This window comes from Pogona vitticeps, chromosome 4, assembly GCF_051106095.1.
Source record: "Pogona vitticeps strain Pit_001003342236 chromosome 4, PviZW2.1, whole genome shotgun sequence".
NCBI classification, from domain to species: Eukaryota; Metazoa; Chordata; class Lepidosauria; order Squamata; family Agamidae; genus Pogona; species Pogona vitticeps.
Window position 1 is genome coordinate 30824732 of NC_135786.1, and position 105025 is coordinate 30929756.

The 105025-nt window shown below is 41.6% G+C and overlaps 4 protein-coding genes across 11 annotated transcripts; 2 read left to right on the forward strand and 2 right to left on the reverse strand.

Moving 5' to 3' along the window:
- The first annotated feature begins 20296 nt into the window (after positions 1-20296).
- Positions 20297-43543, forward strand: LOC110083035 (uncharacterized). 6 transcript variants are annotated; one of them, XM_020801142.3, is made up of 5 exons: positions 20297-20520; positions 20840-20931; positions 22440-22506; positions 22840-23652; positions 24687-43543. In XM_020801142.3, the coding sequence occupies exons 4-5, from the start codon at positions 22854-22856 to the stop codon at positions 25280-25282; spliced, it is 1395 nt and encodes a 464-aa protein (XP_020656801.3). In that variant the 5' UTR covers positions 20297-20520; positions 20840-20931; positions 22440-22506; positions 22840-22853; the 3' UTR covers positions 25283-43543. The 6 variants fall into 6 exon arrangements, with proteins under 6 accessions (XP_020656801.3, XP_020656804.3, XP_078249302.1 ...); XM_020801145.3 differs by lacking the exon at positions 22440-22506; XM_078393176.1 differs by lacking the exon at positions 20840-20931.
- Positions 43191-69596, reverse strand: MYBL2 (MYB proto-oncogene like 2). Its single transcript, XM_020801092.3, has 14 exons — positions 69287-69596; positions 67480-67567; positions 66938-67006; positions 66629-66721; positions 65379-65599; positions 65094-65250; positions 63874-64143; positions 61343-61741; positions 60350-60489; positions 59241-59340; positions 57727-57840; positions 55196-55315; positions 45632-45778; positions 43191-43908 (listed from the first exon to the last, which is right to left on the reverse strand). Exons 1-14 carry the CDS (start codon positions 69307-69309, stop codon positions 43780-43782), a joined length of 2070 nt encoding a protein of 689 aa, XP_020656751.3. The 5' UTR covers positions 69310-69596; the 3' UTR covers positions 43191-43779.
- A 6207-nt stretch (positions 69597-75803) lies between these two features.
- Positions 75804-78324, forward strand: LOC110083031 (uncharacterized). 2 transcript variants are annotated; one of them, XM_020801130.3, is made up of 2 exons: positions 75804-75894; positions 76945-78324. In XM_020801130.3, exon 2 carries the CDS (start codon positions 76996-76998, stop codon positions 77659-77661), a length of 666 nt encoding a protein of 221 aa, XP_020656789.2. In that variant the 5' UTR covers positions 75804-75894; positions 76945-76995; the 3' UTR covers positions 77662-78324. The 2 variants fall into 2 exon arrangements, with proteins under 2 accessions (XP_020656789.2, XP_020656790.2); XM_020801131.3 differs by having other exon boundaries at positions 75807-75894; positions 76948-78324.
- A 1165-nt stretch (positions 78325-79489) lies between these two features.
- On the reverse strand, positions 79490-101504 carry IFT52 (intraflagellar transport 52). Of its 2 annotated transcripts, none has more exons than XM_020801150.3 (14): positions 101388-101504; positions 96765-96889; positions 96204-96291; positions 92660-92789; positions 90846-90921; positions 90674-90745; positions 89855-89981; positions 87107-87193; positions 86601-86669; positions 85803-85957; positions 84483-84570; positions 83123-83231; positions 81198-81343; positions 79490-79801 (listed from the first exon to the last, which is right to left on the reverse strand). In XM_020801150.3, exons 1-14 carry the CDS (start codon positions 101403-101405, stop codon positions 79754-79756), a joined length of 1338 nt encoding a protein of 445 aa, XP_020656809.2. In that variant the 5' UTR covers positions 101406-101504; the 3' UTR covers positions 79490-79753. The 2 variants fall into 2 exon arrangements, with proteins under 2 accessions (XP_020656809.2, XP_020656810.2); XM_020801151.3 differs by lacking the exon at positions 101388-101504 and adding an exon at positions 100844-101219.
- Positions 101505-105025: the final 3521 nt, after the last annotated feature.

Here is a 105025-nt window from a genome sequence, read left to right on the forward strand (position 1 = left end):
GAAATGTTTAAGGAGTGGTTTTACTAGTGTCACACACGTACAAACACACACATTGACTCCATGGATGAGGAGGGATTCAAACTAGGTCCTAGTCTGTCACTCCTAAACCCTCATTCATCACTCTGTTACACCATTTTGGGTATCACAGTGCCTATAGTCACGGATAATAACAGGGCCTAGCAAATGCAACTGTATTCGGCCTCATAGTGGGAAGTCTGTTATACGAATCTCCCCTGTACCACCTCACACTAGAGCATGGGATGATCAAGAAGAGCAAATATGTGTATAATTATGCCTGGAGCTTTGTTAGTGTTAGGACTGGTCAAGGTAAGCATTGGCCCAAGATAGTAAACTGCCTAAGGCAAAAGAAGAAATGGCAGGATTTGTACACACATCCTAGTCAAATATGTAAGTTCCCAGGACAGACAGAATTCCATAAAGACTTCTTTCCTCTCTGGCAGTTAAAATGTACTGAGTAGATGGATGGATGGATGGATGGATGGATGGATGGATGGATGGATGGATGGATGGATGGATGGATGGATGGATGGATGGATGGATGTTATGCAACCAAAATCAACTGCCCTGGAATCAGAGCTTGGAAATGTTGTTTTTGATAAGCCAATTAAGAAAAGTTCTTTAATTTATTAAGTGGCATCCCAAGAACTGCTGACACATTTTGTCTTAGAAGCAGAGCCTAGAAATTTCACTTTTAACTCTAGTGTATTGGCATAATTTAAATAGTAATTTGTTGTCACTGTTCATCTCAACTATGTTTGAAAGATACTGTCATCTTACTTGTCAGTATTGGACTAATAATTCATTGCTTTTGAAAGTTTGTTAATTTAAATCACCCCTGTCTAAAGTAGGGGCTGTGCACATATCATGTAAATAGAAATGGAGAAAATAAATGGCTGTGACCTGGGGTATGGAGTGAAATTCAGTGACATCAGTTACTGCTGGACCTCCGGGATGCAGGCAAAGCTCCCAACAGTTCCTGCCTGGCTGGCTGCCTTCTAGGAACTGTACAATGTGCTAAAATTTATTCAACAAAAACATTTGGAGAATTGGGCAAGAATAACCTCCCCCTCCCCCAGCTAGTAGCGATGCTGCCTCAGATCTAATCACTGGCTGAAACACTAGGAGGAACAATGAAAAAAAGAAAAAGCCAATGTGCTGAGAAAATAAAAGCCAGCGACAGGCATTAAGAAAGTGAAAAATGCAGGATGGGTGGGTGGGATCGCTTAGGTCCTAAGTCACATGTCTGCTGATGTAACTTATCCCACACAAAAGACTTGAGACATCCATTGCATATTCACACACAGATACTCAACTGATTGGATTCTAAAGTGTGATGCAAACTGAGATCTGCAGCTGTCTAAAAGAAAAGAAGAAAAATCTCCAATAAACCCTTATTGAAAATGAAAATGATCCAAATAGCAATCTCTGACCAGAAGAACAGCCTTCCTTCACCCTGCCAAGAAGCAAAATGGCCACAGATCAAGGGATAAAAGGCACCATGTCTGGGAATTCCTGAAGAGCTTTGGCTTTTCATTGGTGCTTCAAGCTGCCAATCTCTTTTTGGACATCCCAGTCTGTTAAGATATTTATATCTTTTTCCAAGTGAGACTCACTGGCACCAAATGTTTTTCCCTCAGTTTTCTAAACTAAAGTGCCAAAGCAATATTTAGCACTTTGGAGAATCCCAATTTGATTCAAGCACCACTTCAGGCTTCTTTGCTACATTTCAGATTGGTATGGAAATTGAAAAATATCACCACCATATGCCGAATAACTTCCAACCTTGAAGCACATCCCTAGTCTAATCTATTTGCAAATATGGGCAGAAGTATTAAATATCAGAAATTGTTATAAATGAGTTGCAGTGCTCTGCAGTCTGGGGGGGTTTCCCACTCCACACAGCCCACTGTACCATTTGAAGCCCAGTCTGCAAAAGAAATTAATTTGGAAAACTGATACAGTTTGGCCTGGCTAATTCAATTCCATCATTGAGGAATGCAAATGGGTATGAGGTGAATGGCTTGATAAAGGAAAGTTATTTAATTTATTTTAATCAGCAAAAAGACAGATATATACAAGGAATATTCCACTCCCCATCTTCCTTTTTCCACAAGTACCAATTTCCCAACTGTGTGTGGTTAATTGGACTTCAACTTTGAACCACCTCATGTTTAATAAGGCCTAATCATCAAGCTGAATATGTTTAATAGGGTCTGATCTCAGTAATAGATGTGTCTGAGGCTCTGAATTTCAAAAGAGTTCCATTTTTATAAGCTTTTGCTTGCACAGTAGTGCAGCAAGGTAATGACAGAGGCAAGTTTTAGAGTGTTTGAAGGATCTGATGTTTAAAGTGTTGGCGGCATATGGGACCTAATGAAACATAGCTCCCATCTCTTCTTTCTCTCATTTTGTTTTTACTTACCATATGACCGGTATTTGTCAGTTCTTCTCTTTCCCAATGCAGTCTGTGGGTGGATCCTGTCTTCGCTGGCACTGGGCTGCACATTTACATGGACGTGAGCTTAGCGAAACTCAGCACACAGCATTCCTGCTGGCTGGTTCACACTGAAATACGTAACTAGTGTACAGATGAATTGATGCTTGACCCATTTTTGCAACAATAAAACACTCAAGAGGGAAACGGGACTCTCCAAACATACACATATGCATGGCAGACATAAGTTATGACATTGTGAAGAGTCATTGGTGGTGGCTACCTTGTATGTGCACATTGCCATGAAACATACATATCCTGTGTTACCACTGGAATTTATGAGCACCAGAAGATTTGCAACAAGGATGTCTAACACTTAAAGACATTAATTAGTCCTCTGGCCCCTGAATCTGGTATATGTATATTCACACTTCCATGATGGAAACACAGCATATGCAGATGGTGAGATGCATGTGGCTAGGCCCATTTGTTAATCTAGCTAGAATAAATGCATTCAACCAATGAGATTTTGTAAGTCAGTACTTATATACGTCCCACAGATTCAAGCAGCAACCTTTAATTGAGACCACGAGCTAGACTTGGCCCATGGTAAGCGTTACAAACCAACATGGCATGAGATTTCCTGCACAGCCAGCATGCCCCAATATATGTTCAGAAGCCAAAATCATGTGCACTGTTACAAAGCTGGAATGTTCTGAAGAGATGATCATAGAATTGTGAAGTTGGAAGGCCAGTGAGACCAACCCCCTGCTCAATGCAAGAATACAAATCAAAGGATGTATTTGTCAGATGGTTGTCTAAAATTCTCTTAAATGCTTCCAGTGTTGGAGCACTCGCCACTGCTCAAGCTAATTGGTTCCACTGTCATACAGCTCTAACAATTAGGACATTTTTTCCTGATATTCAACCGAAATCTGGTTACCTGTAACCTGGGCCTATTGTTGTGTGTCCTACACTCTGGAATGATTGATTATTTTTGTTATAATCTGTATTTTCCAAGTGGTATGAATTTTATGATTGCTTTTCAGGGTTGTTTTACTTTGGAGTTGGTATTTATTCACATTCATGCTTATCAAATGATGCACATTTTAATGATCATATTTAGCATATGTTTGGGTACGAAATATGAACCAGGGACTGCAAAAGTCACTATTTTTGAAAGTCTGGATGAGCATTCTTTTGAATAGACATTTTAAAACTTCAACAAAAAGATAGTAATATGGTACCAACATCGCAGCAGGATGGAATATGTAATTTATCACGTACGACACCATATGCATGATACAATAGGTACTCTTCATTACTAGAGGCTGACCAGGATGATGAGAATATTGTGGGTAGAGAGTTCAGCACCTTAGCCAGCTCCTGTAAAATCTGGACAAAAATCTGGAGTAAATTCATCAATCCCTTGACATTATAGCCACCAGCTTCTTCTGCTTTTCATGCCAAAGGACCCACAAAATTAACCAACAGTGGTGCCAAAATTGACCTTTGGCATACATGGTTAATACTCTTTCTTTTATTTTGCCAGGAAAGCCGGTAGGTTTTATATATCTATTTTTCCCATCTGCTGTGGATATATTTTTTTTAGATTTCAGCATCTTTGTGCCATTGGTGTTTGATGTCAACGTGTGCTTTCTACTTGTTTTAATTACCCTGTGCACTCTTATATCTTGAAAGTAGAACACTAGCCACTCTACAAGCCACTCTTTCTCAAGTTAAGACTAAGTTCAAAATTCACTTCAGTTTTTATACAAAAAATAAACCTCACAGAGCATTCAAAGCAGCATTAGCAATGCTAGCAAATAGAAGAACCATATTTGCACAGAAAATTCAGGCACTGAGAAAATATGTATCTCCAGATAAGAAGTACTAGAATGAAGATGTTGGAATCCCACAAATAAGCAGCGGTAGTGTGTTGATTGCAACAAACAGCTGGATGGCCCTCATGCTTCATAAAATTGGATTACTGTGATGTTGAAAGGTCTGCCTTGGATTTATATTGGAATCATTCTATCATTTTCAAGATTGTGTCCCAGTACAGCTTTTCCCACTCTTTTGTTGACTATGAGGGCTACTCCATTTCTTTTACGGGATTCTTGCCCACAATAGTAGATATGATCATTGTCTGAATTGAATTTGCTCATTCCCGTCCATTTTAGTTCACTGATGCCCAGGATGTCAATGTTTATTCTTGCCATCTCCTGTTTGACCACATCCAGCTTACCAAAGTTCATAGATCTTACATTCCAGGTTCCTATGCAGTATTTTTCTTTGCAGCATCGGACCTTCTTTTCACTTCCAGGTGCATCTGCAGTTGAGCATCCTTTTGGCTTTGGTCCAACCACTTCATTAGCTCTGGAGGTACTTGTCCTTGTCCTCCGCATTTCCTCAGTAGCATGTTGGACACCTATGACCTATCCGTCTTGGGTGTCCCTGCACGGCGTAGCCCATAGCTTCTCTGAGTTACTCAAGCTCCTTCACCACAAGGCAGCAATCCGTGAAGGGGAACCTTATTTAAACCACACCAAAAAGGCCAGTGTGGTCACACCCAAAATCTTCTTTTCATAGTAGTACTGATATTGCAGTAGCATCCATAGTAAAACTCTTCTATTACTAAATAAAATCGCACACTGGTGATGATTCAGCCTAATAATTCTATCAAGTTGAAGGTGGGAATCAAGTACTTGGAAGTGTTTACACAACCTTCAGTAGGAAATGTCCACCAGTAATATCCTCTTATTACTGGACGTAAATTGCCATCCATGTAAGCCCTTGGTTGTACATCATTATTACATATAGAACAAGGTGATTTTTCCATGACAGGATAATTAAAATGTAAGCATTCTGCGCATTTAGAAGATGTGCAAGTGATTGACCTTGAAGAGCTTTGTTTATACAGCTTATTGGACACAGTTATAGCTATGTGAATACTTTATACAATCACTCTAGCACTTTAAGCCTTTTAAAATTGGCTTTCTATAATTCAGGATCTGAAGAATTAGGTATCTTGATAACCATGTCTGGAAGGTCAGAAAGAATGTTGTTCCAGGAATTTTCACACTTTCCAATTTGTGTTATAGATGTATGAACTGTGCTATTACCATGACCTTTATCTGCACAGCTCTAATTCTTCATTTCTAGAATATTTAATAGCCAAGGTGCCCTACAGTCTTTAAAGTTAGTGAGCCTCCTTATTAAAAATGTAGATTTTTGATGAATGAAGGTCAATTTGGGAACATATAAAAATAGAGCATTTCAGCAATCTAGAGATGTGAATGATGGTGTTGCCCTTAGCTTGGGTGATAGTGCTATCCAGAGCGGCCACATGTATGAGAGTATTACCCAGAGCTTGGAAAATTGACTGTTCTGGACTATAGTTCCCAGGATTCCCCAATTTTTGAGACATGCTTCAACTAGCTACAGATGGACTTCAGAACATCATAAAGTATCACAGTCATGGCAGCAGAAATCCTATGTTGAAGAAAAGATCCTAAAAGCCAGAACTTGAAAAAACTACTTTTTGGAAATTATCTCTCCAAGAATTCCTCAGGAAACATGGCCTTTACCCATGATCAGCAGGGTATCTTTGGAATTATAACCCCAAAATAAACTTTTGTAAGCTTGGCTGAGAGCTCTCTGGTCAATGGAAATCTTGGATAACCCCAGGAAAGAGCCCCAAGAGACTTTTTCTTGCAAGTTATTTTACTCATGAAGAGAGAGGAAACACCAGAGATCCAGTGTCCCCGATTCCATGCTATACTGAATATGCTGTAGGCATATCATTTCTCATCAACAACATTCTCATCCTGCCAGTTTCAGACCCAGAAATAGGATATGTATTAGCAGCATTACCAAGGAAATAATTTTCAAATTATCATTTAAGTAATTTCCCGACTGGTGTGGCCAAAACAACATACAATAGGACCCCACCACCACCATCTGTGGGGTCACTATCTGCTGATTCACTTATCCACTGCCTAAAAATACTAAATATAAAAACTAGAGATCCAAATTCATATATATTTCCAAGGTGTATTTTCCTGGAACTGGCCACTAAAGGGAGCCAGATTTTATGCAATGTATAGCGTTCGATATGTCTGCGTTTTTCAGCATCCATGGGAGGTTCTGGAACTGATCCCTCACCAATACTGCAGTCCTGCTCTACTTCACTTTAACAGTCCTGTATGCTAGCAATATGATTCTGATCAGTGCTAAGACAAAATTCTTGGCTGCTTACTTGCTGGTCTCCTATGTCTATTGTGCTACTCTGCTCTGTCCCAAAGTCCTGATATTTCGTTTGCATTAGAATCCTGCATCTTCACCATTCACTACTGAACATTGAATCACCACTGACTGGAATTTTAAAAGTTTTTAATAGCTCTCTACCATCAGCAGATAGCAATTCCTACATAGCCATCAGCATTGAAAACCAGGAAGAATCAAGTAAGAGAAGTAATAAGAATGCATACCATCCTGTATTCCGTCAATGTCATTGAATATCTTGAAACAGGGTTGCAGCTTGAAAATATTAAATGTTTTTCCCCTGCATTTTTAAAATCAAGATAATATTGCTGAAACTTTGTTGGCATAGGTATATCCATAGAAGAATTATGATGATGTCACTGGCAGCAGGAAATTTTCAGTAATGAAATATTCTTTCTCCTCTACCACGGCTTTTCTGACTTGCAAAGAATTTATTTCATCCTGTGGAAGCCACAGAAGTGTCAGGACAGGAGAAAGAAGTCTTTCATTACCAGAAATCTTCCCTTGCTATTAACATAACCTGGCAGCAGTGATTTATGATAACAAAAGATTTCCTCCTCATGTCCTACCACACCCATGGCTTCCTCAAGAGGCAAGGCATTATCTGCAACTCACAAAAGGCACAGGAGAGGAAGAGAAAGTCCTTCCTTATGGAAAAATCTCTCCTTGCTAGAAACATCATCACCCTTCCATGGATATAGCGACACCAACAAGATTCCATTATTGGCTCAATACACTTGATTTTCAGAATAGCAACGAAATCTGTTTGGAATTACTCCAACATTTATTATTTAAAGCCAAACATGGTCAATGCAGCTTGTTAAATATACTCGTGCAACAAATTAAATTAAAGCTGCACACAGTAACTTGCAGCCCTACTGAATGCAGGAAATGAAATAATATGAGATTGAAACGAGTGACTTGCCTTCCCTGGGAATCACAGCTAAAGAAGCGTTCTTCCTTCCTTCCTCTTTATTTTGCAACGGAGAAAGATATAAGTTTGCAAACTATGGCTGTTGTTTTGACACTGCTGTGATGTTAAGTCTACATGCAAACTTTCAGAGCTACAACAAACATAGCAGCAATAAGCTAAGAGACATATGGTATGTCTGTAGCAATTATCAACAGAGTAGCAGGGAGACAATGGTCACGCCACTATCCAGCTTAACTTCACCTACTTTGATCCAGCAGTGGCATTGAATCATTAAAGGTAGCCATGGAAAACTCTGAGAAAGATAGGGAGAATTAGTAACAGAAAAATGTGTAAAATAGTAGAATCCCTAATACAATGTCCCATAGTTACCCTTATCTTTGATCATTCTCATTAATTTGACATTACTCTTTTTCAAAATTGATATTGTATCTCTGGAAACAAAATCAAGACCAGTAGAATTATGATCAGATGTATGGCATGTTTTTCATGGAAGAAGAGGAGACAAACCAAATATCTGATATAGCAATTCTTCTTGCCATAGCAACATCTGGGAATATGAGTGTTTCATTTATAACTTGTTTTTCTTCCATGAGCCTCAAGTGGCACACAGGGCTCATAACACCACCCCCATGAGGCAATGCAGAGTACGAGAGACTAGGTAACCCACTGTCACCCAGTGAATTTCCTGGCTGTGTAGTATGCTGAATATGAATGTTGCAAGCCCATACTCTGTGCTAAACATTATACTACACTGGTTTTCCATTACACCACCTTGTTTTTCAGAGCAGCTTGCAGAAAACATTTCAATTTGAACAGATTTGGATTGCTAAGCATTCAGAAACTTGCACTAGGGAGCTTTGATTGGCTACAGTTTCTTGTCTACTGCAGGCATCTACCCATTGTACTTTATACGTACCATGGAAAATTTTGGTATAAGAGCAATCTTGTATGCACTAACACCATATATCATTGGGAGGGGGGCTCTACAGCTTAATATGATTGTCCTTTGCCACTAACTTGATTGATAATGTTATTTTCCCACCGCTGGCACTTAAGGCATGCCTTTGCCCTTCTCTTCCAGTTTGTTTTTCACTTCCGTTGTTTTGCTGATGTTTCTACTTCTTCCTCTGACAATCCTCCAAACAGCAAGCACGCAGGAGCTTCTGCATGCTGGAGAACCATCCCCCCTCCTTTTCCTTTCGACTGTAACTACAGATAGTAATTGTAAGTAAAAATAATAGTTTCTATTTTAAAGGCTTCTGGAGTGATCTTTATCATATGAAGTACTCATCTGTGTGCAAACCAGAGAGAATTTTGTTTGATGAGATTGACCTGATCTTTCCATTTTTCTTTGATGTTACTTTGTCTGATTTACACTCGGCTAATAACCAAATTCCTAGAAACATCTCTTTGACCAAATTTTCCCAACATAACACACTGCTGTAGTCACAGCAATATCATTTCTGTATCCAAAATTGTCAGTTTGTACTTCATTTCGGCACAGTAGAATCATGTTGCAATTCTTTACCTGGGTTGTGCTACTTTAGGCTGCATGTGATGGAATCACTTTTTTGTAATGCTGCTACTACTAAAATAGTCGTTACCTGTAAACATATATATTTCAGATGAAAAGCAATGCTAATTGCCTATGTAAGACAATTGTTTTTTATGGTATATTGTTAGCTGAAGCAACCCCCTGCTTTGTGGAGTAAAACCAATTTTTTAATTTGTTGCGCATAAGCAAATAACACTCATTGGTCAGTGACCAAAGCAGACCTGAAGCAGCTGTATGAACAGCTGGCATTTCTCCAGACATTGGTGAGCCAGACTTGTTTTAGACACTGCATTTTCATCTGCTTCCATATAGTATTTTGTACTCAGAGAAATGGCTGAAGATACACATTTTCTAATGTCAGAAGGGTGAACTACACATAAAACACATTGCACCTTCTTTGGGAAACCCAGAGAAGCTGGCATAATACATGTCTTTCATCAATGTCTCTCCTCACAACTTTTGCCAATTTTCTTTGCTCATTATTATTCATGTGTTCATGCGTGTGTGAAATAATCTTTTTTAAAATCTGCAGTAAATGACTAGGTCAGGGATAGCCAAAGTGTGGACGTCCAGATATTGTTGAATTGCAACTTCCAGAATTCCTCAGCACTGGCTATGCTGGCTAAGGATGATGAAACCTGCAGCCTCCAATATGTGGAAGGCCCCACTTTGTCCACCCCTGTACTAAGGAACCATAAATTCAGAAATGACACACAGTTTTGTGCCACCTTAAAGAGGAGTGTTATTTGGCATTGTGACAACCCCAGACCTACTGGGATAGGCCACAGTTTCACTAAGCTGCCACCAACCATTCCCTATAAGAAGTCACACAGACCAGGGATGGATTTTTAACTAATAAAAGAATAAGGTTTATTTAAATAACACACAGGGAAAATAAAATGATCACGTGAATAAGATACAGTAACGTGGCTTAGTCTCAATCATACATACACCAGTTTGGTTCACACAGAACACCTTTAAATAAAGCACAGACCCTGAACCTATCAGTTCTGGCTAACCATACAGACACCTGAACCTATCAGGTTGGTACTGACTGACACACAGTAGTACCCTGTCTGACACACAGACTCCCACACCAGCTCCTTCTCTCAGCTTCTCCTTCAGCTTCTCCTTCAGCTCTCCTGCTTCTCCACACAGGCTTCACATATATATACAGTACAGCCCCTCCTCCTGATGTCCCGCCTTCCACTCCCCATAGGATGGAACTTTCCCTCCAAACCCATGACAGACAGGTAACATCAGTGCTGTATGTAACAGGCATATGTTTTCATGGACTGTAGTCCTCTTCTGCAGATGAGTGGAGGCTCCCTTCATCCAAAGAAGCAAGTAAGACATTGTCCACAAAACCTGTAATTTTAGGATGCCTAACCTGCATGTATAACCTCCAAAGCCCTACAACACCCCTCTATTTGGCATTGGTCAAGCCTCATCTAAAGTGTCCAGTTCTGGACACTGCACTTTAAGAAAGAGAATAAGAAACTGGAGCAAGTTCAGAGGACGGCAAGAAGGATGATCAAGAGACTGGAAATCACACCTGTTTGGGAAGACTGGAAATACTGAGCATGTTTAGCCTTGGAAAAAGAAGACCGAGGGGAAATAGCATAGCACTTTTCAAACATTTGAAAGGCTGTCATTCAGAGGAGCAAGATCTGTTCTCAATCATCCCAGATCGCAAGACACGTAATAATGGACACAAGCTACAGGAAGCCATATTTAGGCTGAATATCAGGAAAAACTCAATGGCCTTATAGGCCTCTTCTGACTCAGTTATTCTGTGATTCCATGTTCTCCCTACCCTGCTGAATCTACTATGAACATTTACATAAGTAATTTCCCAGAGCTCATATCAGAAGAGAAAATAATATGTATACTAATTTTCAGAGCAGAAGATGTGCCATCAAATGGCCACAATCCTCTTAAAATATTCAATGGATCATTTCTTGGGTGTAGAGCAGAATTATCAGAACTAATGGAAACTATGGTCCATCAACATCTAGAGAGCACAACATTGAGAAAAACTAGTGTAGGCACTTAAATGGGTTTTTGATTAAGTCCTACCACAACAGTAATACTGCAAAAGGTTAAAAAAGGTAAAGGTTCCCCTTGACAATTTTTTTTGTCCAGTCGTGTCCGACTCTAGGGGGCGGCGCTCATCCCGCTCTTCAAGCCATAGAGCCAGCGTTTGTCCGAAGACAATCTTTCCGTGGTCACATGGCCAGTGTGATTTAGACACGGAACACTGTTTACCTCCCCCCCCCCGAGATGGTACCTATTTATCTACTCGCATTTGCATGCTTTCGAACCGCTAGGTTGGCAGGAGCTGGGACAAGCGACGGGTGCTCATTCCGTTGCGTGGATTCGATCTTACGACTGCCGGATCTTCTGACCCTGCAGCACAGGCTTCTGCGGTTTAGCCCACAGCGCCACCACGTCCCTGCAAAAGGTTATGGACAAGTAATTTTTTTTATACAAACATGCCGGGTACGTACTAGATCTCTGATTCATTCTAAAAGTTAGTACAAAAATTTCAGACCTGGTCAAGACCACTGCTCATGGGAACTTTGCCTAATAAAATCTGACTGGCTTTGCTATATTAACAATGCCCTTTGTGTCTCCATTTCCCTCAAGAGCATGGCATGTGCTAAAGGCCTAAGCGGCACTTGTCAGCTAAATAGTAGTCAGCAAGAATGCTTGACTGCACAGGAGTAGCTAAATTATGTGGGAGTGCAGCAAAGCAATTTCCATCTTTGCTCCAGTGTGTCAACTCCTTGAGCCTTTGCTAGGGGGAACAAAGCTCAGTCCACACTGGAAAAGAGCTTTGTAGCCAAGAATCACTAGCATGTTTGTTGGGGAGGGGAGAATTCAGCTTTATATTTACTTGCTGAAGCACTTCATCTACCAATTGACCACAAATTTGATTACTTCTTGTAGCCATTCATTAACTGGACATGTTGGTTTGCAAGGCCAAAGGCAGTAGTGAATCCTTCTGCTGCTCATTGGCATGGGATGTTTTTGCCTCAATGACATTTTCCTGTTCTTCAAAGAGCAACCGACTGATTTCCCCTTAAGCTCAAGGAAGGGTGTATTCATTCAGCTCAGCTCATGTTCAAGAATCTGTGAGCAGCCCGCCAATCACACGCCACGGCAGAGAGTGTAGCAAAGAGCATTGATCCCAAAAAGACTGCTTATCAATTAAACATTTGTGGTCTATACAACAACGTTACAGCCTGAAGCTAGCTGTGTGTGCGGAGCGCAGCCTGCCAGCAAATCCCCTGCATTTCCCTCTTGCCACCTTCTTCTCTCTGCCTTGAAGGACAAAAGAAAAATAAGTCAGATACCAAGTTGGAATGCACTTGTATTGTAATCGTTTTTGAGACTAGCAAAGGTTACTTTATGATTATCTACCTAATTATAAAATAGCCAGCAAGTATCATCTTACCTGAATCAGCTTCACCTGAATTATAAAATGCCCTTGTGTTATGCAAATTTGAGTAACATTTCAGCTCCAGTCTTCTGACCTGGCTGTCTTTCAATAAGGTATCTGTGCCATGCAAATCTTGTAGCCACACTAGGGTTTGATTCTGCTGCAGATAACAAATGTAGAACAAATAAATTGGGAAGGATCGCTTGGTTCCTGTGCAACACAGAGGAGGTGTAATTCTGCTTTCATGTCTGTAGGAAAATGTTATGCGGGTAGAAAGCTGTGACCTCTTTGAGATCGACTCCCGGAAAATTGGAAGTTCAGTTATCATTTTGTTTCAGTTAGTAGACTTTTATACATGTATTCCATTAATAGGAAAAAAAAATGGTTTCACATGCTGTGCTAAGAGCTTTCTATGTTCACTCAGAGCCAGGAAAGCAATCCTCTTTAGCCCACTCCAATTGAGCCATATAGACAAGCCCTAAATTGCTGAAGATCTGCACTATGTAATACTTCTCCGAGAACAAGAAGGTCTTGGAAAAACGTCTGATTCTGGAGCTATTAAGGACAATTTATTTCATTAAAAAACAAAACCACTACAATTACAAGAGGCATTGATTTTATATTCAGCAGCAAATGCAGGATCTGAGCGATGAATGACGCAGATGCAACTGCTATTGTCCCAGCTTAGTTCAACAACCAATTGTACACAATGACCAGGAGACTGACAACTACTTCAGAAGGACTCAATTTAAAATTATTATTTTTACAAACTAATCTTCTCCAATTTTACAGTGGGAGGGGAGGGCGACCTGACAAAGATTTTAAACATTCAGTACCTGCAACACAATCAACTTACAGACAAAAAGCCTTACATGCACATTCATAGCAGAATCCATTCTGGATATTTTTATCCTGATAGTGTAATTTTGCAACTGAAGAACCTGAGGTGGGGGGGGGAGAGGGGAGCACTTCCTTTGCAAGTGAGATATCAAAGAGCGCCACCAAGCGTCTGATGCCCAGTTTAGCTTTTCAGTCCAGCAAGCTACATCGAGGCATTATTCAATTTATAGACTCACAGAGAGATATAACAAATGGGATGCTATGCTTCCAAAATTACAGCTGTTTCTCCTCTAATATCCACAACAAAAAGAAACAAGGGATTTTTCTGGGTTGCTCTTCTGGTGAATGTCCTGGGAAACAAAGTTCTGGACTAACCTGGCCGCATGACATAGTCTGCAGGTTGTGAGATTGTGGTGATAGCTAGATTTATAAACCAGCAACATGTTTATGCCTATACCTCCCTGCCCTGCCTGCTTGCTAAGATGCCTTAAGCTAATATAGTACTTCTTTCCAGAGGTACCTTCACAAACAGCCCTGTCTCAATCTATAAAGTGCACACATGATTGTTTGCTTTTTAAATTACCAGGTCATGTAGCATGCACAGGGAGCTGTCTATATTTCTCAGTAGCTGCTCCCAGGCTCTGGAGCTCCTTACTGAAGAGGGCTAAAGAGACTCATTCTGTCTGATTATTTTCCCAGTAAGCAAAGAAATGTCCACATAACAGTATTTGATTTCTGTTGGGTTACGGCTGAAGGATGTTATTGCTCCTTTTTACTGATGCATTTTCAGACCTATTGCTATGATTTAATTGTATTTATTTTTATTTTTTATTTTAGTGGTATGTTTGTTGGCCGCATTAAGTGCCATTTTTCTGGCAGAAAGGTGAGATGGAAAAGTAATAAAAATATATGCCTAATTACTTAATTGCTTAATATTTCTAAGATTTAAAACCCTTAAAGAAATACATTAACACATTCACAACTCATTTATGTACCAAAATCCATGGTCATGGTAAGTTAATGGGGAAGTTACTGAGAAATGATCATGCATTAAATTAATCTAATGGGGAAAATCTAATTAAAGTGTGTTTGTGGTGAAAGGGGAGATTTTTAAATATTTGCATTCATTTCAATTTGGTGTTTAATTTTATGTTACATTGCTGCCATAAATCCCTTACTGAAAAATACTGAAAAGTCCCACCCATGATTTTACGCTTCCATGCCCACTTTGAGCTTTGAAGAGAAGGAAAAAATTGCATAGATTTTTGAAACCCACTTTATTTTCCACCCACCGCAATAAATACTTGTTTTCCTCTTTCTACTTTCCTCCTAAACTCCCTCTTTTCCTCTTCTTTTGTCTTAGTTGACATTAGGTCTCTTCTTCATCCCAGGCAATGCAAAGTGAGAAACACAAAACTCCACGAATCTTCCTGGTAGGGTCTGCAACTAAAGTTCCTTTAGAGATTAAACACTTGGAAAATGTTGAGAATTGGTCATATCATGTTCCATGTCAGGAGAAGCAGAGAGTTTTCTCTCACACTTTCTATAGGCAAGGAGATGTTTCTGTGTTAGCTGGAAGCACCACCTAGGAACATAGCAATTCCATATCCCAAAAATGTCAGAGCACCTACACACAGCTCGCTGAATTGCAGTGGCAGTCGCATACTAGCTCCTTGTGCTAGAGAAGAATGCAGTAGCAGTGCTAATGCCAGAGGGTAAGGCAACAGTGGTGGTACTTCTGTTACTCCTTGCCCCTGCACCTCCTTTGAAAATTATACTGAGACAGCAGTACCTGCACTCATTTACTTCCTTTTGAAAAGGAGGGAAGCAGAGTGGTCTTGTGACCATCTAGTCCTCTCTCCAAGAAGCAAACCTTAGCTGGATTCTGGCCCCTTGCATCAGATGGGAGGAAGAGCTGGAGGCACCAAAAGGAGAAGAATCATCACCCAAATCCTGCATCCCAGAAACAGAAGGAAGCAGTTGTAATTCCTGCCATCTCCAGAATGGCAGGTAGGACTGGGGGAGTGATGAATCTGCCACTCCCTATTATCTGAGGTAACTAATGAGAGGGCAAGCTCTGAATAACACCCAAGGAGCCCTGACTGGTACTCCTAAGGATGAAGAGGTCCAGCTTGATGTAAACTTTGGGTGGAGGAGAGAATAGATTTGAAAGATGAAGAGGGCTCTTAACACTGCAAACTGACAGTTGAAAAATATAGTCAATTCACCCCTCAATAAATTATTAGCCTGGCTAAAAATCAATGACTTCTTTAAAAATATTCATAGTAAGAGTGAACATGTTTGACTTCCTTCTGGTTTCTAAACAGCATAGTCACTTAATGCAGTCAGAATAAAAAGAAGAAAGCATGCCACACTCAGATTTGAAAGGCTTCCACTCCTATCCATCTGCAGGGTTTGGTTTCTGAGGAGCAGTCAAAGTCTTATTGAAATTTTTAAAGGCCCACAGCTGCTTGAGCACAACATTCTCTGCTTTGAGTTCTTTATTGTTCGCAGCATTAATTTTAAGACTCCATGTAATGTTGTTGTTTTTAATAGCAGATTCAATTCATACATCTTCAGGAACCACAATTTTCAAGTAAAACTGTTTGTATTCATGCAGCTGGGGACTACAATTTGCAGTTTAACAAATACAGTGTTGTAATTTAGTGGGGTTTTTTTGTCAAGTTAAAATGTTTAAACTTCTGTGAGGAAAATCACTAACATAACAGCGGCAAAATACAGTAAATAACCTTTAGTGTCTTAATCATCAATAAGCTTTATTTGGCATATTTGGGGGTATTTCAGCCTGCTTCATTAGACATATCTGAAATATCAAGGACCCGATAAAAGAAGCACTGAAACTCCTCCCCTCCCTCCTCAGGCCCATCTCTCCTGAGATTTTAACACTAAAGTATGAGACTGGGAAGGTGCTTAGGATGTCACAGAGGCAAGGCAAACAAAGATTGGGGGAGGTGTTTTACCAGCTTTGCACCACTGTTGCTAAGGTACAACAAGAAGGCTCAGAGATCATGATGCAGGTGTTCCGCTCCCTACCTTGTCCCAGTTGGCAAGATCAGCCCAAAATCGACATGCCAAAAGAGTGGGGAGAAGGGAGGGACTGGTTGGGAGCCAGGGAGTGCATGCACTTGTACTGTTCAAGTCATGTGGAGCAACACAGAGATACAAGCACTTTTATACTGAGCCAGGGAGCCCAGACATCTGGTGGGAATGGATGGAAATAAGTACTGTATCCAGGAGGTATCTCCAGAGGTTTGTCAGCCACACACATCGTAAGATCTTGGAGGGCCACATCTCCTCCCCCCCCCCACCAATTCTTATAAATACAGGGGTAACCATTTTAACCTTTGCACAGCAAAATTTTCCCCTCAGAACTCCCTGAACTTTTTGAGGAAAAACAAATGTGTTTTTTATGTATGGGATGACTTTACAGATGGGGTGGGAAATATGCAGATTGAGGAATAGAATTATTAAGGATTGATTATTTTAGAACCATGGGAGTACTGGGGGGGGGGGTGGAATGCTGGGTACATGGTGTTCTGAAAACTGCCTGCTTTAAAACTGTTTTATAAACAAATAATTTTTTCCTCCAGAGCTGCTCATCCTGCAATTTGCCCCCTGCCAAAAAAAAACAACCTTAGAACTGCAGAGCTGGAAAAGAGCCTTTGGATCAAGCCCAGCCCTTGTAAAGAAAACATAGCATGTAATTGAACTCCAAGCCTCTGGCTCTCTTGTCAGATACCTAAGCCACTGAGCGATTCAGTATTTGATTATTTATCTACTTATTTATTTATTTTTATCCCACCTTTCTCCTTTAAAAGGACCCAGTTGGCTTACATAATTAAGACAGTATTTAAAGCTAACAACAGTGAATATACAAATACTAAAATTTATCAGAAAAATACCACACCAATAAACAGTAAACAAAAGCAACACCAAAACACATTCAAAGCAGTAAGGTAAACCAATTTATTTAAAAAAAAAAAAAAAAACACCATTCAGGCAAAGCTTGCCTAAAGAGAAAGGTCTTCGCCTGCCTGCAGAAGAAGAGCAAAGATGGGGGCAGTCTGGCCTCTTGTGGAAGGGAATTCCAGAGTCTGGGCGAAGCAGCAGAGAACATTCTCTCCCACATCCCCACCAAATGCACCTGTGAAGGCAGTGAGATCAAGAGAAAGGCCTCTCCTGATGATCATAACACCCAAGCAGGTTCATAGACCCAAGCCGATGTTGCATGCCCAGCAGTAAGACTAGAGCATAACCAGGCATGCAACCAACACCCCATTAATTTGCTGTAATTTTCCACCATGACTTGCTCCAGAGTAAAATTCCAATGGAATTCTGGCCATTGATGACTGCATGTTCCTAAATTCTAAGATCACTGCATATATCACATACAAATGACCACAGTCCCAAGAGGAACTACAGGATAATCCAACAGCAAAAGTGTACCTTCAGTTGTACTGTTAACTGAGTTAATATGTTGGTTTGGTTGCACAAGTGAAACCTGAAACCAGCTACTGCTTAGGAAACTTTTCATTGGTAATGACAACGTTGATGCCTTGCCACGTTATGCTAACTTTAGCTGCTTTATTGAAGTAATCCTACATCTGGCCAAGTTCACCATGGAAAGATGCTAAATTATTCAATTTTGAAACATATTGCTATGTGTTTGGATAGTTCAACGAGAAGATTTCATTCCCAGCTAAAATCCTGAGTACAGCACAGCTTAGCAGTGCTATAAGAAATAAAAAGAACCAAAGGTGCAAAGAATTTCTTCACCAAGTGAACTGTGCCCCTTTATCACTGGAACAGTGATGCATTTCTTGCCCATAGTTCTCACAAAACCTAGGGTTGGCCATACTATTGAGGTAGAAAGGTTCACCAAAGGATGGGGCTTTTCTATATGCTTATGATTTTCTGTTGGCAAGTTTTACACTGAAAAATTTCTCTATTAAGAACCTCACAGGCAAGGTGCACATCCTGTCTCTCATAGTGGGTGGTTTGCAGGCAGTATAAAAAAATGATGGGCGGATGAAACAATATCACTCCTCTTTATCAAATTCAAGTGAGATTCCTTTCATCTGAGACCTAGTGAAAGACTACATGGGGATAAATGCATTTGAACTCAGCCCAAACAGCACAGAATCAATGCTACTGGCTGATTCAACAACACAGATGGCTGTGGAAATACCTATTCTGGATAGGATTACCTTCTCAACAAAGGGGCTGCAGCTTTAAAGGTACTGTACCTAGGATCAATTTTTCAACCCCCAGGGTGCATTAGAATTGGTACCACACCTGAAAATTAGCAATTAAAATAATAAGTACAATAATAACAACAAATTCAGAACCGCTGCTGCAAATGTACTTTATTTCATTTTGGCGGGTTGACTGAACTGCACCCGCTTTAATTGAAAAATCAGTGCTCCTGGAACCTTCGAGAGGCAGACGTTGACAAGCATGCATGTGATGTTTATATTTACCACAGGGTAACATGAGTCTTCGAAGCAACCAAGATGAATTTGACACAACTACAGGAGGTAGTGGAAGATAGGAGGGCCTGGCGTGCTCTGGTCCATGGGGTCACGAAGAGTCGGACATGACTAAACGACGACGAACATGGGTCTTAAAACAATGGCCTAACAACTACATATTTACTTTAAATGGATTGGAAAGGACCACATACGTACAGTGGGGGAATCCACATATTTGTCTTGAAATTTAAGAAGTTATAAACTTGTTACTTCTGTTAACACACTTTTAAATATTCCTTTTCTTTGAAATAAACATTCTTTGCAATAAATATTCCTTTTCTTTGCAATAGGAGTTCAATTTCCCACAGGGGCTGGACTTGATGATCCATAGGATCCCATCCACCTCAGCAGTTCTAAGGCACCGATTATGATCATAACAAAGCAAATGTGGTATAAGGGGATGCCTGTGATTCTTGAGAGCTAGGAGTAATATAAATCAAAGTAACCTGAGAACACTCAGCCTGGAGTAACATGGGAAGGAAGACAAGAGGAGCGAAACTGAAGTCCGTGTGGGTTTGAAAAGAGAGAATACAGCAAGACATATTTGAAGACATGACTTGTCATAACCTTAGAGAATGTCAGAACTTCCTACACCTATTTCACCCCATCTAAATTTCCATTTAATGAAGTCATTCATTCAGATACATGGAGATGTCTTCCCTTCTTCAGATGCAAACAAAAAAGACTGTAATCTGCAAACGCCCATACTAAAATAATTCTGCTAGGCAAGTTGCCACATGATTCTGTTTGGGATGGACAGTACTGGGACTACCATGGTGATGTCTTTGAAACCTCCTTTGGCACAGAATACTAATCCAGACACCAGGATAACCTCATTTCTCTCACACGAGGGGCCGAACAGAAAACCGGGACAAACCACGCACCCCTCACGGGACCGAAAGAGGTGGATTCAAGAAATTCTTCTGCCGTCCCTGAACTTTTGCCGCCTGATCCTATTCATTTTTTTTTAAATTCGAGACACGCATTGTAGGGTTGCGCTTTAGACGGACATGGGGGGAAGAGGGAGAGGAGAAGCGTTATTGCACTCAAGAGAGAAAATCTGATTTGAGGAAAGACCCGGGAAGGGGGGGGGCAGTCTGTCTGGAGAATTGTGCTAAGATGCCTCCGAGCAGCCTGGGCGCCAGCCACCTCGGCTTCCCGGCAATCCTTCAGCCCCGGGAACAAAGCCGGCAAAGCGGCTTAACTTCCCGGTGACCCCCGTGGCGTGGCGTGGCGGCTGGAGCCCCACCCCTCGGGTGGCCGGAGGGCTGCCCGGCTGCGGTCACATGGCTCTCTCTCGGCAGGGTGGGAAGAAGTTATTCCAACTGCCAGGCGCCGCCCGGCTGGCCGCCCGCCGGAGGGACGCTTCTACCCCGGCCTCTTCGGCTGCCTCCGGTTGGAAGTCTTCCACTCCGTCCGCCTCGGCTCCAAATACCCCGCCGAGTCTCCAAGGTAAAAAAAAAAAAAAAGCGGGTTACAAAGCTCTGCTGGTGTTACATTTCTTTGCATTCCCTTTGCAAGCCTTGCCACCCACCGCCCCAAAATGGGAACCCCCTCAAGCACACTTTAAATAGCACTGCGTGCTGTCTTATTTTGCAGCTTTTCTTTTATAAGCCCCCTTTCCCCTCCTAACACCCGCCCCCCCTTCCTTGCCTTCTCATTCGGCATTCCGCCTGCCACTCACCAGCTGGACGAGAGCCCCTCCCTATCTTCCTGATGGAGCGCTTCTTTTCCCCCACCTTCTTCCTCTGTTTTGTTCTGCCTCTTTCAGGCTATTTCTGATTGGGCCCGGGTTGAGCTCGTCATCATTCTGGTCCAATCGGAGGCGGCCTAGGTGCCCACGAGCGAGCCGGGAACTTGCAAGTAAGTGTGCGGTTGTGGGTAGGGGAGCAGTAGCAGCTTTTAGGGAAGGCAGGGAGGTGGTTTTGGAGGCTTGTGGATACGAGATTGGGCATCATAACATTGGAGGGCACGCAAGGGTCGCTCTGGAAAGAGCGCCAGGGAGGTGCCTTGCCTTTTTTGGGGGGGGAGTTTTCTAGGGGGTGAGAGGAGGCACAGGGGAGAGTAAGGATGCATCCCAGAGTTATTTTTAGCCACACTTTTTTAAAAAAAAAATCATCCCAATTTTTTACATGATGCAAATGAAATAACAGCATGTTGTAAGTAGTGGGCTCCTAGAATTCTGATTTTAAAAACAACTTTACTGGGGAAGGTTTTTTTATCTTACGTGTCTGTTTTCTTCTCACCCTTACCAAGGCTTGAAACAGATGGTGCTTTTGAGGGAGAAGGGGGTTGCTTTTTCTGTTTTTGGGATCTGGGGGGGGGGTTTCCTCATTTTCAAACGTGTATTCTCTGGGTTAGAAAATGCCAGGGCTAGGTATGTGGGGAGTAAGGAGTACTAGAGGGAGTAAGCTGCTATTTATTTATTCATTTGGCATAGCCCACCTTTCTCTAGGATGCAAGCAACTAAGATGCTTGATTGGCTATGGGCCACAGCTTGGTGCCCTCTGGATGCATGGGACTGTGATTCCCAACATAATTGGGGGGCATACCATGTCAGGGAAGACTGGCATTACAGTACATTCACCAAAGGTGTGCCTACAACTCATGCAGAATTTTCTAAAAGCGCCCGAGAAAGCTGTACATTCCTTTCCATGATGTGAGTTCTGGAAGAAAACTTTTTGGTAGTGTTTTCCTTGCCCCATTCGAGTACCAGTGCTGAATTGTCGTGGCGTTATAGACCCAGTTCATTCATGCTTGCTCGCACTTGATCTCGCTCATGCATATGGATGGGATACATGTGTATTTTTGAAATGGGACCACCAGTTGTATTCAGGCTGCACCACTTAAAGCTGCAGAGAGAAACGTATATGATTGCATAGCCATCCATGGAGTAAAAGCCCCTGAGGGCAAATACTGGACGAAAAGAGAGAAAAGTTCCAGTGTTGCCTTCTTATGTGTTATATGTACAGGATCATTTTTATACAGAGTAACATTCCACCATGTGATATTTCCCCCTGCCATTCAAAGTGATTGGATTATAAACCAGGGCTGGCAAATACGTCACCCTCCAAATGTTGGTGAGCTACAATTCACATAACCTCTTACCATTAAATAAGCCGATTAAGGCGAATGTGAACTGCAGTCCATCAATGTCTGGAAAGCTATACCTTCCCAACCCTGGTCTAGCAATTTTACCATATTACTGAGGAAGAGGTCACAGATACACATCATCTGTGATCATTGTTGTTACAAAGGAACAAGTAACACTTATCCCAAGGAAGTGTCAGTGAATTTTCTAAAGTGTACTGTTGCGTAATCTGCATAGAATGGTACTGTAGACTCCTCTAAGATGCATTGGTCTCTTCCAGACATGAATAGGTGATGGGAACCAGTCCATTAGAGTTTCTCTTGTAATTCTACCGAGATATTCAACTGGTAAGCAATAATATGTTCTTTTCAAAGTCCTTGCATAACTTTATTTATACAGTACATACATTAAGAAGCAATTTCATATGTTGGGTGGGAAAGGTGATCCTCCAGATGTTGTTGGACTGCAGCTCCCACAAGCCATAGGCTGCCTAGGGTTGATGGGAGAAGGATTAATGGAGTTGTGGTCCAACAGCACCTGGAGAGTCATAGATTTCCCCATCCCAGTGACATAAACTGGGGATGCAAAGAAAAACCAGGTAGCAAAGAAAAACTGTTTAGGAGAAAAAAAAATTCTGGCTGTACTGGTGGAATTTTATAGTGTGGCTTCTCATTTTGCAGCTGGGACATAAAACATGGCTGGTAGTGATGATCTCTTAAAGAATCTGCAGAATAATTTGCACAGACTGAACAACCTCCGATCTAAATTTCTTGCACCGACAAAGCATCCCTTGTCTGCAGCTGCCAAGTCATTGCTTTGTGATCAGCAGCAACTGCCAGGAGAAAATATGAACATCCAGCCATTTGCTCCTAGAAAGAACATCCGTCACCGTAACCCATACTGGCCTGATGAGGAAATCCGGACCTTCATTGAGATATGGGGTGATGACCAAGTCCAAGCCTCACTGGCTACCAATTTTCGCAATGAGGCCCAGTACGAGTGGATATCGGATCGGATGAGGGAATATGGCTATGACCGGGATATGAAGCAGTGCCGGTTGCGTGCTAAGGAACTTCGTCGAGGATATAAGGCGATTGTTTGTGGAAACAACTCCTCTGTTAGTGGTCAACGAGCCCTGCCATTCTATGACTCCTTGAACAGTTTTCTATGCATGCACAAGGGCCTTGTGGTGTCCAAAGTGTCGCTCTCTATAGATCGGAGGAATCGAGAGGCACAAAAGCTGGGCCTGGAGCAGGAGAAGAATGAAAAGCTAAGTGTGGTCCTTGTTTCTGATGATGATGAAGCATCCATTCCAGAGCCCACTGATGACTCCAATGGCTATTTTCAAGACACACAAATGGATTCCGACCCAGTGAATGCACATTCCCCAAGTGATGAATGGGAACAGCATGGAGAAGATGGCATTCTGGCAGGTGATGTGGCTTCACCCAGCTTTTCCAATGCCAGAGGGGAGAGCCATTCTGTCCATTTAGGTGAGTGAGTTTGGAGAAGTAAAACTCAGCTTTTCAAAAATAGGTTTCTAGTTGTGGAATTTCGGTTGTATGTTTATTAGATTATAAATTGCTGTTTTCTTAATTTATAAAAATTAGAGAATGAAAGGGATGCAGTGGCAGGATTCCACCTGTAGAACCTTTGTTTATTAAACTTAAATATATAAAACATTTATGTCCCACTCTAGCAAAAGATCTCAAGGCAGAGCACAGGCAAAGCAATTCAAAACAATTTGAAACTGTATGCCTGTACCAGACGTCTCAACCGTAAACAACCCCATAGGATTTTGTAGACTTGGAAGTCAACATTGTTCTTCAGTAGGTCTCCCTCCAAGGGAAAGGCATTTTGTATCCAGGGTGCCACAGCACAGGGGAGCCTCTCCCATATTTCTGTGTGAAATGACTTGTTTTTCTGGCATTGGAGGATGCCATCGGCTGCCCACAGAATGTGGCCATTTTATTCATTTGATCATCAGAACCCTCACCCACTTTACCTACCAACAACAGAAAGAAAGAGATTGCCTGGAAGAAGTCAGAAATTAGAGCCAATTCAGAGAGGAGCGAGCAGGTGATATAAAAAGAAGAGCTGAAGAGGAGGGAGGAGAGAGGGAGTTAAACTGTATCTAAGGAAAGGAGTTTGGGTTTCTAGTAGGCTGTATAAGATACAGTAATTACTTTATATCAGAGAAAGCTACTTCTGGTGTGGGAAAGTTGACACTAACAATTCAGGTAACTTCAAGCTTAAGAATGTACAGTGTAACCTTTGTATTATTTCAGTAGAGATAATGTTTTCATGTTTCAATTTAAAAAAAACAATTGGGCTCTTATGATTTGGGCTTAAGGCTACCCCAGTGAAAGTAATAGATGGTTTAAAGGTGATTAGCCAGGTTAAGGCTGGTCATGCGTTTGATGGCTGCACTGGGAGATCTGACAAATCCAATGAAGATTTTGAAGGACCAGGAAAGGCCACATTCGTCGTCATCTTCTTTGAACTTTACTCCTTTCTCCCATTGCAGGCCCATCCAGCTCCTTTCCAAGGGCATCCCTAGCTGATGTAGACAGAGTGAGCAACCACTGGAACAGAAAACAGAGGAAGCAAACTGAAGCTGCCTCGGACCTTGTGGATGCCATCTCGCAAGTGGGTGACAGACTCATAAATGCTCTGTCTGATCTGCACTCAAAACACAGGGAGACAGCCGAGGTTGCACAGACCAGGGAAAATAATGCTCGCAAAGAAGAGTTTGCCATCCTCGCAAGCCACGTGGACCAGGCTACAAAAAATGTGGACAAACTCATAACTGTGATGGAGACCTCTACCAGACAGATTGCAGATGCTATGGACAGGCAAACAGCTGCCTTGGAGAATCTGGCCCGCTTGTTTGCTTCCAGGGCTCCGGCTCTTTCAGTGCCCTTAGACTCCCAAGGGCAACCTATGTGTTCATCTCCAGGTCCTTCTGTACCACCTCCACCATCACCTCCAGCAGGGCTGCACAATGCCCTGAACACTTTGGTGGCAGGCGACACCGGTGATCCCAAAGGACCGACATTGCCAGCTTCCTGCGAGGCTGAGGAATGTCAGCCAGAGGTGAAGAAAATAAAAATGGAAGACTAGTATAAGTTGCTTGTGCAGCAGTCTTATCACACATGATTGTTTGCTCCCATGGGGTGAATGTTTTGGGGGGTTTTGAGTGGAAAGTAAGGAAGGTAGAAGCTGGAAAAAAATCTCTTCTGTGTTTCTTTTTTTAAAATATAAGATTTATAGCTAGGTTTTGTGGGCAGCTTTGTACAGCGGAGGGATGGGTGGATTTTGCTCAGGCTGGTAAAGCTGTACAGTTCATTGGCATTCCATTAGTCAGTTATCATTTCTGTACGTATTCTGCTGCTTAGTTATGCAATTTGGGCTGTACCCCTATGAACATTTGGGGGAGGGCAGGGAGCCAAGTCCCATTGAACTCTGTAGGCTTTGTATTCGCGAAGGCTTTGCTTCCGAATAAGCATAACTGGGATCAGACTGTTGTTGTAGCCTGTGATTTGGCTTTGGACAAGGAGAACATGGATTCAAAATCTTCCCTCAGCCACAAACTCACTGTGTGGCATTTGTCAGGTTTCTGTAATCCATAGTCTTGGTTATTTCCAGATGGGTAACTCTAATAATTTACATCACCTGGTGCTGAAGAAAATTATTGAAAAAATTATGAATCATTGCACTCAGTAAACTACTGTGGAAGGCCACTGCAAAGAAATCTCATTTTTTTATTGTTTCATAAAATCCTGTTATTCAAACCAATGAGATGTGCCACAAGCAAAAGGTCATTTTCCTCCCTCATTTTGCTGAAGCCCTCTGCCAGAGAAACTCATATCTGGTTAGCAGGACAGGATGGTCTCCAAATAAATAATGGTTCTAAAATAACTGCAGAAGCTTTTGTTGCAAGACAGATTGTTCAATTGCTGTTGCAGTTACTCTTGGGGAAGAGTAGACCAATAAAGCAAAGTTCCTTTAGTTTTGAAAATAAAACAAGAACTGCTGCAAGTGAAACACAGCAAACCTCACACACAACAATTGTATGCATCTCAAATGGTAGCTTTATAGAGGAGACCAAAGACCTTTTCAGTCACGGGGAGTCTCTAACCCTTCAGACGTTATAGGGCTCCAAGTTCCATCAGGTCTGCCTGGCATGGCCAATAGTCCCACATAATGGGAAGTGCTGAACCTGTGGTGAACTGGAGGTTTCCTATCCATGAACTATGTAATTCAGATTTTGGTTCTAACTGCAGCCATGTGTCTCTGGCAGCTCACAAGGAAGTTGTGTAAGAGTGGTAATCAGTCATCTCTCAGTTCTATGCCTAGTTCTCAAAGTTTGTTATATCTGACCAATGCTGTGCATCATAACCCCTAGATCCTAAAGTAATCAAGCCTTGATGAGCTATTGCCCAATACTATATCTTCTGGATGTGAGCTGTAAGTCTTTTCCTGTGCTAAACTGCATAACAATCAACTCCAGTTAATTATACCAACTTCTAATAGGGGAAGAGTTGATTAAAAAAACCCTGCCTCCTACATTTGTTGTTTTTGTTTAACTCCAGGGCTCTTTGTTGTTTGCTTTTGTTTTTATTTGTTTGTTTTTCAGTTTTTGTTGGTGTGGGAGGGATTGTATCCTTCAAATTTGAGGGCTGGCTTTGGAGTTTTTTCCCTCAGAGGGAAGGTGATTATCCTCTTTATGAACCTCTGTCGTTGTTCTCATGAGGTAAGGATTACTATACATTTTTGAAAAACGTTGTTGGCCTCACAGTCTTATGCAATTAGTCTGATAAAGATACTATTTATCACATCTCCAAGTGGGTAGTGCTAATGAGCACACAAGTTATTGTCTGAAATTGTAGATATCAGGGCAAGGAATCTTTGGTCCTCCAGATCTTTTGAACTTTAGCCCCTTGGTTTTGCCTGACAGCTACCTCTTCTTTAGCTCCCAGAATCATAGCTGATGGGTAACAGACTGCAGGAATAGTTGCTCAATACCAGGACGGTGAAAGGTTCTCCTTAATATAAATAGTGCTGGTACTCAACCTTGACTTCAGAAACCTGCCAGCTTTCACTGTAAAGCCCTGAGGTGAAAAAGCATGTTGTAGAAGATACTTGGTTCACTTGCAGACAGAAGTAATGTCAATGAATAGTTACAGTAGTTGGCCTTGTCAGTTTTAGGGCTTGCTGAGACCATTTTCTCTTACATTCAGGAGTCAGTATGGGTGTTTTCCTTCAATGCAAGCACTGAACCCTAAGCATAGTACAGTGGTGCCTCGCATTACGATGTTAATTCGTTCCAGCAAAATCGAAAACATACGTAAAGCAAAAATTAAAAAGCCATTGAAACACATTAAAACCTGGTTAATGCGTTCCAATCGGCTAAGAACTCACCGTCCAGTGAAGATCCTCCATAGGGGTGGCCATTTTCGGGTGCCTGTGCAGCAAAAAATGGCTTCTAAACACAGCAGGGAGCCATTTTGAGCACCCGGTGGCCATTTTGAAAACCCGACAATCAGCTGTTTTGATAGTCGGGAAGCAAAAATCAGTTCCCGAAACAGGGAACCGATCATCGCGCAGCGAAATTCCCCCATTTTGCGATCGCAAAAACCTTGTAGTAATGTGGATTCGTCGTTAAACGGAGCACCCATCTTGTGAGGCACCACTGTATATACAGTAGCTCTTTCAGGCAGGCCACATTTTTTCCTCCTCTTATTAAAGACCTCTATTGATTATTTCAAATATAATCTAAGCACTACATCCTTCCTCCCCTCTGCATTTCTAAGTCAAACATTTCTCTGGCTGGAATCCTGTTGGTGTTTGTATACTTTCAGCTGCTAATTGTAGCTCATTAATGCTTGGGTGTGTCTCGGTTCTTCAGTCTAATATGTGACCAAGATGTGCTTTGGTGTTTGTGCCACAGAAAGTTGCATAAACACCAGTAGGATTCTCATTGAACAATTCAGTTTGTCCATCGGAGAGTCTTCTGCTGAGGTTAGAAACTTCAGTACACCTATTGCAAAATCCTTTAGATCTTAAATTGGGGCAACCTCTGGCTCCTCCATATCTTGTCATACTTCAGCTCCCATCTGTCCCAGGAGGAGTAGCCAAAAGTAGGATTATGGAGGTTGTAATCCAGTAATGTGGTGGACCACACTTTGCCTGCTTTAGATTATTATAGTCCACAAGAGCAGTCTTGTTGGTCTGTGTAGGCTGAAAAGAATAATCCTGTGGAAACTGAAGATTAACAGATATATTACAACATGATCTCATAGATTTGACTTCATGTCCAGACAGCCATGCCGTTTTCCACAATATTTCATTAGAATTCTCTCTACATATAATCCCTGCCCCACAACAGAGAGTAGCCATTTTGTAACCTCTGAGACTGGTTAGTCCCTGGGTCAATGTCCTGTTGTGGCTCATAGTTTTAAAGGCATTTTGGAAGGGGTAATTCTGTCAGCCTCACCCGCCCCTAACCAGCACTATTACCCAATTTTTTTTCAGTGGCAAGAGTCTTTCCACCATCCACTGGCTGACTTTCTTCCTAGAACCACATCTGCAACTAGCATCACCCTTACTCTCAAAAATGCCTCCAAAGGATCTAAAGCTGGCACTCTTTATGTAAGATTGGTCATTTCAGTGCATTCATCCCACTCCTTGGTATAATTTAGATCCACAGAAGTTATTTTCCTTCAAAAACTAGAAGTGACCCTGGGGACTAGACACTGGGAAAATGTTCCACAGCAAGATGGCCAGATGCATCCCCTAGAAAGCACAATTAGCTGTTTGTGGGAGTGAAGAGTGAGTGATGGCCCTGTAGGAGGAAGAGCTACCTGCTGGCCATGTTTTGCTCCCCTTCTCCCAGTTTTTAGAAATTGTTGGTGATTGTCTGACATGAGAGTCTGGGAGAGAGATGGGGACTTAACAATGAGTGAATCTACACTCATTACAGCAGTACAATGCCACTTTAATTGTTTTGGTCAGAATCCAGGGCTTTATAGTTTAGTGATAGATTTGAAATTATCTGCTAAGCAGCCATTGTCAACTTTTCTTTGACCATACCCATAAAAACAACATAAAAGGAATATAGGTCAAATCAGGATTATATAAATTGCATTATGAACCTTATAAGGTGGTGTGTGAAGAATTGTTTCCAGTCTGTGGCCCCCTTCAAATGTACCAGGCCCCCACCTGAGAATGGCTGTGCTAGAGAATTCTAGTGCTGTCCTCTGAAATGCAGTGCTAAAGTATAACATAGATATACTTAAGTCACTGAATATTGCATTTCTTATCAATGGGATTGATGGCAGTACAGAAGAAAGCTAAGTGAGAGGGGGAGGATTGTCTGTGTCTTCTGAGGGCATACAGTAACTATGGGGCACACTCATTTGTAACTAGGAGGCCCAGTGTAGTGTTTTTTTCTCAAATGCCTACTTATAATTGAGATTGAAATACTTTACTATGGAAGAGCAGGATTGTCTTTACCTCAGTAAAACTAGTTTTTGTTCTTTTAAATGCTCTCACAATTTTTCATGTGCATCCTATCAATAAAGTTGGATAGTAAAAGCTAAGCAGGGCACTGACAATTTATTAAGATGATTACATATGGCCAACCATTCTCAAAGCTATTTAGATAATTTACGGCCTCTTCAGCATGAGCAAATTTATTACAGAGCAAACAGACTTAGAGGTGTAGTGCACAGGTGGTTTTTTGTTTGTTTTTTTGTCTGGGAGGAATCACTTAAAGCATGTTAATGCAGGAGATGTGGAGGGCTGGACACGTGACATACTTGATGGAGAGTAAAGATCTACAGAACTTAGCAGGATCTGCATTATGACTCACACATACTTAGAAGTAAACCTCATTGCATTTCAAAGAACTAGCTTCTAACGAAACAGGATGTTTGCAGTTTTGAACCTGAAATTCTAAGAACTTCTCAAAGGAAGATTAAAAACAGGTACAGAGGGGCAGACTCTCTGGTAAACACAGAGGCAGCAGGTCTCTCATGCTGGAATTCCAAAAAACATCTGAGTAAAACATTTTGAATAATCATTCCATCAGAAACTTTAGGTGTAAACTGTATTAAAGCAGAGTTGATTGTGATTATCTATCAGTTCCTTAGATAGGACTAAGAAATTGCTATTGCTAAAAAGGATTGTTGTTGTTGTTTAGTCGTTAAGTCGTGTCCGACTCTTCGTGACCCCCATGGAACAGAGCACACCAGGCCCTCCTGTCTTCCACTGCCTCCCAGAGTTGGGTCAAATTCACGTTGATGGATTCGATGACACTGTCCAACCAAAAAGAATTACATTGAAAATACCTTGGACAATACTTGCAGCTGTGGGAGGAAAAGAAATATTAAGCTCTATCTAATTCAGGGCTGCATTAATCTTTATTTAAAATATCATTATATGACATGTCAGTTAATTTCATCCTAATGATTCCTGTCATTTTGCTGTCAAGAAATGTGGACTGCAAATTATAGGGCAGGAATGTAAAGGCAAAGGTTCCCTTGACATTTTTAGTCCAGTCGTGTCCGACTCTAGGGGGCGGTGCTCATCCCGTTTTTCAAGCCGTAGAGCCAGCGCTTGTCTGAAGACAGTTCCCGTTGTCATGTGGCCAGCGTGACTAGGGAGTACCATTTTACCTTCCCACCGAGGTGGTACCTATTTATCTACCCGCATTTACATGCTTTCTAACTGCTAGGTTGGCGAGGAGCTGGATTCGGTCTTGCAACTGCTGGCTTTCTGACCCTGCAGCATAGGCTTCTGCGGTTTAGCCCACAGCACCACCATGCAGGAAGCACATGCCAAAAACACATACTGTGTGCTGAATAGAGGATACTTTTCACATCCATTACCACCAAACTGGGCAGAAGTAGCTGTAGTGAAGGTAAGCTGGAACTTTACTTCCCTCTATTACTGTGGCAATTTGGATTCATTTACCTCCAAAATGACACCACCCAGCCAACACCTGGGCCTCCATTCTTCTTCTTCATGCACACAATTGTGGCTGAATGTGAATTGATAGTGACACAGGTAACCTTTCTGTGACCTGAAACGGAGGCTGGTAAATGAAAAGAGGAGGACAGGAGGATTCTGGTGTCTGATAGAACACCAGAGGGCATTCCCAATAGAGGTCATCCCCAAATGCAGTGGCAATAACTACAAAACCAACGGGACATCACAAATGTAATAGTCAACTTATGGCAGCCCTTTCCAGGGTTTTCAGGTGCAGTGGTGGTTTACTACTCCTTTTTTCTTAGAGCACCTAGGACTGTGCAGCTTGCCCAAGGCTACACAGGCCAATTCTTATCCTGGGAGAAACAGCAGCAAACCAAACTATTAACCGCTGGCTCTGCAGCCAGATACCTAACTCACTAAACAACTCAGCCAGTAGATTTATACCACATTTTAAACAAAAATCCAAATGTATTCTAGACATAGCAGCTACTTTAGTTTGGAGTTTAGTCAAGTGAGGGGTAACTTCAAGTAGAGCAGGAGTCTCCAAACTGCGACCTGCAGGCCACATCCGGCCCAAATTGCCATTTTATCTGGCCCGTTCCCATTAGCCTGGGGGGGCATCTGTGCAGGGGGCAGACATGTGTGTGGGTGGGCAGACTAGTAGGCATCCAGGCAGGGCGGCAGGGGGTGTATGTGTGCACATGCATCCATGCATGCGTGGGGGGTCAGGGGGTGAGCATCCATGTGGGGGGGGGCAGGTGGGCGGGCGTGTGAGTGCATGTTCCTGGTCCTTCGGCCCTCAAAGATGTTGAAAATATCTGGTGAGGCCCTCGCAGCCAAATGTTTGAAGACCCCTGATGCAGAGCAACACCAAGGATTGTGGATGGATGCAGGAATAAAAAAAGAAGTGAGATTCTGGTCTAAATGGAATCTTATGCCTTTTGTCCTTTGTGTTGCCCCACTCACATAATGGGCAAAAGGAACCTACATCAATGTAATCTTATGACTATGGTTCACTACCAGTTCAAAGCCAGTTTTAGAGATCCAGCGTACAAACTGATGAAAAAAGAAATGTGTTTAAGGATTGATTACCAGCTTCCATTTAACCAGTTTTCTTTGGCACTTATTATCTACCTTTTTAAAAAGTTATCATATATCGGTAACAGAAACGTTATTACTCAGATTAATCACAGCCAATTATTGCTTGAATTCATGGGATCAGTATCTACAGTTTCAGTGAGCCATGGTTTATCGTAACTCTACATACAGTGTACAAAGAGGTGGGTCTTGTGGCATTTGCCATGGATCATGGAATGGATCCATGGAGATATGGGGGCCCTGCTGTTTTGTCTCTAACACTGCCAGTGGTCCTCCGAGACCTCAGGCAGAAATCTTTCCCACCACTGACCTAGTATCTTTTCATTACAAACATCAAACTTGAAGCCTATGAATAATTATGTGCCATCAAGCAGATTCTGACTTATGGCAACCTTTTCCAGAGTTTTCAGTCTAAAATACTCAGGAGTGATTTACCATTCCTTTTTTCTGGGCCACTCACTCTGGAACTGTGCTGCTTGCCCAAGGCTACATAGGCTGTTTTTTCTTCCAGGAGCCAACATGGGGAATCAAACTCTTAGTCTCTGCCTCTGCGGCCAGATAGTCAGTCACTGAAATACCCAACTAAACCTATGATTATCTGCATGAAAACCTATGTGTCTCATCAATGAATTTTACCATTGAAGCTGACCCAAGCACATCACCCTATATACCCAGAAGTAGTATGTCACCCTGTACAGGTTACTGAGTTACAAGAATCCAGCAACTTCTAGAGGATCATAATTTCCTACACCTGCTATATAACTACTGTACATTACAGCAACTCTTGTTGGTAGAAACTGTGAAAACTATGCTGTTTCTGATGTGCAGAGATGGAGTGCCCTGTGCAGTATTCAGTACAGTACTCTTTATAAGTAAGAGATACTGTGCTACAGTGTCTCCAAGTGTCATTCTGTATCTCAATTCAGTAGATCTGAGAGTCACATCTTCCCGATTTTGGTGACCTATACATGGTGAAACTTGCTGTCAGTTATATTACTGTGGACTTATTCTCTTTTTTTAAACTCAGTTTCAGAAAATGCTTTGGTGATATACAGGAGAAATTGGTGTCCAAATCTGACAGAGAAGAACAGGAAAAACAATGAGGTTATGCAAAAAAAAAATCCTAATTGGTGCATGCATGCAGAAGATTGAGTCTTGTTGACTATAGAAAGGAAAATCAGCAGAGAGGCTGAAAGATTTATGACTTTACATAAAGCTTACCTGAGCAGCTGCTTTGCATTGAAATATTAAATTGGGAAATGTTACCAATTTTATAAACAAGAAAAAAAACAGATGCCCCCAAATATCAAGCCAAAAAGCCTAATTAATAACTTCAGTGCATCTTTCCAAAGGGCTACCAATGTAAGGTCTACAGTATTTGAACACCATCCCAATTTGGTGAAGAAAACACATCCATGAAACCAGCTAATAGAAAAACCTAGAGCCTACAAAAATAAAAACACATTTCTGTTTCTTTGTGAAAGCCCCTCAGCTCAAGGCTGCCCAGTGTTTTGATGTAAAGAACAAGCATGCGTTAGAGCAAAGGAGAGACAACTGTGCTGCTCATGATTTACTGAGTGTGGTGACTTTTTTGCATGCATCTCAGAACTGCAAGGAGGGGTGGGTAGCAGGAAGCATTTGTACTTCCCTTCTGCCCCCAGCTAAAAATCAGTACTTCAGTTTGGTCTTTTCCCCATTGAGAAGAATGGAGTGGGAAAAGGATAAAGGATTGTGTTGGGGATGGGCCACTGGTGTCTCTGGGTTTGCACAGGGAATACATTTGGTCTCGATTTTAGTCTGAAATTTAAGGAAGCTGCCCAAGTTGCTAAACTTATTTTGGAAGAAAGGGTGTAGTAGCATAGATACCTCCTGTAAAATTCAGACTTGGAGCCTATCCACACTAGCATATGGATATGATCTATGGCTCACTAAGGGCATGATTTGGGAGGGAGCCGATGTCCATTTGTGTTTTTATTTAGATCGAGCCATCCTTCCACTTTAAGAGTTGTTGTGCACCTTTCTGCCCCAACAGTAGGGCATGCATTCTTTTTGGCACACTCTGTTCAGCCAAGAGAAAGCACCCTCCAGCAGTACGTATCAATATTGTGGCTGCAGATTCTGAATGAGAGTGGGGGGAGAAGAAGAGAAGGGACACAGGGAGGAGGGAAGGGAGAAAATGGAGTGACAAGGACAGAGGGAGAGAGACGCAACAGTAAAAAGAATTTTTACTTTTCCTGACCCTCAACAGACAATCAAGGAAAGAGCTTAAGTGATAGCTGATTAGGCTACAAGGGGTTATTTGCTTTTGAGATGGGAGGAGCATGCCAAATGGCAGATCGCTCCCTCCCTCACCTCAACAGACCCTTTGTAGCCTGATCCACCCCACACCCAAAATGGCTAGTTTGGACAGGCCCTCAGACCCAGAGCACATTTACCATTTCCACAAGCCTAAAATCACCAGCCACCTTGGCACATCTCCACAGCCAATATTAAATCACAAAAATTTGCTCCTCTAGAACTAACAAAACACCCCAGTCCAAAGTACGAAGAATAATTATCTGTGCAGTATCTGAAGTTATAGCTGTGCCAATCTGCTGCAGCAAAAACATTTGAAAAATCTTGTGGCATCTTGCAACCCATGATAATCGATTTCAGAATAAACTTTTGTCACAATAAATAAATAAATGTGTGTGCTACTCCTGTCCTCTGATGATGCCGGCCACAGAGACTGGCGAAACGTTAGGAAGAACAACCTTCAGAACATGGCCAAAGAACCCGAAAAACCCACAACAGCCATCAAATAAATGATGATCTATGCAAAATCTCATTGGGAAAGTCTCATAAAGCACTCTGTTTCCAAGTTCAGCCTCTGGTAATGCTTGTGAGGGGGTTGAAGGGGTTATATGAGTTCATTGGAGAAGATAGTACGCAAAAAGGAAGGGGTTGGGTGGGGTAATCACAGAGAATATGTATATCGTAGTCATAGGTGAGGGTGGGAGAGAAAGCCTCATGGTATCATGATGCAAAACGGAGAGAGATCTAATAGGTTGTTTTGGTGGCAGCAATGCTTCTATTCATGTAACTGAGTAATCAGTCCCTCCTCCAGCCTACGCCATGCTCCCAACAGCCACCAAAAGGCTGGGAAATGCAACAGGACGGATGTTCAGGCCACCTTTTAGCAGGGAAGGGAAAAGCATCCCATTACGCTAGCAAATATTACATAGTGTGACTTATATGGATTCCTGATGTGGAAATATTCTTTTAGGATAAAAGCACCCACAATCTGGTTAGGGGATTCTGGGAACTGGAAGTTTAAAACGTTCTGGTGAGATTGAGGTCCAAGGGTGGGTCTCACCTGTGTTCATTGAAACAAGCCATAGGGTATTAACGGAAGAGGAGTAAGAGACATGTTTGCACATTTGGACTACAGCTCCCAGAACTCCATGACAAGTATGAACAGTGGCCATGCTGGCTGGAGGACTATACTGTACGTAACTGCTGGATATTAAAAGCTGGCTGAACAAATCAGGGAGTTAGGTACTTGACTGAAAATATGATTCCCTGTGTTGCTTGCTTTGCAGGATAAGAGCCAGCCTATGTAGCATACTGTAGTTCCCAAGTGCCTCCCAGAAGAAAAGGGATGATAAATTACTGAATATATTATACCTGTCAGGAGATCTTTCCCCAAGGCCATCTTACCCACTCTACAAGGAGCAGGCAATCCTCCTCTGAGTAGCCACTCCAAAGGAGGCCAGGAGATAATCCACTAGAAACAGGGCCTTCTTTGCTATGATATCAGCATTCTGGAACCAACTTCTGTTAGAGCTGCACCCGATTCCATCAATTCCCACATTTAAAACACTACTACTGTATATAGAGAGGCCTTTTTTTGGAAAACCTAGTTGACGTCTTTTTTCTAGTTTTGTTTATCTGGTATGTCTGTTTTCTTTTGTTTCCTGTGCTGCATTTCATTTTTTACAATACTCACCTCTTGGAAGGTTTTGTGGTTTGTTTAACTAGTTCAACGAATTTAACTATTTTATTTTGTTTTTATATAATACAGTAATTATGTTTCAGCTTTCCACAAATCACCCAGAATAGTGCATTGCGCTAATGAGATGGTAATTGGAACTGAATTGACAATTGAATTGACAGTATGTATAGATTAGAATTATTAATCCAAAAAATAATTTACCTTAAGAGTCCTGTCTGTCTGCTTTTGTCGACTATGTTTTTGTTTCAGCAGATTCACAGATATGGCCGGAAAATGTTTTTGAAAGCTGGGGATAGCAATTTTTTAAACAGATACACTGCTTTCCCTTATACCATGTGTGGTTCGAAGCTCCCATACAGTACCCCCAGTGGGGCTTCTAGTTGTATGAATTTACCCAAGGAGTGCAGTTTAAAAATGCCAGCTGTAATCTGGCAAAGTTTAGAATTTCAATCCAAAATGAAAGGACGGAAATGGATACAAATTAAAACTGGGAATTGAAGTCACAGTGGCGTTTTTAGAGCAGCTGTTATAATGAAAGACCTCATTAAAACCATGCTATTAAATGAAACCATTCCCACAACCATACATTTCTATTTTAAAAATATTGTTGGAATACCTGGAGCATCTCGTTTGTTTGTATTTCTTGGTGTCAAAGGCATTTTAAAATTTTCAGGAGCTTAGCACACAGATGGCAGGTGAGGGAAAGTATACCAAAGTACAGTAGGTATAAATATGCAACATGTGTTTCCAAGTCTTCAATTCCAGTAGCATTGAGATTCTCCCTTAATTTAGGGCAAAACAGGGGCATCTCCAAGCTAAAAAAAGAAAATGCAGCTGGTCTCATTTCCGGCTTACAGCATAAGTAAAGCCATAACACAATGATTCCTTATTTTCCAGGCTATTTTTCTGTTCCGGATGCTTTCAACAAAAATGTTAGCTGGGAAGTCACTACAACAGTACCACAATCAGGTGGGGGCAACTCTAGCCAGCCAGATCCTGTTGGAGGGCAACATTTATCATCCCCTAGTCACTAGATTCGGTTGGAATTTGCAGCCCAACTAGAGGGTTATAGTTGCTCATCCTTGCTTTATACAAGGGGTGGACAAAGTGTAGCCTAAGGACACGATACACCCCCAACCAACCTATTTTGCTAAAAAATCTCACTTGCACCCTATGAAATGTGCCCCCCCTTGCCAGCCCACCCCTTTTTCCTAATTAAAAGTTTTCCACACAAGGGGGGAATCCATTAAAAATTTCTTTTAAATAAAAGTAGATTTGGATGGTGGGACCACTGCCCTCATATATGCAGTCCTCTGGACCTCCAGACATTGTCTATCCAAACCTGGCTTACACCATGCTGTAAAAGAAATGTCACTCTATTTCTGGTCTGTATAATTTACGCATGTGTTTAGTCATATGGATGTTCCATTTTAATCTGTGGTTTCTTTTTAAAAACATTAAAATGTACGTGTAAAATGAAATATGCAGATCTAAATTTTGAGTCTATTTGGGGGAACAAAAGTGGGATATGGATTCTATTAAAACATTCTCTTTACATTTCTAAATACATTTGCTCCTGAAAAATATCCATTTCTGTTTTTTTCCCCAGACCAAAACTAGAGCATTCAGGAAGAGTGAAAGCTTACGCATAATTATACTTCAGTTTATATATTAGTGCAGCTGGTAAGGCTCTGTTTCATACCAGAAATCATAAAGATCATAGTCCTTATACATTTTTATCTCCAAGAAGAGCATTATTGCAACTCAACTCTTTCAGAAATAAGAGTTACCTCTATTCATCAAAATGTCCTAAAATAGCAGCCACAATCCAGAAACATAGTTTTGAAAGTGGTTGTTCTGGGTTTTTCGGGCTCTTTGGCCATGTGCTCTCAGGTTGCTGTCCTCTGAAGATGCCGGCCACAGAGACTGGCGAAACGTTAGGAAGAACAACCTTCAGAACACGGCCAAAGAGCCCGAAAAACCCACAACAACCATTAGATCCCGGCCATGAAAGCCTTCGCGGATATATAGTTTTGAAACATCCTCTTTATATTGGTCCCCGTCTAGGAAAGAGAATCAAATCCTCCAACAGTGGAGATCAAGAGATAGATATATTACTCATATTTGGCTAAGAGAGAAATGAGACCATATAGTTAGCAAATAAATGTTGCTAAATAATTGAGACAGTTAGCTATGTTTCCTTTTTTTTATTGTTTAAAAAGGCACATAATTACTTGGTCACCATGGTAGCAGAGAACACCTGGACAGCAACAACATAAGGGGGAAAAGGTCATTTGGTTCCCAAAATTACAGAAATGCACAAGATGGTGAGCCTTTTATTGAAGGCGAGCCTTTTATTAAACAAATAGCAAGCTTTGGGGGATGAAATCTACATCCTCAGGCTAATCCTTCATGGACAGTGCAGGAAAATTGTAGACAAGAGTCCAAAAACTGACAATGTATGTCTGTGATTGTGCCTCTCCCCCATTGCTTGCTTAAAACATAAAGTTTCTTTTAGTGGGGCTCTCAACACCAGCCACATGAGTTCTTCACATCAACTAGAAGTGACCAGAATCTGAAGAAATATCTCTGTATACTCACCAGGTAAAAACATTAATTCAACTTTTAATTTAGCACAATTGGCTGCTTCTGCCTGGTGAATGAATCAAATTACAACCTCGAACTTTTGCTAGAATCTGCTAGGTCCTTGTGTTGTCTTTCCTCACCCACAGAGCGAAAAGAAATTTTGTTTCAAGCATATCAAGTAAAAACAAAAGAAAATAAGACAAAAGCTTTGCAGCAACTTAAATAATACAATTATATTGTAATGTAAACTTTCATGGGCATACTTTATTTCAAGCAATGTGTGAGTGTGTGTAGAGAACAATCACAGGGAAATTGGCAGCCTTTTGGTCTCAAGAGAGGGGTGTAAAAATCCCAAGCCTTGAGGCCCAGTCTCAAGAAGACCTGGATCATCTCTCACAGACAGACATCATCAATTTTTGGATTCTTGTCTGTATCTGCACTATCTGTGAAGGTGGTGTGCATAGAGCGTGAGGAAGTGGATTTCATACACAAAAGCTTGCTATCTGTTTACATTTTTAGTGGTCCCATAAAAGATCTTACCCTGTCTTGCATTTGTGTAATTACCGGAGGCAATGTTTGTTTTGAAAGATTCATCACAGGGTTCTAATTAGAGGATGAGTGGACTGTGTCTCCAGCCACTAACAGCATCACAGACAACAGCCAAGAGATGCCAGTGGCAGTGACACCGTCTCATTCTACATAGCAGACACAATACTAATAACGACTGTACTGGCCAGGGTGAAACTTTACCCTACATGGTAGAAAAAACACACCACACAGTACTGGGAAAACATGATATTCTTGCAACAGAAAGACAGCTTGGAGCAAAGACACTGGGACTCAGCATAACAGACATGCCTTTTCAGTAAGAAATATTGCTTTTAAAGCAAGAACATTCAAAAGCCCTATAGTTCCCTTGTAGGCCAAAGGCAGCAGCTGACTGTGGATTTGTGTATATGTATACAAAGAAGCCTCCACAATGAGAACATGTGATGATGGTGCTTCCTATCCTTAATGCTAACGAATGAGTAAAAACACAGTTCTTTCAGGGCAAACTTCTTACTTTGCAAAAGATACTTATCTATTTTTCCTGCTTTTCACCTTATACAGTAATTCTGCACACACTGTGGATCGGACTGTGCAAGTGATTGTTGATTAGCCCAGTGGTCCCCAACCTTAGCCTACTGTCTCTGACATCCTACCAAAGGGAAGATTTCTCCCTCAACAGTTTTTTCACAACTGCTGTATCCTTCATCATCAGAAGGCATATATTCTTAACTACACATCCACCTTTATCCTTCATTTAAGAAGTGGGCTCTGCTTAGAGAAAGGATTCCCAAACATGGGTCTCCATGCACCTGCTGTAGGATTTAAAAGCCCAGGATATCTAACCACTGAGCATGCTGGCTGAGGCTTCTGAGCTGAGGTCCAGCATGAGAGCCACCACATCGTAGTTGAAAGCTATGTTTAAAAAACAACACCAACAATCTGCCATGAGTCTGTGAGAAAGCAAAGTGTGCTGTTTATATACTGTCCCATAGCGCTTAAAACACCCATTTTTTTCCTGAATGTGTAAGGGAATTCATCTTAAAAGCACAATACACAAATGCTAAGAACATTTCAGTTACCTACTAGAAACAGAGAGAAAACATCTACAGTATCTGCCAAATTCACCACAGCATTCCCAGCCTGCTCTCCCAGCTATCTCTCCACAGCAGTATAAGCATAAAGGCTAACAAAGATATAACCTATTCTATAGGTGTATGTTCTGGAATAACACAACCAGGCAAGTGTTTCAGACAGAAAATGTCTTAGCTTTCCAATTAAAAGTTAATTGTCTTTGTCATTAGACAGGCTCCCTCTGCTCATTTCCCCTGAAATTTGCTCAACACTAGATCTTCCATAATAAGCAATAAACACATAGCAGGACACAGTGGTAGAATCAGATTAACAGGATTAGAAAGAGCTTTTAATACTCCCATCGTAATCTTTTAATTTACATCTGACTCCAAATCAAACTGGCCCCAACTTCCACAATGAATGATAATTTACTGAGAGTTTTAGTCAGGCCTCTGTATATACCCTGTGGTAATAATAAACAAGAAAAAAGAAGACTTTACATGAGATATAATCCAACTGCATTTTAAAAAAAATCTCACCAATTTTCCCTACAATGACATATACATATTAGAAATTGTAACATAATATTCCTTCATGAAAATGTCATATTTCCTATTTATTATATTTCTTATTATCTTCCCTTTCCTTTAGACCTCATAATAATTATGGTCGACGTGTTAGCTGTCAATTTTACAGAAAGCTCAGCTCCTCTAAATCATGTAGGACTGCAGCTTCCATCAGCGCCAGCCAGTACAGACAATGGTGCAGGATCTCTGGAGTCTAGATAAGATCTAAACTCTGGAGATCCAGTAATTTCCCTATCCCTGCTTTATAGCATGTCTTCTGACACTATCTACAAGGGGAATGAAGAGTGGAGATAAAAGAAGTTCCCCTTTCATGTCACCTTAACCAAGTCCATGAATTTACTACATCTGAATCAAAACATGCCATTTAAAGCACCAGGCATTGTTTGTGTATTGTGCACAAGCTGCAGAAATAACAGATACCAGAATTTTGGTTCACTCAGTCCTTGAACCCTTGCTTTAAATAAACTAATGGAGTGACAGTGCTCCAATAAGGGACATTTTGCCACATATCTCTAGGCAATTAGCATACAATTTTGTAAACCATATTGAAAGTATTTTTGCATCACAAAAGCACAGAGCAGTTGTGTTTCTCCCAGCCCTAAGTGCTTTGCGGGGGGGGGGGGGGGGGGTAAGATTGCTGGGACTAGGTCCCTGATACAGCACTGCAAAAGGAAAATCAGCTCCAGGCCTGAAGCAATCTAAACTTGTGACCCTGTCAGTCAGGACCCAATTACGTAGCTGACTCTCAGGAGAATAACTTTTGAACAACTCCCTGGCCAAATAGGCATTGGTGTTGGCAAAGGGATTCTGCCTCTGGTTGTAAAAATGTTTTCAAAATATATTTTTGAAAAAAAAATTGGAACAAATTTTCAGAAGCTCTTGATTGAGCACCCACTTTTCTGCCTTTCTGGCAGTCTGTAGTTATCAATAAGGCTCTCCTCCAACACCATATTTCAAATGAGTTGATCCCTATCACCAGCTGTCCACCTTTCACATAGCATAGATTATTTTGACCTTGGTTTCAAGTGACAATCTTTGCTAACTCCCAATCACCCTTTCTTATTTCAAAAAACAAGGGGACATCTTTTGGAAAACAACATGCAGAGCAATGGTTTGGAAACTGGAACATCACTTTCTAGTCTACACTCTGTGGAGCAGACATGGCAACATTAGTTTACCTGAGAAGTTAAAAGTTATGTATGTTTCCCCATTGTATGTTTTGCACTCACTCACACTTTTGCTTCACCAGTTTATTAACTTCGTAACAGCCCTTCAAAATATTTTGGCACAGAGGGACTGCAGCCACATATCGGCTATTCTTGCTTTTGCCTTCCCTGAGCGACCATATTACAGATTACATGCTCATCCTTTTAAGATCCTCTAGCACGGTGTAATTCTACATGAGGGAAGTTACAGTTAGAATTTGTGCTTAGTTTATGTATATTTAAACTTCCATTTAAAAAGCCAGTACATTCAATTCTTAAAAAAAAAAAATCTTCTTTATGAATGTGGGATATTGTGCTTCGGTATTGTTGCCAGGAAGCATCCCAAATGTTGACACCAATAGCAGCAGTCAAGATGGTCTACAGGATACCCTCTTGTGTTCACCATTCACAATACAAGCCATGGTAAGACATCGGGAGAATATCAAGTCCCAGACTGTGAAATGCTAAAGAGGTATAAAAATTGGTTGCCTTTTTATCTGTCAGTCTCAGGTCAGATGTGACCAGCCTAGGAAGATTTGTTTGGCCGGCTTCTCCAGGACTGCACAAAACTAAAGTAGACCAAGGGTGTAAAAGCTCCTTTGGGAACCCATCCTTAATGTGGATGAATACAAATATAGCAGGACAGAGATAAACATTACTCAAGACACAGCCTCTGGGGAATATAAGCCACACCTTCACTCACAAATGCAATAGCACACGTTTTCTTGAAGCCTCTTTCTAAAACGATAGGTATAGAGAAACAAAGGCAGAAAACGTTGTCAGCAATAGACAGACCACCTTACTCCTGGTAGCCTTCCTGGATTTAATTAGGTTGCTGAGGTGCAGCAGGAGCAAATGGTTGGCATCAGCACCATCTGGTGGATTTTGGCTGCAAAACAATAAAGCAAATCACAACATATAAACCTACCAGATGAGACTAGGTGTAAATAAAAGACAGTGGTTTATTGTCGGGAGTCTGTATTCTTCTGGGGAAGATGTTGATGCCTAGACTTAGTGCAACAGACCATCCTCCAGTCTCCTGACTCTAGCAGACAAATTGCTTATACATCCATCTGGTAACAGATACTGTTTCTTCTCGTGTCAAAATCCATAATGGGCACCAGGTGTCTTCACAAAATTATACCTAAAGAGTCCCAAACAAAACCAAACCAAATCTAGAAGTCCAGGCTTACTCTGTGCTATAAACGGATCCATCCTTTACGTCTTTCCAGCAGGTCCATTGAAGACATGAGCAAAACAAGTGTCCCCTTCTGCTTCATGAGAAACAAAAAAAGAATGAGTACATCTTAGTTCTAACAACTGAGGATTGCTGCTTAATTCATGGCATTCATTCTTCTATACAGAACCCAAAATTTGGAGCAATTTATTAAAGATATTTATTACGGAGACATAAAAAAGATGAAGTGGGGGAAGTATTGCTTGCAGACAAACGTGGCCTTCTCTTTCGTCCTCTTCCTTCCCTCATCCAATTTCCATATAAAAAACAGAAACAAAGTTTGTGGGTTGTTTTTTTCAAGACAAGATCAATGTCCGTGAGGTGTGGTTCTGTTTCAACACGCCCAAGACTTGACGAGCTTTGTCCTGCATGATCAGCTGGTCTTTCGAACCACCGCAAGCCACTGTCTTCCAAGCGCTGGACATCTAAGGGGGGAGAGAAAGGAAGCCAAGGAACAGTTTAAAATGCACCTGATGCTGGAGAATAATTACTTCGTGCAGATCTATAAATAACTTCTCACCTGTGGTAAGTCAGAATTAGTGTCACGTGAACAGGAAATTGAATTTTTGCAAAAAATAAATAAAGAGTGCTCTCTCTTAGATTGTTAAAGTGCTACAAATGAGCTAAACTTAGGGTAGGCAAAGTACAGCCCACCCTCCAATGTTGTTTGACTGCAATTCCCAGCATTTCTCACCATTGCCTACAGTGGGACTGCTGGGAGTCATGAATTATCAACAACTAAAGAGCTGCCACTTTGCCCATCCCTGATCTAATTCATGTTAGGGAAAATGACATGCATGTATACATACACATACACACACAAACACATAGAAAGTTTCTGATGAATACATAAAGAAAAGCCAAGTTACGTGATTCCTGCAACATAACAGTTCAGGTATGGGACTTCTGTAAGTCAGCAACACACATTTATTCATTCATATACAGTGGTGCCTCGCTTAATGATTGCCTCGCTTAATGAGGAAATTGCTTGATGATTAGGTTTTTGCGATCGCAAAATGATGGTCTAAATGGGAAAAATCCACTTCACGATGATCGGTTCCCTGCCCCAGGAACCGATTTTCGCATTACAACAATCTAAAAACAGCTGATTGTCGGGTTTCAAAATGGCCACCGGGTGTACAAAATGTCTCCCTGCTGTTTTTAGGAGCCATTTTTGCTATACAGGCACCCAAAAATGTCCGCCCCTATGGAGGATCTTCACTGGACAGTAAGTTTTCAGTTTCCATTGGAACGCACTGAATGGATTTCAATGGGCTTTTAAATTTCACTTTACGATGTTTTCGCTCTACAGCAATTTCGCTGGAACAAATTAACATTGTCAAGCGAGGCACCACTGTACTGCCCATCTGACAGCCAAGGCAACTCCTGGCGGTTTAAAACAAATCACAAAAAACCCAGTAACAAAATAGCAAATAGCAACATTAATACATAGGGGTGAAAATCAAAAATTAAAGTGAAGTGAAGGTAAAATACAATACAATTAAATGCGTAGAAAAATTAAAAATTACGGAGCATGGCAGTATGATAGAAGCTAATTATTGGACACTACTGGATCAGAGTATTGTTTGTTCAGGGAAGGCCTGTCTAAATAACCAGGTATTTAGTAGCTTTTTGAATTTGCCCGGTGAAGGGGCCAGGCGGACTTCGGGCACTATGACCGAGAAGGCCCGATTTCTAGTGATTGTTTTTCTGGGCCTCTCTCTTGAGGTCAGAACTCTCAGCCACCCTGCCTGTGACTATCTTATAGGACAGGCAGACCTAACTGGAAGGAGGTGCTTGGCCAGATATCGAGGTCCCAAATCGTTTAGGTGCACACACACCGTGCAGGCCAAATGATGAGTGAAAGCCCTCAAATCAGCAGCAGACAGATCAGCCCTGTAACTTCCTTGCTGTTCCCATGCCACCTTCTTCTTTGCTCAGTAAGAAAAGCACCTGGCTGCAGTACGGCAGTTGCAAAAATTCCCTGCAACTCACAGGGGTGGATGGAAGGCCGAGTTCTGGTGGAGGCTGCATCTATACAATATGGTCTGCAGTGGGGAGCTCTTCTTACTGATCTAATAAGAAGGTGCAGGGACCACAGAGAGCTGAGAGAGCATCAGGAGATTTTTCACAAGATGCCATGCTTACCAGAGCAGGTGGCCTGTATTTGCTTTGGATTCTCCTAGAAGGCTGGTTCTTCTCTGCCTTAATGTGTACAAAACCTCTGTTGAGCAAACTGCTGTTATTCTTGTTGCTGAAGGAAAGGTTTAGGGACTGTGATGGGAAGTTCACAGGCTGCAGTCAATCAAAGAGAAAAATAACAAGTACAATTATTTATTTATTGAGATTAACATGCCCAATTTCCCTCTAAAGCATGTTCTAAAAAGAGTAAGCTAAAAGCATACATTTAATGAAATCCAATGTTTCTTATCTCTCAGGCACAGTGTAAGATTTCCACATCAAGACAGGGTCTCATTTTTATTATCCATTTGTTCATAATGGATCATAATGTAGATTTCACTTGTTTTCTGATTCACTAGAATATAAACCATTTAAAAAAAATAAGAACATTCAAATTTGCAGCTTCCTATCTGTTGTCTCAAGGGATAGTCTACAATTCTAGTGCCTAATCCTATATAACAGATACAGCAGATGGTTCACCAAGATACCTGAATGATAAACCAGGAATGGTGTGTGTGTGGTCATCTATGTAGATCAGTGGTTCTTAACCTCTGTTACTCGGATGTTTTTGAACTGCAACTCCCAGAAACCCCAGCCAGCACAGTTGGTGGTGAAGGCTTCTGGGAGTTGCAGTCCAAAACTCCTGAGTAACCCAAGGTTAAGAACCAGTGATCTAGATGGTGATGAACTACAGCTACCATCACTGGCTGTGCTGACTAAGCTATCAGATTGGAGATTTGCTCATCCCCCATCCCTCCAGCAAACCTATGTATGCAGGCTGTGGGGCAAACCAAACCGGAATCAACATAACTTGCTTATTTCTTCCCAAATACACACATGATCTTGCTGTGTCCAAGCTTGGGCAGAGCTAAATATGTATTTATTTATTTATTTAATTTATACCCCGCCTATCTGGTCGGTGTACCTATAGCCCTGTAGAGGCTAACATAATGCCTGAGTGGTTTGGAGCCATAGTCACGCTGCTCAGCCATATAGCTCCTAATCAACTCAACAAGTGAAACAATTCACAAGAAGAACTTGATATTTGCTTGCAGGTTCTATGACCCTGAAGTTCCACTCAATCTTTCTAAAGATGAACTGATCCAGTGAAGGTGGAAAAAAAGGAGAAGAGAAAGGGATGCCTCAAAACAAGTCTGAAAAATGTCATTCCGATATATTCTGCCTCCAATAAAGACAAACTCTAGTAGGCGAAATGTTGTCTTAATAAAAGTAATAAATTGCTATGTCTGGGAGACTCCCATAGAAGCATGTTGTGCATTTTCTCATTTTATTATATTTCTACAAGCATCTAAGGCAGGGGTCCTCAAACTACGGCCCACGGGGCACATCCAGCTCACCTTGTCTTTCGATCGGTGGCGGTATAGTGGTTGCTCACACGAGAAGGAGAATCTCCTTCTCGCACAACTTTTCCACAGTCATCGGAGGAGGAAAGATTGTGGGATTATAATGCTGACGTCATCCCACACAGTTTCCTCTTTCGATGGCTGAGGAGTGTCACACTCCTGCCTGTGAGTAGCAGGAAAGAAGAAGACAGAAGAGAAGTGAGAACAGCAGGTAAGTGTGTTTAGGGGAGAAGAGGGGGCCCTCACCTTTCAAGAAATAAAATTAGGCCAATTTTGGAAACTAGTAGAAACAAATGTCTTTGTATTGAATTTGTGATTTATCTACTACAGTCTTTATTATAACATCCAAAATCAAGTCTTTCTATACCTTTTTAAATTTTAATATATTTCAATTTTAGATAGCAAAAAACCTCCATTTAATCACTTACTAACATTATAACCATTATAATAAAAATTCACCCCTATCAAGTAAAAAAAAGGGACCGAGTCCTTTTTCTCTCTCACTTGATCCATTCGTTCATATTGTTTTCACACCATAGTCCGCCCCCCCAACAGTCTGAGGGACAATAAACTGGCCCCTTGTTTAAAGAGTCTGAGGACCCCTGATCTAAGGCTTGGCCTTTTGCATTTTATTTGCATTTGCTTGCTCCTACACCATTTCTTACCTCCTGCAATCAATACAGAGAACATCCAGCAGACTTTTCTTTAACTATTCTGCTGTCTGCAAAAATCTAAGCCTCTCCTTCACATGACACAATTGCCCAAAACCACATCAGGCAGATAGAAGGGTTACTTACCTGTAACCATGGTTCTTCAAGTGGTCATTCTGTGAATTCACACATAAAGGGTTAACCAGCGCCAGCGTAGGTCTCTTCGGAATGTTCCAGAGCTCTGAAAAAGAAACAAAGTTAGGGCTGCCTATACTGCGCATGCTCCGCCCACCCAAGCCTCAGTTCCGTTTATCCGCCACAGGTAAGCAATCCATGCTCGCGAACGCAGTGACGGATAGCGGGGAGGTCGGGTGGGTTGTGTGAATTCACAGAATGACCACTTGAAGAACCATGGTTACAGGTAAGTAACCCTTCTTTCTTCAGCGTGGTCTTCTGTGAATGCACACATAAAGGGTGACTAACAAGCTATCTTACCGGAGGGAGGGCCGTCACTGAAAGGCAGAAGACAGCACAGCTCTCCCAAATCGTGTCTCCTGTTTGGCCCTGAGATCCAGACGATAGTGTGAGATAAACGTGGATACTCGGGACCATGTAGCAGTCCTGCAGATATCTGACAAGTCCACACCACGAAGCAACGCCGCTGAAGAAGACACAGCTCTCGTGGAGTGAGCCCGTAGGCCATCTGGAGGTGTTCGATGTTGAAGGTCATAGGCCAAGGAGATAACCGAAACCAACCATCTAGAGAGTGAGGAGGAAGAAGCGGGAAGACCCTTCTTGTGACCGTAGAAACACAAGAAGAGTTTGGGTGATAGACGAAAGTCCTTGGTCCGAGAAACATAGAAAGAAAGAGCACGCCTGACATCTAGAGAGTGGAGCATGCGCTCAGTGTCAGTAGATGGTGAAGAGAAGAAGGTTGGCAGTATGAGAGGCTGATTCACGTGAAAGTCAGAAACCACTTTAGGAAGAAAGGAGACATCTGTATGAAGGATGACCTTGTCATGATAGAACTGTAGAAAAGGTTGGTCCGCTCTAAGTGCGGCTAGCTCACTGGCCCTCCTGGCCGAGGTAATCGCGACCAAAAACAACACCTTGAAGGATAACATCTTCAGATCGCAGGTAGCAAGTGGCTCAAAAGGTGGCCGCATCAGAGCTTGAAGGACCAAGTGGAGAGACCATTGTGGAACTGGTCGTTTGATTGGAGGCCTGGCGTGTGCAACCCCTTTAAGAAAAGTTTTAACAGTGGGGTGCGAAAACAGCCGAGATGCTGAAGATCCCGTGGGTTGAAAGGACACGATGGCAGCAACATAAACTTTGAGGGTGGACACAGATAAGTGAAAGTCGAACAGGTAACGCAAAAACTGCAACAGAGCCGAAAGGGAGGTAGGCGATGAAGGTAGACCCCTTTCGGAAGTGAACTTCAGGAAGCTCTTCCATTTGTAGCCATATAACAAGGAAGTAGAGTCCTTCCTAGACTTATCTAAAATCTCTTTGATTTCGGGCCTATTCTCCACGCTGTGAGATGAATCGTGTCGATATCGGGGTGGAGAATCTTCCCCGCATCCCGGGAAAGGAGATCTGGAAGAGAGGGGAGCTTGATGTAGTCCGATGAGAGTGTGAGCAGAGTGGGAAACCACGGCTGGCGTGGCCAGAAGGGCGCTATGAGAATCGCAGGGACAGGATCGTGAGAAAGCTTCACTATTGTCCTGTGAACCAGTGGGAATGGGGGGAAAAGGTAAAGAAGGCCCATTCTCCACGAGATCATGAAAGCATCCCCTTCCGAGTGCAGACCCCGTCCCGCCTTGGAGGCGTAACGAGGACACTTCTTGTTGCGCTCCGTCGCAAAAACGTCCAAGACCGGAGTACCCCAACGACGGCATAGATGAAGGAACACTGAAGGGTTGAGTTCCCATTCGTGCATCTGACTGCTGCGGCGGCTGAGCTCGTCCGCTCGTGAGTTGTCTTCTGTGGACACATGAATGGCTCGGAGAAAAATGTGGTGACGATAACACCATTCCCATAGAGTTATTGTTAGAAACAGTAGGGAGTGGGAGCGAGTGCCCCCCTGTTTGTTGAGGTAGTACATGGCCGTGGTGTTGTCTGTGACAACCTGAACACCACGGCCACGTACTAGTGGGAAGAAGGCTCTCAAGGCTTTGAAGATTGCTAGCACTTCTAGTAGGTTGATGTGGAACAGGCGCTCCTGGTGCGACCATAGAGCATGAACAGAATGACGGCCGCAGTGGGCTCCCCATCCTGTGGGGCTCGCATCCGAGGTGACCTGAACAGTCAATTTGAGAGGCCGAAAGGGGCGACCTACTTGCAGATGAGGGGCGTAGGTCCACCATTGAAGTTGTTGGGAGAGTTCCGGGGTGACTCTGAGACGTTTGTGTTGAGGATCTCGCAAGGGATTGAACAGAGATAGTAGCCAGACCTGAAGAGACCTGAGTTTCAGCCTGGCATGAGAAAGACAGGGGGTCGTGGATGACATCAGGCCCAGAAGGTGCTGAGCGTGTGCGGCAGGCACCTTTGCCCCTGGCTTGAACTTTTTTACAGCCTTGCGGATCTTTCGTATTCGGCTTCGCGGAAGAAAAATTCGGCCTTTGGAGGCATCTAGTTTTGCTCCGATGTAGTGGATGATCTTGGAGGGATTGAGATGGGATTTGTCGTAATTCACAGTAAGGCCCAGACTGTGTAGCACCTGAAGGGTGTAGTTGGTGTTTCTTGCGGCTTGACGTTTTGATGATGCGACGAGCAACCAATCGTCGATGTACGGGAACACCTGCACGCCGTGCAACCTTAGAAACGCTGCAACAGGTGCCATACATTTTGTAAAAGTACGGGGAGCTGTGGCCAAACCGAAGGGAAGGGCGAGAAACTGGTAAACGACATCTTGAAAAATGAACCTGAGAAATTTGCGATGAGCGGGATGAATGGTAATATGAAAGTAAGCGTCCTTTAGGTCTATTACGGTGAACCAGTTTTTTCTTTTTAGGAGGTGGATGATGGATTCCAACGTCACCATGCGGAAGCGACGGGTATGCAGGTAAGTGTTGAGAAGCCTGAGATCCAGAATGGGGCGTATGCCTCCTCCTTTTTTGGGAACAGCGAAATATCTGGAATAGAAGCCGTTTAAGATGTCTCTTGCAGGGACGCGTTGGATAGCATCTTTCTCCAGTAACGAATTTACCTCCTCTTGTAGGGCGGAGTCGAAAGAAGTAAATTCTAAATGACCCAAAGGAGGACGGTCGAGAAATTCCAGTCTGTACCCGGAGGAGATTATATCTAGAACCCAGGAATCGTTTGTGATGGCGGACCAGTTTGAGAAGAACGGTTGGAGCCTTGTATCGGAGCCGAGGAAGGAGGAAATCGGAGGTAAGTCAAAGAAAATGTTTTTGTTTCTTGGCAGGTGGTTTGTAAGATTGGCGTCGTTGAGAGGGCTGATTACGGTAAGTCTGCGAGGTGGTAGGGGCAGACGTCACCCTGGATTGAGACTGATTCTTGTAGGTTCTGAACTGAGGAGAATGCTGATAACGGTTAGGTGACCGTTTCCAGTATGGTTTAGAAAACCTGGGTTGAGGCTGAATGTAGTAAGACTTGGCAGTCTTTTTAGCCTTGTGAACATCCTCGAGATGACTGTCGGTTTTACTATGGAAAAGACCTGAGGCATCAAAGGGTAGATCTTCAACTTTGGCTTTTACATCCTCTAAAATGTTTGCAGATCGTAGCCAAGCGTGCCTGCGAAGTGATACGCAGGAGACTAAAATTCTGGCAGCCGCCTCCACAGAATGCCTAGTGGCGATTCTTTGATGTTTCGAGACAGTCTGCGCTTCCTCGTAGGTGTTCATATAGCCCTGCTTGACTTCATCAGGTAACAGTTTCAAGGCAGGCATGATCTTGAGCCACAGCTGTTTTTGATATGCACCGAGGGCCGTCTGATAGTTAGCCACACGTAAAACAAAGGAGATGAGAGAATAAAGCCTCCTGCCCAACATTTCCAGTTTTCTGCCTTCCTTGTTAGTTGGTACAACGTGGGCACGCCCGGAAGGTTTGGAGCAGCTAGATTCCACAATGAGAGAGTTCGGGATAGGATGCTTCAGGAGAAATTTAGCGTCCTCGTCATTAATCCTATACATGTTTTCAGTTCTTTTAGGGAGGGGAACCGATGAGGAAGGGTGTTCCCAGAAGTCTTTGATGATTGAAAGCAATGCTGGGAGATAAGAAAGGCTGGGTGGAGGAGATCTTTCTTTATTAATGTCCCCAAAGATGAGGTCTTCCTCTGGGGGTGGGGGCTCATCCATGCGAAGCTTAAGAGCCTTGGCTAAACGTGCCAGCATCTGAGAATATGAGGAGAAGTCTTCAGATGGGGATGACTCATGGGGATCACCGGTGTCGGATCCCACTGTTTCTCCAAGGGGTAAATCATCCAGTTTAGGTCTTTCAGATGGGGTCTCCTCGGAGACAGAATCCTGAGACGAAAAGGGGGAGTCATCCTCCGACGAAGAGATCCCATGCTTTTTAGGACGTCGAGGTTCGACGTCGAGTCGGGGAGTCGGCTGCGGTTGGGGTGCCGGGATGGATGGGAGAGGAGGCTGAGGAGGCCGATCGGGTCCGGGGAGTTGCGGGGCAGCTGGGCCGAGAGGGCGCTGCCGCCGACGTCGACGCTTCCGCGGTGGCGACGAGTCCGAAGCGGAAGAAGCAGAAGATGACACATAGATGTACTTGACGCGTCGACGTCGATGGCGGCGAGGCGTCGACGCAGAAGATGACGAGGTCGATGAACGCCTCCGACGATGGTGACGACGTCGTTTGCGCCGTCCCGACGAGGTCGATGACGAATCAGATGAGGAATGCCGGCGACGTCGGGAACGGTGGTGTCTCTCGACACTCCCCCTGTGCGACGACCGATGTCGATCGCGCGAAAGGTGTTTGCGCTTCTCCTTGTTCTTGCGCGGGATCGAGGGGGAGTGCGAAGGCAACGGAGACACGGAATGAGCCGGAGATGGCCGCCCAGAGGAAATAGGGCTAGAATGGCCAGAACCCAAGCTTGTAGTGGCTCGTACAAGCTGACTTGGCGTGGGAGAGGGAGCGCCAAGGGGTCGAATTGGCTCAGCCTGCCTTGGAGGGATTGGTGTAGTCGCCTCCGATGTAGAACCCTTATCCCGTAGAGAAGCTTCCAAGATAGGAGAAAGCAGGGATAGGGAGGCAGGCATGGCTTGACTTGGTGCGTCCAGAGATTTCACTGACGCTTTTGTCTTCAATTGTTTTGCAGACTTGGGAGCGGAGCCCGCCTGAGCTGCAGAAGATTTCTTAGCCTTTGAGGATCTTTTTGGAGGCTTAGCAGCTGGAGCGTCTGTCGCCTTAGGCGCTGACTGCGAGGTAAGCTCCTGCCCTGTGGAGGTAGACGGGGAAGCCGAGGGGAGCTCCATGGCTGAGGGTTTAGAAGCCGAAAGAGCCGCGTCCCACAGATGGAGCTGAAGGCGTCTCTGCCGAGCTTTCAGGGCAGCCCTGGTGAACGCTTTACAGTGTCTGCAGTCCTGAGGAGAATGCGATTCACCAAGGCAGATCAAACAAGTGTCGTGCCCGTCCTGATGAGGGATCTTAGCTGAACAGAGCACGCACTTTCTGAAAGGGCCCGATGGTGGTGGGGGCATAAGGAAGGCAAGCAGGCGTCCGTTAAAAAGGGCGGGAAAAACCAATGGAAGCCCAAAGGGGCGAAAAGAAAGGGAAAAAACGTTACCAGTCCAAACAGTAGGCAGCAGAGTAGTCGGTAAACAGGCTAGGGTCAAAAACCCAGATGAACAAGCCAATAATTAGCGGATTAAGAACAATCTAACGAGCTGAGAACCAAAGAGAACCACTTCAGCCGGCGGAGAAATGGAACTGAGGCTTGGGTGGGCGGAGCATGCGCAGTATAGGCAGCCCTAACTTTGTTTCTTTTTCAGAGCTCTGGAACATTCCGAAGAGACCTACGCTGGCGCTGGTTAACCCTTTATGTGTGCATTCACAGAAGACCACGCTGAAGAAGCAGTACTTCAGTTACACAGTTATTTAGCATCATGAATGAGATTTAGCCACAGCTTTCCAATTTACATCACTACGTAAGTGCATCTCGAACAAGTCAGGTATTGATTATTACCTCCATGGTAATGAAACACAAAGACACAGCAATTATTTTAGAAAGCCATATAGGATTTTTGGTTTTGGACTTTGTTTTTCTACTAAAATCCCAATTCATGAACGTGGACAGATGCTTGGCAGCAACTCATTAACTACATCCTTAAACTACTCTTTTAAATGGAACCTTTTGTTCACCTTTCAAGTATCCAATAACGCAGGTGCCTGCAATGCACTTTCAGTATTTCCTTCTTACAGTCCTTGCAGATTGTGGAACATTCACCCTTTTGGATTACAACTTCCAGAATCCCCCAGCCAGCATGGCCATGGATGGGGCTAGTCTCCCTCCCCTCAGAAATATAGTTTCCAAGCTCTAAATATTTGCTTATGTACTAACTCTGAAACATCTGGAGGGGAAGGATAGACATTTCAAAAAAAAAGGGAGACATGCCCCAGCAACGTTGTACTGAAAAACTGCAAGTCCTTCTGCCCTTTATATACTTGCATTTGAATGCATTAAGAGTTCCTAGACTGTTTTACAGAACAGGAAAACTGATGGAGGGACACAGAGCACATATACACCATTGTTAATATTTTTCCCCCATATGGAGCTACAATCACAGAAGCAGATCCTTGGCAAGGTGCCCGTCATGGCCCTGTTTGTGTGAGCAGCTCCACAAGCAATCACCTTGCCAAATAACTATTTCTGCAACTGCAGTTCTGCAAGCAGTAAAGACCAACAGGACACCGACCCTTTGCTTTTACACAGAAGCATTTCAAGTAAATGGTTGTACAAAATGATATGACGCTCTAGATCACAGGCACGCACTACTGTCTTTGCCAGCTGAAAGCATTTCACAGAGGTTTCTGGTAGAGGTTTACCTCAGGCTTGCTTCTAAAGATTTGTGCAAAGATCACTAAGCTAAGAGCCTTTTGTAGCCAAAATGACAATAAGAGGCCATCCATAGGCTAAACTAGACAAGATTCAGGAACCATTTCCTACCTTTTCCTCTCCTGCTGAAATACAGCTGAGAGATGGGGTGCTGTAAATTTGGTTAGGGAAGCACTGGTAGAGTAGAGGAGTATTTGAGTCCTCCTGTTTATTAAAACCAATCTCTTCTCCTAAGCTTCCACTACCTTCTAAGTCCCTCCAGTTTCATCTGTTCCAAACTTTTACACACAGTCATGAGGACCAGAAACTTATTTTCAAAATGAAAAACCACTGCAAACAACTAAATAGATAGAATACATCACTCTATGTTCAAAAGATAGCAAAACAGAGTGGTACATGGATGAGGTACTACTCCTCAAGCAGAAAGTTACTTAAAAGAGCTCAAATTCATTCCCCAAACTCAATTAGTTTCCATCTGATCATAGCTCACCTGAGTTCTTTTGAAGCAAACTGATTTGGGCATGGAAGAAACCGTCATCTTCTTCAAGTCCTCATCCATGATGTCTAATGCAAGGGATTTCCTGACCTTCTTAATGGGACTCCTATGCAGCTGTAGAGACAAAAGAATATTTAACCTCTAACAAAAAGCAAACAGAAAAAATGATTTGTGAGCTAAAGCCATCTTAAATGATAGGAAACTGTTGTGAAGGCTGGAACATTTAGATATCAATAAGTCATAGGGAATGAAGGTCTATACAGTGGTGCCTCACAAGACGGGTGCTCCGTTTAATGACGAATCCGCATTACGAGGTTTTTGCGATCGCAAAACGTTTTGAATGGGGGAATTTCACTGCGCGATGATCGGTTCCCTGTTTCGGGAACCGATTTTCGCTTCCCGATGATCAAAACAGCTGATTGCCGGGGTTTCAAAATGGCCGCCGGGTGCTCAAAATGGCTCCCCGCTGTGTTTAGGAGCCATTTTTCGCTGCACAGGCACCCGAAAATGGCCGCCCCTATGGAGGATCTTCGCTGGACGGTGAGTTCTTAGCCAATTGGAACGCATTAACCAGGTTTCAATGGCTTTTTTATTTTTGCTTTATGACGTTTTCGTTCTACAGCAATTTTGCTGGAACGAATTAACGTAATGTGAGGCACCACTGTAATTTATTAATTTTAAATGACAGGGAACTTCTGTGAAGACTAGAACATTCAGGTATCAATGTGTGGGGAATGATTGTAGCTGAATCATTATGGGGAATGACTGTAGCTGAATAAACTGGTGGCAGATGCCAATGAAAATCCTTCCACACAAGGGTTGGACATACAAAGTCACCACGTTAGCGAGTATGTTGTCTTTTGCAGCTCAGTATTTAAGGAACAGAAAATGGCAGAAACACAGCCATGGCCTACTCTTGACGGCATCACTGAGCTCAGATCAAAACAAACCCTTCCAGTACAAAGAGGGGCCATGCAGAGATGGCCAGTTCCAAAATCAGCTCCTACAGATGGATTGACTTCAGCAAAGCCATTCACTTCAGTGCTGTTCGACCAACAAAGCTCTCCTCAGGAGAGAGCCCACACCAATCATCCTACTTCTTTTTACATTTTGTGTAAGAGGTTGCTTTTGCTTCATATTCCTCTAAATTCTAGATGCATTTCCATACTTCTAAAAGGATTCTGACACTAACTTATACGTGGGAGACTGGAAGCGGTAGCTTTTAGTATGGGTGATAGTCTCAGGGGAAAGTGTCCCTGTATTACGAATCTGGCTGTGGTCACCTGAAATACCCATGCAAGGTGAGGAAGTTTAAAATTTGGCACCACTCATTCAATGGTCAATGGGGGTCAATGGTAAAAGATCCCTGTAAACCCTGTTTATTTCATAATTACAGTCGTGCCCCATTTTACGATTGCCCCACATTAGGATGAAAACGCATTACGACGATCGCAAAACGGTGGTATGAATAGGGTTTTTTTCGCTTTGCGATGATCGGCTCCCTGCTGCGGGAACCAATTCTTCACAAAACAATAATTTGCAGACAGCTGACCGGCAGTTTCAAAATGGCTGCCGGGTAAATAAAATGGGTCCCCGCTGTTTTCTAGGACGGATTCCTAGCTGCACAGGCACGGAAAATGGCCGCCCTATGGAGGATCTTCGCTGGACGGTGAGTTTCCAGCCCATTGGAACGCATTGAAGGGGTTTCAATGCGTTTCAATGGGCTTTTTATTTTCGCATTACGATGTTTTCGTTCTACAGTGATTTTGCTGGAACGAATTAACATCGTAATGCAAGGCACCATTGTAACTAAGTATGGAACTAGCACTGCTAATTCAGCAAGTTAGTCACTTTCAGTTTTTAACATTAGCAACAATGAACTGACTTCCCAACTCCTTTCTAATGTTTTACAAAATAACTTTCAAACTTAGCCTTTCAAGGACTGCTTCTGACCGGCTGGGACTCCACCTTCCTGCTCCTCAAGGAAATGCAATCCTCAAGAGAAAAAGTCCCACTCCTTATGTACAACATTGTAGGCCTCCACAACAAGAATGTCGATATGAGAAGAGCTTGCTAAAGGTAAAAGTCGAAGGCTCCAGTTCCTTGATTCATGCAATAGATCACAGCATGAGCAGTTTGAATTTTTTTCCCCTCCCTTGGGCAGAGAGGAAGTTGGGCTGCCAAAGCATAGATTTTCACTTGCACAACAAGAGATCTGGGAATCCAGCACTCATGTGCCATCAGAGCATCCTGCTTCACCAGCACCCAGTAGGGTTCCAGCCTAAATTACTAATACAGCACATTAACCCTCTAACATGAAACGTATACCAAAAGCATTTATTTTGGGAAATAAAGGATTTGTGTTTTCGAAAGGGGATGGGGAACACATTGTTAGAGAGGAACAGTCTGGCTGACCCAGATTCTTAATGGTCTTAAACCCAGTAATGGCTTGGTCTGATTTTGCAGAACTCAAGGATGATTTAAAGAAGAAAGTACACAGTAAGTATTCTAAATAAGATGCTTACCCCCTGTTTTCTCTTCTGTTTCTCTGGCTTCATATCATCTTCTATAATCAGCTCAATGCCAGTCTCACTTCTTAGTACCTCTTTTAAATCCTCTTCCAGACTAGGGGTTTGTGGCTAATTCAGGACGCAGAAGAAAACATGTATGAAGTGGTCAGTAGCACAGTGTTGTTAAATAGATCAACAGTGTAGCAGTATTTTGTTCTCCGAGTTTATGAAAATTTATTTTTTGGACTAGAACTCTCAAAATCCCCCAACTAGCATCCTCCCGCCTGATCAATTCCAGGAGTTGTGTAAAGTAATTCTTATTTATTTAAAATATTTTAAACCCATCTTTCTCCTCAAATAGGACCCAAGGGTGGCTTATATCATTAAAAAGCAATATTTAATGTTAAAAACAGTAAGCATGCAAATACTATAAAGGATCAAAGAAATGCCTCACTAAAAAACAGTAAACATAAATAACACCAAAGCACATTCAAAGCAATAAGGTACAACAATCTATTTAAAAAAACCACTCAGGCTGCCAGTCATACAGGCAAAGCTTGCCTAAAGAGAAAGATCTTTGCCTGCTTGCGGTAGGACAGCAAAGATGGGGCTAGCCGGGCCTCCTGTCAGAGGAAGTTCCAAAGTCTGGCGGCAGCAACAGAGAAGGCCCTCTCCCATTTCCCTACCACACACCTATGAAGGCAAGGGGATTGAGAAAGGACTCTCCTGATTATCTTAACAGCTGGGCAAGCCCATAAAGGAAGATGCGGTCCTTGAGACAGCTTGGATCCAAGCTATTTAGACTCTTCCAAGGTCTCTGTTTGAGGGACGTGGTGGTGCTGCGGGCTAAACCGCAGAAGCCTGTGCTGCAGGGTCAGAAGACCAAGCAGTCCTAAGATCGAATCCACGCGGCAGAGTGAGCGCCCATCGCTTGTCCCAGCTCCCGCCAACCTAGCGGTTCGAAAGCATGCAAATGCAGGTAGATATATAGGGACCACCTCGGTGGGAAGGTAACAGCACTCCGTGTCTAAGTTCCACTGGCCATGTGACCACGGAAGATTGTCTTCAGATAAAACGTTGGCTCTATGGCTTGGAAACGGGGATGAGCACCGCCCCCTAGAGTCGAACACGACTGGACAAAAATTGTCAGGGGGAACCTTTACCTTTTACCTAAGGTCTGTTATATGAACTAACACAAAAAATATAGCAACTAAATAAACCTCTGGAGATAAACCCCGCTTCAGCATAAAGACACATAGAGGAAACTTCTGGGGCCATGATGATAGCAGACTCTTGTCTGCAGCAGCTGTCGTGACTCTAAAACAGGCTCTTGCATCTAATTTCCAAAGCCCTCTGTAAATGCTCAGGTCACTTCTCTGGCAAAGCCATTTGGCCCTTCCCAAACAGCCCACTGGGCAGCAGAGGGATGATGGGAATTTTGTTGAGGATTTCTAATTGTTCATAGCACTGGAAATACACAAAAACACTACGTACATAGGAAAGATTAGTGAAGGGGCTTTGGTACATACCAAAGGCCTCATTGGGCCATACTTCTCTAGAGCATTCTTGAAAGGTGTAGGTGTGTGAGGTGTATTGTCTGCTATGTATTTCTGATCAGGTGTCACAAATCTGAAAGTACAAAAGAAGGAAATATTATGGATTGCCAGTTGAACACTGGGATCAGATAAACAGCTAAGGCATTGACTGAAACAAGGCAATTTTCTTAGGGTACTGCGGGAGTGAGTTAAAAAGAGAACATATTTGACTCGTCCCATGATAAGAGCCATTATTGGAAGAGGTTCATGACCTCAAACAGCCAGGAAACTCAAGGGATTTTTCATTTATTTTATTTATTTATGGATGACCTTAGGCTTCAAAAGATTGTTGTGACGATAAAACTGGCAGAAAAAAAATGCACTGTTTTCTACCTGGAGTTCAATATATGGTATAAATATAGCCCCACATATAAAAGGCTGCTGTTCACTCATGCCCTCCACGCTTCTAGTTTGCTCATGGGAAAGGTCAGTGTACACCTGTTTGTCCTGCTGCCAATACTGCATGCTCCGTTAGCAACGCTCCTGACTATTTGCATATCTGGAACACCTCCAGAGGGGCACTTTGGCAAATCCCAAACCTGGAGGCTACCTGGCAGACAGCTCCCAAACTCTACATGCATTCCTCAAAGCTCACTGCCTGCCCTTAGCCCTCTAATGCTGCCAAAGGGATGAGCGCCAGGCAGCATACACAGCAGTGTCAGGAGTGCAACTTATAAACAAAGTTCCACAGTCACTGCTCAGAGATGTTATTTTAGCCTGCACTCCCATAATCCCACAGCCGATAACAAGACTCAGGCTTTCTGGGAGTTGTAGTCCAACAACTAACTTCCTCAGGCTCAAATCTTTAGTGCTTTGGCAGCGCTGTTCAAGATATCTGAAGACCCACCACTGATGTATTCTATTCTTCTAAGTGGAAGAGTCAGTGGGGCTTGTAGAGGTCCCTCCTTTACATCCACAACTTATCTTCACTTTTACAAACAACTCCACCCACTAATTACTCTACCCAGTCAGATCACTGCAAAGCCCAGATGTTTCTGGTTGCAGGAGACCTGCTGGGATGAGAAGGACTGCATGGGACTTACGCAGAGTTCTTCTGGAGCAACGGGGTCTTGTCTCTGTGTAGCGGGGTAGTCACAATCACCTTCTGGCTGCACACAGGTGTGGAAGTTGAGGAGGGGTTCTCAAGATCTAGAGTGTCCTGTTTGGTCCAGAAGTTCAGGAACTGACAAATAAAGGCAATTTTAAGTAAGGAAGTGAAAACAATAACAATCACCATGGATAAGAAAAAAAGCTCAGAAAGAGGCTTGATTAACATTATGTAAGGGATGGATTGCTTTAAAATTCTTCTTGGTACAGGAAGAAAATACAGGAAAAGCCAAAGTACTTCCCAAAAGATACAAGTGACGAAAAACAGGATTCTAATTTCACTCTGTCATTTCAAAAGAGGCAAGAACTTTAGGGTTGGAAATTAGATGTTCACTAGAAGGGTTTATTTTGTTCTATTTTTTATTTTATTAAACTAAAAATACAAACATAAAGAAAAAACATAAAAAATATAATTTAAAAAAAAAAACACAAACAATACAATGATACATAATGTGCTTCCCTCAACTGGGAGAATCTGGAGATACAACCAATTATGGAGCCCCATTCCCCATCCAAAACCCTCACTAGAAGGGTTAAGGCTAGAGTGATGGGCTAGAGCAACAGCCTGAAGACAACAGTTCCTGCACCTATGTAGCCCCTACACATGAAAGAAAACCATGGCTATTTATCATGTCCTGCATCAAGCAGGGGGTTGACTCAATGGCCTTATAGGCCTCTTCCAACTTAATTATTCTATGATTTTATGTCCCGTATCAGAGGCAGAATATCTTGGTATATCAGTAGTTTGAAAGCATGACACACCAGGTGCAGAACATCCACCCCGGGCCTGAAGGTTTTCCATAGGCAATTATTTACTGTGAGAACAGTATCTAGATAGGGCTTTGGTCTGACCTAGCATGGCTCTTCTCGTGCACAGGAGACGATCTCAGTCTGAGTTACCACCCACTGGCAGCTTTGGTCCCACGTACCTGGGATGGCGAGAATGGCAACGTCTTGACAGGGGTGCTCTTGACTGGGGTGCTTTTTGGCGTCATGCTGTTATAGGAGTCCAGGAACGAGACACTGGTATTGGTGCCCCCTTCGGAAACAGGCGACAGGCTGACCTTCCTCTTCTTCTGACGCTTCAGGACCGATGGCGGTGTGCCAAAGCTCATGTCTGTGCAGGGGGAGATGGGGATGAGCTCACCCCTGCTGCCTTTGCTCAAATCTGAAATGGTGTGGCCATCCAAACGGTACTCTGTTACGTTTTGCGAGGAAGAGTAGGGCTTGATGGACGGCGGCCTATCTGGACTGTCATTGTTACTTGCCGTTGCAGACAGATCGTCAGGCAGGTCAAACTGAGAGAGATCACACCAACCATCTGGGTCCTGCCGGAACAGGAACATTCAGAAGACAGCAAGTGTATAACTTGAGACAAAGAAAGCTACAAGAGGAAAGGAAATACTGTAGGTAGCACAATAACTCAGTGCCAATACTTCCATTATATTGAACTATTATGCATCAAATCCACAGCCTCTTTCTGAAATCTGAATTGCTATGTACCAGCTTTCCCCAGCCTGGATCCCTTTAGATGTTTTGGACTGCAACCTGTCATTAGCCATCCTGACTAGAGATTATGTAAACTAAAGTCCAACTAGGGATGGGCACTTGATCTGCGGGACTCATTGACAAACCTGGCTGAAGCAGAACCTGTGACTTGGACTTGAATTGTGACTCAGTAACCAACCAAACCCTCCCTTTTGTTCTGGGAGAAAAACTTATTTTTAATAGGGACTTGGACTTAGGGCTTGGTACCAAAGACTCAGTCTCAGGACTAGGTACCAAATACTTGGACCCAAAGACTTGCCAACATCCCCAAGTCCAACTCACTTGGCAGGTCACAGGTAGGGAAAGCTGCTCTGTACAGCCTTGATAATATTAATGGACCTGTCTCACATGATGCTCTTAAAGGAGAGAATAATTATCAAGGTTTTTTTTCTCTTCTAAATATGTATGTTTGCCTGTATAAATACCAACCTTAGTTAGCAATTCATGATAGAATGGAGACCTGCAACGGTTTGGTTTACATACAGTATTTGCCACATTCACATCAAGACTTCCATAGGTATGTAACAACAACATGCTGTTCAGTCAGTTATGACTTATGGCGATCACTTGCAGGGTTTTCTAGATAGAGAGCACTCAGAAGTGGCTTACCATTCTTTTCTGCAGGGAATGCCCTGGAATTATGCAGGTTGCTGAAAGCTATACAGTCTGAGATCTTTTCCCAGGAGGCACAGTGGGGAATCAAACTCCCAACCTCTGGTATCTAACTCACTGAGCTTTCCAGCTGGCTACTTCCAAAAGTACATTGCACTAAATAAAATCTTTACAGTAAGACAGCTTCAATTCATAACTTCTTCACTAAGACAAAAACCCTTTATTTTGCATAGAAAAACAGAAAAGTATGTTTTGTTTCACTTCCAGCTTTCAACATATACTAGCAATATAAGCCTAAAAACCATGAATACTAAACGCCAGTAGTGAATTACTATGTTGTAGGGGAGTGGGATAAAAATTAAGACAACTCCCTGCAAATATCACAGTAGAGCCATTGATGAGAAATACAGTGGTGCCTCACATAACGATCGCTCCGTTTAGCGATGAAATCGCTTTGCGATGGACTTTTTGCCATCGCAAGAGCGATCGCTTTGCGATGGCCCCTATGGGGAAAATTCGCTTTGCGATTATCACGGGGGGGCGCTCCCCCACGATCATCGCAAAGGCCCTGACGGTCAGCTGTTCCAAAAAACAGGCTTTGCGCTGCTTGGTGTGAAGCGCTTGGGAGGAGGGAGGGAAGGAGGGGCGAAGGGCCTTGCCCCAATCCCCGCCTGCATCCCTGGGGCGGGCGCCAGCCAGAGTGCTGCAAAGGAGGAGGCGCCCGCCCGGGACCGGGTGGCAGCGGCTGAACGGGGGGGGCGCACCAGAGACCTCCTCCTCGCCCCGTCTGCGCCCCGCCAAGGAGACTGGTCGTCCGGGGTTGCCTGGCTGGCGGTCAGTGGTGCGCCCCTTCCCGGCTGCCTGCCTCCGAGCCCTCGCTGGCTGGAGACAGCCGTGCTCCCTCCCCCTCGCTCTCGCCTGGCCATGGAGACCGGGCTTCTGGGGCTGGCTGGCTGTGCTTTGCCATGATCGGTTCCCTGCTTTTTTAAACAGCTGATCGGCAGTTTCAAAATGGCTGCCCGCTGTTTTCTGGGACGGATTCCTCGTTTAACAGGCAGCCAAAATGGCTGCCCCTATGGAGGATCTTCGCTGAACGGTGATTTCCCCCCCATAGGAACGCATTAAATGGAGTTTAATGCGTTCCTATGGGGTTTTTTTTGCCTCGCATAGCGAGGAATCCGGATAGCAATGATTTTTTTAGAACGGATTAAGGTCGCTATGCGGGGCACCACTGTATAACCACATGCAATCTCACCACCCTTAAATATATTAGGGATAAATACACCAATCCATTTCTTACAGATTCAATCATGTCCAGAGCTTCTGTAATGGCAGGGAATGCAGGGGTGCACATGAAACTGCCTGCTTCCACCACCCACGTGTAGAACGAGGAATTGTCTTCAAGGGCATCATCAGGCGCTGTGCTTTCTGAGGGTTCTCCGACATCATCCTCTGCCAGGCTTTCAGGGGGCTGCTCTGAAGGCAGCATCTGCAACCCAACTGGCTCTTCATCCGTGGCTCTCTCTTCTTTAACTTCCAAGGTCTCAACAGGCCAACTAGTTAAAGTTTGCTGTGGAAGGCAGATGAGGATTTGCATCAGTAGCAAAGAACAAAAATGAAAAGTCAAGTTGTCTGCTATACTCAGAGAACAGCATGGTTGCAAAGCCAAGCAATAGAACAATGAGGGGAGCCTTTGGACCTAACAAGGTTACAGATTTCCCAAGAAGCCCAAGTCAGGATGGCCAAGGGTATGGAGTCATGGGAGTTGTAGTCCAAAACATCAGAGGAGCCAAAAAAGTTTCCCAACCTCCTTATCCAGTGAGGCATGAAGAAGGTCAAAGCTACTTAACACAACTAAATCAAGGTTTGCTGAGATTTCATTCTGCAAAGAAGATTCACAGAGGAAGAACATGCTTCTCAGTGTTCTCCAAACTCGTACCCCAGACATGATGGGATGTATCTGAAGAACTCTAGGTGAGGAAAGCAGTTTCCAAAGTATCTATTGTTTCAAATGAAGTAATCCATTTCTTTGTTTTCTCTATGAAATGCGTTTCTCCACAGCGAAACTTTGCTTGCTTAGAATTATCCAATTCTACCACCTTTCCCCACAATTATGCTTGAAAAGCTAGACCCTGCTGGATCACAATATGCAAAGTGTATCTCCTACTATGGAACAGTTTCATGCTAATGAAGAAAGCAGATCTGCAGTTGGCGGGCCTAAACCAATACCTGCACTACAAAGAATACTATCATCTTTCCTTAAAAGCCCTATTTCACTCTTTGATACATCGATCAAAACAAATAGTTTTGCAAAATGTCATACAGTTGTAAAATTGAAGCTTCCAACATTATGTATACGTAGCATACAAAAAGTGAATGGATTTATTTAAGATTGCACTGAGTATTGTGACATTTCCTCAGCTGGAAGGCTGCAAAACAAAATGTGTTTTGTAAGATACTACAGCTACTATATTTCCTAGGCTGTGCATGATCATGGAAGCAGAGAAATGCTTGCAATACCTGGTTTTCACCTTCCTGTACATTTTGGCTTTCCTTGCCTTCTACCTCTACCAGCAGGTAAAGCGGCTTGGATTCTTTCGCTTCATTAAGAAATCCACCTGTGTCCACCTTCCTTTTGATTGTAGAATTCCAGTGGTTTTTCACAGCATTGTCAGTCCTGTAGAACCAGTGATCGAAAGAGGCATATGTGCATCAAAGACCAAACACAAAAGGAGAAAAAGAGGCCTACCATTCTTCTGCTCAAGTAGTCCAAGAAGAGACCCTTAAACAGAGTAACAAGCCTACCTTCCAGGCAGCAATTTTGCAATCTCAGCCCATCGGTTCCCAAGAACTTTGTGAGCCTCATAAATTATATGGTCTTCCTCCTCTGTCCAGGATGACTTTTTCACCTCAGGGTTCAGATGGTTGTGCCAGCGCTCCCGACACTGTTTCCCCAGCCGGCCCTTCAAGTGTTTAGCGATGAGTGTCCATTGTTTTGTGCCATATTTTTTTACCAGTTCAATGACCTGGTGACAAAAATAAAATTATAATTTGTCCTTCACATCCAGCAGATGTACAAAGAATTGATGGATATTGTTATCATGGACAGTTTTTGCCATTCTCCCTCAATTCTAGCAACTCAGATTAGGTTAGGATTCTCCTATGTCTTGCCATTGATATGACGCCCAAGGCCAGCACAAGGTGGATCATGTCTACAAATATGCTATACCCTTCTCATTTTTCTCTTTCTCTGTGTTCATATTATGGAACTCTGCGAGTAATGGAGATGAGGCTAAGCAGGCTCTCCACCTAATGCACTTAATTCAGCTGGATATATCCATGGAGCCTATGCACTTATGTGAAGGGCTCCCTTGATGAACAAATCAAGAACCTTGGAAAAATAAAGCACCCAGCTAGATGGAGAGAGCATCCTAGACACACTGCAATACATGTGCAGAATCCATGCAGGCATTGGTAGTTCATGTTAAAGACAAAACTGCTGTTAGTGTCAATTAGCCAAATAAATAAGTAAACAGTACAAGCCTAGATAGGTTTACTCAGAAATTAAGCCCCAGAGTTCAGTGTGACTTATTCCTAAATAAGCATATGCAATACTCTATCCCAAAAAAAGAGCAACAGCAATTAAAGAATTAGGAGAGAATGAGGGTCTATATATTTTCCAAGGGGACTATTTAAGAAGCAAGTCAGTGTCTTAGCTGAAAAATACACAACTTGAGAACCACTATTACAGGGGATATAAATCCTCATTTTCACAAATAGCAGCAAACTCCGCTATGTCTTTGAAGTAACTGAGAACTGAACTAGTGAGAGTTTGGATCCTATGCCCAAGTATCGTAATATCTGCATACTGTATTCTTAAGCAGTTGGCGTCTCTGTAATTTCCACTCAAGTCTATCATTGCCATAATGCAATGATATGCAAAGATTTCATTGCCATTCAAAACATGGAGGTATTCTACTTGCAGAATAGACTCTATTAATGCAAAAATGATGACATTTTGGATTCTTCACCCATACAAGTAAACAATAAGTTACCTTCTGATCTTCTTGTTTAGTCCATGGACCTTTAACCAGAACAGGATTTAGCACCCTTAGCCAGCGGTATTGACACTGCTGTTCTGTGCGATTCTATTAAAAAATTTAAATAGGCACAAGTTAAATAGGAACATTTCTTGGGTAGACAACGAGAAAAGCCAAAGGCGACAGCAATAAACTACCTTATTCAACTCATAACTTTGCCTTCCTAACTCAGCTTCCCATTGTCTCTGTTTATAGAAAAACATGCACACACAAGATGACATCAAGAAAACTTACTCATCTTGAAAAAAAAACCCCTCAACTTACAGGAAAGTGACTTGCTAGGAACTTCCAATCATGTCCATACTGTGACACCAACGAATTCAGCAGCTCATCCTGAAAAAACATTATTCAGTCAGATTATTCACACATACAGACTGCATCACAACATGCTGTTTGAAACAGTTTCTCTAATATCCAAATAGAGTTGTGTATTACTGCACTATCAAATGCCACAGCAAATCTGAGGAACCTTTTGTACACGCTTTCAACCTAACTCCTACAATATCTTATCAATGGCCACGCTGCTTGGAATTCACAGGGCAAAACACTTTCCTTATTTGCTGTTTTTCTATCTTGCCCATTTAGAAAATATGTCTCAGAAGAGCACAGTGGCAATGGGAGCTACAGTCCAACAACATCTGGAGAACCACTCAATCCCCAGCCTGCAATATGGGTTTCTCCAGGTAGCAAATGCTGGATGGCTTCAAGGAGCTTCCAAGCATCTTCTGCCAAAGGCTGGTCTTGCTTAGACTCTAATCATATATTCCTCCATTTTCTTCTCCATGATTCATTCACACACGATGTACCTCTTCCCGCGACCATTTGACTTTACATCTGTTATCCCGTCGCTCCTGGACATCTGAATCCTGAGAATGCAGCTCATCTTCTGCTTCACTATTGCAAGCAATGTTTAAGGAAAAGACAGAGAAAGAAGACAGCGTTAGTCTGATACCGAATGATCTAAACCAGGGGTCTCCAAACTTTTCAGCATGAGGACCACATCATATACTATATTTTACACATTTTTGAGAGCCAAAGGAACACACACACATATGCAGACACAGGCTGAAGGGAACCGACCTGAGCCTGCAGTGTTCACTGGGCTGGATAAAAAGCCAAGCCAGGCCAGATGTGGCCCGCAAGCTGTAGTTTGGAGACCCCTGATCTAAACCACTGGCTCTGTTCATTCTGTCTTGTTTAGCCAAAAGGGTTTCAGTCAGCCAAATTACACTAGAGGACAATTATGCCAGATTATGTGATCTTGACCATGCATCTATGGTGTTATGTAATTTTAGGTACCCCCAAGGAAATTTTTCGGGACGGCATACTAGGCAGTTAAGTGTGCATAATAGGATTGCTGCCTTTGTTTTTTGCAGCAAAAACACAAGGAACAGATAGCCATGGCAGCAGGAGAGAAAGAATCACAAGTTACCTTCATAATGTACTTTTAGATGTACCCATCCTATTAGCAAATCCAGCAGCAGCCCTCAACTTGTGAAGTGTGGAGTGATTGCAAGCCCCATCAGCCCTACCTAGCTGCACATTCAATGGGAAGGAATACTGGGAGCTGCTGCCCAACAGCACCTAGAAACACAGTGCTTTGCCCAGCCTTGCCCTAGGGGCTCATCAACAAAGCCCACAGAGTGGAATGCATTTTTACTACAACTAACTTAAGAGCTGCCTAGTGTTTCAGATGGGAGTGGAATATAAAGCCAGCTGAGTAAGTAAAACTTGCACATGATCCACACCAGCTAGTGGCTGGGTGGGAAAGACCTTACCTAAATCAATAATTCAACCAGGATATACATGCATCTAACAAACACTTCTTTTACTGTGCATTTTCAACAGACCCCTGGGCAGTATTTAGGTATAATAAGTGCTAGCCTCAAGGTTGTCCATACAGTCTTTAACACAGCATTAAAGAAGTCTGAATAGGCACAGTAATTTCTTAACTGATATGCCTGCTGCTTTTTAAACACCTTGCAGGCAATAAACTGAACCTGGTCCCCAGAATTCAGCGATTATCAGGCTTATGACCTGCATCACTATCACCAGAGTCCATTAACAGAGGCGAGGTAGCCTGAATGGAATCAGTTCTGATAACAATTACCCCGTTTCCAACCAAGGTCAATTACATAATGGAGCCGCCCTACTTGTCAAAAATATCCACATGATAATAAATAAATAAATAAATAAATGGATCAGTAAGGGCAGAAGAATAAAGGGAGGAACCTTCTTTCCTTTTCCTTCCCCCACCCATCTTTTGGCGCAAAAGCTATCTGGTTCCTGTGCCCTTCCTAACAATTCACGCGGGCCATTTTTAAGCACCTTGCAGATTATGGCAGTTTCCCAAATCTCCTTCACATATTAAGCATCCAGGGCGTTATTTGCTACGTCTTATTCCTCTGCCTGCTTCCACCACGGTGGGGGATGGGTCAATGGAAGAGAAAAAAAGGGACTTCATTCTCTTTTTTGGGGGGGGGGAGAGCCTATTTTCTCGGAAGGCGGCAGAAGAACGATTCCCGCCGCCTCTCTTCTTTGCAATCAAATCCTAAGGTGCTTCTTCCCCCAAAAGGTGCAGCATTTGAACCCAATGCATGCAGTACAACTCACCGGCCAACTTTGCGGGACACCATGTCCTTTCCTGAATGAGCACCATCCGAGAGCCGAAACGGGACAAAAAAAATAAAAATAGGATCTCCCGGAGAAGGAAGAGGCAGCTGATTTTTTTGCAGCAGCCACCGCCACAGCGGGCGGGATGCTGCTTTTAAAAAGCCCCCTCCCCTCCTCTCCCGAAGGAGCGCGCGCCAAGCTCCGTTCCTTTTGCAGCAGCCAACCCGCTCGCTCGCTCGCGCCCGCCCGGGACACCAGAAGGCACTTTCCTATCTCGCGCCAACTCCACCCCAGCCAGCCACCTTTTCCGGCGTCATGACGTTACGTACGCGGGAGGGACGAGAAACATTGTATTATTGGACTAGAGGAGGGAAGGGAAAGGAGGTGGGGGAGGGAAGTGGCGCGCGCGGGCAAATTTGCAATCCCCGAAGGGCGCTCGCGCTGCCCAGGTTCTAGCAAGGCCTCCTAAATTAGCAGCACGTCTTACAGCAACACTATATGGAAACGTGCAAATAAGAGTATTTCAACCCGGTACGATCTGGTTCTCCTTTTAAAAGGGGGCCATTTATTTGGTTTAAAAATTCATCCTCTAAGAGAGCGTCCCTGGCTTTTTCCTTCTTCGATTAGTGCATTCCGGCTTTTTTAAATATTCGATTTATTTTCTCTCTTTTTTTGCCCCTTCAGAAAAAATACGTATCTGTGTGCAAGCATTCAAACACCGAAGGATTTCTTTAGGGCTTGTCGATAAGGTATTATAATTTACTATTTATTACATTCCTATATTCTGGCCTTCTTCCAGAAGGTTAGAAGGGTATGCAGGATGTGCCCTTTTGGGTTCTTAGGGTGGCATGTGAAGTCCTGGGTTCAAATGTCCACTCATCCTGGCATTTAACTAGCTTTATCTCTCAACTTACCCTACCTCGCAGGGTTGTTGGAATGATATAATGGGAGTGGGGAAATAAGACTGTGCTGCCTTCAGCTTCTTGGGAGGAAAAACCCGGAATAAGAATGATGCAGTATATATATTTTTTCTGCACAAATTCCCAAACTGGCTTATAGTTTTGAAACAGTAAAAATAAATGTCTTAAAAGCTATATTGGTGCTGAGATGCTACTTAGGGAGAAGAGAAAATACAAGAATACTGTAATCTACAACAGGACAACACAGAGAGAGATACATCATAGCACCACTTTTGGAATGGCAGCCCTGTTGATCTGTGCAGTTGTATCAACAAGAGGCACCAAAGCAAAGCAAAAACAGACAGAAGACAAAAATATTGTGGACCTTTAAGACTAACTGCTATATTTTAATGTGAGCTTTCTTAAGAAAATGAATGCTTTCCTCAGACTTGAGAGTGAGAATACAGAAACTATATGGCAAAACATTCTTATGTCTGAGGAAGTGGGCTTTTTTTTCCATGAAAGCTCACATTAAAACAGCAGTTAGTTTTTAAAGTGCCACTTGTCTTTATTATTTTTGCTTTTGTTTTGTGATTCTTATTGATAATATCACTTGTCAAGTAGCTCCTAGTTAAAACCAGACTGTATTGTCAGTGATTTAGAGGTGTGTTTTTTTAATTTTATGAAGAATGATCCTTTTTTTCAGGAGGCTTTGATGGTGAGTCTGTACTTTGGTTACAGATAAGCTCCCTTCACCCTGATGCCATTAAGCAAAATGAAGCAGCTGTCTCAGGCAGCAAAATGTGGGTCAACTGTTTATTTTGTTACTCTGTCATTTCAGAAACAAAGACAGAAAGAAGTGCTTATGGCATTTTCTTTCTCATGTGCCAAAATAACTGCACTTAGAGCTGAATTGGTGAACATGTCCTTTTGCTATTCTGCCTCAGGCAGCAAATTATCTTGAGTCAGCCCTCCAAAAAACATCCTACTTTTTAAGAAGTGAAAAACAACAACAGCAGAGATAGGGATGTTGGAACCAGATGTGGTGGCAAACCCAAAAGCCAGCCATGGTTCAAAGATCCTTTACACGTGTGTATCCAAACAAGTGAGTTCATACATGTGCTCTGAGAGCATATCTGGTAAGACTATCCTGTCTTGTATCAAGCAGCCCAGTTTCTACAGGAAAACAAGAGAGACTCAAATCCAACATCAGATATGGCAATATTCAAAAGACAGGGGACCATTTCAATCTCCTTGATCACTCTTGTCTCAGAGGTCAAGGGGACATTCTGTGATCAAAAGAATGCCAAAAGGTTTGAAGTTTTTAAAAAAAACCAGTTCATCAGTGACAAGGTCTTTTTATCACTATATGTGTCAATCAAGCCATCAATGCAAGAAAGTCTGTGTGACTCCAACATGACTGTTGGCTAATAGCCACCGGAGGGCCTGGCATGCTCTGGTCCAGTGGTGTCGAACTGTGGCCCTCCAGATGTTCTTGGACTTCAACTCCCAGAAGCCTTCACCACCACCTCTGCTGGCCAGGATTTCTGGGAGTTGAAGGCCAAGAACATCTGGAGGGCCACAGTTCGACACCACTGCTCTGGTCCATGGGGGTCACAAAGAGTTGGACACAACTTAACGACTGAACAACAATAGGCATAGTGGGATTCCCAGTGTGGTGTAGTGGATAGAGTGACAGACTAGGACTAGAGAACAGGGTTTGGATATCCACTTGGCCATGGAAACTCACTGAGGGAGTGGAACTTGAAAACTCACTCCTTAAATATCTCTTTGAAAGCCCTACTAGAGTTACTATAAATCTGTTCCAGCTTGACAGTGAGTAACACACACACACAATAACCATGGTTAAGATAACGATCATAATACCTTCTGCATTTCAATTACCTGAGTCCCCACCTGGAAGGGTTTCAAGGTCAAGCCCCAGGACCTTCTAAGTAGCAAAGACTAGGAGATCATCTGCCTCCCTCTTAGGCTGCCCTGTTCTCTCTGAGCTTAGTTGTGCTCCCCACAGTAGCTGTTGAGGAAGATATTTCCACAAACTAGGTGACTGCAAACCATCTCCATTCTCCGTGAGTTAGGTTTCTGGTTATGGAGACAGAGGTTGGTAGTTTAGTTCTCCACTATGCATCCCAGAAAAGCCAGCCTATGTGGTCTTGGGTAAGCTGCACAGTCTCAGGATGTCTCCAGAAGATGGAAATGGTAAACCACTTCTCTGCATGGAAAACCCTGAAAAGGGTCTCCATAAATCAGAATTGACTTGATAGCACACAATTGTTTTTTGTACTCAGTGTGGCATATTGGATAGAGTGATAGACAAGGTTAAGGAGGCTTAGCCATAGAAACTCACCATGGGGTGCAAATGGTGAAACTATTGCTTAAATATCTCACTTATCTTGGAAGCCCCATTAGAATTGCTATAAGTCAGTTCTAACCTGACCATACATAACAAATGTAAGGTTTGTTTGGGCTTGAATGGACAATTAAGATCCATTACCTTACAAAAAACTATCCTTAATTTGTTAAACATGGACCAATGCAGTACTGTATTATTATTTTTTTACTCTTCTTTGGAGGGGATGCCTATAGAGACTACTGTATGTTACAGAACTGGTCAGGTTTGCACAACACCCCTAGACATGTACGTCCACATGAAATAATGTCTTCAGTGGAAAAGTTGTCAGGTCAAGGAAAAGTATAGGTTAAAAACAGTGGTGGAGAAGAAATAGCCTTTGCTAATTCCCAATCTAATCATTGTATATATTTTAAGTATGGTTGTTCAGTAAAATTCCTCTTATGAATAGCTCGGAGTAAGTATGATATACTGAGTTCAATCTGTGTTAAGACATATGATTGTCATAGTTCAAAGATCCCTCACAGGTATTTCTTCAAATGTGAATTCACACATGTATTCCAAGAAAATAATTAGTAAAACACTTACAAGCTAGAATGCTTTTTAAGTCTTATCTTGTAAATCTAATCAGTAAGTGTTGTAGTCTATAGAATTCACAATACATGGCTTTAATAGATGATTGTCAGAGCAAGAAATATTTTATGAGCCATTGTCTCTATATGAAGAATATGTTCTGGAACTGGGATTTAATCTATTCCAGCAACTAGTATATTGCCATTGAACAATTTCATATACAACGAGGTCACAGAAGAAGCCATGAATTAGTGGAACACCAGTTTTGATAACTTACTTTGTCAAGATCTATAACAAAAACAAACATGCTGTTAAAACCTTCATTTCAGTGTGAGCAAATCAGGCCGAATCTAGAAGAAACATAAAGAAGACAAAATTGTGGTGCTTTGAAGTCTAACTGCTATAGCTTAATGGGAGGTTTTGTGGACAAGTCCACTTCCTCAGACATACGAGTGGGACTACATGGCAAATATACATTTATACAGGGCCCAGAAACAAACAACTGTTTCCTAGCATGCATTGTTGATAGTGTGGCATCTGTTTAAATGGATTGTTGTGCTCTGTTGTTTTTAAATGTGTTTTTATGTTACCAACTGTTTTTAGTATAATACTTGTTTAATTCTTTTTTCATATTTGTATACTCACTGTTTTTAGCTTTTAAATATTGTCTTTTAATTGTTATAAGCCACCTTGACTCCTTTTAAGGAGTAAGATGGGGCTAAATAAATAAATAAATAATAAAATACCTGTGCAAGTTTCTTTATGAGGTTGATGTATCTCCACTCTAATTCAGTGTGAGTTCCCATGGATCACAACCCACTTCCATGTGTCTGAGGAAGTAGATTGCAATCAGTGAAAACTCACAGGTGGTGTGACAGTGCTTCTCTTCCTCCCCCCCCCCCCCGCATGTGTATCTATTAATCCAGATTCAGCATTCATAGTCAATGCCATTAGATGGCACTGCTCTGCTTTGTAAACTCACGTGTTTGGTAACAGGGAATGTTACTTGCTGAAAGCCGGTTATCAAAGCAGCTTAGAAAGGGGGCCAAGTTATGCAGCCATGCAGTCCATGGTTGTTGTCGCTTTTTCGGGCTCTTTGGCCATGTTCTGAAGGTTGTTCTTCCTGACGTTTCGCCAGTCTCTGTGGCCGGCATCTTCAGAGGAACTGGAGTAGATGCTGGCCACAGAGACTAGCGAAACGTCAGGAAGAACAACCTTCAGAACACTTCCAAAGAGCCCGAAAAACCCACAACAACCATTAGATCCCGTCCGCGAAACCCTTTGCAAATGCATGCAGTCCATGGTTTGTATTGGGAAAAGTACTGTTTCAGTAGTCCACACAGCTGCCTTCTAGAAGTCAGAGGGATAAAACACATTTTCTTTAGATGCTTTTCATATTTCATCCCTATTCATGCATGTGCAAGAATTTTTTTCTTTGGGGCTGGGAGAGCAAATGTGCAATAGTTGTGCATTAGTCTAATTCCTACACGTAGCACACTCCACAACTACACAATGCCTTTCTCTGTGTAGATTAAAATTAAAAATGCATTTTGGATTTGGGAGATGGGGTGTTCCATTTTTGCCCTGCACATACTCTTACCTCAACATTCTGGAAAGTTCTGTAGTTTTCTGGCTGTGGAGCCAGAGGCTGGCAGTTCAATTCTCCACTGTGCCTCCTTGGCAGGGGCTAAGTTCAATGATCTGTAGGGTCCCTTCCATATGTACTGGATGTCTCACTGAGGTCAGTGCATAACCCAAACATGCCTACTAAAGACCAAGTTGTGCTAAGTTCCATGTGATGTTTACTAAATACATGCAGGATTGCACTTCATTTCCACAAGCATAATACTGCAGCCTCAGAAATGGAACTGAAAGGGACATACCTCTGAACAAACAGTCCTAGGATTGAACTGTGTGGCACTGAACTGAGAGAAGCAGGAAATAAATAAATAAATAAATAATTAAATAAATTAAATTAAATTAAATTAAATAAAATAAAATAAAATAAAATAAATAAATAAATAAATAAATAAATAAATAAATAAATAAATAAATAAATAAATAAATAGTGTAGTAGGGGCAACATGGCAACCAGAGTGATTCAGGGGCTTCCAGGGGATGCCTCACCAAGAGATGGTTTATGTAAATTCACTCCATTATACAAAACATACTAACATGGCTACTCTTCCAAAGCATCTTTATTGATACCACCTTGATCTTGGTTTCAGAGGCTGCTGCCATCAATGCTGCTGTGTTCATTATTATTACTGTAGTTATTATCACAAAGAATAATGCAAATAAAACCAATGTGAAATAATTATATATTCAAAGGCCTTACAATCAATAAGTTTGATACTGTAGAGTAACAGTGGGCAACAATACCACTCCAGGTATTTCTGCCCACATTTCCCATCAGTGCTTGGTAGCCTTTACTGACGCAACAAATGGCAAAGAATTGTGGAGGACAAGACAGGCAAAAATACATTGAGCACCAAAGCTCTCATTCCTGCTGTAGATTGTTCTTCTACACAACTTTGGCCATGTTGGTTCAAAGATCCTGATTAGGTCTTTAGACAAATATATGTTTTGCAGGATCAGCTTCCCCCTTAAGTAGTATCTTCAGAACAGCCTTACTGTTCTAGCTAGTGTAATTAGAAAATTAAGAACGTGTGCTGCAAATCTGTGAAAAGGGTTTATAAGAATCACCATTAGGCTAAACAGGTGGGGCTGAAAAGGATTGGTGTTGCAGAGAGAAAGGGGGAAAAGTGAGTGATATCTGGGATGTTGTTTTCCTATAAATACACTGCTAAATATAGGTGGCTTTCTTTATTAATTGTAGCTTAAATATTTTGTGGGGATCATTATAGTAAACAGTATTTTTTTTGTCCTGGGGAAATACTACCTTAGGCCTTACCAGCAGTAAGAGCTGATTTCCCTACTTATCAATCAGTTCCTTTATTCAGAGTATGCTTTGTAAAATGTCCACTCTGGCTGGGTTGTGTGTGTGTGTTACATGCTCTAGTATACAGAAAACAACTTTCCTCCTTTCAGGAGAGATCAAAACACCTCCCCACCTGACAAAGAATCCTTACCATTTTATAATGTGGCTTCCATTCTGCTGCTAATTTCCTAGGCTTAGCAAAGGAGTGGAGAAGGTGGCAGTATTTATCTTAGTTCTTGGGCACAGCAGTCATTTTCTTGTGTACCTCAAAATTAGCTGGTAGAGGAAAGGAAGAAGCTGCCTGAATTGTAGCTTTCTCTTTTATAGAATACAGTAGTAACTCTTAACTGCCCTTCTGGAGAAGAATGGTAGTTCTATACAGTATTTCTCACTGAAGGGTCATAAGAACTCTTATGCTTTTTATTGCATTCTGTGCTTGCACCTGATGAGGCATGTAGCTTCCTTTCTTATCTTAGAGTCCTTTTTGAAAGTTACAATTTAAGATAAACCAAACACTTTGGTTGGGGGAGGTAGTTAATTTCTACCATTTTCTTTCTTATAGCTGCCAAAATCCATTTGGGAGGTGTGTTGGGATGTCCTCTTGAATGCTGTGAGAGGTGACAGGATTGTTGTAGGATTTAGGTAATAGGGAGAAAGGGAAATTAGAATAAAATGTCCCTACCCCCTTCTCTCCAAAATAGCAGAGAGGGTGAAAGCCTCTCCTACAGTAACTGAAAGAAACACTTAAATTTCTAGATCCAGCTTGCTGTCTGGACCTGTTTACCTTGACCAAAGTGACCAACAATTGAAAAGATGAACCCTAAAAAATCCCCTATTAAAGTTGATTTAAAGCCAACTTTTTTAAATCTCTCAGCAGGTGCTCCTAGGGTTCACATGAGTAGCCTCTTCCCTTTAAAACCAAAAGATGTCTTTTCAAAGTTCTGAGAGCATGCTGTCATTGAAAGACATAATGGAAAATGGCTTTCTGATGAGTTCTTCCAGCTATAGCATTTCTCCAGGTAGTAGCAGCTTCCTGGAAATGATCAGCATTCCTAAATCTGATGCATGGGACAGTGCGAGCAACATGCAAAATGTAGTAAAGAGGAGCTCTCCTGCTTTAAAGTCAACTGAATATTCTTTGAACAACATGAAGGGTGACCTCCAAGCTTCATGTGATGGTGCTACATCTTTCTGCAAAACTCCACTTCAGCCATATGCCTTTGATTTGTCAAATGTGAGTTCCTCCAATAATAGCAAAGTTAACTCCACAGTGGATGTCTTCTGTGCTACCAAATCTTCTACCCCATGCAAAGAAGATAAGTCCTCTAAACTAACTGAGAACATGCTATTAAAGAGCTCCGAAATGAATGATGAGACAATATTTAAGAAGCCAGCACCACCACCAGTGTGGGAGATCTCTGGAATACAAGCCACTCTAGACAACACTCTTTCTCTGGAAGCAAGCCTAGAAGATCTTGGGTCCCTGGGCTCCATGAAAATAGATACACCATCTCTAGAGATGTTGCATCTTGCTATGCCTCTGGCTAGTAATGGTGTGTCTACCAAAAGACATCAGGCTGCAGCTGTTTAATCCAAAGCTTTCAGTGCAACCTAGCTTGGAGCTTTGATCTGACAATCAACCCATTCCCCCCCCCCACCTACAGTGAAGTGACAACTGAACTAAACATATAAGGAACTGGTTGCAATTGTACTCCATGGACAAAGACATTGAATTCTCTGATAAGCCGAGTGTGGAAAAATTACTCTTTTAGGATTAAAACTCCAAGAATTCCTCAATGCTGTGAACAGTGGCCATGCTGGCTGGGGGATCTTGGAAACTACTGTCCAAAAATATCTCCAAGCAAAGAAGTGTACATTGTCTTGATAAGACAGATGTTTGAACAAGTTTATTCTTCCTCTTTTTGAATGATCACTCTGTGCAAGACTTGTAGGAGATCTATCTGGCTGCTGAGTCAATCTAGTTTATCAGGAGGATTCTGCTTTCAAATCCAGAAGATATGTAAAAACTACAGTAGTGTCCAAAGCTTGCAAAGGAGCTAACAAGAAGGAATGAAATGGAAGTTGCAACTGACTGAGCAATCTGTGTAAAACAGTGACATAATCAAAGGGCAAAGATTGATTTATTTTTAACTGTTGCACAGAATCTTTCCTCACATACTTTAATGTCTAAGCTGTGTTTTTGTACAAATGCAAATAAAGAGACTAAATGTTTCTTGGCTTGCTCATCCACCAAGCAGCTAGTGTTGGATGGCAGTTTGTTCTTTGCATTGCTGGGAGCTATGAGCTGGTAAATCTTTCAGGGCAGTCAAGATTATGCAGACATGATTCTCGGGCCTGGCTTGGCTTCCACACAGGCCAGGAATGAGATAAGCAGAAAGGGAAAAAAATTAAAAGGTATTCTGATTACCTTCAACTTTGCCAAAGCAATACTTTTGTTCCTAAAGTGGGGAATTTCTTTGGATCCAATTTCCTTGGGGCTTTTCAAAGCAGATTTGACTGATACTTGTCCAGCTTTCTCTTTAATGCCTCCAGCAGTGGAGCACTCACCACATCCTGAGGTAATTGGTTCCATTGTTGTACTGCTCTAATAGTTAAGTTTTTCCTGATATTCAGTCTAAATCTGGCTTCCTGTAACTTGAGCCCATTATTACGTGTTCTCAACTCTGGGATGATCAAGAACAGGTTCTGCCCCTCCTCTGTATCACTACTTTTCAAGTATTTGAAAAGAACTATTCTATCTCCCCTCAGCCTTCTTAACACCAATGTCCTTAATATTGTAGTCTTTGTCACAGAGAAAGATCAGGAATTTCAGGTTTAGAATGCAACGTTCATGCTCAAAAATGACTGTCTCTTAAATGTTAAGTTATTCCTGAAATAGAGCAGAGAAAACTCCATGGCACAATTACAGTGGTACCTCGCTTAACGATTACCTCGTTAAACGATGAATCCGCTTGACGATGAGGCTTTTGCGATCGCAAAACAATGTTTTAATGGGCAAAATTCGCTTCCCGACTATCGGTTCCCTGCTTCGGGAACCGATTCTTCCTATTACAACAATCAAAACAGCTGATTGTCGGGTTTCAAAATGGCCGCCTGCTGTGTAACTGGCTCCCCGCTGTGCTTTAGGATGGATTTTTCGCTGTACAGGCATTGGAAAATGGCCGCCCTATGGAGGATCTTCGCTGGACACTGAGGTATTTAGCCCATTGGAACACATTGAGCAGTTTTCAATGCATTTCAATGGGCTTTTTTATTTCGCTTGACGAGGATTCGCTCTACAACGATTTTGCTGGAACAGATTATCCTCATCAAGCGAGGCACCACTGTACATGAATTTGTTATATAAAATAGTCACACATCAAAGATGGAGACAAAAAAACATTAGCCAGGACCAAAAATTTCAAGATGGTACAAAATGACATTTTTATTTTTAAAAAAGCACACATTAAATATGGAATGTTTTATACATAACAATGTATCAAAATTATTGCTGCCTGTGAGGCAATGGAACTTTTATACTATTTACACATTTACAAGATTTCATAGGGCACAAAAAATGGCAGGAAGAACATTGAAAAAAGCACAAAAAGAAAAGGTATGCTATTCTCTTTTGTTCCTCTCCCAAGGGTAATTGTACTCTTCATCTAGGGAAAGGTACATGTTCAGAAGCTTCCCTGCAATCCAGCTTCACTTGTATCAATATCATGCTCCTTTAGAAAGAGAAAGGCACATTTTAAAAACTGCACATCTCATGCTAAACCCTTCTTTCTACCTCCAGAATTGTAATACCATTCTTTCCTGGAAAGAGCAATACTTTATTTTGCAATTCAGAATCATCTGCTGCAATCACTGCAAACCCTATTCAGACACTGGAAAATATGAACAGGGAGGCAGTTCTAGCCCTGCTCACTGCCTGCTGCTGTTTCCAGTGGGAGAGAGACTGCATGAAAAAGATTCCTGCTATGCATTTAGTCTCCGCATCCTCTTGGAAATCCTGAAGATTCAATGTTATAATCCCACAGAGAGGCTTCATATGTAGCCAGCTATCTCTTTTTCAAATTGCCTTTTTTTTTAATATTTGAGCAATGCTATGCTTTACTTGCTTTCAGCAGCAGTATACACGTTGCTCAGTTACTTTCATTTACTTTTTCTATCACTAAAATTCTTGCTTTCTTTTAAGTTCTATTTCTTTTGCCTTTAATATTCTCATTTCTTCCTTCCCCAACCACAAAGGGGGCATTGGGTCTGTTCCATCACAGCACTGATGTTATTTCTCCTGAGAGAAGATGCAACAGCATAGTTCAACAATGCAAGGCAATGCATGCTTTGAAGGATTGGAAACATAATACGGTTGTAATGGTGTACAACCATTATAAATGATGTTTTAAGAGGATTACAGATTAAAAATCTTTTGTTCACTAAAGGACACAAGGGGACATCTGTAGCATTTGGGGGGTTGTTAGGTATTATGGGAGCACAGGCAACTTTCAAAGGTCAGGTATATGCAGTCTGCAAAGCTCTGAAGAACATCCATTTCTCAAAATTTATTTTAAATGTTTTTTTAATTATGTCTAGAAATAATACTGCATACTCTTGGTTTCAACTATAATTAACATTCATATCAGCACAATATAATAGGCACAGGGCTTAGTTTGAAAGTGGAATATGAGGAAAAAGTTGTATACAGAAGGTGGCAGTATTCAGACCCAAACATGTAGAGTTTTGGGGTGAGCATCATCTCAATATTTGGTACTGTTCTATTCTATAAAGAACACTTTCTTTAAAATCTGTTAGAACCAGAGTACTTCAATAATTTTAAAAGGAAATTAAAGATGATTCCTATTTTATGTTAAGTTTTAATGTGGAATTCCTGCAGCAGCTTACTCAAAGCAGGTAGTGAGTATTAGGAGAACTAGTTTTTGTGTCTTCCCATAAATAACAGCTGCAAGGGGAATCATCATCATCTTAGAACTGCACAGCTGGAAGGGACTGTATGGATCACTGAGTCAAGCCTCTGTGGGGAATCAAATTCCCATCTTCTGGCTCCCCATCCATATACCTAAATCACTGGGATAGGCAGTAATTCATTAATGTCTAATAGTTTACCTGATTTAGCTTCTTGAACTCCACCACTTGAAAGAAAATGTGCTCCAAGATATGTTTGGCATCTTGCTGCTCTTTTGGCAGTTTGTTGGTCACCCCTAGGATATCACCACATTTTCTGACATAAAATTCCAGATCATCTTCAGTACCTAGGAACAAAAATGTATTATTTGCACATACCCTGTTTCCCCGAAAATAAGACAGGGTCTTATATTATTTTTTCCTCCAAAAATGCATTAGGGCTTATTTTCAGGGGATGTTTTATTTTCGTTATCTACATTTATTCAAATGCAGTCATGTTATCTTCTGGTTGCTACAGAATGGTGGAGGTTTCACTTAACTAGGGCTTATTTTTGGAGTAGGACTTATATTACGAGCATCCTGAAAAATCATATGCAGCTTATTTTCAGGTTACGTCTTATTTTAGGGGAAACAGGGTAGACGAGTAGGGCAGGCAGAACTCATTGGAATAAGGCACTCTGCCAGGTATCAAGGTCCCAAACCATTTAGGGCCTTAATGTCATAACCTTGAAGTTGCCACAGAAAAGTACAAGTAATCAGTGAAAGGTGTCCATAATGAGACATGTGATGGTATCTGTTTAATCCACTCAATAACCTAGCCACCATGTTCTGGACCTACTGTGTGTCCTGCACTCTGGAATGACTGAGAACAGATGCTGCCCCTCATCTGTATGACAACCCTTGAAGTATTTGAACAATGCTATCATACCCTGCCTGCCTAAAAGTCTTCTTTTCTCAAGGCTAAACATGCCCAGTTCTTTCAGTCTTTCCGCATATGGCTTTGTTGACACAGCCCTGATAATCCTTGTTGCCCTCCTCTGTACTTGTTCAAGATTATCTGTAGCCTTTATAAAGTTTGGTGTCCAGGACTGGACAAATGATGAAGCCTAGCCAGCACTGAACAGAGAGGAATGAGTACTTCATGAGATTTTGTGACTATACTTCTGTTAATGCAGGTTAAAATAGCATTTGCTTTTCTTGTAGCCACTTTGTACTATTGACTGATACTCAGTTTGTGATCTACAACAATTTCAAGATCCTTCTCAAATGTAGTATTGCTGAGCCAAGTAATCTGCATCTTATAACTATGCATTTTCCTAGTTTCTTTTTCCTAGCTATAGAACTTTTTTAATGAATGTGATTTCACTAACCAGTGGGAGAGAAATATTACCTAGTTTATGTTATGCTATGTTTGGATTTGTTTTAAAGAAACTACAGATATACATTTCATTCAGTTCTGTGAAACAGGACATGTTACTTTTTAAAAACTGCAAATACAATGGTAAATAACTATTTTTCAGTGGGACTTGACATTGTAACTGTAACAGTTAAGTTTTTAAAGTTTACCAATACCTATTAATATTTCTCATATTGTCTTTGAAGCATGGTTACATATCATGCTTCTGATCATCATGCATTCTTCTACAAATTGGTGTACTTTCAAAATTCAGCATTTTAAAATGTCTGATTCAGCATATTTGATATTTTTAAGATAAAAGGGACCTATGAGACTAATCTATTCATGCGAATAGAAAATTAGTGCAGTACAGTAGCTTAAACAGAAGTATATAGATGAAATACTGCATCTGTCATAAATCCAGCTGGAGTGAAAAATGTCATTCAGCTATAGCCTTAGAAGAGCCAAGTTATAGTACTCATCAGTTTACTTGCGTTGAGAACAAAGTGGAAAATTACAGACCTGATTTTAATTTATCTTTGTTTCAAATGAAAGTCTGATGCAGGTTAGTTGTGTTGCACAGCAATTCTTAGAAGTTCAACTCTTCTAAAGTGTTCTATAACTTCCAGTTTTCTCTTTTACTATTATATCTCACTGGAAATCCTACCCATCTATTCTGTGAATTTGTCCTAGTTTAGCAATCCCAAATTCAAATGTCTGAATTACTTACATTTGTTAGTTATTTGTGCAAGACGAGCTTTTTCAGATGAGAAAGTTTCATCCAAATCAAACAAGTCCAGGCTGGGAGGAGGCAGCTCTCTGAAGGCCGGTGGAAAAATCTGAAAGGTTGAGAAAATAAAATGCTCTGGTCTGTTCAAATCTGTTCAGAGAAAAAGGATACTGGTATAGCTCTACGTAAGCCATTTGCATGCTAGTATCTACTTTACACCATGTGAACCTCAGAAAATAAATCACTTTTCTATTTATAGCCTTAGGAATTTGACCACATCTATTTCTGTTTCAGGAAATTGAATTGAATCAAATATAAGAATTATGATAAAAAGGAGAGTACAAAAAAAAAAAAAAAAAAAAACCACAGAAAACCCAGATTTCCCTGATACCAGAATATCAGGCAGTGACAAACTTGGAGTAGGTTTAGGAGAATGAAAACATGTCATCTCTATTAAGATAGGGTAGTCACATTCAGTATTGTAATTCTGAAAAATGATAGGCAAAATGTTTTGCCTAGCTTAAATGTTTTCTTACTCGGTAATTACAGACTCCCTTGCCAACCAACTTTTAAATTTACAAGATCCATTATCCTAAATTTCCTAGGTCTGTATTATCCTACATCTATGTTCTCATTTTCTGCTACATTTGCCTAAAATGTGTTGAGTTTTACAATTCTAGATGTCAAAACATCATGCTAGTGACTTAACACAATTCTTCTGTTGTACCATCTATTCTGTCACTGGATAGTTTCACTTTTTCACTCTGCTAGCTTATGTCTGCCATCTTATTTTTTCCTCCCATGTGTGAAATGCAAATAGCACAAAGAATAGACTTGCTTTCCTTATAGCAGAATTGGACAACATATGTGCCTCCAAATGTTGTTGCACCACAACTTCCATTATGCCTAACTGGTACAGTTAATTGTGAGAACTGACTGAAGTTATAGTCCAACAGCTGGAGGGCCAAAGATGCCCATTAGAGATGGCAGTATTCATATACGAATACCCCCGCACAGATGGACATAATGAGGGTCCACTCACCATTCTTCTGCGACCTCCGCGAGCCTTCCAATGGTTCCAGAGATCACATTCCACAAGCCACTCTTCAACCTAGCAGAGGCCTACCAGGACTAGCGAGCCAATCACGATCTCCAGAGCCATTGGAAGGCTCTGCAGCGGTCGCAGCAGTGGTGGAACAGTGAGTGGACCATCTGGCTCCATGGGGCTGGACCCTCATTATGTCCACCTGTGTGGGGGTATTTGTATATGAATACGAATACCCCCATCTCTAATGCTCACCCTCACCTTACACACTCTCAATGTGAAAAAAATAAAAATAAAAAGGACACTATTACTCACTGCTGGCTGGAGTGCAGGCAGTGGAGTTTCAAACTGAGGCTGAATTAGCTGAAGTGGTTCATACTTCACATTCAGCTGCTCATAAGATCTACAATGTTAAGACAAAAGAAAAGGGTAATTGACAACAGGCTGGTTCATACCTATATGGACAACGTATAGTAAGATGTTGCAGCAAAATACAATAGACAGATGCATCTAATCCATGCCATTCTACGGAAATAACTAAACTGTTATTAAACATACAACTTAAACTTACCATCTAATTCTTAACATGCTTACTTGGCCATATACAGATCAATGGAAATAATTTCTAAATAAAGTTGCTCAGGAGTACATTATCATCTGTCTGCCAATTTTTCCCATGGAAAATTAATATCTTGATTCCATAGACTCTAGCTGACTGCTGGCAGAACACCCAGCTTCAGTCCCTAATGTCTCCACAAAAAGCTGGGAAGAACTCTTGCCAGAAACTGGAGAGCTCCTGCTAGTTGATAGCAGCAACATACAGGTAGAAGGACTAACATTCTGACCCAATCTGTCAATTTCCTATGTGCCAGGCATTTTAAACAACTCAAAAATTCTGACAGAGGCACTAGAACATACACATGCATCAGAAATGCACAAGACTTGATGAGTCCATAAATAGGAAGATGTGAAAGATTAAAACAATGGTCAGAAGCCTTTGATTTGCACTGAACAGGGGGTTCGACTCGATGACCTTATAGGCCCCTTCCAACATTATGATTCTATGAAAAAGGTAGTTTTCAAATCAAATCTGGTATCCAACAATTGGCCAACTATACACCAAGAGGAACTGATAAGGAGTGACAAAGAAAGGTGGTGACAAAAGCCACAAATACAGGTTTCCCTTCATTTTGCAACAAGGTCTGGGAAGCAAGAGGAAAAACTTCATGGAGAGGTGGGAGAACATTTGGGACTACTGTATTCCTTGTTATTCTTCAGATTGCTTGGGAGAAAATCTAGTCATTTTATAGAGGCAAAAGTGAGTTAGCTCTGTTTCAATTTGCCTGATAATTTCAAGCATAATTCTCATTTTTCCTCATAGGCCTTTACTTCTCAAAGTAGAACAATTCATTCTGGAAAATAAGATACAATCCTGAGAATTGTACATTGTTCAACAAACAGCATCTTAACACAACGAAGTGAACAAGTTCCAGGATGAGCTACATAGTTGTAGAGTACGATAAATGCAGGCATCTTTACATCAAATGTTCATTGCTTAATAGCTTCCTAGTTTGTTGCATTATTTTTAAAAAAGAAGAACTGCTCTGAATGTAACAAAGAGTCAAGTATTCTTACTTAATTATTTTGGGAAGTGCTGTGGTATCCAGTTGATATATAGATGTATCAAAGAGTGTTGTGAAGTCTCGTGGGTTCTCATCACCCTCCTGCAGGCAGACTCTCAATCGCTCTGATAGGGTGGCTATATCTGGAAGCATGGTATAATCTGATATCTGAAAAACCATGGAAACAGAAGCAAAGAGACTGAGAGTACTAAGAATGGGCCTCTCATAGTAAGAAAATGGCATGACCAAATACTATATCTTACACATCACAAAAAAATAATCCATGGGAAATTTTCAATATAGAAGTTAATCCAGTTTGCCCAATTATCATCTCATCAACATGATGAGGAAACACACATAGCTATACAAACAAACACACACAGCTATACAGGTCAGAATTTAATTATATTTTTTGTTTGTTTTTTGAACAGTAAATCAGCATATTCATGGAAATTCACCCATAACATGATACTGCTTTAATTTCCAATGTAAAACCAGTCTGTTGCTGAATCCCATAAACATCAATGCTAGCATTATCTTCCACCTCCATTGGATTTTCTACATGAGACATTATTACAAAGTTCAAATAACTTAAAGCTTCAGCTAATAGAAAAGCTGGCACTAATACAAACTGAAAAAACTTCCTAGAAGACGTATCAAAACGGAAAGCTCAGTTTCTATCATTTAGTCTTGTCAGAGTTTCTCCATTAGCAGGGACAAAGAAACATATGAAACAAATATAGAAATGGAATAAGGTTGGTAACTGGTAGGCAAAACTATGGTAAATAACTATCAGAACAGCTTCTCATACCTCTGGATCTTCTGCATCAATCTGGTTCAAATGAATGTCATCTGTTGTAAGCCACTGGAAAAGTACATCCTAAAAAACCAGAAAGACCTGATATTTATGCAAGTATTTAAATAATCAATTTAACATAACATGAAAGAAATGGAAACATTACTTAGTTACATAGAGATAAACATAATGAGAAAAAAAATACATAGGAACAGGAAGGAAACAGGAAGCAACATTTACAAATAAATTATTACCAGTGACCATACTTAAGATTTCAAACGAAACCACAGTTCAGCGTAGCATGAACAAATCTATGGAAACATTGGAATCATGAGCTCCTGATTGTTTTCTCCTTCTCCCACAGGAATGGAGCAGGAGTTTGACATTTTCACTTTTCATTTTCTTAAAAGAAAGCTTACTCTGTTAATTTTTAAACTCCAAAGACAAATGACCAAGTGATCATTTAAGAGTGCATATTTATTTTATTAAGATTAGCAATAAAATTTATAGTAGAGGCTCACCATGATCTTGCTGTTTTCTTCTTTTTCCAAATATTGGTCACTGAACAGATGACAAGATCCTAGTACAGCTAACTTGCCACCTTGGTTCTATTAAAGAAAAGGCATCAAAGTTGTATGGAAGTAGGGCATATTCCATATGTTATAGGATCAATTAAATTATATCACCAAGCATGAATGAATGAATGAATGAATGAATGCATTGTTTTATCAGGTATACTCTTTATATTATATTATTTAACATTCAACATGACAGTAGCAACACCATAACTGTCAGACTAATTAGATATGTGAGCACATGTATTAAAACAGATCAGTGAAAAATGTATACCACCATTATTTGCTTTCAATTTTGTAAAGGATTCAAATCATATGCACTGCATATTCATAGAGAATGGCACAGCACCGCTGTATCATTAAACACAAAAAGCCACTTAGCCTGCAATCCTGTACTTAGTTTCTTAGATTAAGCCCCACTGAGCTCAGTGCAACTTACTTCTGAGTAGATACATACAGAATTATATTGTTAGTTGCTTATAAAGCCAAATGTCAATACATGTAGGTTCATATAATTAGCAAATTAAAACAGCATAAAGAGATGTTTTCATTACGTTTTCCTAACTGAATAATCACAGATTTTTTTTTAAAAGATCAAGCCAATGGAAGAAAGGGTTAATTCATAGTAAATAGCAAAGGACATAGTACGAAAAAGGTTTAAACATCTTCAGACAGCTTTCCATTTAGCTGAACAAATTTAAAAAGGAGCTTTCTCATCTTTAGCAAATTTTCTATGAAATCAGATAGGAGAGAAGTCTATTTATTTGCCAAAACTTTGGCACTGCAAATTGTTAAGGTTACAGCTCTCACATAGTTCCTTTCCACTGGCCATGATGAGCTGAGGCTTATCAGAGTTGACATCCTGAAACATCTGGAAAGTCAAGGATTGCTCATCCCTGCTATATACCACAGCCAGGATGGGGTTTTGTTTGGTTTTGTTTCTCAGCTCTTGTTTTTCTAATTTACTTAAGAGGGATATCTGCTACTTATGGCCATTATTCCCCATCTTTCCTGACAATTTTTTTTCTCTCCTAAGAAATAGTATATCATTTATTTCAGGATCTTTTCACAGAATTTTTTTAAAAAATTCCTTCATCTAGATAAGGGAAAAACAGATGTCCAGTTGAGGTATGACTTTCTACCTTGTTATCCATTTAATTTAATCCTAATAATTTATCCTAATTATGATGGAACCAGAAAAACTGAAATGTATGGTAGAAATAATGGTCATCAAGTCCACTAAGTCTACAAAGAGCTCAGTAGTTTTCTAAAGTGGCTCTCAGGATCTGAGCGTTCTCCCTCCTTATATGAAAGCCCTCCATGTCTTCTAGAAACTAATCCATAAAGATGCAGGAACTCTTCACACAAGGTTCCAGAACAAGACAAGAAGTTTCAGGCAGAAGGGAAAATCTGTATAGCCTGGTATACAGAGTGGAGATCTTAGACACAAACACAAGACTCGTCTCTTTCCCAGAAGTATTTGGAATGGTTTTAGCCACTGGCATTAATCTGTGTCTGTTATCAAGTAACCTATTTTTTATCAGATTAAATCTGATGAACTGTATAAGTATTCAGCATACTACTACTTTTCTTTTGGAATAATCTAACAAAATGTGAATAAAATCAAATGAGCAATTTACTTAAAATATAACAATAGTGAAACACACTAAAAAGTAAGTACAGTGGTGCCTTGACTTATGACCATAATCCATTCGAGAAGATGGTTGTAAGTCAAAATGCTGTTAAGTTGAATCAGCATTTCCCATTGAAATGCACTGAAAACCAATTAATCCATTCCAGCTGTTTTTGGTTATATCTAGAGGCACCGGTTGTAAGTTGAAGCGTTCGTTCCCATAGGAACTAATGCAAAAGCGGTTAATCCGTCCTCTACCACTAGGGAGAGAATTTTTCTTCTTTTAATGTAAGATAACTTAGGTTAAAAAAAGGGCAGGAAAAGAGGGAGGGAGGGAACAATGGGGAAAAGAGGAAAGAAAGAAGGTCATCACTGGGGCACACAGACCCCTCAGACAAAGGTTTGTGCTATAAAGCATAAAAAGAGAGAAGAAAGAGAGAACACGATGGGGGGAGGAGTTTGGAGTCTAAAACACCTTTTAAACAAAACACTTTTTAAACCAAACGTATTTTAAACCAAACAACTTTTAAACCAAACCAAGCACCTTTTAAACAAAACACATTTTAAAACCAAACACATTTTAAAACCAAACACATTTTAAAACCAAACACATTTTAAACCCACCCACCAACACCATTTTACACCAAGCCAGCCACCACAGCAACCCCTCAGAGAAAATGTTCTGATTTTAAAACAAAAAGACTGGGGAGTCTAACCCCATCTTACAGCATGCCTGCCACCACAGCAGGGCCTCACAGAAAATGTTCTGATTTCAAAACAAAAAGACTTTGGAGTCACATTTTAAACCCACACATTTTAAAACAAACCGTTGGGGCAAAAAAGCTACAAAGAAGCAGTCGCTTCGCCACCAACAGTTTGAACTTCCTGCCCTTTCCCCCTCCCTCTTTGTGTTCGTAAGTGGAAGCTCCGGCCAGAAGCTGAAGCAAAATTTTGTGGTTGGAGCTTTTCGTAAGTCGAATTTTTTGTAAGTCGGGACGTCTGTAAGTCGAGGCACTACTGTACTGTTTAATAAGTATTTGATGGTTCACACAGTAATGTACCTTATAATGATAAAAAGCCAAGATGGGTCTATTAAGAGGAAAACACACAGATCCTGTGGACAGAACAGCCACTGCTGGTTTCATCACATTTAGCGTAGCACCAAATGGATATACAAAAGTCAGAGCTCTACAAGAAAATCCAAAGAATGAAAAAAGCACTATATTCCATAGAATTACACTTTCAAACACAATCTTTCTCAGGGCTTAAAAAGGGTACTTTTTCTCTTAATACGACCCCCAAAGTCCCCCAACTAGGATAGTCAATGGGGAGATGGTCATTATTCTCATGCAGTGTTCTTCTAATTAGACAGGAAGGAATCATTCAGTCAGGGGAAGACGCTTCCCAATAATGAAAGGACAGTCCTGGATCCAACCCAATAATTCATTGGATCACTCTTTAGAACAGTGGTGTCGAACTGTGGCCCTCCAGATGTTCTTGGACTTCAACTCCCAGAAGCCTTCACCACCACCTCTGCTGGCCAGGATTTCTGGGAGTTGAAGGCCAAGAACATCTGGAGGGCCACAGTTCAACACCACTGCTTTAGAAGGTATTCAAATCCTATTTTCCTTCCTTTTATGTGGTGATTGACTACAGCATAAACCCCTGTTCAATATCCATAATACTTAAAAACTTTCAATTCCCTCAATTTTGCATTATGATCAGTTATTAAAAAGCAAAATATGGGATCGTACACATCCTCCAGGACAGCCTAGACATGTCAGTGACTTTCCCTCTCCTTACAACACAATGTTTTCTTACATAATTTCAGAATTTCACAATCAGGGGACCAGTAACGTGGGTGGGAATGAGATACTCACTGTGCATCATTTCCACTGTTGTCTTCATCTATTATGCCAGACACTGCTTTTCCCGCAGCTCTGCTGATCTCCCTTATTGGAAGAAACAGAAGAACAACTAAGGGTTGTATCCTGACACTACCAAGATGTTGTCAAAATAAAATTTGTCTGTATCCAAACACCAAAGACTTACCGATTTAAAACTCCATTGGAGACCAAAGCTTCTTTAGGATGGAAGTATTTATAATACACATTTCTTACCACAGAATCTTAAAGAAATAAAAAGGAGGTTATTTTTCCCCAGTAGCCTTTCCTTTTAATGCTGGAAACTAGGCTGCGACTTTTAAATCCTATTTCTCATCAAATACATCAGAGAAGGGTTTATTTCCTTGTGACACATCCATAAGAAGAGTACTGTATATACAATCACGCATAGCATAAACATACAGAGAACTACCAAAAGGAAAGATACAAGTGCCGAGATACAGCAGTTTTTCTTAAGGCCTAATCTTAACATCCTTCCTCTGCTGCTTTCATGCTTGGTGTACTGTCACTATACTAAGTGTACTGCAACTTGGTAAGCTACTCAGTAAACCACAATGCTTCAGTGCCTCACATTATAGCATCTTTCCTATGCCACTGAGTGCTACTCTGCTCTTCCTTCTATACACTAAGGCTTCAAGGAAGAGTCAGTTGCTAGATATTCTAATATGCAGTAAACCCTGGTTTTAAGCAAAAGGTTTTGTAAAAGTTACTATGAAACTAACATAGACATGATGTACTCAGCAATATCGGAAGAGATGTTTTGCTGAAGCCTGACAGTAATCTGTATTAACTTTTCCAACCAGGCACTCTCCTATTACCACAGCCATTGTGGTTATTAGCCACCATAATGGATACTGTGGACCAAAATACTGTATCTGGATGGCAGGGAATGGAAAATTATTATATACCTTGAAATGAGCCTAGAGTTCAAGACTGATTGAAGAACAAATATCACATGTCCATAAATGTAATTTAACATATTATCACTTTGCCTACATTTTACAATTGGCATACAGTATAGGAAAAAGAAGAGAAAATGGCAAAACTAAAGTCAGACTCTTCCACTAATATTTTTGGACTTAACACTGCCATTCCACTGTCATTTAGTAACCTACAAAACATACTTATATTCATATAAACTAGCTACTTGTATACTATGTCACACTGCACAATATGACCAAATTAAGAAGGAAGTCTGTTGTCAGATCATTGTTGTGGGTTTTCCGGGCTGTTTGGCCATGTTCTTAAGGTTTTTCTTCCTAATGTTTCACCAGTCTCTGTGGCCGGCATCTTCAGAGGACAGGAGTCAGAACTCTGTGCTCTGTGGCAGTTTGTTTAATAGTTGAGTATTTATAGCTGTGGGATCAGCTTTTGTCCTTTTCAGGAGATTGAGTGATTATGGTGATCAGCATGTTTTTTTGTGGGTGTATTGTTGTGATAAGGGGGAGAGATAATCTGTCACTGTGATTGATGGGTGTCGTTAGCTGGTCTTTTGTGTGCAGTGATCACTGGTCCTTGTGACTCAACAAAGCCTGACTCCCAGCACTGAAAAATACAGCCTGCAAAAGGTCAACAAAGTCTACCCAGCCACAAGGACCAGTGATCACTGCACACAAAAGATCAGCTAACGACACCCATCAATCACAGTGACAGATCATCTCTCCCCCTTATCACAACAATACACCCACAACAAAAATACGCTGATCACCATAACCACCCAATCTCCTGAAAAGGACAAAAGCTGATCCCACAACTATAAATACTCAACTACCCAACAAACTGCAACAAAGCACAGACAAGAGTTCTGACTCCTGTCCTCTGAAGATGCCGGCCGCAGAGACTGGTGAAACATTAGGAAGAAAAACCTTAAGAACACAGCCAAACAGCCCGGAAAACCCACAACAACCATTGGATCCTGGCCATGAAAGCCTTTGAGAATACTGTTATCATATCATTTATTACCATTATTGACCATGATTCCATACTCTTCTAACAAGAAGTTAATGTTGGTGTCATATCGAGATTCACCACCTTCTCCCAGCATCACCAAAATATCTCCACCGCTTTCTAGATACTTCTTCAGAACCTCAAACTAGGAAGTGAAAAAAGGACAACAAGTTAGTCCTATGTACTGATTAACTAAACCATGGGAGACTTATCTACTCTTAGCCCATTTAATCCTTGAGGACTCAAGTTGCCACATAGGATAACCTGTGGATAAAAACATCCATTAATCTTTGGTTAAGAAATCTAGTTTTGTTACCGAACAACAGGCAAATTAAACCTAGAAAACTGCTGTGGTTTAACTGACACACTTAGAATTTTAGGTACTACCCAAGATCTATTACTGTACTTGGTGTATAGCAAAGATGGACTGCCCAGTCCTGAATGGTCCACTTTTTCTTTCTCCTTAAAGTCCTGTAAATCAAAGAAAAGAACACAGTCCCTACAGTCAAATATGGTGGAGGTTCAAAGATGTTTGCTGCTTCTGGCTCTGGATGCCGTGACTATGTGAACAGTATCATGAAATCTGATCATAGGCATCCTTCAGTCTCGAGAGACTATGGCAACATGCTCTGTATGGAGGACTTGGAACGGCGCCTAGTGTTTTGATGCTGTACGTGAAGCTGGGGTGTCTTCTCCAGGGCACAAAGCCTGGGTAAAATAATATGGAGGATAGGCTATTACCCAAGCAGAAAATCCCCCCCTCTCCACATCACTGAAATAGTCCAATGGAAAGGCAAGAGCCAATACAACTGGTTTCAGCGACATTACAGGAGTTGGCAGAATGACACAAACCTCCTTCAGGGCTCCAGATTTTGCCTCGAGGTTAACTCCTGAAGCCTTTTCCATTGGTGGATACAGCCACACGGCAGTGGAGGTTTGAAGTCAGAGTTTATTAGTAGTAGTATCATTAGTATTATTAGTATTAGTATTAGTATTGGTAAGCGTTTGCAGTTTCATCTCACCTCCGCTTTTATTCTTTGTGTGGACATGAAAAACAAACCAGACTAGTACTGCAATAAGGTACAGTATTCAAGGGCCAGCGTTGTACAACTGTACTTATCTCACCCTTGTCGTAGAGGAACATCCCCTCATGTTTTTCCCCAGTGCCAACAATATTGCGGGGCTTCCCAGAGTTCCACCCTACTTTCTGCTCAAGAAAGAAAGTTATCTTTCTCTACAAGTGGGCAGCCTGTCTTTGGGGAAGTGCGGTGAAAGACACTTGAACAAGAACCACATTCTGAGTGCCTGTGGTGAGCAAGGCAGAAGCGTATGCCTCCCTCCTTTTATCTTCCCATCACCTTCTCTTTCTTATCATGCCCTCTTCTGCCAAGGAGCTACAGCAGCTGTAGCCCTCCAGAGGTTTTTCACAGACAATACCCATCATGTCCAATCTGGATGGACAATAGTAAGGGATTATGAGAGTTGCAGTCCAAAAACATCTTAAGAGATTGTGAAGCAAATGGTTAAAAAAACTAAGGAACATAATCCTGAGAAACACAGTCCCGCATGTTTACTTCTCTGCAAATATTTTTCCTTGAAGTTACCACAAGTATTTTGGTGGGCAGAAACCACAAGAGAAGCACTGAGATGTACTCTTAGCCCAATGCTATGCTCCAGTCTGTGCCATGTTAACCACTCAGCATAGGCATTGCTGACACACCAGGCGTCTACAAAACTGGCCTGCTATTGAGGCCAAGAGTAGCCTCCGGGACTCCCCCGGGACTGCCTCCGGGACTGCGGCTCCAGATTTTGCCTTGAAGTTAACTCCTGAAGCCTTTTCCATAAGTGGATATAGCCACAAGGCAGTGGAGGTTTGAAATTGGATTTTTCCTTCTCCTAGATGGGCTGCCTCCCAGGCTTTGGACCCAATAGTCCAAAGAATTTTAAAAACGATGGTTCCAAAGCAAAGACAAGTGCTTTCTGTATACTTGTGTCCTTGTTTCCAATTTGCTACCAGTAAGGAAAACAAGGCAGGCCTCCCATGTTTGGCCTGCCGGGTAACAATACCTTGACCAAACTTTGATGCAGTTCATCACCTTTATAAATATCTGGTCCAGCAGAGACTTTTTGTGCCTCTTTGAGGTACAGCCATGTTGTCCTCAAGAGACAAGAATCTGGAAAGCAGCAGAGGCTCGCTGTCAGCATAACCAAGAGAGAGGAAAAGACCCCAGAAGATGTTTCCTCGAGCAAGAGATCCAGGGCGGGGAAATTCATTCTAACTTGCTGCTTATGTTGCATTTGTGTCTCTCCACCGAAATCACCAGCGGGGCTGGCAAATGATGACAACTCCAAAGAGAGAAAAGAGTCAGAGGCATAACACCATTACCAGGTAAAGTATTCTAACAGTTTAGGGACTGAAATAGGTGGCAGGGAAGGCCAGGGAGTCCTTTGGAGGCGAAGGCAGCTTTCCCGGGTGTGTGTGTGTTAGACTGGGCCTACCAGAGAAGACCCAAGACCTTTCGTTGGATAAAACAACTGGGGTCAGGGAACCAAGGGTTTTATACTTCATCTGTTGCAGCTGCGTTTATGAAATCTGATGGTTGCCAAAGAATTTTAATGCACAACGTAGTGGCCAGTGCTAGAAAGAAGCATCTCCACCAGAGGTCATGGGTCTTCCAGCAGGACAATGACCCAAAACACACTTCAAAAAGCACTCAGAAATGGTTACAAACAAAGTGCTGGAGAGTTCTGAAATGGCCAGCAATGAGTCCAGATTTAAATCCCATAGAACACCTGTGGAGAGATCTCAAAACAGCAGTTGTGAGAAGGCATCCTTCAAACCTGAAGGTCCTGGAGCAGTTTGCAAAAGAAGAGTGGTCCAAAATTCCAGTAGAGAGGTGTAAGAAACTCATTCTTGGTTACAGGAAGCTATTGATTTCAGTTATTTTCCCCAAAGGGTGTTCTACCAAATATTAAGTTACGGGTGCCAATTATTTTGGCCAGTGCATTTTTGGGTTTCTGTGAGGAATTGTATCAGATTTGACTTTTCTTCTCTGTTTTTTTTTGTTCCAACGCAAACCAAATAAAGGAACAAGTGAGTACCAAAACATTTGCAACTGCAACAATTTTCTGAGAGAAGGCTTGCATTTTCTGAGAATTGCAAGGGTGCCAATATTTTTAGCCATGACTATATATGAGGAAACATACTTGTTAACATAAGAAACACAATACTGATATAGTTTAAAGTCAATTTGTTCCAGCATTTCTTGCAAGAATCCCAGTAACTGGAAGGCAAACAGATAGCACCTGCACAGAAGACAATAATGGTATTTTAAGCCAAAACCCAGGATGGAGAAATACAGTTTTGATGTACACATTTGATGTACTTCTACTCATGCAGAACAAGATAATTAGTGCTACTTCTGCTTGTATTACTATACAAGCAGGAAGACCCACAGAATGCTAATGCAAAGGAACCTGTGATGTGAAGCAGTTCACTGGATCACATCACTGGGAAAAGAAGCAATTTTAAGTAATTATTGGTATTTGTGTGACATACCTCAGCGGCTGTGAATTTTTCTCTGGGTCCTGATGTAATCCATAGTTTTACTCCAGCCAGCTTCTCTGAGGTGATTTCATCTTTTAAGCTATGAGCAAATTAATAAGAAGATATGTTACCCTGCAATAACAAGGGCAAACAATCAAAAACAAATGTTTTACCTGAAAAGTATTGGAACTGGAAACATTCTTACACACCTAACAACAAGTAGCAATTCCACCTCTAAAACCACCCTCACCCTAACTTTCTACACCAAACTGCTCACCAATACACCACTCCCCTATTATCTCCCAGTCAACCAGAACCATTTTAACCGGCACTCCATGTACCGCTCTCACCCTCTCCCTACATGTACTTAACAAACCAAACAAGCAATATTGTTTAGCATAACTAAGCATCATAGTGGGGAAATTGTGGTGGGTGGGCGTTGCTGATATGATTTGTGCACTTGTAATCCTACTATTTCCCTTCTATTCACATGTACGGAAACTCCATCTTGCATGGGAAGGGCATGCATACACACCTTTTTCCTGTAACTGAAAATATTGCAAATTCACTCACCTCTGTATTTTCCAATTACTACGAAGTTTTTTCTGTAGAATTCTATAACCATTGTTCATAGTAAATATCTCCTTTTTGGAAGCATTGAAGACAATTATATTCCGAAGCTCTCCTTCCATATTCACCTCAGGGACCAAAAAGCACAATAACATAAACAAACAAAAAGCAAACCCTATAGTGACCATACATTTCAGAAACTTGTTTAAATTTTAATGTGCTATACAATCTAAGAACTGGTTGTAACAAAAAAAATTACTAAGATCCAGCATCCCTTAATCCTGTTTAGGAATTCTGAAAGGAACATTTAGATGTGAGAAATTTATTTACATAAGATTAAGCCATAGATACAGTCCAAGGTAGGTCTACCCCGTTTTCCCAATATGTATTTAGAAAACACATGTGAGAATCCAGTTCTAATACTGACCCAGCTGTTTCATTAATTAATGATATGTGATGTCTGTAACTTCAAGTGTTTTATTAATACTTTCAAACAACAATTACTGAAGAAGCTTCTGTGCATTTACTAAAAAAAATCCCTTCACAATGCAATGTAATCCTGTGATTCTGACTACAGATTGATGTGGAATGACCTGAAACATATTGGAAACTAGGTACAGTTCAGGATACGTCTACTAAAGACATACTCTGTTTTCCCAAAAATCAGACAGGGTCTTATATTAATTTTTGCTCCAAAAATGCATTTCAGGGGATGTTTTATTTTTTTCATGTACAACAATCTACATTTATTCAAATGCAGTCATGTCATCTTCTGGTTGCTACACAATGCTGCACAATTGTGGAGGGCAGGGTTTCACTTGACTGGGTCTTATTTTTGAGGTAGAGCTTATATTACGAGCATCCTGAAAAATCATACTAGGGCTTATTTTCAGGTTAGGTCTTATTTTCAGGGAAAGAGGGTATATGCACAAGGGTTTTTCACTGACCAATAGAATTCCCCTTATTTTACGAGGGGATGCTGATAAGTATTGAGCCTTTCCCAGAAAAAATTGAGCTAGATACCTGTAACTGCCACACTATTCTATGTATTCCCCCAGGAAGTCAATGCACTTGTGACATCTGTCCTGCAGCTTCTTAAGTCCCTGCAAATAAAATTCTTCCGACTGCTGGTGTAACCACTCATTTGCAGCATTAGTTGCCTCCAGAACATTCCCAAATCATTGTCCCTTTAGTTGTTCTTTGAGTTTGCGGAACAGATAATAGTCAGAAGGAGCCAGGTCGGGAGAATAGGGTGGATGGGGCATCACTTGAAAGCCTAAGGAGGTCAGTTTTGTCATTGTTTCACCTGCAGTGTGTGACGAGGTGTTGTCATGCAACAGGATGGCGTCTTTGGAGAGATTTCCTCGATGTTTTTCCCTGATGTTTTGCCCCAACTTTGTCAATAAAGCACAGTAATATTTTGCATTGATGGTTGAACTCTGTTGGAGGTAGTCCACCAGCAGAACTCCCTTCTTATCCCAAAAAACTGTTGCCATTTGCTTCTGCACCAACCTTTGCACTCGGAACTTCTTTGGCCTGAGGGAACCACTGTGCCTTCATTCCTTACTGTTCCTTTGTATCAGGATCATAACAGTAGATCCATGTCTCATCACCAGTTTGTCCAGGAAATCTGACTCATTTCTTGAAAAATGTTCCAAACAGTCACCGACGACTCCACACATTTCTTCTTTTGTCAGGTTGTCAAGTTTCGGGATCGACTTTGCTGCCAGCTTTCTCATTTCCAAGTCGTTGTGGATAATGGCAGTAACTCTCTCATGTGATATTCTCAGATATATAGTAATACTTTTGGCTGATATTCGGCGGTCCTCCATGATCATGTAATGGATGTCTTTGACATTTGCAGGCACAGAGACAGAAATAGGCCTTCCACTGGATTTTTCACTTTCAACATCGAAATGGCCAGTTTTAAAATTGACAACCCAATGTTTAACTGTTGCATATGAAGGACCACTGTCACCCATAGTGTTTGATATTTCATCATGGATCTGCTTTGCACCTTTCCCTTAGAGAAACAGGAACTTGATTATGGTCCTGTGCTCTTCCACACTGAACTTTTCTGGAGGTGCTGCCATGTTCACTTTGGACCTGAACATGAAAGTTAAAATCATAGGTAGCTGATTTTTGCACCATTGAATACAGGCAATTGGCCAATACACCCTGCAATTTATAGCTTCCTAGCTCAGTTTTTTTTCTCGGAAAGGCTCAATACTTATCAGCACCCCCTCGTATTCCAGGTGTACAATTTGACATGAAACCAAGCAGATCATAAAGTCTATGGAAAGTAGATCCTCATTTTAAAGTACCGTAATACTCCTCACTATGCAGCATTATAGAAATGCTTTAATTCCAATACTCCAGCTTCCTACTACAGATTCAGAACATCAACTATTAAAAACAGACCAAATGAAGAGAGTGAATTTAGCAATGTTACTGTAGCAAGTTTATTTATCTACCAAGACACTTATACATCACATAGCTACATTAACGGCTGAATATGTCCCCCAAAACCCTTGTTTTAGGATTGTACAGGTCTCCAGCAAAGAATTCTCAGCATACAATTTTGCTCTCAATATAATTTTGCTGTTTACATACACACTAGTCATTTGTAAACAAAACAAGGAAATTTCTATACGTCAGTCTATGATAAGGCACTAAAATTAGTGTGCCATCAAGTCAATTATGACTTACAGCAACCTTTTACAGGTTTTTCTAGGTAGAAAGCATTCAGAAGTGTTTTACCATTCCCTTCTCCTGGCGGCATTCTGGGACAATGCAGCCCAAGGCTACACATGCTGACTTTTTCTGAAATGCACAGTGGGAAACTGAGCTCCTAACCCAACTCACTGAGCTATTTAGCCAGCTTGACAAGATATTAGGGAACAAAAATATAGAGAGGAGATACTTCACATCTCCATGCTTTGCTATTAACAAATATGTGTCTTAGTAATTTGAGAACTGCAAGTGTTTATGATACTTGGTCTATCTAATTAACCAAGTGCAAGGAGAGATGAAAAGATTGTTTCAATAAATTTATACCAAAGATTATGGAACCCCATAGATTTGATACCCCAGTCCAGGAACTGGACCCAATGTATAAAACTTTTTCAAAAAGTTATAAGTATGCAGTATTATCTATAATAGAAACTTAAAATATACAATCTCTTTTGCACAATGAGACGTTAACATTAAAACACATTTTAAATTAAAACTATCACACATATGGATTTCTTTAAACACATGGTATTTAGAAAATACAAATTAAGAAGTCCATTTGTGAAAAATCCCATTTTAATAATTAAATTTGGGATTAATAATTATAATTTAAATAATTAGAAATTAAACAAGCACATTCTTTGTGATGCAGAATCTAAAAGAGTATGAACAATTTCACAATGAACATTTTTCCTAGTGATTTTCAAAGAGGTAGCTGCATTAGTATTTATTAGTATTTATTTCAGTATTTATAACCAAAATAAAAACAAGAGTTTTTTAACTGCTCAGCCCATTTTGGGCAATAACATTTTCCTCTCCCAAACTCTCAATGTCACCCCATTCTTGCTTACTGACAGCCCAAATACGTTACACAACTATTGACACACAACACAAAGAGAGGAAAAAGACCGGCAGTTACACAACTATTGACACACAACAGGACACACAACACAAAGACAGGAAAAAGACCCGGCAACAAATTCAGATGTCAACTGTGCACCTATGTCTACTTTAGCAGCAGCATTACAACCCCCAACAGTATCACCCAAAACATGAAGGACTATTTTAACTTGCTATTCGCCTGATGCAGTTTTTAAAGTACCCAAACTTTTTTTTAAATTGCTAGCAAGGCATTAAATCAGAGATGTACAACTCCTGGTGTTTTTGCACCGCAAGTCCCATCGCTACTGACAATAACTATTCTGACTAGGACCCATAGGTTTTGTAAGGGAGGGGGGAAGCTGGAGGGTGAAAAATTCATCCCTTGTTTATGTTTTGCCCGTGTAGTGAGCTGAAGAGGGTCCTTTGGTGCTACTTTTCTTGCTGCTCCTCCCCGCTGAAATTAGTACCTAAGCGGCTTCCTAACAAGGGAAACGTCTCCTTAATCCACAGGTAGCGAATGTTTCTTCCTCCAGATGTTTTGTACGACAGCTCCCAGAAACCCTGCTAGCACACCCAATGGCACGGAATTATGGGAGTCGTAGTTTAAAGCATCTGGAGCGACAGAGTTCCTCCTTTCCTAATTTACTCCTTCCCCGTCGCCGCCTCTGTTCGGGGGAAGGCACTGGCGAGGTCCCGCTCCCTCACTGCAGCTGCACGGCGCGCTTCTCCGTGCCACGCGTTCTGCCCCTCGACGCTTCACCCCCCCCATCTTCCTCGACGCCCGATAAGGGTGAGGTGTCCCAGATATCTGAGAGGAATCCCACGAATTCCCCCCCCTCCAAAACTGGAACCCGCCCTCCTGTCAGTGGACACGGAAGGAATACAGGCATAGACAACATCGCGAAGGGGAGGATAAATCAATACCGTACCAACTCTCCTCGCCCTTGCCCACCACAGCTGGGAGGAAGCACAAACTTAAACGGGAAAAAACCTCCACGAAGTTCAGTTTACCTGCGGAGACACCACCATTCTCTCCCGGGCCTTCCAAACCAAGCCACGGTAGGCAGGGCCAGCGACGCGCAGTAACTAAGGGCCGCTCCCACCCTAGCAACGCGGCTCCTCATTAGCTGCGCATGCGTGTAAATCAGCTGGGGGCGGTACAGAAATTTAAATACGTCTGACGCCATGGCGACCGACATTTGGCTGTAGATTTTCTGATGGCGAGGTGTCTTGGAATCTTCCATTCCTGGAGGGGTCTTTTGGGCTGTACCACTGTGTGGCAGCCCAAAATAGATAAATCAACATTTTTCGTAGGAAACGGCCCAAAATACAGAATAGAGTGGCGAATGCCGTGATATGCGAGTTACGTAATATGCTGTCTATGGAGAACTTCTGCATTCCTAAGAAAGTAGCAAGAATATTTGCAGGTGTTTTTTTTTCCCTGAGGCCAACAGGATGTCGTGGCATGGCACGCTCACTCGTGCTCACAGGGAGTCTGTCTGAATATAAAAATAAGTTCATAAAAGAAATTTTCTTCTTTGTTTCTATCGCAAGCGGAGCCACCGTGACTTGGGCGATAAATTCACAATTTAAAAAACAGCTTAGCATAGAGTAATATGAAATTGACCAATTCTATGAAGGCTTACAACGCCTTCTAGAACTGACACCAAAGAAAGATGTTCTTCTCATTATAGGGGATTGGAATGCTAAGGTAGGGAGCCAAAAGATAAAAGGAACAACAGGTAAGTTTGGCCTTGCAGTTCAAAATGAAGCAGGGCAAAGGCTAATAGAGTTTTGTCAAGAGACATCTTGGTTGTGGTTATCACACTCTTTTCCAACACAAGAGGCGACTCTACACATGGATATCACCAGATGGGCAATACTGAAATCAGATTGATTATATTCCCTGCACCCAAAGATGGAGAAGCTCTATACAGTCAGCAAAAACAAGACCTGGAGCTGATTGTGGCTCTGATCATCAGCTTCTTATAGCAAAACCCAAGCTTAAACTACTGAAGAAAGTAGGAAAAACCACTGGGCTAGTCAGATATAATCTTCTAAACCAAATCCCTTATGAATACAAAGTGGAAGTGAAGAACAGATTTAAGAAACTCGATTTGGTGGACAGAGTGCCTGAAGAACTATGGATGGAGACTCGAAACATTGTACAGGAGGCAGCAACAAAAACCATCCCAAAGAAAAGGAAATGCAAGAAAGCAAAGTGGCTGTCCAGCAAGACCTTAAAAATAGCAGAGAAGAGAAGGGAAACAAAATGCAAGGGAAATAGGGAAATGTATTCGCGAAGGCTTTCACGGCTGGGATCTACTGGTTGTTGTGGGCTTTTCGGGCTCTTTGGCTGTGTTATGAAGGTTGTTCTTCCTAACATTTTGCCAGTCTCTCTGGCTGCCATCTTCAGAGGACAGAACCCCATTTCAGCAGAAATTTTAATCTTTTTTATGTTTTCATGTTTTAATCTGTTAATTGTATTTTAAATCATATGTTGTTTAATTTATCTTTTAATATTTAATTTACTGTGTTTTTAAATTGTGTGAATTTTAATGTTGTGAGCTGATTTGGGTCCCCTGTTGGGAGAAATGCAGCATCATTATCATCATCATTATAACTCCATCCATTGCACCACATCAGTATTTCTAAATATGCATCAACTGGCCCTGGTGTCTTGCTGCTTCCTTCTCTTTCACTGCATTTTCAAGCACAGGAGGCCAAGGGAATAAGAGTAGCTTCTTTAGAGCAAAGCTTGGCCAAGAATTTTAAGTTCAATGACTGAATGAATGAATTGATATAATAAATAAAATGTTCTGTGATTAATTAATCATAGTACTCACTGTGAGAGTACAATCCTTAGGGGTAGAGTTTATTTCCTTTCTGTAGCCTTTGCGTTTTATACCAGCCTGATGAAGAGTTTTAGAGAAAGCAAGTTAGCAAAATCTGAGTAGTCCTAAACTGTGTTTTTGTTTTGTCCCATGAAGTTGGAACCGACTTATAGCGACCCTAATAGGGCTTTCAAGGTAACTGACACATTTAAGGGGTGGTTTTAACAATTCCACTTGTGTAGTCAGTTTCCGTGACTAAGTGGCAATTCAGACCCTATTCTCTAGCGTCCTAGTCCATCACTCTGTCCACTACACCACACTGGGAATAAATTATTGCTTTGCTATAGATTTTGGATTGTGCTCCTTGCACTGATAGAGATTACATTTTACAGCCACCTGAAAATAAAGAATTAGCCCAGGGATTGCTTTCAGAAGGCGCTACATGAAATCTCAGAGATGGATCACAAGTTGATCTTCCGCCCACCTACAATGCTCCCAACTAAAATTGCACAACTCATCTGCCCCAAAAGTTCCTTGGTCATGGGTGCTGAAATTTTGGCTACATCTCATATCAATCCCATTCAAGATGGTCCATGGTGGCTAATTAACAGTTTTGGACCAGCCAGACTCCCAGTAACCTTATATTATTTGAGTCCTGATGAAAACAGAAAGCTGTCACAGAAGTTTTTTTTTAATTGATAACTAGCAGGCTTAGTCAGACATTATACATTATAGCTAAAAGAAAGACAAAGACACCCTCACATATTAGGGAACCCCTGTGTCCAGCTGGGTGTGTTCCTTGAGGTCTGATACACATGGGTGGCGAACCCAAGGTAGAGAGGTTACCATGATTAATTTTATTTATTTATTTTGTATCATTTGTAGGGTAACTTTCTCCCAGAGAGAGAGAGAGAGAGAGAGGACCGACAGCAATTCACAGTTAAAACAAATAACACTAAAAGCACAATAAATTACAAGTTTTTTAAAAAACAATTTAATGTGTAATATTAAAAATCAATTAATTAAAATCATTTAAAACTTTAAAATTAAATTAAGAAAAAAAGCAAAAAAAAAAAGAGGATGTTTCTAGACTAGCCTCCCTACAACTGAAACTGAAACAGAAGAATGAGGACAATAGCTGCCAACTCCCTTTGCAGGAAGAGAAATTATTATGGGATGAATGTCACAAATTCCTTCTTTGACTGTGTTAGCATGTTACCACCTTGGTTTGTTTTTGAACAGAAGATGTGGTGTGTTGATTCTGTCTTTGCTCACAGGTCTCACTAACATCATGACATGCTAGTTGTGAAATAGTGTATAAATATGTTTTATTTAGCAAATTTCCAATTAAATACATATGGCTGTCATAATACATTCAGTGATGTAAATAAGAAAATGTCACTACTGGAAATCCTGTAATCTGGCAAGCTAAGGACTTTTGTTACTATATACATTTTCTCTCATGGGCTGCCCAGGTAAATTCCATATTAAAATGGACAAGATAGCAATGCTTCAGCAGAGTTGGCCAGATTCATGTTCAATAAATTGGAAAGTAAACACAGCTACCTGCATGCCTTTTGGTCATGTCCTAAGAGTCAAAACTAATCCAACATCATCTATCTTGGAGACAAAGGATACTATCGAGTATTTTCTTTCTTGGTGAAGTTTGCCTGTTCAAAATCTGTATAATTATCCATGACACTAATGTTATATGAGTAACCCCATGAGCAAAGCTTTGAATAAGTATTAGGAAAAAAAAATCAGAAGCCAGTTTTTCTACAAACATGTCAACTTTGATAGACAAGATACAGGGTT

Coding starts and splice junctions, on each gene's coding strand:
- LOC110083035 (XM_020801142.3), top strand. CDS start 22,854: ATGGCTGGTAGTGATGATCTCTTAAAGAATCTGCAGAATAATTTGCAC. Junction 23,653..24,686: donor GAGCCATTCTGTCCATTTAG/GTGAGTGAGTTT, acceptor CTCCCATTGCAG/GCCCATCCAGCTCCTTTCCA.
- IFT52 (XM_020801150.3), bottom strand. Junction 96,292..96,764: donor AGTAATTGGAAAATACAGAG/GTGAGTGAATTT, acceptor ATTTGCTCATAG/CTTAAAAGATGAAATCACCT. Junction 87,194..89,854: donor TGGCTTTTTATCATTATAAG/GTACATTACTGT, acceptor TTTCTTTAATAG/AACCAAGGTGGCAAGTTAGC.
- LOC110083031 (XM_020801130.3), top strand. CDS start 76,996: ATGTCTTTTCAAAGTTCTGAGAGCATGCTGTCATTGAAAGACATAATG.
- MYBL2 (XM_020801092.3), bottom strand. CDS start 69,309: ATGGTGTCCCGCAAAGTTGGCCG. Junction 67,568..69,286: donor GTGTCCCGCAAAGTTGGCCG/GTGAGTTGTACT, acceptor TGCTTGCAATAG/TGAAGCAGAAGATGAGCTGC. Junction 64,144..65,093: donor TACAGGAAGGTGAAAACCAG/GTATTGCAAGCA, acceptor TGCCTTCCACAG/CAAACTTTAACTAGTTGGCC.